We start from the raw sequence: 144,179 nt of genomic DNA, 5'->3' as shown, positions 1-144,179 counted from the left end.
AGACGTATACCCCCTGCCACGAATCGACGACGCCCTCGACCACCTCTGTCATGCGAAGAACTTCTCATCGATGGATCTGAAGACCGGCTACTGGCAAATTGACGTGGACGAGAGAGACCAAGAGAAGACCGCATTTATAACCCCGGATGGCCTATACGAGTTCAAGGTGATGCCGTTTGGGCTGCCCACGGCGCCAGCAACGTTTCAAAGAGTCATGGACACTGTGCTAGCTGGCCTGAAGTGGCGCACCTGCCTCGTATACCTCGACGACGTTGCGGTATCTCGCCCGGACTTTCGACGAACACCTTGCAAGGTTGGAATCTGTACTCGAGGCCATCCGTACGTCGGGGTTAACGCTGAAGCACGAAAAGTGCCGCTTCGCTTACGAGGAACTCAATTTTTTGGGACACGTCGTCAACGCCGCGGGAGTCCTGCCTGACCCGGCGAAAACGTCAGCCATAGCGAACTTCCCATAACCGAAAGACAAAAAGAGCGTGCGAAGATTTCTCGGACTGCGCGCATACTACCGGCGCTTCGTCGCAAGCTTCGCACGCATCGCAGAGCCACTCACGCACCTGACAAAAGATAGCTCCCCTTTCGCCTGGGAAAACGCACAAGAAAAAGCATTCTGCGAGCTGAAACAACGCCTGCAAAAGCCGCCCGTGCTCGCTCATTTCGACGAAAACGCCGAAACAGAATTGCACACGGACGCCAGCGATATAGGTTTGGGGGCCGTCCTCATCCAAAAGCAAAGCGGGTGCGAAAAGGTAATCGCCTATGCAAGCCGCGGTATGTCGAAAGAGGAGACAAAACTACTCTGCCTCCGAAAAAGAGTGTCTGGCAATCATATGGGCCATTTCGAAATTTCGCCCTTACGTGTATGGTAGACCATTCAAGGTTGTGACAGACCACCATGCGCTGTGTTGGCTCGCCAAATTGAAGGACTCTCTGGCCGTCTTGGGCGGTGGAGTTTGCGCCTGCAAGATTTCGACGTTACAATCGTCTACAAATCCAGCAGGAAACACTCCGACGCCGACTGCTTGTCCCACGCCCCTGTCGACCTACCACCACAAGGCTTCGATGAAGACAGCGCGTTCTTCGGAGTTGTTACGGAGAGCGACCTTGCCAACCAGCAGCGTGCCGACCCCGTCTTGCGCGTAATGATCGACTACCTCGAAGAACGAAATGTCACCGTGCCTAGAGCGTTCAAGCGGAACTTACCAGCATTCAGCCTTAGAAACTCCGTCCTCGCGAAGAAGAATTTCAGCCCCGGAACAAGAACGAATTATGTAATTGTCATCCCCACAGACCTTCGTGACGAAATTTCGGAAGCGTCCCATGACGACCCGTCTTCCGGACATCCCGGCACAGCTCGCACTATTGCAAAAATTAAGGCGAAGTACTTCTGGCCCCGCCTTACATCTGACGTCACCCACTACGTTTGGAGTTGCCATGACTGCCACCGACGAAAAACGCCGCCGACAAGACCCGCCGGACTCCTGCAACCGATCGCCATCCCGTCGAGACCCTTTCAACAGATTGGAATGGACCTTCTAGGCCCGTTCCCTATGTCACGATCAGAGAACAAGTGTATTGTCGTAGCAACAGACTACATGACGCGATACGCAGAGACCGCCACTCTTCAGAGGGGGACAGCACAAGAAGTCGCCAAGTTCTTTATAAACCAGGTTGTGATGTGAAATGGAGCCCTGAAGTCCTAATCACGCACGCCGAAACCGCCTTTACCGCGGAGCTGATGCAAGGAATCTTACGCTACAGCAACACGGATCACCGAAGAACGACGGCGTACCACCCCCAAACGAACGGACTAACGGAACGTCTGCACAAGACGATTGCGGATATGCTGACCATGTACGTCGACGTTGAACATAAGACTTGGGACGAAGCCCTCCCGTATGTCACGTTTGCGTACAATACAGCGACGCAGGAAACTACGCAGATGACACCGTTCGAGCTTGTCTACGGAAGACGGCCGACTACGATGCTCGACGCCATGCTTCCGCATGTAGAAGACGACGACGTCAACGCCGACGTCCAAGGATACCTTCAACGTGCGTAGGAGGCCCGCCAGCTCGCTCGAGTTCGTATAACGGACCAGCAGCTGGTGCATGCCGGCCGCTACAACCTCCGACGCCAAGACGCCGAGTACCAACGAGGGGATCGTGTGTGGCTTTGGACTCCCATTCAACGACGCCGACTCAGTGAGAAGCTTCTTTGACGGTATTTCGGACCCTACCAGATTCTACGACGTGTTGGCCAATTAACCTACGAAGTGGTCCCCAGTGGTGATTCCGGCACATCACGACGACGCACGCGACCCGAAGTCGTCCACATGGTTCGCCTGAAACCGTACTTCGCCAGATGACGAACTCTTTTAGTTGTCGTTTTGTTGTGGCTGTTTGTTCGGACTGTCGTTTTATTTTAGCATCGGGTCGATGCACTCTTACAGGGGGGGTAATGCCGCAAACCATGTACGGGTTTGTTTATTTATTGTTTGTTTTTAATGCCCGGCCACGCCCGGCTCTGTTATCTGTTTCCCCAGCGAAGCGCGTGTTCCATTCTTTATTTTTATGCCGCATGGGCTATCTCATTCAGATAAGCAGAGTGTTTCGCCCTAACGCCGCTAGCCCAGAATAATCTTGTGTGATCTACAATGTTCTGGATGTGAATCGAGGGTTCCCCAAACTCTCGCGCCGAAAGATAGAAGCCTGCACAGCAGACGCCATGGCAATCGATTCTGCGACGCTCGCCGACGAAAGCCACTTTGTTGACCGCTGCTTCGCCGCCTCTGTAGTCTTTTGAGTTGTTAGGGGAGCACAAGTTCGCTCCAATAAACTTGTTTCTCCTTTAGGACAACTGCGTCGTCCTTGGCTTCGTGACAATATTGTATGGAGAAGCCTCCCAATTAAACGGGACGCTGATAAAATGATGTTGCTATGCTGCCGAGCCGTAGGTTGACACAGCTGGGAAGGTTGTGTTCCAATCTTTGCATTATTCCGTGGGTTTTCCTTCGAATATTTTTTGCAGATAGAGAGCCATGGATACTCCATCTTGCAAAGCCCGCAGTAAGCTGAGTTGTACGAGCAGCTGGTTGCGGGCTAGGTAGCAGGCAGGTTAGCAGGGGTAAAGGCACTTAAGTGTCCATTAATTTTGTTCACAACAAGGGCTCCCATACATAGTTATAACAGCTTATTTTATTACCCAGCGCCTCTATTTGCGCCCTCTAATATTTCGTGCGCTTATATCGCCATAGTAAATAAATACAACCGCGTATGCGGAGTACACTTAAGGCGTTGACGTGCCCAAATGTTTTGTCAGCTATAAGGTAGCGCAAAATCAGCGCCTCTTCTTGCAAAAAAACTACGAAATTGCTGTCTAATTCATTGAAAAACCAATAAAAATAAGATAACACGTGCAGCATTAAAAGTTGATTGATTTATTCTAGGGTTTAACGCGCCGACGCAATGTAGGGAATGAGGCGCGCCGTAGGGGAGGGCTCCGGAATAATTTTGACCACCTGGGAATCTTTACCATGCGCCGAAATGTCATACACACGGGAATTTTTGCTTTTCGCCTCCATGAGAAAAGCGGCCGCTGCGGCCGGGAATCGAAACCGCGACCTTGTGCTCGGCAGCGCAATGCCTTAGACAGAATTAAAAGTTCGAAATATATGAACGCAGAACCAAACTTTTGAATTCCAGGAGGAAAGGAGGGGGGAGAGGAGAAATTTGATATGTCCCATCCGTTGTCGTTGCGTTCACCCAGGACAAGTGAGGGGTGTAAAGGCACTCAGTGAACTAAGTTTATTCCTGTGACTTTTGCTGCAAGTGTCTTAACGGTAATAAAAGCGGTACTATTCTTTCCTATGTCCCGCTAATGAAACATAACAGCAAAGCGCTAACGTGTAGTGTGCGCTTACGATTACCCGTTGTTGTCGTCGTTGTTGCCATTTGTCGGCCGCTATAAACATGCGTATTTACTACACTTAGTGAGTAAGGTTAGCAATTTTTTACTACCTGCCTCACTGTGTCATGTGCGCGGAGTCTTTAATTTGCCCGTATTTTCGCTCGCGAGGCCTACGTGCGTGACACTTCGTAGTAACGTGAACAAGAGGCGTTGGTGATATCGCACATTGCCCAAGGTAAATATAAATGGTTGCGAAGGTTCGGGCGAGAAGCGGTTCAGAACCTTTTGCTAGCGACATCAACATGGGGGCTTATGGGAATGGCGACTAAAGCGAGACTAGGTGAGGAGGAACAAACACTAGTAACAAAAAACCAAGTTTTATTCAACAATAGAACAACATTTATACTTTACGAACGATATTTATTTCTGAATCACAATTATTTAGGCACAGTGTGCAAAGAATTTCTGAAAATATTGTTCATTCTGAAAAATTATTTATGTTGCGCCCTCTGAAGACTGGCACATGTCATTGCTCTGTGATGCAGTCGTTGTAGTGTCCGGAACGGCGCGCCTAAAATACGTCTGCTGGGAAACGCCCCTCGCTTGTTTTGGTAGTGCGCATTTGCATTCGTTTTTTCTTGTTAATTTGGTGTGCACTTATTTTTCGCTGTGCGTGGAGTGGTGAGGTGCGTTGTATCATGGGTGGACATGGTTACTACCTTGGCCTGCGGGCACGGTGAACTACGGGACGAGGGTGCCAACGGTTGGAGCGGAGCGCTTCCCTCGGTACCTACGGAAACCATGTGCTGTACAAGGTTGAAGCTGCAACTCCCGTACGCCTGGCGTATCACTGCACCATTTTCGTCCCATTTCCACAGGTAACGCTAAACTATACTATTGTTATTGTGTAAGGGGATGGGGTGGTGTTTCAAAAAAAAGAGTATAAAGCTTTGTTATGTCCCAATTATCTCTTCATTTCACCTCAGGTTCAGGAGCAAGTGGTGTCACTTACACTACGACTTCTCAGCGTATTCCCACTCAAATTCAAACGATTCGTTTTAATTGTCCATCTCAGTGCCCTCTCTATTAGTTTCTTCTCTATTGCAATACAACGCTTGTAGAGATCGTTGCTTCCCGAATTTTTATGTGCAAGCATTGTTTCCATCGCAGTACCGTGTTGTGCTGCGCCGTGCTGCGCTGCTGCCATATTTTCCTGCTATGGGCTTTTACATACTGCCGTCACTTTCTTTTTCATTGATCCATTTTTTCTCTTTCTACTTATCTGTTGCTACGCTTGCCTAAACAATCCAGCAAGGAAATTGGAGGCGTAAATGCTGGGTGAAATTATGTAGAAACCCATGTCTTCTTGATAAGACGGCGGGACAGCTGCGGAGTGCTCGCTGCACTTTCGTGAATCGGCATTCCTGCGGCCCGGTTTTCTGCGTCAAGATGCACAGCTTAGTTGTTTTCTCTTGTTTCGGAGTAGTTCTTCTGTTGAGGCTTTCATTGCTCATAATATTATGTGTTACGGGTAAAGTCAACTTTTCGGAGCGTAAGGAAAATCATAATGCATGCAGTGCCCACGAACATTTTGTACTTATTTTATACGCGCTGATTTTGTAGTGTGGTAAAGTTCTTTTATGTTTATCCTGAAATAAAATTCAAATGACTTGAATATAGCATGACTGTGTTATTTCTTCTCTTAGAACTGAAGCACAAACCGAGCAAGCATTATATAACCTTGATGGTACCAGTGGCGGATCCAGAGGGGGGCCGCGCCCCCCCCCCCCCCAAGGCACCTGTTCACCCCCTTGCTTCCCTCTTTCATACCCATCTCCACCCATCCGTTTCATCCGCCAACAACGTAATTTTCCTCCATGTGTGCATGGCTTTGGGCTCATAGCAGGCACATGTCGACTTTGCGCCGCCACACATTTCACCCCCCCTCCTCCCACCCCTGCGGCTCGTTCAATGTTCCCCATTCCCGCAATTTCGCTGCCAAGCGCTGCCTCACAGCAGCCGCCAAGGCCATGATCAAGGGAGCACGGCCCGGCAGAGCCGATGCAGAGGACAAAGATTGAGCAAAAAAAAAAAGAAAACTCCCGAGATTTGTGCAACACCTTTGCTCTCTTTGCCTGTCCAGGGCAGTTTTGAGCAGCTCCTGGGAAGTCCAGAACTGTCCCCACATAAAGTAAATAAAATAAGAATAATACATGACATTAAGAATATACGTGGCCTTGTTTTTTACGACAGCAAATGGATAGAAAGCGAGGTAAAAACAATATTTTATTGTTCTGACCAAAAAATAAAAAAATAATAAGCTGGCGCGTGAGCCACGAGCGCGAGGGGAACCCCAACCCGACAGTAACAGGTTCCGACAGGGGGCGCGGGACCGTTGCGGGCGGGAAAATTGAATTTAATTTAGCTGAAATGTACAGCGTTTGTCATGGGAACGGGCGGGGAAGAGCGCGAGGGTGGGGGGGTTGAGAGGGAATGTATGGCGTGGCAGTGGGTGCAGAAGACTATCGTATTGCGACGCCATTTGCAGAGAAGCGAGCATATACGCGGCCAATTTTTTTATCTCGTGCCATTCCAAAGTTGTTTTCGTATTTTGGTGGATGGCTCAATGAAAGTTCCATAAACGTCGCATGTTAGGTCCCTGTCTCCTTCAAAACGCAATAATGTAATTCATTTTTACCGATAACAAATCGCATAGGCCACAGCAAACGCTGTTGAAATCTATGAGGTCATAACGGGATAGTGCCGGAACTTCAAGGCGTCTTTACTTCCCATCTGTTTTTAACGCGTAAGTATTTCTATGCCTACCCCAAGCGTAAATCTGTCTGTCCACACGTAACGTAAGACGAATCACTTGGTTGCAGGCGATTAGTGGGAAACGTTTACGCATCTCGATAAGCCCTGTGAAGGAGTTTGTTTTTATTTTTCGATTTGCTTCTTGTGCATTTTATGGTTTATTATAAGCCTTCTCTCGGCAAGGGTGGCGTTTTTGGAACTGTGCAATGGTAATTTACTAATACGAGTGATATAGATTTTCCGTTCTTTATTGTCCCTTTCACACATGTCCCTAATAGCTTTTTCTACATACTGTGGTGAAATTAGTTGTTGGCAGCGCACCAAACCAGTGAATAATAAATTGCTATTTTAAAAAGTGTTAATTGAAACAGTATTTTTATTGTATTCTAGTTGTTATCATTAAACTCCCCATTAGGCTGGAAATAAATGAAGATGTGAACAATTTGTTGAAATTTTCTTTAATGTAAAACCATGCTTGGTCATTACACGGTAAACATTGAATATTGGTTAATATTTTTTATGCTTGGTCATTTACATAATTTTAAATGGTACTCTTTTCTGTAGAGCTGGACAGAACCATTCGAAAACTGAAGAGGCCAGCCCCGAGGACCGTGGAAAGCTTCTTCAAGCGGCTAGCAAGGGAAACTCCTCTTGAAGGCAGCCTTACCACTGCTGCCGGCAGCACTGACACTACTAGTCCAACGTCATCGACGGTTCCAGACGTCCATACTTCTTGCGTTGCAAGCTCTTCCAAACCCATTCTAAAGCAAAGCTTTTTGCCTCTAACCCCCAAGGGTTCTTTTGTGACCGTTGGTGTCACCAGAAAACTCCAGCGAACAAATAAAAGAATTTACAGCACCGCCGGGAATCGAACCTGGACCTAATAGGCTAACCGCCCGCTGTCTAAGCGATTTCTCTACGAGCTCAAGCGAAGACTGGCAAGACAGGTGGTGCACTCACCAAGCACATCTACGGGTTTGCCTCCTGCGTTCTCGCTCAATGCCACGTGAAAACGTCACGCGACCACTCACGCAAGTGGGGGGGGGCCCTGTGCGCACCTTGCTCATATGCAAAGAGTTACAAAAATTAAAGGAAGCTCACACCAATGCATGACATCTCACTTCTAGTACGCCAATGTGCGAAAGCATGTGGCCTCCAGTGTTCACGTAAACAAATGTGCGAAAGCATGTGGCCTCCAGTGTTCACGTAAACAATCACAGCTCCTTGTCGTCCGGCCTCACGCCAAACAAAGGAATACATTCAAATACTCCTTGATGGCCAGGCCATCACTCCAATCTTCAGCATCAAGATCCTGGGCCTACATCTCGAGGATAACACCAAAAGTGACGTCTCTTTCCAGCGCCTCAAAAACAGCATTAATCAAATCATTCACATGATCAGGCGAGTTGCCACCAAGAAGCGAGGCCTAAAGGAATCCGGTACTTTTCGAATAATTGAAGCTTTTGTCCCCTCGAGAGTTACTTACGTCAACCCCCTGTCTTGCTCTCGACAAGGAACACATAGAGATGCTTTATATTATCATTAGAAAGGCGGTCGAGCAGGCCATTGGCTTTCTCATGAGTGCGTCCACACAGAGGCTGCTTAGCATGGGGCTCCACAACACGGTGGAAGAGCTGATGGAAGGCCATATTTCTAACCAGAAGGTCCGACTCAGAACTGCGATGGGTAACCGCATGCTTCACCAGAGTGGCACGGCAGCCCAGAATGTCACTCCGCTTGACGTACTACCAGACCCTTGGCGACTAAAAATAAATATGCTCCCTTTGCTTATAAATATGAACCCCTCACATGACGAGGGTCGCCGAAAAGAACGGGCTCAAGCGCTAAACACCGCCCTCTGTAGGGATCATGCAGTTATCTACACAGAGGCCTCCAAACATCGAGGGCAGCAATACGCCATCATCGTGGCAACCTCCACAACCAACCTCCTTGCGTGTACCTCGCTTAGGACCCCAGAAATGACGGCAGCAGAAGAGGCAGCCATCACCTAGGGTCTCACTCAACCAGGGGTTCGGAGGGTAGTCATCGATTCCCAGCAAGCCTACTGAAATTACCAGTAGGGTTGGGTGTCCTGACCTGCCCTGCGCGTGTTAAAAAAAACACTCCCCAAACCGTTCCATTCAGCTCAAATGGTTCCATTCAGCTCATCTGGACACCCCCTCACGCTTCTATAGAGGGCAACAAATACGCCCACCCAACAAGCCTGCGCTTTTACCTCCCGTGCTATGGAACTGCACGAGGACAGTCACCCGCTTGTCACGTTCAGGGAGATAACCCAGCATTATCGTCGTCTGAGACAGACCGTACCTTCACCTTACCCTGACCTTTCCAGAGAACAACAAACTACCCTACGGCTGATACAATCCGGGCTCCTTCCCACAGCCTACGCGCTACGACGCTGAATGTAAATTTTCCTCTGAAGTAGGAACACTCCGCCCCGTAATCGGGGTGTGCGACTTTAGCTCTTCGCACCCTCCTATCTTTGCGTCAACTACCCAACAAGAGCGATGGGAGATGCTGCTGTCCACGCCCTCTCTACCTACCCAGCTTCAGCGGGTGGACAGAACACAGGTCGCGCGGACTGCATATGGGCCCCACAGAAGAAGGAATCACTCCCCAGGGCTGCACTCGGGGCCGTTCAGAAATCTCAACAGAAGTATTTCTTCCTCCTTCTCGTTCTCTGCCGCAAATGTCGTCACCTCCGTCCGCGGCGCAGAGGTGGAGAAGACAGATCGTCTACCACCGGGTGGGAGGTTAGTTTAATTTTATAAAAAAAGTTTGCTCTCTTGTGCTACACCAATACAACTCAACCATACACCGTTTATGCTTCATGAATTGATTTAACCTTAATAAGAATATCTCTTTGAAGTAATAAATGGTGTGGTTAAGTGCATTTCACTTCTCTCTGTTTTTGCTATTTGTAGAGCGATGTGAGTGAATTTAAGTGACGTCCTATGGATAATCATTAGGGGGGCTGTTTACAGCTTTGCTTTCCAACCACATTCACGGGGTTGATTGGCGCGATTTTTTTCATTCAGCTTTTTCTTGCGGCGAACCAACAGATCACGGTGACTACAGTCCTGCCTCCTGCATTCCACATGCAGCAGTAGACCCGCCAGGTTACATTGAGTCTCCCGCAGCGGACGTCAAGAATATACAAGGAGTTCCGAACAATATCGGCAGCTGTATCGGCAAGCCACTTGATGATTTCTCGAAGAAAATGTTGGTACAGGAGCACTGGAAACCCCCAAAATGCTATACGTCCTTTTTCTCTTCATAAAAAAGATGGAAAAGATGTCCGACGTCATGCCACACGGGATCATTTGGATATGTTTGAGTGGTTGGTCCTCTCGGATATTCACAAAGGGTTTTACTGCAAGTACTGCGCCCTTTTTGTGCCGGGAAACGTTAGCGGCAAGCACAAAACGGTGCCTCTTCAGCAGCTGGTTTCCAAGCCACTAACGCAGTTCAAGAATTTGCTGAAGAAGGACGGTAGCCTGACTACTCACCCAAAAAAAAGCTGTGAGTGCAGGGAAGGAGTCTTTCCAGCGTATTAGCGTGCCTGAGAGAAGCGTAAAAAACCGGCTCAACGCCCATCGATTGTGTCAGGTTAAAGAAAATCCACGTAAGCTAGTGCCAATCGTCAATACTATAATTTTTCTTGGCCGGCAAAATATTTCTTTGCGTGGACACAGAGATGATAAGGCACTCCTGAAAGGAGCCATGAAGAGAAAACAAAAGTTTGTTTTATTCAAAAGATCAGGTGTTTCATAGTACCATAAGCGCTTTCCCGGAAGCAAATGATGCTTTATTCACTGAGAAATAAGGTACTTTAAGCCAAAATTTTAAATCTCCCGCTAAATTGCACATTTCGTGACGTGAACAATGGCGTCATACGAGCCGGTCCATGAAACAGATACTTATTATGTCGACTCTATATAACCCCCACACGCGGGAATCAAGGAACTCGTGCCGAAACCGAGATGGCGGACATTTTAAAAATACTAGTACAACCTAGTGCACCCGCAGCCCTAGTCATGGAATCTCGCTATCGGGAGAACGAAACTCTCGCCGAGAAGCTCGGTCTTGCATTTAACAACCTCACACCACTCAAACGCTCAATGCTTCTAAGTGCACGAGCGGCAGGAGTTGTGGGATACGCGGATGGACCGCAAAGCGACCCTTCCGCGATAGCCACAACAGACGAACGCCCAGCCGTCGGTACCGCTGCCTCGTCAGCCCCGTCGCGACGGATGAATACAGACTGGTACGTATGTGCCGTATTTTTATTACGGTTATTAATAGTTCAACTTCAGTAGCAGTATCGCTTATGCCAGTTGGCCGGTGTCGTGTATGGAAAGCCGTTCGCGCGAGCTCTCTGCTCCGACCAGAAAGATACGAGCGTCAAGGCACGGTGTATGCGGCATTTTTTTCCTCCAAGGTCAGAGCGCTTTGACGGTGATTTGACGAAGTCGGCGATATAAGCCAGCATGTCCCAGGAGTGAGCTAACGTAAGGGTCCCTGCCGTAATCACTTCCTCGAAATGAAGCGAGCACACTCGTACTTCCTTTAGCTATCTTTCCCCTCCGTTTGTAAAGTTCACAAAACGTAGCTACTTGCTTCACCGAGGTTCGTCGTTGGGCAGCACATGAAAGGAAATCTCAGCACCTGCGGGGATGTCGCACTCCCTCGACGATTTGCCCGTACTAGATGGGCATTTCAAAACCAGCAACGAAATTTCATTGTAAAGTACTCGAACAAACTGAAGTTTTCAGTGGTTGTAAACTGGAAACGAGCTCCTAACAACAGCAGCAAGCGAAGGCCATTCCGAAACTTCTGCGACAACTGTCACTATCTCGTCGCTGCTTGCTGTTCCTTACTCCCCTCGTTTCTATTTTAATTTGCTGGTTGGCGATATGACGGCCAACCTCCTGTGAAGGGATTACGATACCAAGCAAGGTCGCGGCTGTGCGTTCTGGGACGGTTCGTTGGCCCCGAAGAGCCTCGAACCCGAAAATTCATCTGCGCGACGGTGGCGACGGCGAGATGTCGAGTTCAGCTTGCGGTACTTTCGTACGCATTGGCGTACAGGCTGGCGTGTTTATTCGGAATTTCAACCGTTTACTATTGTCATGTGTCAGGGCACCCCCCGAGAGGGGATGCATGAAAACCCCCGAATAAAGGAAGAAAAGAACAAAGGAACGAGAATTTTGAAGTGCGCGCCATGAACGCGCCAATCAGCAAGCGCCAGCGCCGACGCACCAAGGAATCCTGGGAAAAGGTGGCAGCACACAGTTCGGCCAATCAGGGGAGGCCACGCAGGGGACAAGTGGCGAGATGGCCATATAAGGACATAGCAGAGGGGAGAAGCCAATGGGGGTGCGCCACGGGAGAGCCCAGAAGGTATAAAAGCGGGGCGCACAAAGAAGAGGGGGGAGGCAAGAAACAGAAGACAACCAGGAGGCGGCCGGAGCACGTGCGCTTCAACGAACGAGCCAGGGGGACGCGGCCAGGCCATCGACCACGCCATCTGAGCCTGGGCGGGAGCGGGCCGACTTCGCATCGGCACCTTCATCCTAGGTGCACCACGAACCTGTGTCTTCGTGGCCCCAGCGGCATTGGTCGGGCACCAGCGGCCAGTGTCCACGCTCCGTCGACGTTCGTCTCGACGGCCCCGAAAGGCGACGTTCGTGCCAAGCCTACCTGAGACCTCCAGCGGCCGCGGCTACCAGGGGGTAGCCACCGAGGGAGCACGCCGCCGAAGGGATGACCGCGCGCGTCGAACGCCGGCATCAAGGACCTCCAGCGAGAGCGGCTACCAGGGGGTAGCCACAGAGGAAAGACGTGAGGACGCGCGGAGCCCACGCCGTCCAAGTAGTGACCGCGCGCATCGCATGCCGGCACTGACGAAGCGAGACGACGACGGCTACCACCGAGTCACGGCCACGCAAGGGTGCGACACGTCAGCGCCGACGACCGCGGTAGGCCAGTCCATTATAGGGACATAGTTGTAGGCGTAGACAGATAACCTTTAAGGTGATAGAATGAGTGTATTTGAGATAATGGTGTAGGACTTTACTGTAGAATCTTTTGGTGTTTTGCTTTGAACTGTATTTGTGATATTACGTTTGAGGTTTGATTGTTTATCGGGTGTGTAGTTTAAATATTGAGTGGTTTGCCTGAGGGTTTTTCTTTGTGTGTGCTCTAAATGTATGTTGTTAACCAAGTCAACGGCTTCCCCGGGTCCATTTCTCCGAGCTGGTAAAGACCACCCCACCATCTGTTCACGTGACAACTATAAAGTTCTTAGTGTCATAAAAGGAATGTGCAGTATGTTTAACGGGCATATAGCTCACTATGCAAACTGGTAAGCCCTGCCCAACATGCGTTTGCTTTTGCCGGCCTCCGCGAATCGCAGAGCATTCTCGTGTAACATCATAGGTTCTGTTGCGGGAAATGAGCTGGTGGGTCTCATGGTCATTCATTTTTTTCCTAATTATGTAGCTTATTCGAGCGAATTTTGTGTTAAAAGTGGTGTCAGTATGGTTCGAACGAGGCAATCTTTCGAATGAACCAAACTTGTGTTTTCTCTTCATGCTTCCTTGAAAGAAGGTGAAATGAACTTTTCTTCTTTCGCGAACGAAGTAAATTTCAGGGAACTTTGATGTTTCGGGATTGAAATCGGAGACAAGAAGCTCGCTGAACACCTCACTAGTTCGTCACGCCAGGAGACGTACATCAGCAAGACCTTCCAGAACGAGCTTATATCCCGTTGCAGTACTGAAATCAGCTCTATCATCACAGACAGGGCTAAAATTGCGGTTTTATACAGCATCATGTTTGATGAGACTACGGATATCGGCCACGATTCGCAACTAGCGCTGGTGTTGCGCTACGTGCATAACGGCGCACTCCGCTAGGACTTCCTTGAATTTATCTCTTTGAGAAGGCCATCTGCCGAGCACTCTGAGACCATGAATCAAAGTGTCCACGAGCCAAACCATTACAGGTAAAGATCTGGGGCGCACTGTTCTCGCCATCCTACAAAGGCATAGACTGAATTTAAAAAACTGTGTCGGAGTTGGGACAGATGGTTATAGCCCTATGGTGTCTGAAACGAAGGGAGAGGTAGCAAACGTTCAGAGAAGTGCGTCGCATGCTCTAAGATACCCATGCTACAATTACGCTCTTAATTTATCAATTTCGAGATCATCTGAAGTGCAAGATATCCGAAACGCTGTCGATGTGATAAAAGAAGTAATTGCATTCTTCGCAGCTTCGTCTAAAAGGGATGAAGTTCTCAAACAGATGTTTGGAGGGGCACTCTCAGGATTCTGCGAAACCCGAAGGGTCGAACGCCATAAAAATGTTCAGCAGTTCTGCAGCTCTCTCCCGAAGATCGTCTAAACGTTACATAACATTGCCCACTGGAGGGAAGGCCAGAGTGCGTCCAGAGCTGCAACACTTCTCGCTGCGGCATCTGATAGCCACTTCATTATTGCTTTGGTGGTCCTAAAGGATCTTTTGCAAGGTGTTTCAAAAGCCATCGATAGACGTTAAGACGGCTCAAGACGCTGTACAGAACACGCTGAAAGTACTGCGGGGAAAGCGACGTTTGAGCGAAAGTGGATTTTCTAACATTTTTAACGAGGCCACTGCACTCGCTGAGGAGATCGGGACAGATCTTTGTCTGAAGCGCCCACCGAAAAGACAGGCTTGCTTCCAAAATATGCCCACGAGTGACGTTGCCACTTACTTCAAACAAACTGTCTACGTGCCTCTGTTGGACAATGTGATCATGGACATCATCCAAAGATTTCCATCTTAGACGCTGGACATATTCCAGCTCTTTTCTTTGTTGCCTTCTAACTTAGTACATGTTAGTTGCACTTCCGGAGCTAGCCTGATTTGCAGCAGCTTTGTAATGAAGTACGGCTCAATTACTCGCAAGCCACCGACTAATCCTGAACGGGCGTTCCGCGTTGAGTACGGCTTGTGGTTTGCGAAGTGGTCCAGAGAAAAGGAATGTGGTGCGCGCATTCCGTCGACAGCCACTGAGGCCTTCGGCGCTTGCGATGAGGACACTTTTCCAACCATTGTCGGCGATTCACCGACCTCACTGTCGGTGATTCAAACTTCGGCGGTTGCAAAGCGGATCGTGTAGCAACCTGCCCCGAAGGATGCGGACGCCGCAGCCGAGACCTGCTCTTTTCCTGTTTTGGACTCGACGAGCGCCGCCACTGCCCGTATTGAAGAACTATGGATGAGTGTTGGGCGCGCCAGTATTATGTCCGGACCGCGAACAGAAATCATTCGGAGATATGTTTGACCGTTAGCGCAATGGGCATAAACACGGGGTGCCTCCGAACGCAGAATTATTTCGTTTTCGACCGGCGAATTTATGCTGTCGCTCTACACGAGTCCTGTGCTACAACCTCGCACAGAAGGGTATTGTTCATGTGTTGCTTCGCCTTATCTCTCACTATGCAATAAACCAGTTAAGTTGGCCTTCGGCCCGTTACCGTTATCACCAAGGCAGCAACAGTTGTGGCCGCTCGCCCACCATAATACCACATGCATGACGGACACGACGGAGCCCTGTTTGGGGTCGTCTCCCTTAGAATAACAACTGGCTTCCAGTGGTGGGATGGCACTTCGTAACAAGAGTCCACAGAGAAGCCTCAGTTTAGGGAATCTTAATTACAGAAAGAGAGAGAGAGAGAAAAGCAAAAGGAAAGGCCGAGAGGTTACCCAGGCTTAGAGCCCGGATTGCTACTCGACATTGGGGAAGCGGGGTGCCGGGGATGAAAGAGAAGGCTGAAAAAAAGAGGGGAAAGGGGCAGGGCCGCGCACACACTTTAGTTCCTTTGCGGGCACTATAGTCTTTCGGATAAGACTGTTTCTTTCATAAAACGCAAAGGGTTTTTTTGCCTTCTGCGAAACTGATTGTAGTAATTGCTCTCCTAGAATAGTCTCAAGTGTAAAGGGTTGATCGTCCAATAGTTGAGCTCGGCGGGCTGTAGACAACTGGCGTCGGATGCGGTGGGGGAAATAACGTTTTCAGGACGTCCTGTTTAATACCAGTGTAGTCCATATGTAGGCAGATGTATTCGATGATATACAGCTTGGTCTTTGTCTCCCCACCTGTGCCACGAAAGATTTCCCGAACGCCTGCGAGCCGTCTCTTCGTATTTAGTCGATGGCAGAGACACCGCCATTTCTCGTTGTGCAGAGTGTACTGGTATTTGCGAATGATATTATATTGTTATTTGAGCTTCACCAAATTGCAATGCTTTGAATGTGAGATCAATATTGATCAGCAAACCGCTCTAGAGTGTGTCAAAGGTTACGCATGTGAGGTTTAGATGGAGAGCTTTCAACGGTACCATCAATCGTTTCGATATACTTCTCAAGAACAATCGTAACATAAACGTAACAGACGTAAACTTCAAGATGTGGGTTACGCCGGTTGGAGTAAACAGAGTCTGAAACCAGTTACAACTAATCCTTAGTATGGAAATTATGTCGGAGCTTCTTCGAATTCACGTGAAGAATAAATTCACATGAAGCTTTCCACCAAAATCGCAAGCGGTATATCCCAAAAGCGTGCTCAGGTCATCAATCTCCACCAATTATGAGGGGGGAACAGGTGACACGAAGCATGAAAGGTGTCAACACTATATTTTCAATATGCGTGGTCATGAGAGAGCTCGCACCGACTACGCCCCCGAAGAGAGAGAGAACAAACTTTATTTTCCGCAGGACCTAAGTCCAGGTCCTAATTTCAAAGTTCAATTCATTCTTCGTCGTCGGGGGCTAGGACTATATCGCTGTTTCACAGCTCACTTCTTTCTTTGCTGGTAATAACATCAAAAATATTTTGGGAGTATGTCGAATGTGCCCCAACGCGCGAGGTACATTTAGGGCAACCGTCGACAGAGACTAGCAGAAAAGATTTGCCGCCAGGAGGGTCGATTCCGGAAATTGTTAACCTGCGCGCGAATCACTAGCTTTATTCGAAACTTTTAGATAGTTTTACATGATTTGTCAGGAATGGTGGTTTGGCCACCCGCGCAAACAGCTTTCCGGTTTTTTATACTTGTGGGGTGTAGTTGGTTCGCAAAAGATATACAAATCCGAGTTTCGCATTTTTCTTGAAGCAAAGTGCAAAATTAGTCGAAAAGACATTTGCTCTTGCAGACGAAGTCTTTTAGCAAAGCTTCCACTGTTGCTGTTTCCTTCGACAAAACGGCACGGCAAGAAGAACCTCTGAGCAGTATTTTCCAGCAATTGAGTGCCTCCGCTTTTACGATTCTAATAAACTCGTGGATATTCTCTGTCATTTGTTGCCCGTATTCTTCGAATTGTAATGTTGGGGTCATCATGCTGTTTGATCTTTCTCACATTCTGTTGGTTCGAAATGACGGCTGCGTCTCTCGCTACGCAGGCATCTGCTTCGCCATGCACGTGAACGAGGCGTCCAATAAGGCCTTCTATTGACAAGATGCCGGAGGGTGGCTTTAGAGTTCAGGATTCTTTGTTTAGGCGGAAAAGCCACATTCTGTTCTTGAAATGAACCGGTTTTCCGAGAGGTCAAGGTTTCGTCAAGTTTGTCAGGTCAGTGCGAAATATGTCAAGTTCAATTTTTAAGTTACGCTTTTCCCGTAATTATAGAGTGATTGGGAGGAAGAGTTTAAAGATTGAGCGTTGTGCTTATTGGTTCGTGCAATACGCAGTAGCAGGTCAGGAGATTTCGATCGGGTAGGAACCCAGGAACTCATAAACAGGTGAATATGGTTGTTCATTCTCGGGTAAAACCCTATGTCATCCTATTACTGTAAAGCAGAATATGTCGAACCCCCCCCCCCCCCCCCAGTTTTCATTCCGGTGTCATCCATTTACTCGTTTGCCCTCCGGAGCTCCTCCCTCCTCACCACTTCTGATACCTCTTTCACAAGTATTTCCCCCCTCGCATCCACCGTGCCGCTTTGGCAAGCTGCGCAGTCGGCAGTTAACGGCGGTTCGGGGTTATCAGTTGATTGCAAAAAAAAAAATCAGCAGCACAGATGAGCGAAAAAAATGCACTGACGATTATTACACTCCCTTATATAAAATTTGTGCGGAGCACGGGCTGAAGTCTTCTCGGTCACGGCGCATTTCTGCTGCGTCATACGAAGTGTTCGCGTGATCAGCGAACGGGGGGAGGCGTGCGCTCTGCAGTGCGCTGCCGCCGCCGGCCAGCAGGTTGCAAATCAAGGTTGAATATCCCGCAGAAATGTCACGTGGATCGGACTACCCCCGCAGAAGGGGGCAGAGAGCATGTTGTGCTTATGATGTTTGAACTTCCCGCGCAAACGTCAGGTGGTTTGGATAAGTGGAGGATAAATTAGCGTCTGGGGAAAATGTCAGGCGGAGGGCGCTCTTTGGTACGGCACATAAAACATATGTGAGGGAAAGGCAGTGAGAGATGACGCCGTAGCCGCGCGTGTCGTACTCGACTTCTTCCTTCGCAAGACGCTCCTCTCTGTGTTTTTTCTTTCGTCTCTGCTGCGTTTGCTCACTCGGTTACGCGGCAATAAACAGACGCCGCTCCCACGAAGCCCAGGTAACGGCTGCCAAAGGGCTGCCCCCTAAAACGACCAAAACCCGCTGTCACCGTTTTGTTCAAATTCTTTTCGCCAAGTAGGTGCGAATTTCTCCCGGTAGAAGACAAACTTCCCCAGTTGGAACGCCGGCTTGACCCCATATTTCTTTTTGAGCTTGGAAGGCCTTCCAAGCGTCATTTTTGCTGGTATCTTTCACGCCTAAGTATGCGCCATCACCGGATGCCGGTTTATGCGTGTACGCTTCACGGGTAGAATAGGGTGTAGGGCAGGCACTGCTAGGCTTGATGCCGCTACCGATGAAATACCGGTTGTGCAGGTATTTAGCTTACAAAATTACAGGGCTCAATTCGGTTAGTGGGCTGTTCTCCTCAATCGACTGGTTCGGGTGTGGGTTGACGTGTTACACAGACATCTTACAGACATAGAAAGATGCATAAGAGGGGGTAGGAAAACCGACAGTCATATGGTTTTACGGGATAATAGAGCTGAAGGGCTTCCAGGTTTTAAACCTTTAGTGGGCATGGAACTTCAGCGAAGATGTACACGCATCTGACACCCTTCTGTTATATTGTGCAGGTTAGTTTACCGGTTTCCCTCTATGCTAAAAAAACAAACAATGTTTGTTGGCTGATGCTTCCATGCCTACAAGTTGGGCTTATGTCCATTTGCGAGTGCGTTCATGTCGTTAGGCTTCTGGTTATGTCCGGTGATGTTGAGGAAATCCCTGGCCCGCCAAAAGAAGATACGGGGAAGCAATACAACGAGTTAATTTCGTTGATTAAGAGGCTGCACTCTACGATAGACGCAAAACAGTAAGAACTTATGGAATCCATTAACGAAGTTAGAGAGGCGCAAGTGTCTCTTCAACAAAAAGTGGCAGAATTAGACAACCGATTATGCGCCGTTGAGGAATGTGTCCGGGTCTCAGACAGTGAGCTGAATCATCAACAGGTACCAGAGGTACTTTCGGTCAACAAGCGTCTGACGAATTTGAAGATCGTTCTCGCAGAGAAAACTTGATTTTTTATGGAATTGAAGATTGCGCATCGGAAACGTGGGCGCAATCAGAAGAAAAAGTTTTCCAGATGGTCAATGAAGTTCTGCAGCCAAACTTGGCAAGTAGCGACGACCGCATATCCGGCGCGCACAGGCTAGGCAGATTTGTAGCTGACAAATCTCGACCAGCGATCGTAAAATTTGCTTCTTTCAAGTTCCGAGAAAGCATACTGCAGTCTAGAAGTAGTTTTCGCGAGTGTAATGCATCAATCAGTGAGGATTTCAGCCGCGCAACAAGAAGCGTGCGCAAAAAGCTTATTGAATTCGGCAAGGTGAGTGGCGAGAAGTATAGCGTCAATTAAAATAAACTGTACATCAACAAAAAGTGCTTTGTGTACTCTCCGGCGACAGACAGCGTTTGTGAGCTGCATACGCATGCGCAGAACCTGTCAGAGGCTTCGTCCTCCGCAACGCATGCCGACGGAGATACGCTTTTATCCTAACAAAGTGCACGCCTCGGCCACTTATCGTAACTACTCATTTTTATATTCTAACGTACGAAGTGTTCTTAACAAACGCGATGCATTATCTTCAAGTTTTGATGACTGCGCCGCTAATGTTGTAGTGTTAACGTAAACCTGGCTTACCCCTAACATTGCAAGTGTAGAGCTGTTCGATTGTAAAAATAATTATACCATTTACAGATGTGATCGAGACGATTCGCCAGGAGGTGGTGTCCTTATAGCCGTAGCTGATTATATATTTTCTAGCCCAGTAGTAATAACATCACCTTCAGAATTTGTGTTTCCGTCCATGTCAACTATCAAAATGTCATAATTTGTGGCTGTTACCGCCCTCCGAGTGCGACACCAGTGTTTTGCGAGCAGCTGCATGTTGTTTTGAATGATATTGTCAAAAGGCACCCGCATACACCTGTTCTGCTCCCAGGCGATTTTACCTATCCGAAAATAAACTGGTCACTTCCTTGTTCTTCGTCAAGCACAACTTCAGCCGACAGTTTACATTTTGTGGAACTGTGCAAAGACTTGAACCTCACCCAACTCGTAACGCAGCCAACAAGAATGCGCCCTACTTCATCAAATGTACTTGATCTGATTCTCACCACTGTACCAGACCTTGTGCATTCTATTTCATATATCCCAGGCATACGTGACCACTGTTTCGTGCACTTCAATCTTACAGGTTCTTTAAGGCGTCGGTCAAACAATCGGAAAACAATAAGAGACTACTCACGCGGATATTATGACTCAATCAACAGGGAACTCGAATCGCATTTTGGGAGCATTGCTCATGGCTTCTTTGATCGCACTGTTCAAGAAAACTGGAACTTGTTCAGAACGAAAGTTGAATCTTTAATCACGCGATACATTCCACATACGTTATCAAGGGTCGCCAACGCTGCCCTTGGTTCTCAACTGATTTAAAAAAAATGCGGAACAAAAAAGAACGGTTGTTCCGTCAGGCAAAGCAGACTAACTGGTTCGCCCGTTGGCACGTGTACAAATGCGTCTTTTCCGAATACAGAGCAGCTATCAAGGAAGCCAAGCGCGTTTTTCTTAATAATACCCTTCGCGATGATGGTTTGATTTTATTGGCGCAAGGCCGACATGGGCAAAGAGCGCCAAACACACAGTGATTTGATGAGGAGAGAACCCGAAATAAAATCAGTTCAAAACTATGACCACGGCTGGTGTAAAGGGCTTGGGTGAGAACAAGAGTGGTTGAAAGATAAATTAGGTGCCTGGGGTATAGTACCAGGGGTAAAGCTATGGGTGGTATGAGATGAGTTGTAAAAAGTGAACTTCTGATAGTAACTTAAAGGTGCGCTTAACAGAAAACATGGAATCATCTCCTAAGAAGTATGATGGGTGTGGTGGAATATGTCGTGTGTGTAGTTGAGGCAAGTGTTTGCGTCATGTAGTGTCGAGTGCCTTACATTGTATGAGGATGTGCATCACGGATAGGGCCTCTCCGCACCTGCTGCACAGAGGTCTTGCAGATCCAGTGAGAAGGTGCGAGTGTGTTGCATAAGTGTGCCCTATCCGTAATCTAGCCAAGGCGACTTCAGTGTATCTCTTGCGTGTGTCGGTGGTGTATGGTCCCAAGTGTGGTTTTATTACGTGTAACTTGTTGTCTGTTTGTTCGCTCCAGTGTGTTTCCATGTCTTGCGAAGTTGTTGTCTGATGTAATAATACCCTTCCCTCAATTCTTGCAACCAACCCTTCTAAGTTTTGGAAAACTGTTAAACCTAGTGAAAAGAAAAACATTTCGCTTACGAACTCAGACGGGCAGCCAGTTCGTTTTGAAGACTGTTGCATTGCATTAAATGATTTTTTGTTACTTCTTTTTCGAATTGTTCTGCATCTGCGTTGCCACAAATGCCTTGTCGTGATTTTTTACCTATGTATCCTGTGACCGTTGATGCCGTAGGAGTGCAACATTTAATTCACAACCATAAGTTATCCTCTTCTTGTGGCGTAGATGAAATCAACTCGAAGTTTCTTAAAAATACTGCACTGTATTCATCAATTTATTTGTCCCTAATCTTTTCGCAATCTATTCAGAGCTCCACTTTGCCGCTTGACTGGAAAGTGGGGAAGGTGGTCCCTCTGCACAAGTCTGGTAACACACAGTCTTCTCTCAATTACAGACCAATTTCCCTAACCAGTGTTCCTTGAAAAATGTTAGAACATATAATTTACTCCAACCTTGTCTAATTCCTAGAATCAAACTCCTTTTTTACTCCCTACCATCAGGGATTCTGAAAAAGTTACTCATGCGAAACCTAACTTCTTTATTTTACTAATGACATAGCATCAGCTTCAGATCGCGGCTCACTTGTGCATTGCATTTTTGTGGACTTTCAAAAGGCTCTCGTTACAGTACCTCACCAATTACTCCTCCTGAAAATTAGTGCCCTAAACATTGACCCGAACATTCTTAAATGGATTGAATGCTTTCTGACTAATCGCACTCAGTTTGTAACAACTGATGACTATAACCACGTAACATCTGGCGTACCGCAAGGTTCCGTTTAAGGCCCTTTACTTGTCCTTATATATATTAATGATCTCCCCGACAGTATTAACTCCTCTATAAGGCTATTTGCAGACGATTGTGTCCTTTACAGCGAAATAAGCAACGAATCAGATAACCAACTCCTACAGGCAGACCTTGAGACTGTCTCAACCTGGTGCAATATATGGCTTATGACACTCAACTCTAACAAATCTAAGTGCATGTCAATAACCCCGCCATCTATTTCTCCCGCTTGTACCTACAGAATTAACGCAGTCCCCCTCCAGCATGTCTCTTCATATAAGTACCTCGGCGTTTACATTACCAAGAACCTATCTTGGCACACGCATGTTACCTACATCTGTAATAACGCAAACCGAATGCTCGGATACTTGCGCCGCAACTTTTCTCGTGCTCCGCTGCACCTTAAAATTTTACTATACCGATCACTAATTCGCCCAAAGCTCGAGTACGCGTCCGCTATATGGGATCCCGCGCAGCACAATCTAATCAACGCGTTAGAATCTGTTCAGAACCGCTCAGCTCGGTTCATTTGTTCTAATTATTCCCGTACTGCTGGCATATCAGAAATGAAATCTAACCTTGACCTACCCAATGGAACCTTAACCTACCCAATTGAGGAAACTGGCGCGACGTCATTTTTTTCATAAGATATATTTTCACACCCCATCAATGAGGCGAGGCCTGATTTCACAATCCATCGTATCACTCATCACGCATTGACCACCAGCATAAGGTTGCCATTCCGTTTTGCCGCACGAAATTCTTTTCAGCAGCCTTCTTACCAAAAACGTGTGCCGATTGGTACCACCTTCCCTCTTCCGTTGTAACAATAACAGACCCTTTGTTGTTTAAGACTGCAGTTTCTCAGCAATTTTTGTAACTCTATGCGCTTTCCATTATCTTTGTCTTTTATATGATTGAATTCTTACTGCAAATGCATTCTTTTTTTCAGTTGATTTATGTTGCCTTGGTAATTTGTGCTTCTGACACTTGTTTCTTTTCTTTGTTTTTTTCCTTGTTTTTATTCCTTTGTTTGTTATGAAATGTTGTACCCACCCCCTCTGTAATGACCTAAGGGCCCTGAGGGTACTCTAATAAATAAATAAATAAATCGTTATAGGACCAATGCATCCGGTTCGTGTGGAGGAAGAAGAGCAAAAATCAAAGCGTTGGCCTGAACACAAGCGCGAATGCGGGCAACAATAACGGAAAGCTGCTGGCAGCGCCGTTACCGCCTCAAGTTCAGCCCATGGAGTGGCGGCGAACCCCTTCTGTGTGAACAGCCAATTTCCCGCTTTGCAACGCCGGAGTGAGGCAAAATCACTTCTTTGGAGGGCTTTCAGGGAATATTTTCGACGGCGTCTGTCACATCTAAGCACACGCACATGACCGAATGCGAGTTTATTCGGGCGCAGGTTTGTGGTGGAGTATAGTGGTGGGTGCAGGAGGGGACGCGTGTATGCGCAGCTGTAGGTTTCAAGTCCGTTCTGATGGATGACATGTCATTTGTGCTGGTGCGACATTTCAACGCGGTCGTTAAATGGCCAAGTAGGACCTGTCCGAAGTCTCAGTGGTAGATCTGATTGAGTTTGTGTGTTAGGGTATGTTCACATTACCGACGCAAAACCGTATCATAATCTATGGACGTAGCAGAATGCCATGTTACACTGTTCAGTTGGCTGAGACGTGAAATGACGTCATTCGATCTTCAAAGTTATTACGACAGTTGCGGCAACCAACAGTCTGAACCTGGCATTACACAAACCACAAGGTGCTTACGACGCGGGAGGGACACAGGCAGTTGCAAGAACAAAGTTTTGATCCTTCAGAGGTTCATTTAGCTAATTGTCTAGGAAGTATGCTCATCGCAAATTACGATAAACGTGTTTTGTTTCGTGCACTCCGTGGACTGCGTCCAGCTTTGCAGGTCATCCTTCTTCACGTAGTGAAAGGGCACTGTTTTTTTCTCAAATTCGCTTTACATGGTTTCGGCTCTTTTCGAGAAGAAGATGCCTCATACCTGCCTTGATTTAATAAAAAGTAATTGATATTCTGCCCCTTTTCGTCTCTCTTCGTTTACTGAAGTGTGTGTATTTTAGCGCAGTTATTACAGGGAAACTGACCAACGAACAGGATGGCAAGTCAGAATGTATTAAGTATTTATGTCCGGTAACAGAGTTCCACTTTTTACTGCAAAGCAGTATATGTCAAACCCCCACAGTTTTCATTCCGTTGTCATCGATTTACTCGGCGCCGCTCCGGTGCTCCTCCTCACCACTGCTGACACCTCTACCACAACTATTTTCTCCCTCGCCTCCACTGTGCCCCTTTGACAAGTTGCGCAGTTGGCATTTAACGGCGGTAGGTGGTTTTCAGATGCTTGGAAAAAATAAACAGCACCATGGATGAGCGTAAACAATGCACTGACGATTACTACATTTCGTTATATGAAATTTGTGCGCAGCACGAGCGGCAGTCTCCTCCGTCACGGCGCATTTCTGCTGCATCGTACGAAGTGTTCGCGTGATCACCGAACGTGCAGCGGAGTGCTCTCTGCAGTGCGCTGCGGCCGCCTGCCAGCATGTTGCAAATCGTGGTTGAATCCTCCGCTCAAATGTCACGTGGTTTGGATTAGCGCCGCAGAAGGGGGCAGCGAGCATGTTGTTGCATATCGTGATTGAACATCCCGCGCAAACGTCACGTGGTTTGGATTAGCGGAGGATGGAACAGCTTCTGCGCACAATGTCAGGGTCAGGGGGAGGGCGCTCTTTGGTGGCGAAACATGAAACATACGTCAGGGAAAGGCAGCGCGAGATGATACTGTAGCCGCGCCTGTCGTACTCGCCTTCATCCTTTATCCTTCGCAAGACGCTCCTCTCCGTTTTTTTCTTTCGTCTCTGCTGCGGTCGCTCAATCGGTTACGCGGCCATTAACAGACGTCGCTCCCGTGAAGCCCAGGAGGCGGCTGCCAAAGGGCTGCCCCCTAAAACAACTGAAATCCACCGTCGCCGTTCTGTTCAAATTCTTTTCGACAAATAGGTGCGGATCCCTCCCGGTAGAAGACAAACTTTAACAGTTGGAACGCCGGCTTGACCCCATATTTCTTTTTGAGCTTGGAAGGCCTTCCAAGCGACATTTTCGCCAGTATCGTTTACTCCTAAGTATTCGCCATCACCGATTGCTGTTTTATGGGTGCACGGTTCGCGGGAAGAATAGGGTGGCGTGCACGCACAGCTAGGCCTGATGCCGCAACGGATGAAATGCCGCTTGTGCAGGTATATAGATGTCGAAATTACAGGGCTCAATTCAGTTAGTCGGCTGTTATCCTCAATCGAGTGGTTCGGGTATGGGTTAGTATGTTACACAGACAACTTACAAACATAGAAAGATGCATAAGAGGGTTTCGAAAAACGGGCAACCATGTGTTTGCATGCGAGAATAGAGATGAAGGTCTTCCAGGTTTTAAATCGTTATATGACGAATGCATGTCGTTCGTGTGGAGGAAGAAGAGCAAGAATCGAAGATTGGCCCGAACACAAGCGCTAATGTGGGAAACAACAATGGAAAGCTGCTGGCAGCGCTGTTATCACCTAAAGTTTAGCCCGTGGAGTAGTGGCGAACCCCTCTCGTAAGCACGGCGAATTTCCAGCTTTGCAGCCCCGGCGTGAGGCAAAATCACATCTTTAGAGGGCTTTCAGGGAATATTTTCGACGGCGTCTGTCACTTCTAAGCACGCGCCCATGTCCGGTTGCCGGTTTATTCGGGCGCCGCTTTGTAGTAGAGAATAATGGGAGTGCTGGAGGGGAGGTGCTTATGAGCAGCTGTAGGTTTCAAGTCCGTACTCATGGGTGACATGTTCATTGTGCTGGTGCGAGATTTTAACGCGGTCGTTAAATAGCCCAATTGGACCTGTCCGAAGTCCTTAGTGGTAGAGCTGATTGGGTTTGTGTGTTAAGCTATGCTCACATTACCGACGCAAAACTCGTATCAGGATCTATGGACGTAACAAAATGCCATGTCACGCTGTTCAGTTGGCTGAGACGTGAAATGACGTCATTCTTCAAAGTTATTACGACAGTTGCGGCAACAGTCTGAACCTTGCATTACACATACACTAAGGTGGTTACGACGCAGGAGGAACACAGGCAGTTGCCAGAGCAAAGCTTTGATCAGTCAGAGCTTCATTCCGCTAATTGGCTAGGAAGTATGCTATATCGTAAATTACGATAAAGGTGTTTTCTTTGGTTCACTGCGTGGACTGCGTCCAGCTTTGTAAGTCATCCTTCTTTGCAAGTGAAAGGGCATTAATTTTTTCTTTCTGTTTTAAAGTACGTGGGTTTTGCCCTTTTTGCCTGGTCGGGGAAAGCTCCCAGCGCATGCATCTTGAAAATAAGCAGTCTTGTCTTGAAACTGCAAACCAGCTCCACGTCTGCTTTATCGCCTCCTACAGTAGCCGACAATCCGGGCTGCTACAAAATTGGTGATCCGAACAAAGCTTCAACGAACACGCCGCGACGAGCTCCAATGACAACACTGCTGCCTCCAGGCCTGCAGTCTTCGACAGAAAACTGAAGCAACCAAATGTTTGGCCTAAAAATCCAAGAGTTTGGTTCGGCCAAGTGGAGGCCGTTTTCAACTCCGGCACATCACCTCGCGGTGGACGAAGTACCTTCTTGTTGTCCCAGCCCTGCCTCCCGAAATCGTCGACGCTGTCGACGCCATTTTGGTTTCACCACCCGTACAAGGGGAATACGACACCCTTAAAAAGACGGTACTGTACCGCCTCGAGGCGCCTGAAGAAAGCAGCTCTTATGTCGGGAAGAGCTGGGCGACCGACTACCTTCCTCACTGCTGCACCGGATGCGGGTGTGCACGCGCATTAGGACGGCCATCTCCCACACCTCCGTGAACTTTTTCTGCAACGGCTGCCGCAGTCGGTGTGCGTGGTTCTCGGGGGTTCAGATGAGACGTCCCTTGATCGACTGGCACAACTTGCCGATAGCATCACGGAATACTCTACTCCAACCTTCGCGCCCATAGCTGTTGCAAGAACACACGAACAACCAGATCGACTGTTCCGGCTTGACGGGAATGTGCAACAAATTACCGAGACCGTGCAGCAACTTTTGCTGTCTGGCGCTCTCCAACAGGACGAACAACGACGCAACCGATCCCCTTCAAGAGAGCCAAGCTCTTCCCAGAGAAGCCAGTCACGAGATAGCCAGGACGGAGTTTGCTAGTACCACCGTCGTTTCGGCACGGGTGCTAGCCGCTGCACTCAACCTTGCTGGTTTCCAGGAAACGCTCCGGCCAGTAGTTAACGGTGGGTTACGACATCGCCCCTCCACCCAGCCGCCTGTTCTTCGTAGTCGACTGCGTAAGCAACTTGCGACTGCTAGTCGAAACAGTAGCCGAAATCTCCATTGCCCCGGTTAACCCCAGAGGATCGCCGACGTAGCAAGAACATATCGTTGCTGCAGGCGATGAAGAACACTGGCATCGCTACGTACAGCTTCCGCTGGCTGACAATAGACGTCGGACTCAGGCGCCTGTTTCGCTGGGTCTTCGTGGCGGCGGTGGTTACTTTTCCCATACTCGGAGCAGACTTTTTGAGCCACTTCAACCTTGATGTGAGCATACGTGACCGTTGCCTCAACGATAACAACACATTTGTCAAAGTACGTGGTTCGGAGTCAAACATCTGCTCATCTGGCATCTGTGCCTTCCAGCAAGTATATGCCTAACACCACGTCTTGGCCGAATTTCCTTTTCTTACCAAGCCCTGCAACACGGAACAGCCAGTGAAACATAACGTGACTCATTGAGCCACATCGTCACCACCATGCCGCCAGTAACAGCCCGGCCACGGCGGCTGCCCAGTAACAGGCTTCAAGCTGTACGCAGTGAGTTCGAGCTTAGGCTTGAGGGGGGAACTTTTGGCCCTTCGTCTAGCAACCATTCATCGCCACTGCAGATGGTGCCTAAAGGCGACGGGGACGACGGGCGCCCGTGCGGTGACTACAAAGCCTTGAACGCATCAACAACGCCGGACCCGTATCTTCTGCCACACATTCCCGATTTTAGTGCACCGCTGGCAGGTGCAAAATTATACAGAAGATCGACCTCGTAACGGCATACCGCCAAATCACTGTCGAACCGGAGGACATACCAAGAACAGCCATAACAGCTTCATTCGGCATGTTTGAGCTTGTTTGTATGCCCTGTCGCTTGAAACATGAAGCACAGACCTTTCAAAGGCTCATGGATGAAATCATCCGGGGTCCTCCTTTTGTCTTTGTCTACCTGTATGACACTTTAGTGGCCACCAGAACTCCTAGCCAGCACGAACAGCACCTTAGCCAGCTCTTTCAGCGTCGGGATGAGTACGGTCTGGTGTCGAAACCTCAAAAGTGCGTGTTTGGTATCGAAGCTCTCAACTTCCTCGCCCGCCAAATCAATGCTGAAGCCATTACGCCAATATAATCGATGGTAAAATCCGTCAACAAGTTTCCTGCTCCAACATCTTTCCTCAAGCTTAGAGAGTTTCTTGGGTTCTTAAATTTCCATAGGCGGTTTATTCCGTCTTGTGTTCAAGTACTCCAGCCGTTGACCAACCTGCTGCGCTGAGACGACAGAAAGTCCCCAGAATTTTGTTTGTCTGATGAACACGAGAAGGCTTTCAAGAAAGCTAAGAGTGAACTGGCCCAGGCTACCCTTTTCATCCATCCACTGCCTGACGCTCCTCCACGCCTCAGGGTGGACGCGTCCTCCATATCGGTCGGAGCAGTGCAGCAGCCAGAGGCACAGTGGAAGCCAGTGGGGTTCTTTTCGAAACGCGTGAAGCCTGCAGAAGCACGGTACAACACTTCTGGAATGAAGACGCTCGCAATTTATTGTTCCAATAACCATTTGCGCAACTGAGTCGAAGGCCGTGGGTTGTGTATCTTGACAGACCACAAGCCCCTCACCTACGTATTTTACAACAACAGTTCCTTCTACTCAGAACGGAAAAGTCGTCAGCTCTCATTCATCAGTGAGTTTTCTACAGACATCCGCCACGTTCCCGGGGTCGAACATGAAGCAGTCGACGCCGTGTCTCGCGTCGACGCTTCCGGCACAAAGTCCTGGAAGTGGAGGCGATGGCCGCGCTTCAGCGGGAGGACACTGAGTTGACAAGACTGAAAAGTGGGGCGATCTTCACTCGCACTTTCGGTGGTGGCCCTTCCTGCGCCCAGGGTACGACAACCTGCGATACCTCCCAGGCAACCCCGCGACTTTTCGTCCCACTGAATTTTCGCCGCGTTGTATTCAACACTTTCTACTCTATCAGCCACGCAGGTGTCCACGCCAGACAGCGGCTGTAAAAAAACGTTTCGTTTGGCCTGGCGTCCACGTGAATGTGCGACGTTGGGCTCGTACATGTGAAACGCGTCAGCAAGTGAAGGTGTCTCACCACACTCGAGCTGCACTACAGAAACTTCGGACTCTTTAGACACGGTTTGACCACGTTCAACTGAACCTGGTGGGACCACTACCACCCTGCCAAGGTTTAATGTACCTGCACTCATGCATCGATGGATACAGCCGATGGTCCGAAGCTATACCAATTGCGGACATATCAGCTGAGACCATGAGGCAGGCCTTTATTCAGACATTGGTGTCCAGCTTTGGGTGCCCCGCCCGCATAACAACTGACCAGGGACGGCAGTTCTGGCGCAACATCTTTTCCGCTATTTTGACCCTCCTCGGTACCAGGCTGCAGCATACAACCACCTAACACCCCGCCGGCAACGGAATGGGGGTGCGCTTGCACACGCATATCAAAGCTGCGCTTACAGCTGCTATATCGCTTCCGAGCGAATAATACTGAGAGCACCAGCCACGAACGACATGGCAAGATGGCTAAATCCTGATGATGATTACTTGATTGTTGGTGGAGATGATGTTGATGATGATGTACCATCTCTTCCTCCCTTAATAGATAGAGTTCAGGGTAAAAGCCGTAGCGGTCAAAGGCCCGTCGGAACCTTGTCGTTTGCGCAATGTCAGCAGGGGAGCTCCCGCCTCGGCTGCGGGAGACGTTAACATGCGGGAACCCACCGCCGAGAGTATCCCATCCTCGTCGCTACTGCTATATCGCTTCCGAGCGAATAATACTGAGAGCACCAGCCACAAACGACATGGCAAGATGGAAGCTGGTTTATTCCACTCAGCTAAATCCCGAAGATGTTGATTATAATTGTTGGTGGTGATGATGGTGATGACGTATCAACAACGCAACTCGATCGCCAGCATTGTGTGGCAAAGCTCCCGCTTGTTCTTGTTGGTTTATGCTCAACGCTGAAGGAAGACCTCGGCTTCAGCGCAGTGGAAATGGTGTACGGCTCAACAGTGCGCCTCCCGGGAGAATTCTCCGGCCAGACACTTTCCGCCCCAGCAGCCTCCGACCACATCGAGAAGCTGTGCGCATGGCTTGCGCAACTCCGGCCAACAGCACCTCGCATCGTCCGTGACCGAAAGGCTTTCACTTTTCCCGACATGGACTCAGCTACACATGTGTTCGTGCGACACTACGCAAGTAAGCCTCCCCTGATTCCGCCGTAATTTGACCCTTTCAGTGTTTTGGGAGGCAATAACAACGCCATCACAATAGACATGTGAGGCTAGGGAGTAGTAGTCACCGTCGACCGCGCTACACTGCTCATACTGAGGTTTCTGCTCATGCAGCCTCTCACGTGAGTTTTGAGTCATAACCAGTGGACTCTAACCTTTCTCCATTTAGCCGGTAACTGCTGCCTTTCTTTATAAACTCCACAATCTGCGGTGGAGCCTCTGTAGTGGAAGCTGCTGGGCACCCGCGCGCATTCCTTTCTTTCCGGTCTGCCGCCGGATTGACAAGATTGCGCCTTTCTGAAAGACACGTGGCGACGCCACAACCAGCGTGGGGTCCTTCCCCCGCGCTCTTCAATGGTCGCCTTTCCGGGGGAGCGCTTTGTTGTTGTCCGGCCGACACCTGGAATTAGTCCTGGCGCCATTGTCCTCTGCTCGCTCGGGAGGCGTTCTTCCTCTCGCCTTTGAAGGACGCGGGGGTCCCTCTCAGTCCCTCGTCGGGGAAAGCTCTCGGCGCACGCATCGTTTGACAACAAAGAATCTTATCTTGAAACTGCAAACAAAGCTCGACGTCTGCTTTCTTGCCTACTTCAGCCGCCGACATTCTGGGCTGCTACAACTGTTTCGTGTACGGGGTTTTTAAAACCCACAGCCAGAGTTTATGTTGTACGTACAGCTAGTGTACGGACAACATTCTTTGTGGGGAGGTGTTAGGTTGGGGCCCCTCACATAAAAATTAAAACCGCCTGGCAACTAGACATCTTCCGCTGGGTTTAGCTTGTTTACCTGTACTGTGTTTGTTTCCCCGCCGGCAGAGCTGATTTAGGCGCGAGGGGCGTAAGGAGAAACCGCGGAGGCTTTTTTCTTATACGCATCGCTTTTCTGTCCACCCAACGAGCGGGCCCGGAGATGACGCATACAAACGCGACTACCACTCCTTAAAAGGTGAAAGCGATGTCAGCTTTCGAAAGAAGGATTTCCTTGTGTTCGTCTATGAAGCCGTTGGAGGGGGACCGTTCATAGATTAACTACCGCGATTACCACCACGAAAATTCCCGAACCGGACGGGAGCTGAAGGGCGGACAAGGGGTCAAACATTGGTCACCAGAGGTTCAGTCTATGAAGTTGCACTGCTCAAAGTTACTAATTTTCGTTCGTCCCATGTCTGAGCTTGGCACTCGGCGGCTGGGACGCATGATAGACTAGGCGACCAGGGTTTGTTGGGAGCTCCACGCGTCTACAAAGGAAATGAATTCCGGCGGCGCGGAGCACAAACATAGGCGTGCACGGTATGACAATACTTTACGAGGTGTAGCCCGAGAGCCGATTCTCGGAGTTGGGTCTGGTTTTAGTTGGTTGGTTTTCATTTCTCTTATATTTGTGTTTTGCGTAATACCTTTGCGTTTCTGTATGAGAGTGAGAAAGGTGGGTCACGTGGCTATTCTGTACCCCCTAGCTTTGTCACGGTGGCCAATCAGTGGCCCAGTGTGGTGTAATCAATGAGCCATCCTCACTCTCAAGTTTTGCGTCCTTTTTGTGGGCGGAGTTTTGGTGGTAAAAATGAAGATTTCGATGTTTTAGAGGAGAGAGAGAGCCAGAGAGGGAGAGAGGAGAGTAGAGCGGCGAGCTCGACGCGGGCCTTGCCCGACCTCTTGTTTGCGATCACGAGCCACGAGTTAAAAATAGGTAGTGTAAATAAAGTGTACATATTGTACATTTTGAGTTTACTTGGAGTAGAGCGGCGTCGGCTATGTGCCGTCGGCCAACGAGCCAGCGAGTTTTCGTTTTATCGGATCATCTCTTGGATCAATGACGTCGGGTGACCGCTCCACTACTTTAAAGTTTATCGAATGGTGAGATGGAGTTTGGGAGGAAAAGGCATGTGTTGGTGCATTCGTTTTGCCCTATTGGCAGCTTTTTTGGAAATTTTTCGTAGGATAACTTCCTTCAGCCAACCTGAAGGAACTCACGAAGTACGCAAGTTCTTCATTGCCTTGCACGCAATTTCCCAAATGCTTCACATGAAGGCTGCTCGTAGTTTATCGTTCGTGTTGGTGCATTCGTTTTGCCCTATTGGCAGCTTTTTTGGAACTTTTTCGTAGGATAACTTTCTTCAGCCCGCCTGAAGGCACTCACGAAGTACACAAGTTCTTCATTGCCTTGCACGCAATTTCCCAAATGCTTCACATGAAGGCTGCTCGTAGTTTATCGTTCGTGCCCTCACAAGGGAGGGGGGGGGGGTGGGCGAATGATTTGCCATGGCTTGTAAGTTGGGGATTTTTAGCCCAACACTAAAAGGGCAACTAAGGGAGTTGAAAATACATACCCAAAGTTATGCCCTAAGGACGGGGGAGCCCAGATAAATGGTTGTTTCACTCTCTCAGTTTCATTTCGTTCACTTCTTCCCTCCGTTTTGTCGCGAATGTTTGGCGACAGATCTTTTGCAGTGTCCTAATTAGTGTCGGAATTCGTAAAAATGCAGGACCGAAAAGCAACAAAATCCTATAGAAACATCCATGAAATACACTGAACAGTCAAGCGAAAAGCAAACTACCATTGGGCAGATGAAGCTGGCCCATTTTGAAACGCGAAAAAGCAGGATCTGACTCATTTTCGATATGAACTAATATCTGCGTTAATTTGCAGTGGGTTACCACAAATTTTTCTTGCCACCTCCTTTTTGATGGAAAAAATGAGAAGTTGCAGCTTGAAGTTACTCAGCTTCGGTTTTTGGATCTGGCTCATTCAAAAATATAGGTCCTTATGAATGTATGTATGTATTTATGTATATATATATATATATATATATAGATATAATGAGGAGTTGCAGCTTTAAGTTACTCAGGTTCGGTTTTTGGAATGAAGAAAACTTTATTAAGAAAGGATGGCCCGAAGCCGCAGGGGAAGGGGGAGGGCAGGAAGGACGCTAGTAGTGCCTTCTTTGACTTCTTTGGCAACTTATGCCTTCTTTGGCATTGCAGACTGTCGGCATTTCTTTCTGTATTTCCTAACGAGCCCCTCATTTCCAAACCCGTTTATTGTGCGAAAGCATAGCGATGACCTTGGTTCTGGCAGCCTTGATGCCAAGGTAGCATAAGAGGGTTTCCCGCCCATACCCGGTTACGGCGGGCTGAAGACGTTCGCGTCTCGCCCCGGGGGTTGAAAAGAAGGTCCCCTTCTTCCCGCGTAGTCTGAGTGACGCTGGATACCACCCTCAAGCGTCAGATGCAGTTGTAGTAAATATAAATACCCCAGAAAGTGAAGAAGAACACAGTCACCCAGATAGCCGAATTGGTAAGGCCTTCGAGATCTAATCGAAACGCGTTGGTTCGGTCCCCACTCTGGGCGCGTGTTTGTCTTTCATTCTCACGCAATAATAATAAGAAAATAATTTAACGGTATTAACGGTAAAAAATAGTCTAACCATTCCCCTATGCCTTCGTTGGTGTTGTAGACTGGCGGCATTTCTTTCTGTATTTCCTAACGAGCTCCTCATTTCCAAACAAGTTTCTCGTGCGAAAGCGTAGCGAGGGCCTCGGTTCTGGCAGCCTTGATGCCAAGGTAGCATAAGAGGGTTTCCCGCCAGTTGCCCACTTTTGGCAAGCTGTAGACGTTCCCGTGACGGCCCGGGGGTTGAAAAGAAGGTCCCCTTTTCCCCGTGTAGTCTAAGTGACGCTGGCTACCACCCTCAAGCGTCAGATGCAGTTTTAATTAATATAAATACCCCAGAAACTGAAGGAGAACACCGTCGCCCAGATACCCGAATTGGTAAGGCCTTCGAGGTGTAACCGAAAAAGGGTGGGGTCGGTCCTCACTCTGGGCGCGAGTTTTTCTTTCTTTCTCACGTAATATTATTAAAAAAATGTAACGTCACTAACGATAACAAATAGTCTGAGCATTCCCCTCTGCTTTCTTTGATGTTGTAGACTGCCGGCATTTCGTTCTGTATTTCCTAACGAGCCTCTCATTTCTCGACCCATTTATCGTGCGAAAGCTTAGCGAGGGCCTCGGCTCTGGCAGACTTCATGCCAAGGTAGCATAAGAGGGTTTCCCGCCAGTTACCCGATTATGGCAGGCTGTAGACGCTCGCGTCACACCCCGGGGGTTGCAAAGAAGGTCCCCTTCTCCCCGTGTAGTCTGAGTGACGCTGGCTAGCACCCTCAAGCGTCAGATGCAGTTTTAATTAATATAAATACCCCAGAAAGTGAAGGAGAACACAGTCGCCCAGATAGCCGAATTGGTAAGACATTCGAGATCTAATCGAAAGGCGTGGGTTCGTCCCCACTCTGGGCGCGCGTTTTTTTTTTATTTCTTACGTAGTAATAATAATAAAAAATATTGTAACGTCACTAACGGCAAAAAATAGTCTAACCATTCCCCTATGCCTTCTTTTGCGTTGTAGACTGCCGGCATTTCTTTCTGTATTTCCTAACGAGGCCTTCATTTCCAAACCCGTTTATCGTGCGAAACCTTAGCGAGGGCCTCGGTTCTGGCAGCCTTGATGCCAAGGTAGCATAACAGGGTTTCCCGCCAGTTACCCGCTTATGGCAGGCTGTAGACGTTCGCGTCACGCCCAGGGGGTTGAAAAGAAGGTCCCCTTCTCCCCGTGTAGTCTGGGTGACGCTGGCATTTCTTTCTGTATATTGTCACGAAGACAAGAACGATGCAGTTGTCTTGAATGAGAAACACGTTTATTGGAGCGAACTTGTGCTCCCCTAACAACTCAAAAGAATACAGAGGCGGCGAAGCAGCGGTCAACAAAGTGACTTGCACAGGCGAGTGTCATCGAATTGAATGCCCCCGCGTCCGCACTGCAGGCTTTTTATCTTTTGGCGCGCGTGGTTCTCGAAACGTCGATTCGCATCGAGAACATAGTAGATCCAAGAAGATTATTCTGGGCTGTTCACGTTAGATCGGAATGCTCTCCCTATCACAACAGATAACACATGCGGCACAGAAAGAAAGAATGGAAAACGCGCTTCCCTTGGCGCAGAGATAACACAGACCGGCGCAGCCGGGCGGTAAAAGTAAAACACAAATTAACAAACCCAATGTATGGTTCGCGGCATTACCCCCCTCTAGGAGTGCATCGACCCGATGCTAACATAAGCGACAGTCCGAACAAATGAAAATAAAAGTTCGTCATCGTCCGTAGAAAGGTTTTAAGCGAACCACGTGGACGATTCAGGCCGCGTGCGTCGTCGTGATGTGCCGGAGTCACCATCGGGGATCACTTCGTAGGTAAGTTGGCCAACACGTCGTAGAATCTGGTAGGGTCCGAAATACCGTCGCAGGAGCTTCTCACTGAGTCCGCGTCGTCGGATGGGAGTCCAAACCCACACACGATCCCCTGGCTGGTACTCGGCGTTTCGGCGTCGGAGGTTGTAGCGGCCCGCATCCACCAGCTGCTGGTCCGTTGTACGAACTCGAGCGAGCTGGCGGGCCTCCTCCGCACGTTGAAGATATCCGTAGACGTCGGCGTTGAGGTCGTCGTCTTCTACGTGCGGAAGCATGGCGTCGAGCTTCGTAGTCGGCCTTCTACCATAGACAAGCTCGAACGGCGTCAGCTGTGTCGTCTACTGGATAGCCGTGTTGTACGCAAACGTGACATACGGGAGCACTTCGTCCCAAGTCTTATGTTCAACGTCAACGTACATTGACAGCATATCTGCAATTGTCTTGTTCAGACGTTCTCTTAGTCCGTTCGTTTGGGGGTGGTACGCCGTCGTTCTTCGGTGATCCGTGTTGCTGTAGCGTAATACTCCTTACATCAGTTCCGCAGTAAATGCCGTTCCGCGGTCTGTGATTAGGACTTCCGGGGCTCCATGTCGCAGCACAACTTGGCTTATAAAGAACTTCGTCACTTCTTGTGCAGTCCCCCTCGGAAGAGCGGCAGTCTCTGCGTAGCGTGTCATGTAGTCTGTCGCTACGACAATCCACTTGTTCTGTGATCGTGACGTAGGGAACGGGCCTAAACGGTCCATTCCAATCTGTTGAAATGGTCTCGATGGGACGGCGATCGGTTGCAGAAGTCCGGCGGGTCTTGTCGGTGGCGTTTTTCGTCGCTGGCAGTCACGGCAGCTCCGGACGTAGTGGGTGACGTCAGAGGTAAGGCCGGGCCAGTAGTACCTCGCCTTGATTTTTCCAATAGTGCGGGCTGTGCCCAGATGTCCGGAACACGGGTCGTCGTGGCACGCTTCCAAAATTTCGTCCCGAAGGTCCGCGGGGATGACGAGAAGGTAATTCGCTCTTGTTCCGGGGCTGAAATTCTTCTGCACAAGGACGGAGTTTCTCAGGCTGAATGCTGGTAAGCTGCGTTTGAAGGTCCTAGGAACGGCAACGTTGCATCCCTCGAGGTACTCGATTATGACGCGTAAGTCGGGGTCGGCACGCTGCTGGGCGGCTAGGTCGCTCTCCGTCACGATCCCGAAGAATGCGCTGTCTTCATCAAGGTCTTGTGGTGGTGGGTCGACGGGGGCGCGGGACAGGCAGTCGGCGTCGGAGTGTTTCCTGCCGGATTTATAAACGACTGTAACGTCGAACTCCTGCAGGCGCAAGCTCCACCGCCCAAGACGGCCAGAGGGGTCCTTCAAATTGGCGAGCCAACACAGCGCATGGTGGTCTGTTACAACCTTGAATGGCCTTCCATACACGTATGGGCGAAATTTTGAAATCGCCCATATAATAGCCAGGCACTCTTTCTGAGAGGCAGAATAGTTTTTCTCCTCCTTCGACAGACCACGGCTGGCATAGGCGATTACCCTTTCGCAGCCGCTTTGCTTTTGGACAAGGACGGCACCCAAGCCTATATCACTGGCGTCCATGTGCATTTCCGTTTCGGCATTTTCGTCGAAATGAGCGAGCACGGGCGGGCTTTGCAGGCGTTTGTGCAGCTCGCCGAATGCTTTTTAAGTGCAATGCACTTAAAAGCGACCCCAAAGCTTTTTAAGTGCAATGCACTTATAAGCGACCCCAAACCTTCCACCGCCGGCGGCGCCGTCCGTCCGCAGTCCTCCTATCCCCAAGCAACGGCGTGGAGCGGAGAGGAGTGTCGGTAGCAACGGCGCAGTGACGTCACTCACCACGTGACGACACGCCCCTCACCGCTCCTCGCGGCGCGACGGCGTGGGCCGCGCGCGTCCCTCTCCCTTCCCCGCGCCGTGACGTCACATACTCCACCTCCTCTCCCTGGCAGCTGCCGTGCGCCGCTGTGTGTCACTCTCCCTCCCCGCGCCGTGACGTCACGCACCCGCACCTCCTCTCCCCTCACTCGGCTGCAGCTGCCATGCGCCGCTGTCCCTCTCCCCTTGCGCTCGCCTCCTCTCTCAGCCACCTGGCTCGGCGCGGCGTACCCCCCTATATATGCAGCGATAAACCGCCAGACCTCCGTGGGTCGGCTCGCGCGCGCTCTCTCGCTACAGTCTCCTGCTCGCTCTGCTCCAGTTTAGACCGTTCGCTGGCTGGGCGCCTCTCAAGGCGATGTCAGAATTACTACGCCGTGTACTCTCGGCGCAAGAAATGCATTCGCACTTCCTCACGATTCCCTTCGGGGAGGTGGGGGCAATTTTTTCTTGGTCGTTTTCCCAGCTGAAAGGGGTGCTATCTTTCGTCAAGCGCGTGAGTGGCTCTGCAATGCGTGCGAAGTTTGCGACGAAGCGCCGGTAGTATGCGCACAGCCCGAGAAATCTTCGCACGCCCTTTTTGTCTTTCGGCCTTGGGAAGTTCGCAATGGCTGAAGTTTTTTCCGGGTCAGGTAGGACTCCCGCGGCGTTGACGACGTGCCCCAAGAACTTGAGTTCCCCGTATGCGAAACGGCACTTTTCAGGCTTCAGCGTCAACCCCGACGTACGAATGGCCTCGAGTACAGAATCCAACCTTGCAAGGTATTCGTTGAAGGTCCGGGCGAATACCACTACGTCGTCGAGGTATACGAGGCAGGTGTGCCACTTAAGGCCAGCTAGCACAGTGTCCATGACTCTTTGAAATGTCGCTGGTGCTGTGCACAGCCCAAACGGCATCACCTTGAACTCGTATAGGCCGTCTGGGGTTATAAATGCAGTCTTCTCTCGGTCTCTCTCGTCCACTTCAATTTGCCAGTAGCCGGTCTTCAGGTCCATCGATGAGAAGTACTTCGCGTGGCAGAGGTGGTCGAGGGCGTCGTCGATTCGGGGGAGGGGGTACACGTCCTTTTTCATGATTTTGTTCAGTCGCCGGTAGTCAACGCAAAACCTTAATGTGCCGTCTTTTTTCTTTATGAGTACGACGGGCGCAGCCCAGGGGCTTTTCGATGGCTGTATAATGTCATCGCTCAGCATGTCGTCGACGTGAGTCCGGATGGCTTCCCGTTCGTGTAAAGAGACGCGGTACGGTGACTGTCGGGTAGGTCGGGCTCCATCTTCGGTTATTATTCGGTGCTTCGCTAGAGGGGTCTGACGTAGTTTTGCGCTCGACGAAAAACATTCGCTATAGCGACGCAGCAAAGCGAATAATTTTTCCGTTGTTCTTGCGGTAGCGCCGGATTCACGTCGAATTGCTGCGGGAGCTTGAAGGTTTCTACGGGTGTGCGTTCAAAGTCGGCGACTGCGATCACATCACTTGCTTCTTGCGTTTCTTCGAGGAACGCAATTGCAGCTCCCTTGTTTAAATGCTGGTACTCTTCGGTGAAATTAGTGACCAAAACCTGAGATTGGCGTTGCTTAAAGTGCGCAATGCCTCTTGCGACGGAGACACCGCGGCCGAGAAGCAACCTTCGATCACTCTCTACGATAGCGTCGATGTCAGAAGCAGCATCCTCACAGTAGACGGCGATCATCAAGCTTGCGCGGGGTGGCAGGGTGATGTGATCGTCGGCGATCCTGACAGCAGCACGGTGATCGGGGTTCGGCTGCGGCGTCGTGGAGTGATCGAAGGAAAATGTTATCGACATGGTCTGCAGATCAATTATTGCGGCGTTGTCCGTCAAAAAGTCCATTCCGAGAATCACGTCGCGGGAGCAGTTAGGCAGAACGACGAACGCCGCAGGGTACGTTGTGCCGTCTATGGTGACGCGCGATGTGCACGTTCCACTTGGCGTCACGAGGTGGCCTCCTGCTGTGCGTATGTGCGGACCGTCCCATCTGGTCATAACTTTCTTCAGTTTAGACGCAAATGGTCCGCTCATTACCGAATAGTCAGCTGCCGTGTCTACGAGGGCGACTACGTCAAAGCCGTCGATGGACACCTTGACTTCAGAAGCAGTCTTCCTCGAGTTCCGGGTTCGTCGGGGCGTCGTATCTCTGCTTGTACGTGTTGATGGTCGGGCACTGTGCATCGTCGTTGTCGTCGTCTTCTCAACGGACGTCTCGGTCAGGTCGGGTACGCGTCGCGCCGTGTAGCTGTCGTCGTGTTCGGGAGTCTCGTCAGGGTTAGATCGGGTCGTCGGGATGAGGGCATGTCATGAATCACTGTCTTCAGTGCGTCCTTGCGTCGTTGGAGGGTTTCCAGTTTTTCGCCGTAGAGCAACTTCACCTCCAGAAGTTACCGCCTTTAGTTTCCCCCGCGTGGGCTGGGAGACCTTCCACGTGCGAAGTCAGCACTGCTACGGCGGTCTGGCGACTTGTACGGGTAGGGCGAAGGCGAACGGTTGAAACGGGCTGGTCCACGGCTGGTGTTCGACAGGTATTCTTCAATCTCAGATGGGTGCTGGCCGGGTCGGGGGCGTGGTGCGTCGACGGAGAAACCACTTAGTCCGAGTCTCTTGTATGGGCAGCGACGGTAGATGTGGTCGGCCTCTCCGCAGTGGTAGCACAGAGGACGATTATCCGGTGTTCGCCATACGTCAGTCTTCCTCGGCGTCTGGGTTTGTGCTACCGGGGGTCGGGCGGGCGACAGTGGGCGGCGGTAGGGCGGGGCCTCTTGACGACGTGCCTCTTGACGACGTGTTGGAGCAGGGCGGGGTCGGTGAACAGCCGCGGAGTACGTCATAGCTTGAGGCTCACAGTGTACTTCGGATGCCACAGAAGTTCCCAAAGCGTTTTGAACTTCTTCCCGGATCACGTCAGTTAGGCAAGCGACTTGGGGTTGCGGCTTCGTCGGGAAAAGTTTCCGCAGCTCCTCTCTCACTACTGCGCGGATGGTCTCGCGTAGGCTATCAGCCGGAATCCGCATGTTGTCGATGTAGTTCGCACTGGCCGCGCCAACAAAATTCCGGTCATACTGCTTAGCACGCATTTCGAGAGCCTTCTCAATCGTGCTGGCTTCGGTCACGAATTCAGCGATGGTTTTGGGCGGGTTGCGGATAAGTCCAGCAAACAGCTCCTCCTTCACATCGCGCATCAAGAAGCGTAACTTCTTTTCTTTCGTCATTTCGGGGTCCGCGCGGCGAAATAATTGCTTCATCTCCTCAACGAAGATCACGACCCCTTCGTTGGGGTGTTGTGTCCGAGTTTCAAGCAAAAGCGCAGCTCGCTCTTTTCTCACAACGGTAGTAAATGTCTTCAGGAACTCCCTTTTGATGTGAGTCCAGTCGGTCAAAGAACTCTCATGGTTCTCGAACCAAGTTCGAGCAGCATCTTCTAAGTAAAAGAAGACATGCCGGAAAGTTTCTTCGTCGTCCCACCTGTTGAAGATGCGGACGCGCTCCAGCTTCTCGAACCATTCTTCGGGGTCTTCAGCGGGGGCTCCCCGGAACGATGGCGGTTTCCGGGGCTGCTGCAGGACGATTGGCGACGTTGTTTCTTGCGCCATGGTGTTGGTTGCAGCGTTCCTTTTCTTGGGCCCTTCTGGCATCAAACCGAACTCGGTGGTAAATCTTGCAGGCGGGGGCTGGCTCTTCTTGGACTGGCTTGGCGGCTTTTCGAGGTTGTAGTGGGCATGAAGGGTGCGTACCCCGCACCTCCACCAGATGTCACGAAGACAAGGACGATGCAGTTGTCTTGAATGAGAAACACGTTTATTGGAGCGAACTTGTGCTCCCCTAACAACTCAAAAGAATACAGAGGCGGCGAAGCAGCGGTCAACAACAGGCGAGTGTCTTCGAATCGAATGCCCCGGCGTCCGCACTGCAGGCTTTTTATCTTTTGGCGCGCGTGGTTCTCGAAACGTCGATTCGCATCGAGAACATAGTAGATCCAAGAAGATTATTCTGGGCTGTTCACGTTAGATCGGAATGCTCTCCCTATCACAACAGATAACACATGCGGCACAGAAAGAAAGAATATAACACGCGCTTCCCTTGGCGCAGAGATAACACAGACCGGCGCAGCCGGGCGGTAAAAGCAAAACACAAATAAACAAACCCAATGTATGGTTCGCGGCAATATATATATATATATATAGACTGGCAAGATTATGCGTCACCATTACCAGCTCGTGAAACGCCACAGGAGCCTACGTTCGCGCAGGCCACACTATAAACTGAACGAAGGCAGCATTTGGATTCGGACTGGCCCCCACTGATCCGTGTAGCTGTCCCGAATCCAGCTACCGGTCCTAACCCTCCCCATTCCCTTTACGCAACGCCCGCCAGAGGTGCTGCCATTCCTGAGGGTCCAGCTCCAAAACCGGAGATACTTCCCCCACGCCGACCATGACGGAAGTGTGCGAGCCCTGAAGCCCTTCGAGTGGACCCGACACCACGACCGGAGTCACCCTCCCTACGCGTCCGACGATGAAAGTGTCCCGGCCCTGGCCCAACCGTAGAGTTCTGACGGGGTAATGAACGCACGTCACCCGAGCTACCCACAACGAGCACCCACCAGTCAACACCGCAGCAACCCCTGTCGAGGATAGCACCGAAAGATCGCGCAGCGCTGCAGACACTTTCCACGGTTGACATAGAGGACGCTGTCAAAACTCTAGCTCCAAGGTACAACCTAAGGAAATTCTCTGGATCGGCCCGCCGAGTGCAGATTGCTTGAGGTGATGGCTCCGAGTCCCAGCCGACTTCCTCTTCCTCAGGGGACGTAACACTAAAATCAAAAGAATTCTTATAGTCAGGAAACTTGTAGACAAGCGTGTATGCTATGACCTTCATGTTCGTACCCTTCAGACGTATAAGCAACGAAATATTGCCCCCAAAGTGTTTCGTATTTCACTGCCTCCTTTAATAAAGAACCTATCTAACGAGGATGTAGAACAATGGAATCGAATACTAAATACCGCTTGTCTAGAATTAGTGCCCGTCACAATAGAGCACTCTGAAAAAATGTTGACGTCACTTGTGGAAGAGGAACGTCGAGTCCGAGAAAGTTCCTTACATTCTGCGGCAGAACTCGAGGAGCTGAATTTATTTGAGCCCAAAAAAACCCTCGAGGTGTCAAAAACAAAGACAAAAAACTTGCAAGGCATAACGGTACGGGGCATAGCGCGTCGTATACGAGGCGCGTGAGGCAACAATCGAGTCTGCCTCTTGTGGATGCGGTTGACTGCGAGAAGGGTGTTGTCAGCATGCCGGGGGAACCACGGCTAGGGGTTGACTGCAGCGTCGGGGGTGGCAACATCGTTAATTAATCGAAGATCAAATTTGGCGTCGTATTTCACTGCCTCCTTTAATAAAGAACCTATCTAACGAGGATGTAGAACAATGGAATCGAATACTAAATACCGCTTGTCTAGAATTAGTGCCCGTCACAATAGAGCACTCTGAAAAAATGTTGACGTCACTTGTCGCGGGGTCTCACATTTTGCCCGAGCAACGAGAAGTACTCAGAATTAGCACTCCTGGGGGATCTAAATAATTTTGCCCGTACTCTGCGTTTATGAGAGTACGTCTTCGACAGAAGTGATGGGGAGAACGCCAAACCTTCTTTCGTCGCCGAGCCCCACTGGACGCCCAGTGCACAAAGGGAGGAAAATCTGGACTTGTATATTCGTGCCGTCCAGAGAGACGTTTTTTAGGCATATCAATCACGCCAAACCCGTCATCACATCACAAAAAACGACCAGGATGCTCTCAAGGTATTGAGTAAACAACTGCACATTGTAATCAAAGCAGCTGACGAGGGAGGGTAATTGTTATTCTCGACCGGAATGATTACGTCAAAAAAGTGGATCGGCAATTAGGCCACCGGAAATTCTATAAGCCTCTTATGTCAGACCCTACTAAAGAACTCCACAACATTGTAAATAACGTACTTGAGCAACTTGTGGGGGCCAGAGAAATTGATAGAAAACTTACCGCGGCACTAACATCGGCCCACCCAGTGGTTGGCCGATTTTACATGCTTCCAAAATTACACAAAATTGGAAACCCCGGCTGACCAATTATATCAGGAATAGCTACCATCACAGAGCCAATTTGAAGTTACGTAGATTGCCTCATTCGCAATATACCCCCTCCATTTCCATCATACTTACGGGACACAAACCATTTTCTCAAAGAAATCGAGGGCATAATTCTAGTGGACAGTCCATTTCTCGTAACATTGGACGTGACTTTCCTTTATACCAACATTCCGCACAGCGATGGCATCAATGCCCTTATTCAGTCGCACAACGAACACCGCGAAGCCCACTCTCCCAGTCCGAGGGTTATTGAGGTATTGACGCGCCTAATGTTAGAACTCAACAGTTTTTATATTGAAAACAAATACTTTCTCCAAACAAGTGCAACTGCGATGGGAACAAAAATGGCACCAATTACGCCACTATATTCATGCACAATATAGAAACGAAACTTCTCTCTACTTCACACAGTTCACCTGCACTGTACAAGTGATTCCTTGACGACAATTTCCTGATCTGGACAGACACTGAGCAACGACTTATTGCCTTTATAGAAGAATTCAACACAGCTCATCCTAATATTTCATTCGCCTACGAGTACTCTCCCACCGAAATTAGTTTCTTGGACGTTCAGGTTCATGTGCGGGTGAGCTTCCTGCTGACGAGTCTGTAAAGGAAACCTACAGACCACCAACAGTACCTGCACTTGGACTGCTGCCACCCACGTCATTGCAGGACGGCTATCCCTTATTCCCAGGCACATAGATTTAGAAGAATTCGCTCCAAGGATGAAGACTTTCGCTCAAACGCCAGCCGAATGTGGGGCGTCCTCGTCAAACAGCATTACCCGTCGGCCCTTGCTGACGTTGCCATATCTAGGGGGGCAAGTTTAAATCGTAACACACTGCTACAGGGGTCACACGTGAATCATGGGAAGAACTCCCGCTCCAATTTAGTCTGAACGTTTACAACTAGCCCTCCAAACGTAAATCAAGTTTTTAAAAAGCACTTCAACATTCTCCAGCAGAGCGAGTGATTTTCCAGAATTTTCAGTGATCCTCCGCGTGTATTATACAGGTGCGCAAAACGCATAGGGGACTATCTTGTCCACCCCAAAGACAGGCACACCCAGCAATTCGGCTGCCGGCCGTGTGGAAAAAAACAGATGTTTGGTGTGTAAACACATGCAGACCGCGAGGGTGGGAATCAGCACACACTCGGACTTGCGATGTTCTGTGCGTGGGTGATTTGATTGCGACTCGCCCAGTTTGGTTTACCACTTGGAGTGTGGCGGATGTAATATGCAGTACATAGGCCAGACTGAGGGACCTTTTCGAAAGCCGTTTAACAATCACCGCTATCACACCAAAGCACTACCAAATCTTCCCTTGTCGAGACACCTAGCGATGCAAAATCACTCTTTCGAAGACATTGAAGTCACACTTCTTCAGATCAGTTTCTCTAGCTTTAGGGAGCAAGAACAATGTCAGTCTTACTTAATCTATGGATTTAATACCCTGAAGGGGGTTTTAATGAGAGTCCTGGAACGATGGCTGTAATTCGTACGCTGCATGACCATTGAGGCATTGTGATCCCGGGACATACAAGACCTTGTAGATTTGTTGTCCTTTTGCTATGCCTACATTAAACTGTGTTCATCGGCCTTCCCCGCGAAGTTAATTGCACTGTCTGACGTGCACAGGCAGCCTGTTTCTCCCGGTGTGAGGTTGTGCATTGAAACGCCAACTACCTGCCGCTATGTTCCGCCGGTCACTATAATTGTCTCGTCCGCTTCCGACCCCCTACCAACACTTCCCTTCCCGCCCCAGCTATTTCATATTTTTTATTTTTTATTTTGTTTTTCTCTCTCATTTACTTGTATCAGCACTTAGGAACCATAACACGCCTCATTAATAGCCAGACTGTACCCATTGCCTCTGTCACCAGATGTCATACTCATTTTATCCTTGGAAATGTGAAATCGAATGTTGAAGCTTCCAATTTCAACCGACCATTTAAAAAGTATTTTATTTTGGTGTCTGTTGTGGCTTATACCTCAAGTGTCTTGTATTCACATTGTGATCCCCAATGCTAGCGCTCACGGGGTGCGCGCGTCCTTCCTGTCTAATCGCTCATGTTTGCTATGCTTCTCTTTTCTATTGTTGCCTTCTTTTTCTTTTCTTTTCTATTTTTTGGTTGCCCCGGAGGCATGGCACACACCGACTGTCGCCTCTCTCTTCTTGACTTCATGTTTTTACAAATGGCCCCACTCCGACATATTTTCGTGGAATAAGCCCACGGGTCCACGCGTGCGGCTGACAGGCCGAGTGCAAACAGTTAATACGCGGTTCATTGATCTGGCGTGACACGACGTGACTCCGCATACAGAGGGAGGCGAAGGCGGGGAAGGGGACGCCTCAAACGGGCTCCCCCACTGGCATTTGTGGGACCCCCCGAAGTCGCGGAAGCTGCCTGGTCTTCAGATATACTAAAGGGCACCCCTTGCATTCTTGACCTTGCTGCTGAAGACGGACTGTAGTTAATCCTTGTAACCGGTGACGCGCATGTAAGCTCACTGCCCGTGGCGGCATGGGCTTTGTAGTTGTAGCTTGGCAGTCTAGGTGCCATAAGAAGCTTAAGAGGGTTCAACGCTGGTCGACCACTCTCTACATGCCGTAGACACTCGAGTCACGGCCGGGGGTTAAAAAGAAGGTCCCCTTCACCCCGAGCAGTCCTAATGGCGCTGGCTACCACCCCCAAGTACAGGAAGCAAAAATACCTAAACATAAATACCCCAGAAAGTGGAGGGGAAAATTGCCCCGCCGGTAGCGTAGTGGTTATCGCACCAGACCGGTATTCTGGAGGTCGTGGGTTCGGATCCCACCTGGCGGGCATATTTCTCCACTTTCTTTCTTTCTTTCCAAATTCTTTATCTGTTTCAATGACCTACCACATCCTCTCTTTTGCTTTCCGAAGTTTTCTTGACTGCCAGCTCTTATTTCTGTGTTATTTGCAACTAGCCCCTCATTTCTATATATATATGTATATAAATATATATATATATATATATATATATATATATATATATATATATATATATATATATATATATGTATATGTGTGTGTGTGTGTATATATATATTTGTGAAAGCAGCGAAGTCCCCATGGGTGGTTTGCGTGGGGTTTCCCCGATGTAGTGGAATATATTATGATAGAGATGACATTGTCCAAGTATGCGTTTCTGTTGGAAGTACTGATTACACCACGTTTGTGTGAAGAGGACAACCCCGTATTCAAAACGGATTTCATTTTTCTACAGGTTAACTTTATTTTTACCGTAATGAAGAAAAGTTCAGCAAAACAATTACAGTTTTACGTGGCATTATATAATATTCGCATCCAGAAGACGCCAACTTTTACATATAACCGCGGCAAAGGAGTTCCGCGGCCAACAGAGTGCGCAGCTTGAGAGTCCCGCCATCAGTCGTTAATGGCCAGTTTGGCTTCTGCCCGAGCCTTGCGGGCGAAGCCGAGGAAGAGCTCCTCGAGGTTCGTGTCCGTCACAATGATGTGTTGGAAGTTGAAGGTCATTTGCAAGGCGGACACTTGCTGGAACAGCGCACTCCAGGCTGGACGTTGCTCCAAGATGAAACGGAGGCCCTGGGGAGAGCGAGAGTTTGAAAACTTCCGTTAAGAACAGAGTCTAAAACAACTCTCACACAGGAAAGAGGAACGCTGCCTGGAACAGATGAGAGATGAAAAAATATTTTTACCTCTTGTCTTGACTCGTCTGCGGGAAGGGAAGATGACAGAAAAGATGCGCAGATATGGATGTCTCCCATCTTCTCTCTGTCTTTCTTGCGACGGTATTTCCCAGTATATAGTGGCATCAACGCGCCCAAATTTCCAAAATAAGGCAACTTTATAACAACATAAAAAGGGGTTAATCCTAAGGTGATTTTTGTAAGGTGATCACACAGTGCTGCTAATGTTTCTGATGTCTTTCATATACAACTGTAAATAAAATCGTGCAGAGCGCATACCTTTTATATTTGCAAGATTCCCGAACCACCATGAAATGTTCCATGTTTTGAGATTTGGAAACAGTTTTTGGTGACACCCGCCAATAAAAAGCTGGGACCAATTTGTTATCTTCAAGTCTCCTTTTGGGACAATAGTATGCACCGTCGTTGTTCAAGCAATTAAGTATAATAATACATTCGGTTTGAATAAACTGTTTGATTATTAATAACATGCATTGGTAGGTTGGATTCACAGCAGTATTTTGTAATAGATGACAAAACCGTAAAACGTGCTTTTAGAGATTTTGACGCATCGTGCTTAGCCCCGGGTGATGCAAAGCAATTTTGTTGTCGTAGATTACGGCCCACTATTTGGTCTCAAATCAGCAGAGTAAACTTTCAACGGAAGCTAATTGAACCTTCGAAACAGCTGATAAGTGAGTTGATTATGAAGACACAAAGAAAGCATATGATTTATCGTGCAAGGTCCAAGCGGTAAGCTTAGAACCAATTGAAGGCCAGATGTTTTGTTATATAGACTGTTAAAGACTATATGAAGGCAAGGAGTTGAAGAGGTATGCGGATATTATGCTAACTCATCTACAACACAGTGATACAGAGAACGAGACCTTGTATATTAGTATACAATAATACAAATTGCTGCGACCAATCAGACACCGCGTAGTAAGAAATAAAGGAATGACAGGCAGGACAACTTGTTAGAGAATCATGAATGCACTCAGATAAGCGCACTCGGACGGTTAAAAAATCTTATTCTGTCGACAGGAATGCTTGTGCCATCTTTTATGCGATCACAGACACTGGGACGCATTTGCAGCAGCTTGCGGCTAAAACCTTTCCTGGCTTAGTATAGGCGTGTTTAAAAAATTTTGCATAGCAAAAGCATGCCAATTTAGCAGAATATTATCGTCGTTGCTGCCGAATATTCGCGAACGTAAATGTCAAACGTCGCTGTACACCTGCAGCGAATCATCCGGACGCGGACACGGGTGACATCATGCCAAGGTGTCTCGTGGCTTTAAGACCGGGCGGCAAATTCCAAAGTCATCACTGCAGCCGCAGGTGCTTGTGGTGCCCTCATGAGGCCTGAAGTTGATTTTCCAGAATGATGCCAACCGAATTTTGTGCAGTAAAAGTACCTCAACTATCTCCACTGAAAGGGTGAACTTGTATTTTTGAACGTGCCCTAAACCGGAATTTTAATGCGCAGTATTCTTTGCCGAGTACCCGTACACCAGAACCGTTTAACGCCCCACATTTCACCAAAATGCAGATATGGGGAAGTTTTACCTGTAGTTGAAATGATAGTGTAAATGTAGAAAATGAATAGAAGAGAATTTTGAAAGTCCACAAAATAGGTAAACGAAATAAATAGCGAAAAGTGGCGAACCGTGTAAAGCCCTGCATTTCCCCAAAAATGAAGACTTGGCTGAAGTTCCTCCTGTAATTGTTATATTAGTGTAAATGGAGGTAATTCGTCGAACACAATATTAAAAAAACGTACAAATGTGGCTCTAAAGAACTCACCCTCTACATGAGCGAATTAAGAATCCTACGCATCAGTAGACTTTGCCTGCATTCCCTCAGGTTTTTTTTTCCAGCGGCCCTACATATGCAGCCAAAACAACTGCTCGCAGCCATGGCAGTGATCCACACAGCAATATACTTTTACCTGAACGAGGTGTAAAAATAGGCATTTAAAAACTTCTCTCCTAAAACAATAAGGTAGTAGAAGAAGTGACAATTGGGCTAGTTGGTAATCCATATGGGACATCTTGAAGGTAGCGCAATTAAACACGGACACTAGCGAAAGAAACGACAATCCGCAGCGATGACTCACAACTGATTTTTTTTATTAGAACTGACACACACTTACATACTAACCCCTAAACCCATGTGACCAGACATCATACATACGTCGCAATCCAGGGTATCATTTACAAAACATGACAGGCATGAAACAGACTGTGTGGATGAAGGCGCGTGTTATATTTACGTTACAGCACGATTTAAAAATTCAAACTCACTCTCCTCTAAATGAATCGACGGCACACTAAAGCACCACACCCCCTTTTTTCTCAACGCGTATCTAAGTGCATGTGCGAGCATGCGTTCCAGGAAACGATTATATTATCTGTGCACAGGTATACGTTAACACGAGAAGTTATTGAAACATATAGTAAAAAAATGGTGTGTGGTGCTTTGGTGAGCAGTCGATTCATTTACATGAGAGTGAGTTTGAATTTTTAAATCGTACTGTAACGGAAATACAACACGCGCCCTAAACCACACAGTCTCTCTCATGCCTGTCATATTTTGTAAATGATACGCTGGATTGTGACGTATGTACGATGAGTGGTCACATGGGTTTTTGTTGTAGTATTTAGGTGTGTGTCTGTTCTAATAAAAAATCAGTTGTGAGTCGGCGCTGTGGTTTGTTGTTTCTTTCGCTGTGTCAGTGTTTAAGTGCGCTACCTTCCAGATATCCCATTAATTAAGTGCATTATCTTCTAGTTCTCTATGCAGTTTATAAACCATGCATTGAAATCAAAACAGGGCTGCTTGAGTCACATGTAGACGTTCCACGACACAAGCTTAAAGGTTGCAGAAAGATTTGTGCAAATTTCGTTCTCACTGTCGGCAATATTTCGGACCATTTCACAACTGGGCGACTCCGGACGCAGGCATTTTCCCAAAGAGGGACGCATCAGCTTTCCTAATCAAAGGCTACTGCTGGTGGTGGGAATGACAATATTATATCGCTCCATATCATCACTACCTTGATCCCAATTAACGATATGGGACTGCAATGTAACTGCGATAGGAAAAAATTAGAAAATGAGCAAGAAATGATTGGTAAGATGAAGAGGGATCCTTTCTACACACAACGACCAGGTGCCAATATGTTGTCCCCCTCATATGGTACTCACGTGCTTTTCGTCCAGTTGCTTTGCGCCTGGGAGCGCTGCAACGACAGCCATGTTGAGGGCGTGTGCATCGACCTTCGAACGCCGAGGCACAACGAATTGGATGGTGACGCCTCTGCCGAACTTGGTTTTCAAATGCTGCAACGATCCCAGGCAGGTCATCTGACCCTTGACCATGATGCCGATGCGGTCGCACGACACCTCACATTCAGCCATGCTGCGAAGTTGGAGAAAACAGCTGACATATACGTCAGGCAGATTGCGGATTACTTAAAGCATAGTGAGCCAAATTCTTTAAGGTGATGGTTTTCCTCGTATAGCCCTTGAAACTTGCCATTCGCATTCAAGATATTTGTTCGCAAAACACCGCAAAACACAGATTCGCATTTTGTGAAACTGCTTCGTTGAAAGTCCTAAAGCGGCGGCCTTCAGCCTGCTAAAAATAACACGATGTTTTCTTTGTTCTTAAGGTTGGTAGGGACGGAGATGCCAATTTGGCCTTACATTCAGTGATGATGGGAAGACAAAATCAAGCATCTTCTGGCAACGTTCCATTTCTTTCCCGAAATTCTAAAACTTCGGATTTAAAATATTAACTAATATTTTAACTCGCAATGCTTATTAAAAGTGGAGAAGCACATTTCTGCAGGATAATTTGGACGTTCATTCAAGCGTTCTCAATACAAACGAATTGTAGCACACAATAATTAGTTTCTTGTACGCCGTGGTGAACTTTTGAGTAAATTCTGCTAGCAAAACCTGATTTTACAATTATTGAAGGTTTCTCAAAATACAAAAAACATTTATTTGTTCGACTTCTGGCTGCGTATACTATTGTTTCTTATATGAAATAGGATTTATGTAGCTACATCTGCATTAAACCACGCGTGTTTATAAACCATTCTACTTTCATGGCTTAAAGGTATACACTGTCAAATGATTGCCTAACATTCCCTAAATATAAAAGTATAATTGTTGAGCTGAACCCACAGTAGTAATGGAGGAGGCTGTATGTTTATTTCATTAGATGGGTTGCCGTCTGTAAACCAATATGTATGTCGTCAGGCACATCAGTGCAGGCTTGCATTTAAAATATAAGAACTAAAAGACAAGAAAAAAGTCCTCACTTGTGGGACGTGAGCACAATCGAGGTCATGGTAGACTCCTTGAGGGCAGTCATAGTTTCACGCATTTTGTTCCTCGATAGCACGTCCACACCTGCGTACGGCTCGTCCAAGAACACGACCGGGGGGTAGCCGACCATGGCCACCGCTATGGACAGCTTGCGCTTTTGGCCACCGCTGCACGAGTTTAAACGTCGATTGTTCGGAAATCTTGACTGACACCTGTATTAACTTCATCCCTTTTTGCTTTTTAATAAAGGTATCAGTGAGCGGTTAATGTGATTCTGCATTTAGCACCCGCTGATTATGTCGTCTTAGCTTATTGGGGCCCTGCGGCAATGTGTTTGCTTGCTGTAACCGTAGTTCGGAAATTTCTCAAGTGCTAACAAAAATCTGCTCCGAAAGAAATGTATCCCTAAGAGTTCAATGTACTCCGAATTTCAGACTTGCTGTCGTGTTCTATTTCATCCTAATGTAGCTATAAAGTTTCCTGCAGTCAATTGCAGACCGACACTACTATTATTTTATTAAAACAATGGATGAGGCTTAGCTCACCAACCCCTGATATGCAAATCAAAAGCCTGGCTTAGCGTGTTTAAGTCTTTTTTGAATTAGTTAACCTTTGAGTAAGGTGTCCTTATTATAGTATTCATCCGAGGCCTGCCTTTGTATACGGTTGTGGTCCCACTTCTGGAGCTTTTCGAGCAGATGGGCAAGCCGGGAGATATAGGCGGGGTTGTCAGACGCTGCTTGTTGATGACGGCACAACGCTTCCAGTCATCGCCACCTGTATTTTTACAATGCCAAACACATCGCGCGCTTCCCAATGGGAGTGGTTCACGCAACCGTAACTGAATTTGAGAGCGGCTTGTACCTGGGTTTGAGATTGTCAAAGTAATGGCGCTCGGGCCAGCGCTAGAAAGCTCAGAGTCGCGGCGGAGCATGTTTTGGCAACGTTGCCGCTCTCCACCACGCGTCGCCCGAAGCTGAACTGGTCCCAATACTGAAGCGCTGGGAAGGCTACCGACTGGGGGAGAGTGGCCGGAGTAGAAGGAGAGGGCTTAAATGGCCGGTCTGGGCTGATGCGGTTGGCATTGTAAAAATACAGGAGGCGATATTACAGCGCCCGCATTGCACTCAGAGAAGATGGCACGGCCTCCATCCCTTTCATGGACAACCTGGCATGCAAGTGCTGAGTCACGTTGTCAGGCGCGAAACAACTGCGGCGAAAGCTTGCGCCAAGCCGGTCGCGGAGGCAGTACAGCAGACGCGGCCCTTTTTTGTCCGTATTTAGGGGGCGAACGGAGCTCGGGCTGCAGAGCTCGGCCCGGCGGCGTATTCCCAAACCATATCCCGTAGGGGCCCAGGCCGACCACCCCCCCTAAGCAGGGGCGCAGCCAATAAGGTTAAAAAATTGCAATTTTTTAACCTTCTTGGACGCAGCACCTCGACGTCTCTACCTATATGTGCGCGACTTCATGCGAGGTGGATTTGTTTTTCCCCTCCCCTCGTTTCGGCTGTTTTGCGGGTGGCCGATGGTTTCGCTCCGGGGGCAACTTGCGTTGTACTATTTATATTTTTATTCCTGCTATTTTTTGTTTATACATTTGTATACTTTTTTGCGTGTGTGTGGCTTACAGTTGAGGCACGAGCTGTGACACAATGCTGGCGAATGAAAAGGCCAGACACTACAGAAATATATATATGTGGTAGCTAGAAATGCGTCGCAGGAGACAGACACAAACTGCTCATCTATACCCATCAGTGGATCTCTAAAAGTGACAATTTTTTGCCGCTATTTGGACTCCGAGATCACTATTGTAAAAATAGTGCGCCAACGAAATAACTTTTTTACATAGTTTTACCTCTGCTGCGACTACCGTGACTTCAAGCTCACGGGCAACTACTCATTAGTCCCAGCGAGAAGAATATACGTATCTGAGTGAGTGAAACACTGCATTAAATGAGAGGCCATGGGGCCCTGGGGGAGCAAGGATAAGGAAAAAAGGGGAAGGTCACAACTCGCACAATGAACACAGTTGCAGTCTTGGGGTCCTAATCGCAAAATGAACACATTAAAGTCAGTCAGTGGCAGCAAAACGCACAGTTCACACTTAAATGTACTGTTCACACTGTGGACAATGCGGTTCACACTGAAAACAGTGCACGCTGCAGACACTTCACACTGTATACCGAACGGGAAAGTCGGCCAGGCTGCTACACCAATTTGTAGAGTCTGTTTTCAAGGGCGTACTCGGTAATTGCTTCTAGTGCGGTGGGATCGTCACGGGCCCGACTAACATGTTCCTGTTCAGTCGCAGGGGCGGGACCTAGAGTTAAAAGCTGGTGGCGATTACGGTCGAATAATGGACAGAGCCAAATTAAGTGGTAACGATTTGGTGTGCCTTCCCGATTACAGGGGGAGTATCAGCGCCATTCGGATCCTGCTCAAGCTGTCTATTTATAAATAACGTATCTTATGCAGCAAAATCTCTGTGTGCATGAAGCACAAATTGTTAAAAATAACTAATCGACATTGGCAACAGCGTGAGTGCGTAGCACGCATGATTACTGATATCAAACTCGGCCTGGTGGCTTCAGTGAAGAGACTGTGGTCAATAGCCCTGTACAGAAGACATATATCAAACTCCTCGAGTACTTCAGTTGCTGTACAATCCAACTATTACTGAGTCCTTGGTTGGTATATATTTCCGATATTGTTTCCCTAAATTGTTATCACCAGCAGTGTAAATTATGCAGAATGTATGACCGAGTGTAAAACGTGTACGTTTGAGCTGATGTCTTTCTTATCAATGTATCACCCTTGCAAGAACGATTCACACCTTCCATTGCTGTTAACAAAATGTCAATGTTTTCCTTAGTGGCACTGTTCATGATAAAGAATAATGCAATGAAGTTAATGTTAACGAAATTCAATGTAATAGTGCTTATGAAAGTGCCAAAATGTAGCAGCTCATGCAGCTGTAATATTTCGCAAGAGTAGGACAGTTTGTAAATGTAGTCATGGGTAATTGGCTGCCTTTCTTGTAATCCTTACCTGCAGCACCGAATTGTGTTTTGAGCTCTGTATATAGTGAAAGAGTACCCAACTCAATTGTATACCCTTCTGTGTGCTGTAGAATGAGCCTTCAATGAGGGCGTTTGCTTTCCGGATCGTGTATAATTGCCCCATGCGCGTGAAAGCGTCCATCCGCGTGCGCGCACTTCGAGCACCGAGCCGAGCGCTTATTTAGGAACACGATCAGAGGTCAGCGTCAACTTGCAGGTACGCAAGAAGAGCGCGGAGAGATCAGGGACTCAGGTACAAAAGGTTAGCTTCTACCACATGTGCGTCAGCTTTCCCAGCGCCGCAGGCCAGACCCGCCCACGGAGCGAAACCATCGGCCGCCTGCCAAGCAGTCGAAACGACGGGAGGGGGAAAAAAGAAGAAATCCGCCTCGCATGAAGTTGCGCACATATAGGTAGAGACGCCACGGTACTGCGTCCAAGGAGGTTAAAAAATTTGAATTTTTTAATCTCTTTGGCTGCGCCCCTGCTTAGGGGGTGTGGTCGGACTGGGCTCCTACGGGATATGGTTTGGGAATACGCGGCCCGGCGAGTCACGTGGTGCGTTGCCAAGGATACGGCGCAGCTGCGGTCAAATGAAGGCCAAACCTATTGTTGCGGCGAAACCGCTCTACGAGATCCGTAAATCGTTGCTTTCAAATGTTGCACTCTCATAATAACAATGATGCCGATCTGAACCTCTAGTTTGACCACTTAGAGGACTTGAGAACAGAAGTAAAAAAGTGGCAGCTCCACAAACACTTCTTGCACTTGCGAACCTTAAAGGTCTTTTAGAGTTGCGCACTTCCGACCAACTTTTGGCTAGATCGAAAATGAAAAGGCTGATACCGAACGGTAAAGAAATCTGCGACACCGTGCGGAGCTCCAAACATTATCGCAACTTCAGGGTCGAGTACCTGTAGTGCTCGCATGGCTCGCTGGCATGGTCTTCTAAGTCAACCAACTTGATGAGCCGCTCCACCATGCTGTCCATCTGGTCGTCCGGCACGCCGCGTAGTCGTCCAAACAAGCAGAGCGTCTCGTACGCGTTCAGCTTTCCCAAGAGGGCGTCGCTCTGAGGGCAGTACCCGATGAAGGCCTGCCACTGCAAAGCGCAGGGGTGAGAAAAGGGAAATCACGAACTGGATAGCGGAAGAAAATAACCCCTCCCATTGACACCGTAAAGTCGGCCTGCACTTCTCAGTGCATATTAAGCCAGTTCTTTTATTTTAACTGTCTTCCTACATGTACTTCCGATGCAACATTTCACCGTGCATATTAAGCCTGTTCTTTTATTTTAACTATCTTCCTACGTGTACTTCCGATGCAACAGTCCTCAATAATACTAAGCCAGTTTTTTAACTATCTTCCCACGTGTACGTGCGATGCAACACTCCTCATTGTACACTAAGCCATTTCTTTTACTTTAACTCTCTTACTACGCGAACGTCCGATTGAACATTTATAAGTGCATGTAGAGCCAGTTGTTTTAATTTGTATTTATTCCTACGTGTACGTCCAAGGCAACACTTCTCATTGCATATTAAATCAGTTCTTTTATTTTAACTATCCTTTTACACGTACGTCCGATGTATTCTTTCTCAGTGCATATTAAACCAGTTATTTTATTTAACTATCTTCCTACGCGTACGTCCGATGCAACACTTCTCAGTGTATATTAGGCCAGTTACTTTACTTTAGCTTTCTTCCTACGCGTACGTCCGTTGCAACATTTCTCAGTGTATAATAAGCCAGTTCTTTTACATTACACTCTCTTCCTACGCGTACGTTCAACGCAACATTTCTCAGTTGTGTATTAAGCCAGTTCTTTTATTGCAAATATCTTCCTACGCGTAAGTCCAATACAACACTTCTCAGTGCATATTAACCAGTTGTTTTATTTTAACCATCTTTCTACGTGTACGTTCTATGCAACACTTCAGGGTGTACATTAAGCCAGTTTTTTTATTTTGACTAACTTCGTACGGGTGCGTCCGATGCAACATTTCTCATTGCATATTAAGCCAGTTTTTTTATTTTAACTATCTTCCTATGCGTACGTCCGATGCAACAATTCTCAAGGCATATATGGAGGCTTTGATCCAGGTTCACCTCGCGTGGCTGCTTCGAGAGAACGAGGGAGTTCATGTAGGCGTTGCCGTCGCTCATCTCAAGAAGGGCGGCCAGCATCTGGAAAGTGGTGCTCTTTCCTGCACCGTTGATTCCAACCAGGCCGAAGCATTCGCCGGGCGGCAGGGCCACGAAAACGCCACGCACTGCATAGAACTCCCCGAAGAACTTGTGCAGGTTCCGGACGAGCATGACGTGGTCGCGAAACTTCTTCTTGCGGCAGAGACGGTTTACCAGCTCTTTCTCTTCGGCTACATCGTCGTCTAGCTCGGGCGTGTGGAGGTCGCGTGGCTTTGGTTCACCTTCGTATGCGCTGTTCAGGTTGAAAAACACAACGCAGAAGACCGGTACTGCCAGCACGATCATGATGCTTAGGTCGAACATGATTCCGTACGAGTCGACTGTAAAGGGCGTTGTCACTAGCAACAGCTCCCTTTTTGATTGCTCAATCGAGAGCACTGTAACGAGATGCGAACATGGAGTGAGAAAGAGTGCACACTTGACGGCGCACATACCCATTTTTGTTGTCTATTTCAACAGCAAAATCTGTCACGCACTTCACAAGACTATTTGAAGGCCAGAAAAGCATGTATATGGGGTTATATACACAGGTGGAAGTCACACAGTGAAAACCCTTCATGGCGCGTGAAGGGGAGGTTGCCAAAAAGGTATGTGTGCTGCCCGCGCATTACCCTAAGTGAATAGTCGTCTAAGGTTTCGTATCCCATGCATATTCCAGATATCTATGTCGTATTGGGCAACAAAGCGGCGTTTCTGTGGTAACATATGGCGCGTCAGCAAAGCTGGCGAAGCACGAACCTAAGGGGTAATCATCGCCACGGAACATTCGTTCGCAGCTGCCATAATTACACAAATGGGCCGCTTCGCGTACTGCTGTAACTATCAATGGTGGCGAAGCGACACAAAACCACAAAGGTCGTTTCGTCAACTCGGATCCTGGCTCGTGAGACCATGCTTATTATTACAACTCTCGAACTGCATGGAAAGTTGTTACATCCACTTTTGTCGTTTTTCAAGTTACATCACCATATTTCACATCAAAATCAGGCTTACAGCATTCCACCTATATGAATGTGCTTGCTTCCACGTGGAAGACGAACCACGAAAACTTACTCGTATATCGCCTTGTGCATGTCCGATTATCCTTATAAAATCCGTGTCAGTCATTGTTTAAACACAAGACACCCTCATTATTTCATACAAAGAACTTCTGCACAAAACCACTCACCAGTATGAGTGCTACTTTCAAAACTTCACAAAAACGTTAAAGGAAAATTGGACAAACACACTGACCGCCTGACGCTCAATCTTCCGTTCTCTCACTCTCTTCTAGTAAAACTCTAGTATTGCAGTGCCTACAACTCTTTTTACTTTTTTTATTCGATTTTACTTTTGCCTATCTTTCGGCGATGGCAACGAAGATATATTTCAAATGACGAGTTACTCGGACTCGCTTAAGGCCGAATTTTAAATATCTCAGGATACATCACTCGCATCTTCTATGGTTCCTGGCAGCTTTGTTCCACCGCTACATAGCATCTTTGGCGCAGGGTACGCTGTCCATTCCACACGTGCCCACAGCTCCACTGTGGCTTTGCTTCAGAAGCGATGACTTAAGGCGCTTGAATTTTGTCGGCCCGCCCTAGCCCCGGTAACCGAAATGCGCACCAAAGCGCACGTGGTGTCCTCAACCTCTGATTTGCAGGGAACCGCTCGGAACAGCCGATATGACCAGCACAGATCTGCCCATTGGACGATGACATTCGCAAGCCCTGTTCTTCGGTGGGTTCTAAGTATCCTGGGAGATGCGTCATTCCATAGGGCGGTGTTTACCAACCCCTTCATAGTCCTCCTTGGTAGAAAGGACTATCTCCAGCGTATATTTCTGTCTGAACATTTGTCCTCACCTCGACCCGGCTTGTGTCGCCTGCGTTCTACTGCTTCATAACAATAACAACAGTTCGCTGATGCTGCAGATACTGCGCCCCTTCATTGCTGTAACTACGTTTTTTACAAAGGAGCAGTTATAGTACAGCTACCTCATTTTATGATTTCTTAGGCAGAGAAAAGCCCTTGTGTATTATCCGCCTCACTTCAACACAGGCCAAATGTTCGCCTCCCGCGATCTCTCGCCAATTGTGCCTCCTCAATGTGCGTCGCTATGGGCTGTTACAGAAGTCGCCTAGCACAGTTATCGCAGTTTCGTTTGGGTTGAGCTAGCGGATGGACGCTAGTTGTTCGCAGCGAGGAAGAATGGTGTGCCTTCGAGGAACGCGTTGTGAGGAGAAACGGCAATTGGCGCGATTGGGTCCGAAAGAGACCCCCGACGGCAAGCGGGCCGCGACGCCTAGCGTAACAGCGATGCTCTTAGGCACGCTGATGAACACGTAGCGGAAAAACCAAGGCCTTTGCGTGGCCACAAATTCGCTGAATGCTTATCCAGCTCGGTGACGCAGTTGAAGCGATAGTTTGTGGTCAACCAATAAGGAGTCGCTCATGCGTGGTGTCTGTGTCCGTGGGGACCTGACTTGTTCGCGCAGTGCGTCACGTTCAACCGGTTGGGCGTGCGTTCATGATGTTACAGCACAGTGTGACATCGCATTTTCTCGATCAGGTGTGTGTTTACGCTGTAGCAACCTGCACACTGCTCCACCGGTCATCCTTCGGTAGTGTGGAATGCCACTGATATTTTTCTTAGTTTTTACCGTTATTCTTCCTTCTCCCTTTGCAGTGCCCTCGCTGCCCTGATTGCAGCTGAAATAAGCAAGTAAATAATTAAATTGGCCGCATATCAGCTCGGCTTGCTCAAGATGTCGTCTAATGACAATAGCCTTCTGGTGCTGCAGACACATAACACCCTCTCCCCTCTCCCCCGCCCACCTTTTGCGCCCACCCCTCCTGTCTTGGTCCTCCCACAAACAAAAGTAATGGGACATTGGTCAAGTCAACTCTATTGCCGCTCGTTCGCGCAGCTGTATGGCGGGCCATCTGGTCGGACATCTGTTACTGTTGTGCTTGTCGCTCGAGCCACGTTCTCGAAGCTCAGGCGCGAGCGCTTTGTTGTTTTGCTTGGTAAGGTGCTGCTGGGGGTTGTGAGGTTGTTTGCGCTTCAACCGTACTTGTGTTGCAATTCTGTGGTTTGCTATAGAAAAAGCTCGGTCCCGTTTATTTTTAACTGAAAAGCAGTGCAAGTAGAAGTTGTATATTTCTGTATTGCTTCAAACTTCTGTGTTTTCTCTTTTAAAGCAATGTTGACAGCTATAAAATAAATTATAAGATGAAGTATTTAGAAAATATTTGCGGATATAAATGTTGCGTTCAACAGTTCGTTTAACTTTCGGCCGGCAAGTTGAGTCTAGGTAAATCCAAACCCAACAAAATTTTCGCGTTCACATATCAAGAAGTTGTTCAATAAAGAAATTAGGCTCGGTTACGCACACATGCCCTGATTTCCATATAGATGTCTGCCCTAACAAATAACTGGATCGCTTACTTTTGCAGCAGTAGATAATTCCAGACCCAAATGGGTTAATTTCCTCGCAAAATTTTGTATTGAAACCATAGCGCTTCTCCTGATCAATCATCTCTTCGCACATTTCAGCCTCGAATTCAAGGTTGACGGCACGAATCGTTGAGGCGCCCAGCAGGAACGGCGGAAATAGGAGCATGGGGAGCCGCGGAATGGCGCTGCCAGTGGCGATGGCGACCAGAATGTACAGAAGGAAGGTGGCAGGACCTACAAGATATAGGTGCTGTATCGGTTTAAATCGCAAATATCAACAAATAACTAAAATGTATCTTCTACTTTGGATGAATGCTCAGGGCATTCAACAACTTCTCAACAAGTGCGATAACATCGAAAAACACAGCTCAACTGCAGTGCACATGACCAATGCACACACTACAAGCAACGCAACAGCACACGGTCTTTATGGTGACAATGCTGAAATGGATTTGTCAAGGAAATCAGATGGGTGTATAATCCCCCACGAAGGTGAAAATTAAAAAAAAACGACGCAGTGAGATAACATCCGCGTCGGTGATGGAATCAGGAAAACCAGCAACTGAACTTGCGTGGCAGACAAATGAATTCGATCACACACACTAGACATTATTTTAAGAATACAGGAGCAAAATGTCACTCTGCCAGTACCACCACTGCGAAAAAAGTTACCCGTTAGAAACATAAAAGAATGGAGAGAGCGACGTCCTCTTGTAGTAGGACGAATGATAATTTGTAAGACCGAGTGAATGAGTGATCACAGCTAACACTCCGATTGATACGCTCACATAAAACATTGCTCCATGGAGCCCTCCTTTGACAGAACGCCGCTCTCTGGAATACAGTAATTATAAATCGATTACGTTAAACTTCGGAGTTAGGCGACTGCTACACTCTTAGGCAAAAATGACTAAAATAGGGACTAAATTACAGCCGTTAGTCTTCGCGGGCGACCGTTCATCTTCAAGGGGAGTATCTGCGGCAGAGTACGTGCCGTGTGCATAAATGCGGACTAACTGTTCGTCCCCGCCGATCTATAAGGAGTAACGGGAAGACGAAACGCATGCAGTTAGTCTCTTTGCTGCGTCGTTAATCCCCTAATGGCGTCGTCGTTGCCCTTTCGCGCATATGTCTGCGAGCAGTTTTATATTTCCAAAACACAAGCGATGGCAGTCACTGGGTGCTTTAGATGGGGCCACGGGAGAAAATATTGATGTTAGTTATAAGAAAATCGCCTAGGGTTAGTAGAGCGGCGGGTAATGGCAAGGAGCGGCGAAGCGCGATTGCCATACGCTTCTCGGCGAGGTTATGTTGATACGCTGTGTTGCATACGATTCGTGCGAGGTAATAACGGCCAATGAAAGCTTTCAAGCGCCTTAACAGTAACGCAAAAATTAGTGACAATAGCAAAAGTGGATTCCTGAGCGTACTGAATATGTATATGTTTAACAGACGAGAAAAAACGCATGTTGCTGATGACAACTGCAAAACAAAAATGCTCGCTGCAGGTAAGCGTCTCGAAGTTATCTTTTACACTCGACACATAATTGCCTTGGGCACCAAAGCTATGACAATGCTGCAACTGCTGTAAAACCCGCTTGCATTTCCCAGTTGCAATCGTCTAGCGACGCGAATTTGAAGAATTCAGGCTAAGAAATAGCGAACTCGCTTTCGCCGATGCAGGAAAATATGGCATGTTTCCTTATTCTGACACTCACACAGACGACACCTTTCACATACGTTACATAGAGCACTTAACATATGTATCGAACACTAAGAAAGCACTTAGCTTGTGCTAATTTGTGCGGAAACAAATGAGTCGTCCGATCGCCCAGCTACCTATCTCAACTAGGCGACGACGAGTTGATTGTTATTTACGAGAAAAACTATGGTTGTGAGGCTCTCCTTCGAATCGAACTGAGCAATAGTCCCTAAACCTAGCAAAGCGCTAAGTGCAACGCGCAAAACGCGGTCACGTTCGCTTGCACAGATAGAAATTCGGGCACCAGTTGCAATGGATCTGTTGCGCTATGCACAGAACTACACGCTGTACACTTGAGTATTATCTACCGCTGCAACCACCCGGCGGCGTGGTCCAGCGGATAGGGCGTCAAGCTCCTTCTGTATGTTCCCGGGCGTCGGGAATTCGATCCCTGCCGGTGGAGGAGTTTTTTTATTTTTTCTGCACTCTACGCAGTTCGTCCTTGGGGAGTATCGGAACGGACCATCCGGGTGGGGGAGTAACCGTTCGTCCCCTCGCAGTTAGTCCCCAAAGGGACTAATGATTGTGGCAGAGGCCGTTGGTCCCCGAAAGGACGAACTTTTAGTCCTTTTTGCCTAAGAGTGTAGATGGCTGACAATAAAACATTTTATACGTTTTTAGTTATCGCATAGACCCATTGGTGGTGAAATATTTCAGAACTTGGTGACAGGGGCACGGGAACGTTTTCTAGAGGAATTGAGCGCTGACCACTTCAGTATATCCTGCGAATTCGCCAAAGAAGTCACGAGGAACTCGATTTTTGTGGGCTTGCAACGTACAGGAAACACGTAAGCTCATCATCAAAGAGAATTCCAAGACCTGGGGTTGTGTAACTTGGAGTCAAAGCAAAGCATCGCGAGCATAGTAGTGAAACATTTGCGAGTCTATCAGGAGACGTGACGCACTCTACATCCCTGCTAAGGGGGAGTTGATGTTTGCAATCAAGTGGGGGTAACGCATAGTAGCAGACCAAAAGTTGTTCCGCAAGCAGGACTCGCTCGTTCCACCACTGTCTTCAACATCCGCATGGGGAGCACCCTGCAACAGGCTCACACGGTGACGCCATTGATCCACTACACCCACTGGTAAAACTTTATTGCCGATAGGTCGTGGCTCTTCGAGACGGTGTAGAACCAATGTATACGCACTCACAGGGTGCGTTGTCTGCTGAGAATTCTTTGGCCTTTGTTGCGTACCTACATAAAGCTCTTTGAACCATGTTTGTTTCAAGGTTGCTGTAGCACTTGAAGGAATTTCGAAACATAAGTGGGCAATTTTGCCCACGTATATTTCAAAATTGCTACAATTCCTAAGGTACAAACATTCTTTAAAAATTTGCATGTGATCAGAAAAGAGTGAAAGATATTTCAGTGTAGTCTCTGAAACATTCACAAAACAAACAAAAACAGGGTAGGATGCTCCGCAACTTCCTGCACAGACAACCGAGGCCAGATGGACGATGAAAACGTTGGATTTTAGAAATGATGCACCAGCCACACGCCGGAAAGTACCTTAACAAAAGTATAAATATTCGCTTCAGCTTTCTGATTCGAAAATCGGGCGGGGTATAAAAAATTCCGCCAATCTACCCTGTGAACGTGCTTGGAAAGCAAAGCTGCAAGTGACACTCACAATGATTACCCATGCGACATCACTTAAACTCACACCCGTGGCTCTACAAATTGTGAAACCACAGGCAAGTGAAATGCACTTACCGACATCATTTATTACTTCGGAGATACTCCTTGATAAGGGTTATAAATGCTATATTCGTGAATGGTGTTTGTTTGACATGTATTGGTGTAGAACATGAGTGGAAACTCTTTTTTTATAAAATAAAGGAAGCTCAAACCCAGTGTTGGACGATCTCACTTCTCCGTCTCTGCCGCCGCCGACAGAGGCGACGACGTTTGCGAGAGATGGAGGAAACGGGAGAGGAGAAGGAAATACTTTTATTCAGATTTTTGAACGGCCCAAAGAGCGGGCCAGGGGAGTGGTTCCTCCTTCACTGGAGCCCATATGCATTCCGCGCCACCTGTGCTCTGTCCACCAGCTGAAGCTGGGTAGGCAGAGAGAGCTGGGCAGCAACATGTCCCATTGCGCTTCTTGGGTAGTTGACGGGAACAGAGGAGTGTGCTCAAAGCGTCCGAGAAACTTGGCACTCATGATCCGGTTGCTGTTTTTCACGCGCTACTTCGGTATCCGAATCTCTTTCTAGGACGGTTAATTGCCTCAGAGACATCCTAAAGTGGTCATAGAGCCCACATGAACATTTTCCAGTCACTCTGTAGGCAAGTACACGTGTCCTATGACTTCAATGGTAAAAATGTACCTTGGCAAGGAGTGTAACGTCTTTTATGTCAATTGTGGCCATATGCATCGTGTATTGAAAAACAAAATAGTCCCAACCGTCCGTGTGAACTACAATGGCCCGCATGCTCGGAAATCTCCCCTTGAGGAACACTCCAACTGTATAGCAACTGGTGGAACGAGCGTGCGCAGCAGTTTCCGGCAGGCACATAACCATCGACCTTGTGATTTAGCGTTATGTTGTTCATACCTAATCCACTCATATGCGGATTGTTGATGCTGTCATGTAGCGATGGAGAACGCAACATAGTTCAACTGAATCGCATGTATTGGAGCGAACTTGCGGCCCGCAGTAAACTAGAAGAAAAACACGAGCGTCGAAAAAGCAGTCAATAAGGTGACGTGCACTGTCAAACGTCGAGGAATCGAATGTTTCAGCGCTTGCTCTGCACGGAATCACTCCAATGGCTTTCCTTTCCGGATAAACATGCAGATCGAACAAGAACACTGTCGATCAGAACATTAACAGCTTCTGCGATAGTGGCCACATACCTAACACCTTTCCGTATCAAACAAGATTGCTTATGCAGCGTGGGAAACAAGAAAAAGTGTTCTACGCATGAAAGACAGGGTGAGAGCGGAGAGCAAGCATGCGCTGGTAAGAGAGAAATAAAGCTAAAATATGGTTCGTGGCCACAATTTGAGCTTGCTAGAGCAACCAGCTGTTCCATAAGTTGAGGATGCGTAGTATTTCACCATTATAGGTGTGTTTTTATAGTCCCCAGGAGAATTCCGTTACAGGAGTGTAGCAAGGCTTTTAGAAACGATAGGTAACGAAGAAGACCAGGACAAAAATCCACTCGCCACCAAGAACGGGACCAACCGGGGTAGGCCCGATGAAAAAACGGGGGATAGGGGAAAATGGGGAAAGACGATTGATTGGCTGTGGGGTTTAACGCGCCGACGCTTCACAGGCACTGAGGCGGGTGGTAGTGGAGGACTCCTGGTTAACTTTGACCATTTGGGTATCTTTACGTGCGCCGAAATCTCGAACACACGAGAGGTTTCGATTTTCGCCTCCATTATAAAAGCGGCAGCCTCTGCCGGGTATCGAACCCACGTCTTCATGTTCAGCTGCAGAACGCCTGTGCCACTGAGCCACTACGGCAAGTGGGGGCAAAGGTGCGACGGTAAGACAACGTGACCTCTTTGAGGCGGGGACATGAAAAGAGCTACTTGGTTCGGAACAAAAGCGATTTACAATTACGCAGGTTCGGTGTGTATATGTACGATGTGTATATGTACAACCTTCTCTCTGGATAGATAAATAGCTTACGAATTGTTCAAAGTAGGCAGGCAAGCAGCTCAAGCACTGTAAAAACCTCGTGCCAAAGATTACGCATATAAAGGAGGAGACAAGGACGAGGAAAATGCTGAACAGCTGCATGAATATTCGAAAAGGGTGAACCATGTTAAAGAAATAATATTGATTTAGGTAGGAAACTAGTTCCCTTCAATTACTTTGATGCTTCGTACCTTACAAAAAGATGGCTATTTTACAAGATACCCAGGTCGACTAGAAATGATTTTTATACTGGACTTTTTTATTGCAGTTTTATAAAGCCAACGCGAAGTAGAAGTATCTGTTAGTTTCGCCAAGCCACGTTTATTTATGGTTGGTGTCACCACTACGCTTGTAACTATCAACCAATGTTTTTTACATGCGATTCCATCTTGCCAGTTGTGAGTCCCTCTTTAGCAAAACTGTTCTTATGCCAAAAATCATGCGGAGCTTGATACAGCACTACTTTTCCACTCACCTCCAATCGAAAAGAGCCCCACGATTACGGAGTGTGCGGTGCTGTCAGATTCTATACAATCCGTGACACAGTAAGGCAAAAGTATTCCCAGTGGTGCGAATGAGACGATGATAGCCACCAGAGCGACTGCGACAAAAAAAAACACATAGAATATGAGAAGCAAAGACGGCCCGACAAATCTTTGCCCCGAAAGAGAAGGTCCTATCGCTAAGTGACTACCGTCTGCACTGCCGCAACTTTCATAAGAAATTCGCTACCGTTTCTGTTGCTGGATGTGAAACTACGGGTGAAACACTCATTCTTACGAGCTGGTTACGGCTCTTGCTTTGCCTCATAAACGAAGTGACACTGCTCCTAAATTTTTGTTAGTGCGGGAGTCTCCCCTTCGGCATCCAAGGCGGCCTTTGTTTCTTCAAAGTATCACCCATTCGGGGAGAAGGCAAAACCACTGATTAGGAATGCGACCCTTTAGCTGTACCTGAACTGGGCGTTTTTTCATCCTAAACAAGCCATATGGACAACATATCCCTAATGCTCTTATAACTCTACCCTACCTGCTTCTAAAATGTTTCTACGTAGTTTCGCCAGGGGCTGCCCAAAGGAAACTAGAGCTAAGGCAGACACCGCGCAGGAAAAATTCTTCTTTGGTTTCACTATGATTATCAGGATGATGTATTTCGTAAATGTAGTTATAAAGACGTTGTTATAGCTGGGTGGCAGCTTACTTCCGAAATTTTGTTTGGCAATGTCAGGTATCTATCCAGATGTTCAAGTTCCAAAAGATTTTCTTTTCGCGTAGCCACCAAATTTTCCTTTCTTACAGCATTGTAAAGCTTCTCTTTAGATCCATAGTTATCATGTGAAGCCTACCAAGCAAACAGGTCGCGTACAGAGCGAACGCCTTTGACAATAGCCTTGCTGAGCTTACTTATCGTCTGCGACGAAAGCTGCTGCAGGTAGATGAAGGTTCCGTATATGGCCGCCATTGGAACGAAGTAGAAGACCAGGTCAAAGAAGAAGTGCGCCTTGAGGTACACGCAGGCTGGAACACCCGTCATGAGTTGAAGGTTACGGGCGCCATTGTGTACCTCTGCAGCCGGAAAGACGACGAATGAGGACAGGATGAGGCCTACGCTGATGGTCACCACGCAGCCCCAGTAGAGCCACGACTGTCGCACCAGCCCCATCAGTTTCCGCAGTCGCGTCTCCGATTCTTCTAGAAGGTAGTACTTATTCGGTCTCGATGAGTGGGAAACAATGTAATCGACATCTTCATGTGGAAGAGCGTACAGGGCCACGTCGGTTGAAATGGACGAGCGCGGCTTCCCGGAGTAAGTACGCAGCAGAGCCGTGTGTGCCAGATTTGTGATTATGGGTATGCTGAGCACGCTGGTGGGGTTGTACCAGGCTTCCATTCTGCGTTGCGACAGCACAGTAGAAAACACTTGAATTTCACGGCAACAAGCCGATCCGAAATTAGGCGTGGTTGATAAAAGTCCGACGTAGCACCAAAGTCGCTTCGCAAATTCGACTGAAAGCTCGCCTCGCACGAGCTAGGAATTCAAAGCATGTAATAGTATCTGTATTTATGTTTCCTACCAAATAGTTTCGGATAATTTCTGTGTCCATCCTGTGTCTCCTAGGGAGGGGTTGGAATAAAGTGAGTGCACAATTTTAACCCAAAAGTATTGAGTAATTGGGAAGCTGCCCCAGCTATTCATTATGCAGAGACGACAAACAAAACGTGATTGCGTTGCCCTTCAACAAAGCACTTTTGCCTTCATCAATGGCACTGAAATGCCCTCGTAGTGAAAAGTTTTGTATCAGAAAAAAAAAGAACCGGCAAGAAGCCGTAAATAAAAGCTACGGTTCAGCACATTATTTTTAAGTAAGACAAGGAATGATTTACGCAATTTTTGTAATCTAAAAAAATTACGGCAGAAATGACGTGTGCCTGCAAGCCCAAGCAAAGGTTTTACTATTGGGTTCCCGCTAGAAAACATAAAAGTATACACGCACTGTCCGGCTTTTGCCCTTCCTTACAAGGCCAACACTCGGGCGAAAAATCTTCAACGAAACCAATCGAACCCATCACGCAAAGGCGTATGAGAAGAATAATGCGAAGGGAGGAACAGGACGTTTCGGGGATGTTTCGACGTTTCGAGGACGTTTCGGGGATGTTTCGACGTTTCGAGGACGTTTCGAGGATTTAAGGGTATCAGAGAGGAAGTTAACTTCAAGGCTGTCGAAGGGACGAAAAGAAGATTAGAATGCTGGTGGACGAAAATCAGAGAGGGGAATATTGCCTAGGACAGTTACCGTCTGTAACGGGGAAAAGAAAGTATTTCGGGCCTAATAAGCTTTAGTGCCTGCCCTAAGCAGCGCTAGTATTAAACCAAGAGTGTAAAACATGGTTATATTAGTCCTTTTTGCTAAGATGACATGTCATCACCCCGCTTCAAAGGGGAAACCAATAGGAATCGTCATCATCATCATCATGTGTTAACAAACTTGTGAGAGAAACGTCAGCGTGAATTCATTAGGCAGAGTTAAACCAATGGGTTACGGCAAAATACTGACGACCGGTGGTAAAATTGAGTAACAAAATGGAATTCAAGAATGGGAATAAATAAGACGGAAACGGCAAAAATGATGTGAAACCATCATACACGCAAATTCAAGGGACGGGAGTGAATTAGAAAGATGCAGTTTTGGTGATGAGTAGTCTTCGTTTTCATAGACATAAATGGCCTGGTTACGCTGTATACTGACCGCTACTGAAATCTTACTTAGAATGTTTGCATTGGAAACGTAGTTTATCGCAGTTTCAAACAACAGTCGCGTTTAATGAATCACCGGAAGCCTTTTATTTAGGCACCAGAAGATTCGTGGCTGATACTTAGAAGCAGCTGGTCTAAAGAGATTGCTCTGTCGGTAGCTTCTATGTAGCGCGCCCTGGTTCAATAAAACTTCAAATAAACTTCAATTAGCGTAATGCACTATATACGCCTAATATTGAGGTAAAGCACGTTTTACGGTGGACTGGTGCAAAAAGGGTTTCGAGAATTTACTTTTAAGTACAAACCTATAAAGAAACGACGAACTATAAAATTTCTACTTATTCATCTAACATGAAGAAAAATACGTCGCAAAATGCCGGCTTTGTTGTAAATAAAAGTATAAAAATAAACATGAAATCATACGCTAACTACAGCGCTTATTGTCTATAGCAAGCCACCATGACATTGTCATAAAAGTAAATTTTACGCTCACTAGAGTATTTATTGATGTGTGAGAGGTGACACATCAAACTACATTTTAGGTGCTGTGCTAAGTAGACTGTTTGATGTTGTCTGTCACAAACTATCATACAACTGTCATAAAGCTAATTTTTGAGTGGCACGGTAACTTCGCCACCAGTGGTGGTGCGATACAAGCCAACATGCAATTGTTAAAATGAAATTTATTTGTTTACACGCACGTCAGCTAAACACTCGAACCAACTTATGAAAGCTTCATACCTCACACTTCCAATTGTGGTATTTACAACCTTGATTTACGTTGTATGAAGTCCATTCCGTCTAACACGAATCCGTTGTCTTTGCGAGTTCCGTGCATTTATTCGTTGAAATTTTCAACTACGCTACTAAACCTGAAGCCTGCCTGGTAAGCGTCACTAGAGAGCATGAACCTCAAGCGCTGCGTCTGCAACCGCCATCACTACCCATTCGAGGACTTCCCACGTCGGAATCAGGTGCGCTACTTTGGTCTTTCATACAAATTTTCTTGCTGCTGTGCAAACGCTCCAGAGCTAGCAGGAATGTCTCCGAACAGAGTATTTTGAATATTTAGAGAGCGTTCTATCGTGGAAACAAAAAATATAACACTTCAGTCAACAAACTTTAAAAAAATCGGATGTAAATCCCAACGCAGTAAATTTGCACACATCTGCTTGGCTTAAGTCGTTTTCCGGAAAGCGTACAATGTCGTCCTGTTGGGGAATATGAGTGAGAATACGACAGCCTCACTACTTCAAAGAGTATATTCTATGAGCGCCGCGCATCGTGTGGAGAGCGCTGTGGAGGCGCAGGTTTCTCGGCTGAGAGGGTCAGGGTATCCTGAACACGTTATTGTGGTAGTCGTTGAGGCTCCCCACAGGCGTGAGAAGCAGGCAATAAAAGCGGCAGAAGCAAGTGCGCACGACGGCAACGACCGCCGTAAGACGGCTGTTACACCGTGTGTGCACGGTATCGCACATCGGCTGAAGAAAATAGGGCAGAGGCCTAGAGGTCGCGTTGTAATGTCCGCACCAATCAGGTTCACAAAGCTTTGCAGAGATACATATCCTGTACAAAAAGAAAACCCTGGCTGTAGCGTTGGGCAACAAAACAAGTACGTAGAATGCGATAGAGGGGTTGTGTACCGTGTTCGGTTGGCCTGCGGAAGGGTATATGTAGGTCAGACGGCACGGTGTGTCAACTACAGGTTACGCGAGCATCAAAATAATGTACAGAAAAGAAAGGATGGAAACCCTTCAACTTACTCCGGTTAATGGCCCCAGTGTGAGCCGTACTTTCAAAATTCTGTGATACTGTCTTATGACTGTGATCAGCGCACGCGTGAGATAATGGAAGCAGCTGAAATGCAACTAGGTGGCTTCGAGTGTGTCAGTACAACATAGGTAGTCTGGTCTGATAAGGAGGCCGCGTTCTTAAAAAAGAACTGGTCGTGGTAATAACTGACACATGTGGGACAATGCAGGGTAATTTCGTTATTCTTATCTTTGTATAATCGTGTCCTTTTCTGTATCTCTTGTCTGTTTGCTGGTATATATTTCACCCTGATTCAACAAAACTCAGTTGGAGGTAGCGCTTGTCCTTGTCTCCTATGTCCGGGTGTTTGCATGTGCTTAAGATGAACGTTATGGCCAGCAGTTCACCAAAAGTCGCCATCCATTGTTTGGGCAACAGTGCCTGCCATGGTGACAAGAGTATTAGGGATTTCAAAATTAATCTGAGAAGTTGTAGAATTAAACCCCACTTTCTTTGACTTCTGACCCTGGAAATGTGTATTTCTCGGAAAATATTTCCGCCATATCTTTTAATAAATGACACTGAAGGAGGTGGTGTCAGTTTAGGTTAATATACGTGTGTGCACACGCCTGATGTTCATTTGTGCACCTAGAAAGCGCTGAGACAGCCTACCAACTTTACCACAATAATATTTCAAGGGAGATTAGTGCCAACATTCCAGTGGCTCTAAGAATTCTCAACCTCCCCATGTGCACTGTACAATGACCTGGGCCGGAGCACCTCGGCTTGTACAATATTTTGAGTTCTTGGGAGTATGTTTCTGAATGCAAGACGGCTTGATAAGTGCTTTTGAAGGTATTCGTCCATGGCGCAAAAGGACGTCTAACCGAAGTAAGGCTTTCTTGCAGCCTAGTTGGCTTATCACAATAGCCAAAAAAAAACCATTCCGCACAACTTGCAGGGGGCATGCCCAGGAAGTCTGCGGCCCGAAGTATGCCCTCTTAGACTGTTTTGTCCTGTGACAAGGGAAGGTAAATGTGACCAGAAATATATATGGGCACATGGGGTTAGAAAGGTATACTTCAAAGCAAATTATCGTGGAGAGTTTTATTACCACTTCCCTGTGACATGACTTCCAGTGATCCTCTTAGGACTCCAATACACAAGTATCACTCCGTATGGCCATGGGTATGCCGAATAACTATGTTCAACGGCTTAGTGTTATGTAGTCACATCCGGGACAGATAATATTCATAAAAGGGACACCAGATGCAATTATGTCAGTAATGATTGATATTGATTAAGACCTGCCCTGTTTACGGGATACTAGTTCGACGCCTCGATCCGCGTGCCTTCAAGTGCGACCCAAAAAATCCTTACACGCTATCCCACTCGGAAGGAGACGCAATTTCTGTCACTATAAAGTTGATGATGGTAATGGCGCGGTACATCGACAATGTACTACAACAGACAATCACAATCGGTCGAGTATCATTACAGAGACATATGCAACTCACTCGGTGTCGTTGAACACAGCGCCCATTGCATAATGGGAGCCGTACTTGAAGTAGTCTTTCTTCAAAGCTTCCAGAAGCTCCTTTCCAGGGGCGGTCAGGTGGTCGATCGAGATGCTGCGGGCCTCTAGCAGCGCCTCGTAGCTGATTGAGAACTTCGTGGGGTCCACATTCCGCAGGAAGGTGCTCACGTGTGGCCCGTAATGGGCTTGCGCGGTCAAGGGTATGCGCAACATTTCGGGACCCACATCATCGGCCTCGCGTCGAACCAGGACTGCGCCAGGTAGCAGGGCGATGGCGACCGGCAGGATCCAACCGGTGAGGAAGAGCATCTTCGTGCGACGCAAGTATCTGTAGCGTTTGCCCAGCAGAGCCTTGAACTGCACCCACCGGCGAGGAACCAGGGTGTAACGACGGAATTCGACCGGTGTCGCTTCAGGGGCTGCAAGTAAGCATCCACGACTTACGTACTGATCTCCAAGAGAGAACAACAAGGTGGCTGGCCAAACCAGCGGGGCATATCGAGGCCTATTAGAGCACATTAACCTTGGCGTATCGTCGTTCAAGGAAACTGAGTGACATGAATAAATGAATAATTGTGTTCACGTATGAAAAAAATAATACACGGGTTACAACCTTGTTTTTAACGTAGGATGCGCGTAAAATGTTAAAACTTTGTGCACAACTTGAAAATTAACCTTCGAAATGTGAGCGACAGCCTATTTTTTTCTCGACGTGAGGTTGCCAGTTTGAGACTTGCATTCAATTCGTAAAACCTTCGTGTGGCCTAATATACAAATTCTGTTTGGTATAATATAATATGAACAATAAAGCGAGAAGTACGTTGCGAGTATGGTTAAAAGATAGCCAGAAAGGCTATTCAAGGTTACATAGCAAAATACAATTTCCCGTAGAGATTAAAAAATCAGGGAAGCTTGCAATCACGTGCAAGATGTGAATGACGAAGCTGTTAATCTGGTCATTGAGGGGCACAAAGTTGAGTTCTATCCAATTTAGTTGAGTTTTCATTGGCCCATATTGGTCAATTTTTCTAAGTTGGGGTGCCTAGCTTGTACAACGTGCGCTCCAGGCCCGTGTGCACGAGCGATAGGGATATGCTTGGTATTTTTAGTACTTCGCACACCATACACGAATAATTTGCTCAACAGCATTGCGGTTAAAAGAGGCATATAAATGACAAGCAAAGCCGTTAAAAAACTCAGGAGCTGCCATTTACTAACCTATGTTGTGCAGACAGATTGCAAACGAGGGGTATAAGTGGTTGCATATGTATTTTTAAAAGTAAAGAAAAAGTGGGTGCTGAAAGATGTTCGACATATTTTCTCTTGCTGACGCCCTTGAGCATTTGAAAGTAACAGCAGCCATTACGTCAGGCGGGCGATTACGCGTGTGACACCTACCCACGCATATTTTTTTTGTTGTGCCAGGGCGCCAGGCCCAAATTTGTTGCACGGTGCGACGCGCCGACAGCGGGGCCTATTCACGCCTCGTACAAACCATACCGAACCACCCGCGGTCGACAGGCTCAAACAAGCACAGCCGCAGGGTCGCCTCTACTTTTGCGTCGCGGGGGCTCGGCCGGACGATGCATCGCGTGAACAGCCGGCAACTGACATGCAGATACAAGCCTGGAGGCGGCTTCGCGAAGACGCCGTGGGCGTCGCCCTCCCTTTCTCCTTCGTGGCGTCTCGGCTGACGCAACCACTTCGCTTCCATTAGTTGGATTTCAAACTTCGGCCAGCCAGAGTCTTGATTGGAGCGATTCACACTTCTCGGGGCAACAACGGATTTCCGAGGGTACAAAAACCCGAAGGGAGGCACTTATCGTCGGCATTCTTCGGTGGCACTTTTCGGAGCCACCGAGTGGAGAGGTGCTGCCGCTTTTGTGCGAGCAATGTAACGTTTGCGCACCCGCGTACATACGGTATATAAATGCTCCTTCAACTTTTCGTCGCCTCGAGAACTTCATCGCTCTGCTCTGCGCCTTGTCGATAGCGGAAGACGCAAATCAGCATCGCCAAAACGGTGACGGCGTCAGGATGGCTGATTCTCAACATCGGCGACAAGCTGGGATGCGAGTCACAACATTGGTGACTGCAGTGGGATGCCTAGTCTCAACACTTCCTTACCAGACCCCGATGATTTATAATGTGTTGAGTGTTTTAGCAATGGTAACATCCTCATCAACCAGTGTCAGGGGGTCCGGAACGGTTTAGTAACGTTCATTAAAAAGGGCATTCTAACAATTGTCACTAACACCCCCAGTCTCGATCGACACGCTGGTTCTCCCTTTCTACACCTCATATCACGCGTTAAAGTTGTTTCAGGTTTTGTACTTCCGAGTGCGGTATGCTCGCACCCACTCACCGTAAATATCTCCCGATTCTCTAGCTCTAGTGAGATCCTCATTGGAAGTGGACATTCAGCTCTTTTAAGCCCTCCTATGAAGTAGCACCACCAAACATTTTTTAGGTGTCATGCCGCGCCGTTAAAAAAAATTTAAAACTATAGTCCCCGCCCAAACAATCTCTTCTTTTTGATTCTGTCGTGTTCATGTTTTTACGTTTAACCATATAGATGAAGTGGGCACCAAGCATGACCGCAAAAACAAAAAGGCCAAACGTGGGGTTAGCTTGCGCGATGAATAACGTTTCGGTGGTGTGTTGACACCGAAACCCCTCCCTGAAACTGTCTTCACCACTGCTATGACAATTGGATGTAACCCCCCCCCCCCCCAAAAGAAAAATCTGCAGAAGCTCAGAAAATAAGTATAGCTACGCACAAGATACATACGCCGCTTCTATAAAAAGGAAGTTGATTAAAGCCAGATTTGACTAGGTGTATCCACATGCGCTGGGTTCTCTAATAGTTACATTAGTTCGTTTTTTCGCCGATGGTCCAAATTTACTTCATTAAGTGATCAAAGGCGTCTGCTTCGCCACTTATGCATTTTTAACAGATGCCGGGGGGCAGGCTGATTTCTTTTTGTCATATTTATGCATGTTCTTGTCTTACTTTTCCAATCTTTTAAATTTACACTCGGAGGTGTCTACGATGCATTATTTTTTTCATCAGTTAGTATATTTTTGCAAAATTTTGAGTTGTTTTCGTTTCCCGTGTTTTTCAAAATTTTGTTCGATTAAATAGATTCAGTACTGTGCTAATAGCATTTATAAAGTTGTTACTTCCTCCAGATTTGCATATTGAGCAAGTGCAAGGAGTTACAGGGTCTTTACTGTTGGGGTACTCGGCGAATAATGGTACGAATTGAACACGTGGCTTTCCTTGCACGACTTCGTGAAGGCCTGTAGCAACTTCAGGTTGGTGAAAGTTTTGAGCACGATGGTCATCTTTTATTGCGCACAGGTGGCTTAGTTCGCTTCGTCTAACTACCATCGCACTCAGATACTTGTTTGAACCTACGGCTGGTCTAAAATCGGCTACGGCTGGTCTAAAACTATAGCGGCGCTCCGACAGCGAGACAGCCCCCTTCGCCACTTTCTGAATGCTATAACAATTATGCATTGAAATGTATTGTTCTTCTTCTTTAATATAATGAAAAAAGCTGTTAGGCATGAATTGTGGAAATAGACCGCATTCCTTGCCTCGGCCTGACCGCTGCTTCTGGGGGACACCACCATACAATTTGTCGTCTACTGCACGTTAAACTGTACACCACGAAGTCTCTCAACACGCACGCAGGGTGTAGTTCAAAAGGCGGCGTGTCCATACGCAGAGATTCTTAGCCCACCCCCTTTATTATAGCAGCGGCCTGACAGCCGCCTTGGTCATGTGCTTTACAACTGCCTGGGACTGAGTGCTGAAGGTTGCTTTGGCAAAGGATAGAAGGTGTTAGACCAGGCTGGCCAGATCCTGTTCAAATGCGGAAGTGCTGTTTGAGTACGAAAGAGCCAGCCTAACCGGCATGGTTGAACCTATCTGGTTTAGATTCTGAAGTATCCGGGATTATGGTTACTTCGGGAGCAGGCAGCACAACATAGCTGCGTTGAGTCACTGTGTTCAACAACTGCGTTCAATGAGTGCGTCCATGAATGCGTTCTTTATCAATAGACAACTATCATTGATGACGTCATTAGTCTACGGGATGACTTGTCCGAATATTTAGAATGGTGCAATAAATGACGAGGGGAGATTAACGTATCAAAAACCAAACACACATCTACCCTCTTAGAATCGCCTTCCAAACAGTGTTTTGTTGGCAACAAGCGAAATAAAAGAGTCTCCTCATTTAAATATGTCGGTATATTTTTTACTTGCGATCTGAGGTGGACCACTCACATTGATTACATCAAAAACTGGGCACTCACAAAACTTTTATTTCTTAATCGCCGCCTTTTTCAAGCTAACAGCTATACCAAACTCCCTGCGTACATTTCCTTAATAAGATCCACAAAAGAATATTGTCGCATGGATTGTGTGTTAAGCAGAGCAATCTCCTGTTTAAGGTGTGTAAGGGTCATTGCACTTGGTACAATCTCCAAGTGATGGATACGTGCCGTGTTTCCTGGTAAGCCGGCTAGCACGAAGACGACGACACAAACGTGTGCCCCGGGCCCCGCGCGCTTGACTCGGTCAGCCATTTTCGGTGAGATTTGACGTGCTCTCTCGCCTTTCCAGTTTAGGCGCGCCGCCCCTAATAAATCGGTTCAACAAAGTACAGCCGATTTTGCCTTCGTCTATAGGGACGCAACACTGGTAGAGGTGCTGGGTACACCCATGCCTAATGGAGAGGAACTCAATCATAATGGAGAGGAACTCAAGTTTGATCTTTTGTCATTTTTGTAGTTACGAGTATTGTGCTGGAACAGAATCTGGCACGTTCTCCTTATTGGTACCCCAAATTCGATGAAACCTCAGATAACGGTGGATCAAACTTCTGCAGAAAGGCCCCGCGCAAAACCCCACATCCTTTTACATCAGATGGAAAGTTTGGCGCCAGGGCTTCCTTTCTCGCTAGGAAAACCACTAGTAAGAGATGTAATAACCTTTATTTCTTTAAGAAATAGGGCAAAAAAGTCCTTGCATACAGCCCCACACCCTTTACAATAAGGTGAACTTTGTCCTCAGCACCACTCGTCGCTAGTGTTCAGACGCAAACCTCTGTTTAGAAATGTAATCAACTCCATTTCTTTAAGCAGTGCGGCAAGATAGTCCTTGCTCTCGGCCCCGCACTCTTTTACATGAGATGAAGACTGTGGCCTCAGCGTCGTTCATCAGTAGAGTTAAATCGCAAACCTCTTTTAAAACAAATGTAGTCAACTCCATTGCTGCAAGCATTGTGCTAAAACAGTCCTTGCCCACCACCCCGCAAGCTTTTATATGAGCTGGAACTTGAGCCTCAGCGTCATACTTCGTGTACTTCGCTAGAGTTCAGTCGCCAACCTCCGCTTAAGAGATGCAATCAACTTCATTCCTTTAGGCAATGTTACAAAGCATTCGTTTCCACAGGTTCAACAACCGATCATAGATGTGTTATCTTAACAATGCGAACTGAAACTGAATAAGGAACACGCCCACATTCACTTAACTTTTAACAGTTTATCGTATTCGCGCTGAACGTGAAAAAGACATCAGTGACATTTCAACACTTTTGGTACAGTTGAAAGAAAGTGCAAAGTACGGATGATGTTACCTGCAGTTTTAGCGGGCGTGGTTTCTTTCGCCGGTGCTTGTGCCGTGCTTGGCTGCATGGATTCTGTTTTGGAGGGAAAATATGTGTAACAAGTAAAACGCAGCCGCACGTTAGAGCACCAAATTTCAAGGTAATTGGAATGGCGGGATAGTCACGTTAGAAGGCGTCAACAGTGAGACAAATGAAGTTCTTACAATGAAGTCCACCCTCGACACACGAAGTATCGAATTCGAGCTTCATCATTTATCACTCCATAACACTGGGGAAGAATTCGGGACGAACGTATGCACAGATGAGAAAAATAAAGGCTGTTATTTGTTTACGCAACAGAAACAATGTCGTTTTTTTAAGCTGTAATAAGAACAGCAGGACGTCACAATAATTCGCCAATATGCGATTACGATTCCCCAGCACAACAGAGAAGGTTTCAAGCCGTATCCAATAAAAAATGACGTATGGTTAGCAGAAATTTTTTCAACTGAAATTATTATCGCCAAGAAGGCAGGCTATTCGTAGAAAGATCTGCAAAAGCGTCCAGGTGAGTAGAAAAGAGACTAAAATGGCGTCATTAGCACACATGTGGATTTGGACAAGGCGGCAGGAACATGTAATAAACAGCCGGTGCCTAATTCGGGCCGGACAAAACAAAGCTTCCTCATGCCCTTCATAGACAATAAACTCGGCACTCAACGCTGCGGGATATCCGTACGCCTAAAAACATACTGTAGCACCACTTGGCACACGTGAATGGCATATACACAAGTACGTAAGCACGCAGTGATTGGCCCTGAATCAGCAAAAGCAACGCGGTAGGTGTAATCAATGTGCTGTTTTTTTTTTTCACGCGTGTTCACTTCTTCCTAGCTCCGAAAGCAGAGACGTTCATTTTGGGCGTTCATTCAAATTTTTTTAGTGAAAGTGAAAGTGAAAGTTTATTTTATAAAAAGAATGCATACGTAATATTATACAGACAAGGGTCCCATAGTCGACAGACTGTAAGGGGACCCTTGAGGGGGACCCAAATGTTGGACTTTGTCAAAGTGACGTGAAAATTATTTTTTTTTCAGATTTTTGTTCTGACGACACTTTTTGTTACCACACTTCCGATAAGCGAAATTGGTTCAGTGACACGCAGTTGCTGATCACGCAGCAGTCTTAAGCGCCGTCAAAGGGTCACATCACAAAACCCAAGGCGCCTCTTGAAACACCAGAGGAGATCCAAAATGGGTACAGCCTTCGATTTAAAGGACACAAACGTTTAACCACTCATGCTTCTTCAGTGCTTCAGGGTTACTGAATAATGATGATAATGAACAGATCGGAATTCAGGAAACTCGGGTAAATCGGTGACCTCAGCTGTTCCCGCGGTGTCCAACAGCGGAAAAAGGGCCGTATGTTTATAGACAGCAATTTTAAGAGCGATGCTTTTGAAGCTGATGGCAGGACTCATGCTTCAACATGTAGGAGGCGCGATACAGCTGGTACAAGCACGACTTTGGAAACGCACCTCTGGGTGGATCGCTCTATCGCTTGTTGCGACGAGTGGTGCAGTTTTGGCCGTGCAAAGATATCAATTCGTTCAAAGATAAAAGACGCGAACAGTCCGAGAAGCGATAACGCTAATCAATTTAGTATTCCACAGGCCAGAACACAAAAAAATAACCGTTACCACAGACGGAGTTCAAAAACTTTGAGAAAACACTCGCCAAGCTGCGCCTTCCATCACTCTTGGAACTTCATCGCAAAGACATCGGGCAGACGTATTTTCGCGCTCACTACGACCTACACCGTGCATTAGTATTCATCGCTTTCTACAACCTTTGTCTGGTACCCGGGGTTAAAGACCCAGAGCGCATTTAGAGCTCACAAACCTTATACTAACCTGTATGTGACCATATTCGTTGTTCTGACGATATAATCATCTGAATATAATGAGCAATGTAGGTCGTAGTGAGTGCGATAATACATCGTACATTACCTAATGACCGAGTATTCTGTGCTTTGGGGGGCTAACTGCTACAGCACGTAAAAAACTTTACCTAGTCCTTACGCATAACCCCGCAAAAAACTTGGCTTTCTCTCCAAGCGTAACAACGCACAAACTTAGCCCAACTAAGAATAAGCTAAGTGGGACCACCAGCTTTATTGGTTGCGCAGTCTTCCCGCCACTAACGCGAATGTGCCCATTTTTTTGTGTTTACGGCTTCGTATTTCAGGCGATCAATGTAGCGTCAACTTGGAAAAACGAGAAAATGGGTGCAATAGCTACCGCCCCTAAAGGAACCATTTAGAGCAAATAAATTTTTGGTTCATTCAAAATATTGCCTCGTTAGACTCATACTGACACCACTTTTAAGGTAAACTTCTTTCAAGTAAGCTACATAATTAAGAAAAAAGGAAATGACCATGCGACCCACTAGCTCATTTCCCGCAAGTGTCATAACAGACAGCTCTGCGATTAGAGGAGGGCGGTAAAAGCAAACGCAATTTAGTCAGAGCTGATAAGCTTGCTGAACGAGCTATTTGCGCTTAAATTTAGGGCATATTCTTTTTAAAGCCCTAAGAATAGTGGGACAAACAGTGGAAGTTACAAAACGACACGTAAACATAGAAGTACCGAAGCGTAATGCTGTTGATACTGCCCGCCCTATGCTTGGTGTAGCTGCACAGGTCTGAGGGGCTTTGGGGATTTTGAAGACGGTACTGGCCGATTGACGCAAGCGACGATGTCTTACGTGACCGTATTTGTCGAGAAGGCAGCATGTTTCACGAAACGACTGTCTCCATGAACAAAACAAGCCAGGTACACAAACCAAAGGCTGAAAACGCCTTGAGAAGGTGTGTTGACGCCATCTAGGCTAACTAACGGTAATCACGGCCCCGTGATGTCATTGCGGACGACGAAAATGCACGTTACATCGGGGTACTAAAATTTTAACTTAAATAAGTAATTTCTCAGTGAATAATGCATATTTTGCATTCGGACTAGAGCTGGGGGCAATAAAACACTAAATATTTCGAATACCACAAACTTGTATTTTCTCACCATGACTCCTTAAATGAGCCATGAAGAGAAAACACAAGTTTGGTTCATTCGAAAGATTGCCTCGTTAGAACCATAACGACACCACTTATAACGCAAACTTCGCTCAAATAAGCTACATAATTAGGAAAAACGGGAATGGTCATGCGACCTACCAGCTCATTTCCCGCAACAGAACCTATGCCGTCACATGGGCTAAGCTCCGCGATTGGCGGAGGCTGGCAGAAGCAAACGCATGTTAGGCAGGGCTTACAGTTTGCATAGCGAGCTAAATGCCCGTGAAACATACTGCCCATTCTTTTTATGACAAAGAACGGTGGAGTAAACGGTTGAAGGTCAGAACGAACTCGCAAGCGTGTGCGCCAATGCGTACGAAACTAGCGCGCCGGCCGAGCTCGACATCTCGCCGTCGCGCAGACGAATTTTCGGGTTCGAGGCTCTTCGGGGCCAACGAACCGTTCCAGCACGCACAGCCGCGATTTTGCTTCGTATCGTAATCCCTTCGCAGGAGGTTGTCCGTCATATCGCCAACCAGCAAAGGTAAAAATAGAAACGAGGGGAGTAAGGAACAGCAAGAAGCGACGAGATAGTGCCAGTCGTCGCGTAAGTTTCGAATGGTGTTGGCTTGCTGCTGTCGTTACGAGCTCGTTTCCAGTTTACAACCACTGAAAACTTCAGTTTGTTCAGTTACGGCAGGGACCCTTACGTTAGCTCACTCCTGGGACCTGCTGGCGCTCGTCGCCGACTTCGTCAAATCGCTCTGACCTTGGGGAAAAAAATGCCGTAAACACCGCGCATTGACGCTCGTATCTTTCTGGTCGAAGCAGAGAGCTCGCGCGAACGGCTTTCCATACACGACACCGGCCAACTGGCATAAGTGATACTGCTACTGAAATTGAACTATTATTAACCGTAATCAAAACACGGCACATACGTACCAGTCTATATTCGTCCGTCGCGACGGGGCTGACGAGGCAGCGGTGCCGACGGCTGGGCGTTCGTCTGTTGGCTATCGCGGAATGGTCGCTTTCCCGTCCACCGCGTATCCCACAACTCTTGCCGCTCGTGCACTTAGAAGCATTGAGCGTTTTTGTGGTGTGAGGTTGTTAAATGCAAGCCCGAGCTCCTCGGCGAGAGTTTTGTTCTCCGGATCAGGCGATTCCATGACTAGGGCTGCGGGTGCACTAGGTTTTACTAGTATTTCTAAAATGGCCACCGTCTCGATCGACTCCCGCGTGTGGGTGCTATATGGAGTCGACATACTAAGTATCTGTTTCATGGACCGGCTCTATGACGCCATTGTACACGTCACGGAATGTTCAATTTTAGCGGGAGATTTAAAATTTTGGCTTAAATTGCCTTATTTCTCAGTGAATAATGCATCATTTGCTTCCGGGAAAGCGCTTGGGGTACTATGAAACACCTAATCTTTCGAATAAAACAAACTTTTGTTTTCTCTTCATGGCTCCTTTAAGCAGAATATTTTGATAAGCATATTAGGAAAGAGAATTTGCGCGAAACTTCCTATTGCGAAATGAAAATCCCAAGACAGAACCATACACTCGATTTTCCTTCCCCGCCCCTGGAATGACAATCACGCCTCGCGTTAGCATGGTCCTCTCATAGATGCGGGGCAATTGTCGAAACGCGATCAAGCAGTGGGTAGCTGAAGGCGTCATAAATTTTCACTTCACCTCGACGCAACACAAACATCTCTGCATTTTCAATCGATGCTTGTGCTGCCGTATGATTGTAACTTGAAGCAACTTTGTTGGTTTCTATAGGTCTATATAAACTGTGTCTAGCGGGTGAGTTGCATGATTTGAACCATGCGGCCAAGTGCGTCAGTTCCGAGACAGAACTTTTTCATTGACATACAAAATCACTCAACGTACCTGATTCCGATTCCTGTTTCTTGGTAGCAGTTTTCATCTGTGGAACCCATTCGGTGTGTATACTATAATAGATCGATGAGGACGAAACACACCACATAGAAATATAAGCATATGAAGTTGAACACACAGAAACTTAGATATAGAAATAGAAATAGCCAGTGACCAGCTGCGGCAGTCAGCGAGTGAGCCAAAATGGCGGCGCAACCCTGTACGGCGGACGCGCCGGTATCAAGCCACCCTACGGCTCATCCAAGCGTCTGTGACACGGTTACCCATGCGTGGCCGAGGGAAGTTACTCGTTGCTGGGCAGTTTTGAATCGTGCGCGTTGGAACCTCACCCACTTTTGAATCGATGGTCTCAACCATACAACCGCACGATAAGCACCATTGGTGGCCCTTTTAACGTCAGAACTTTTACGTGCACAGGGCGCATCACAACCTAGCTTCATCTGAAACTGGCGCTATTTTAAGGCGCTTCGCCTATCTAGCGACTGCCTGTCCGTTGAGTGAGTGTTTTCGCCACGCCCACCGAATACTGGCCACCCGGCCTGCCCGCTGGATTGGGCACCAGCGGTGACTCATAGGCCTCCTGCGCTGCCCAGGGGGGGCTGCGCAATTGGCTTCCGGGCAGTACTTCCATTGTAGTACAAAGCTGCGCGTGTCCAATAGGATCGCGTGCTGACAGAAGCAAAATGTGCTCGATGTCCTCTATTGTTTTGCGACACGGTCACCACCCCATCTCCGACGAGTCCGGTCTCTTCCGGCTCTTCCGTGCACAAGGAAAAAGGGAGAAAATTTGGTGTTGGTTTGCGTAGCGGTATTGTACAAGAAAGTAAAGAAGGGATGTACCACGTCCAAGTTGTCGGAAGCTATGTACATAGGAAGCATGTCATCAAGCATGTGATTGAATTGTTCTGTGAAAACATTTGTCTGCGGGTGTTAGGCAGTACTCGTCCGGTGAACAACCTTGCATTGAGTCAGGAGAGCTCTCAAAACTTCACACAGCAGGACACGTCCTCATTCGCTGAGAAGCTTTCTAAGAAAACCATGACGCAGGGTGAATTGATGAAGGAGGAACAAGGCCACGTTGCGTGCTGTACCGCTGAAAAACACGCAAGTTTCCGCGTAGAGCGCAAGATTGTCCACGGTGACAATAATATACTTTTTCGTAGATGGCGTGAGTGGTAAGGGTCTGTAAAGGTCTATGTCAACCTGTTGAAACGGGCCCGCAGGGAACTATAAAGGTTGCAACTCGGGGCAGCTTGCGGCGCCGGCAAGCCTCCACATACAGGGATATAGTACTTATGTGTTCCCCCTTACCTAGCCCGTGTCCCCACGTTTTCGCGCACACACAGCACCGTGTGTGTATGGCCTCCCCTCGTCCGTATCTCTCCTTCGCACCATTATATTGTGTCATTGTGAAGTGCCAACGTGCCCAGAATACTTCCCTTATCAACTAGGACAGGCTGCGCTCCTGTGCAGTTGCTTTTTGAACTAGATTGGATTAAATAGGCAGCGACCATGAATTCCCACGCTTACCGGCAGCTTCTTCAAATTGCCGGAAGTAAATTTCGAAGGTCATGTGTTTGTTGCTGCTATCGGTAACAGCTGTATGACAAAGAACACATCATAGCGGTCACGTTTTAATGCCGCACCTCTGTGCGCCTGTCGCGCGGGCGTTGCAGCTCCAGCATGTAACATCTGGGCACATGAGATTTTGCTGATTTTATGCCTACGCGTGTACAACAATAAAGAAAATCGAACGCACTGACCGTTTCATGTGCAATCAGCGGCTACGGCTTAAGCGGGCAACCGATACATGGGGTTCAATGGGGGCTACTTTGGGAATCTTGGCAACTACGTTTAAGCGGGGAACACAGATTAAAGGTGGGACGTTAATGACGAGGTTTGACTGCATCATCTCTTCCACTGTGAACAAGTCTACGATCCCTTCCGCGCACTCCTTTGCGCTTGTTTTTTTTTGCCTTTAGACGCGGAGCCAGAGATAAATGCGGGCTAAATGCGAAGAAAATCGGAGCGGTCGTAATTGTAATCGTTGCGCAAGAGAAGTGTTTCTGCGGCAAAAATCATTCATGTAAGATTTCCGCAGTTAAAACGGGTAAATATATATGGCAACGACTCAGCAATGAAGCAAGATGGTGTTACAACAAGTGGTTCCTGAAAACATATGTTGTGATGGTGGGTACATTGGAACACCAGGAAATTATTACGAGTGTCGCTCAAGTGAAGAAGCACGCAAGCAGGCTCATTTGGCGTAACGTGCAGCAATTTGTAACGTAAAAATCGGGGGTTTGTGCAATGAATATTGTGCATCAATCCCTGAAGTCTTGTGAACATAAATGTTCTTGTGTTTAAACTTTCCTGTTTTGTTCTTAATTAAAATGGTATGAAACCTTAATTATCGCTGAATAGTAGAAATTAAAGGTACACCAGTTTGGCGCGTGCAGTCCCATGGATGTGCCGCTGCTTTATCTGAAAGTTTGATGTCTTGCAAATCCAGCACATTGTAAATCTGACCGTCTTAGTACAACCGAAGATAACCTTAATTTCAAAAAATGCTGGCTCATGAAAGGCAGGACACGAATTACATAGCCCTGGTGCAGAACAAGAGAAAGCAATGAGCAACGAAGTTACGTGTGGGTGGTTTCTGTGTTTGCTATGGTTAAGTTTCTGGCTCTTGTTAAAATGTTCTAAATGCACGCATGTTACATTCTTTCATATTGTAGACTTCAGACCAGCAATATTTTATTGAGATTTGTTCAACGTAATATGTGACTCCGAATTTTCTTTCTTTGCATATTCACTACTCGGGAATCTGACAAATTCGGGTAGAAAGGGCACCGCCTTTTTAACTCACTACGGCATTTATTTGCTACCTGGAATTTTTCTGGTCTTTTAATGTTTTGCCACATACACCAGGACAACAGCCGTTCTAAGCGCTAAGTATAACTTTCCTAATCACGCTCTAAAAAGAGTGGCCTTGCTTACCAATTACCTTCGTTATCCACTTTTGGCGGGGGAACGAAGTTTCTAAATGACGTTGATTCACGCTTCAATTCTCATTCGAAGTGTGAGTTCTACTAAATCATATCCATTCAGAAGACACAACTAATCGATTACGACTGTGTCGGAGTATTGTATAATACACCGTCAAGACGTACAGGCGTCAACAGGCGAAAATAATTTCAGCAGCAATTTTGCAAGACACATATAATTGCGACTCTTCGCTGCTCCTCCGTTGTAACAGCGATGTTGCGACTTCTTCGACATGACTTTGCCGCCATCTCTAAGTCACGTGATGCGACGCGTGACCTTCTTTGGGCCTTGCTCATGTACCGCGGTCATTCACCCTGCGGAGCACCCCCACCTCGGTGTAAAGCGGCACGGCTATACTTGCCGTGGCTCTTTGCCTGACGGTAAAATGGCATTACTAATGTATCGCCTGGCATTTGTGTGCAGCTTTGAAAGGCGGTGCGGTGCTGTGGCAGTGTCAGATGTGGTTAGGCTAGTCGTCTACTTGCCCTCGAAGAACATCCCCTCATAACTCGCGTTAATGTTTTAGAACACGTCCATCTTACCATTTTGGCCAGTGGACTTTATTTTATCGCGAAACAATCAGTCACCATCTTGATGATGCCGTCACATGTTTCTTCTGCCAGCACTGTAAACGCACTTGGCGCCAATACACGGCAGATGGGTCACAAAAACTCACGATGATGTCCAGGTTAACGTCAAAACTTTTTTCTACTAACCCTTCACTTTCAACAAATTATACAGCTGAAACCTGATAGCCAGTTCGACAAAAGCGTATAGCAGAAACCAGGCAGCAAAAATCGCTGCTGTTTCCTCATTTTAACGCGAAAGCCTAAAGCCGGCCCTGGAGCAGAAAAAGCCTGGGTGAGTCGGTAAGGATCCATGATTAAAACAGCGCAAGGGACAGGACGAGAAAAGCTGAAAAGGATGGGCGCTGACTGACGACTACAATTTAATGAAAGAAATAACAAAATATACATGAAAAGCAAGATCACAAACAAAACAAGAAAGGCAAACAGAGGTTACAATAGCATTATGAAACAGACGTGTCACCCTCCACAGCCACGCTGCCCAAATACCTTATCACTTTTGCATGCATCGAGATGGACGGCATGCTTACACACGAGTCTTAAATGTTATATATTGTAAACGCCTTCTAAAGTTCACGTGTGCGTTCATCCGGGTATGTGGTCACAATCGAGGCGGGGTCAAGCTTAGGCGAGCGGCCATGTTTTCCGCAATAAATAGCGATGTTGCTCCCCTAAAACGTCTTAAAGGGACACTGACACAAAAATTTTGCATCTTGTTTTTTTGTTGCGATAAGTAGCTAGTGACCTACTTATAACCTGTAGAAACCTCATTTGCTTCAGCGTGCGACGGTTGTTTAATTAGAGGCATTTTCAATGCGGCCAGTCGCACTTTCGGTTTCAGCGAGTGCCGCGAAACGATGGATTTTATGGATTTTGTGTTAACAAAGCTGACCACGTGACCGTCGGAGGGATATCACAGAGCAGAGCTGCCGTAGCACTGTCGAATCCGCATCGACGGCAGTTTCTGCCAATGCCCCCACGTACTGATCTCGTGAGGCGCTTAATTAAAAAGCGACCGTGGATGTGACGCAGGCGATGCGAGTGCAAATGCTACCGCGCTAAAGAACGACGCGCAACGCTCGAGATGGTGGTGCAAGACGCGCGTTGGGAGCAGCCGGCCGGTCTGCCTACAGGTCCGCCTACAGATGTGTTCGGCTTACCACTGCGGCAGATATTCGAGTGCCGCTCTCGTAAGCGGTTCAGATGACAATTTTTAATGCAACCCGCCATGGCATCATTAACTCCTTTCTCATGTAAGCCACCATGGTCGGGACTTGGGGACAATTTCGTGCAGCGGTAACAAGCTATCACTCGAGCTACCTGCGCCGGCCTGGGACACTTCGCGGCCGTGGCCGGCGCCTGCACAGCGACCGGGCGGCTATTTCAGTGGGCTTTTCGTGCCTCCGGCGCGTTTTCGCATCCAATGGTAATAAACAGTAATAGAAACAGAGTGCCTGGAATCGCTGTAGAACTTTGGTCGCGGCCAGCTGCCCGATGAGCTGACGAAATCACGGCGCCTCCGCCGCGAACGATCGGGTCGTTCGTTCTCGAGAGCAGAAGCTCCGCCCTCCGGCCCTCCGCTTGGAGCGGTGAGCCTGGCGAGCCGACGAAAAACGCCGGCAGTGCGGAAGCGGCAAACACAAACTCGTGACGTGTTTGGACGTTGTTTATTTACCCAATATCCTCGGGATGTCGATTGCGCGTGGTCCTCGGCTGGCTGCTCGGTTGCGTTTCGCACACTTTAAAATTGTTTTCAAATATGTTCTAGGCTGTATTCGCCGCTGATATTTTGGAGATGATGTAAATGTGTTCCCACCAATCTATCTCCAATGCTATCTCGCCTTCAAAATTTTGTGTCAGTGCCCCTTTAAGAGAATTAGCATGCTCACGCAAGCGATCGTTGATGCAACGCCCCGTCTCCCGTACGTAGGACTTCCGTGGGACGTTGTTCACCACAGAGAGACTGCAGTCCGTGTAGGGACATTTACGCTTATGTTGCAACGTCCCAAGCACAGGTCATCGTTGTTGACCTTTCTGCAGAGTTTGGAAAGCCTTTTGAGGGCGGAAAAAACAAGTCTGACGCCGGTCTTCCATCCAAATTTCAGAAGCTTCTATGACACCCTGTGCAAGTATCGGCTGACTCAAAAGTGTTTACGCGAAGAATCGCCCAAAGCGCTTTGCGTAATGCCCTTCACCGAAGTTGCCACCACCTTTTATCAGAGAGCTTCAAAGCACAAGACTCACAACGGAAAGAGTTGGGCTTCGCCGAGCAGTTGGTAAAAAGTCTCGAAGGAGTCTTTCTAGAGGAAATCTGGGTAGGCAGGGCTGAGAAAACCCGGAACATACAAAAAGAAAGAGTTGCCCTCATCCCATAATTGTACAGGGTGTCGCACAAGCTTCTGAAAACCGGAAGGAAGGCTATCGCCAGAGTGGCTTTTTTTTCTCCGGCCTCAATAGGCTTTCCAAACTTTTCATAAAGGTCAACAATGATTACCATAGCTTGGAACGTTGCAACGTCAAGCGGAAATGCTTTTACACGGAATGCAGTCTTTTTGTAGTGTACAATGTCCCACTGTTCTGCAGGAAGCTCTACGTAGGCAGACGGGGCGGTGCCTCAACGATCGCCTACGTGAGCATGCTAATTCGCTCAAGACATTCCAAGGGAGCAATCTCGCTACTCGTTACGGAAAGCATGGCTGCTAGCCTAAGCTTGACCACTCCTCGATTGTAACCAGACGCCCGGATGAACGCAAACATGAAGTTTCGGAGACGTTTACAATCCATAAATTGGAGGACTCGTGTGTAAGCATGCCATCAATCTCCCTGCATGCAAAAAAGATAAGTTATTTGGGTTGTGTGGCTGCGGAGTGTGACGCCTCTGTTTAATAATCGAATTGAATTTTTTTTTGCTTTTCTTGTTTTGCTTGTGTTCTTGCTTTTTCATAGATAATTCGCTGTTTCTTTCAATAAAATTTAGTCGTCAGTCAGCGCCCGTCCTTGTAAGCTTTTCTAGTCCTGTCCCTTGCGCTGTTGTAATAATCGCAAAGTAAGTTAGCCTAAAATTACTGCTCCATGCCCATCAGATAACCTGGAAACTCGCTCAAAAAATTTTTCTCTCTTTCGTGGTCTGGACGTTCTTTGAACGCTCGAATTACGTCATTAAGGCCAAATAGCCGCTGTTGGCCGGTTTTCCTTCCGCAGCGGCAATGACAATGAACGCTTTTCAACAGCAACTTAGAAAAACAGCCCCAAGAACAAACCATAAATGGAAAGCCTATCTGGTGCTGCAAACTAATCACCCAGGGCCGCCACTACTGGCGATAAATATAGATTTCGTAGTGGTTCCAGACACGGACAGAGTGAAAGCGCTTTTCGAAAGTTTTGGAGGGTTTCTTAACAAATGGGTGAAGCGTTTATGACATCTTCAGTCCAAAGAATGTGCAAATACTAAATATTTTGTAACAAGTTTTTTTTATTCGTTATCCATAGAAATCAACGCAAAAAAATTGCTATAGCAAAAAATCAAAGTAAAGTAATAGAATTACATGGTACCCATTTGGGTACTCTGGTTCTTGCTTACCCTGTGGACGCATTGCAACGCTCGCCTCGTTGAAAGCCAATTTTGCCGCACTGCCTCTGCAGAAATGACTTGACACATCGCACCACCTGGGCGGGCTTAGTGAAAGCAATGCATGGTTTTTGCGGGGAAACAGCTTTGACGCGCGAATTTCGAATGGGGGGAAACTTCTGCCTTTATGATTATAGTACCGATTTGGGTACCCCGGGACTGAGGAGGATAAAGATGCACAAGTTTATGACAATGAAAGCTTTTTCACAGACCAAATCAAAAGAAAGTATGGTAAAAATCCCAAGTCGCATAACTGATGGAGGCGAAAACCAAAACTGCCGTTGTGTCGAGATTGAGGCGCACGTTGAAGATCCCCGGGTGGTCAAAATTAATCCGCAGCCTTCCACAACGGCGCACCTCAGAGCCCAGGTGTACTTCGGCGCATTAGGACACGCAATCAAGCAATCAATCGATCAATCAATCAATCAATCAATCAATCAATCAATCAATCAATCAATCAATCAATCAATCAATCTATCAATCAATCAATCAATCAATCAATCAATCAATCTATCAATCAATATATCAATCAATCAATCAATATATCAATCAATTCCAACTCACAGGACGTATGCGTCGTTCATCGTGGCGACCGCCACGCTAATGCCGGTGAGACCAAGCATGGGGGCGTGGGATTCCAACGTCCGGAACATTTTCTCGAAACCATCGCAGTTGAATGTGTGCAGCGCAAACGTCACATCGTTATCGCGTTCTCTCTCGACCACAGCCAGGGGTGCCGTACTGCGCAGGATGGCTAGAACTTGGTCGAGTTTGAAGCCCGTCGCAGGTTTCCCGAAGGTCAGCTTGTAGCCCGCTCCTGCATGTTGGGTATAAAAAAGAGAAATGTAGGAAATCTTTCAATTTTTTGGCACTGAAAAGGTGATGAAAAGTTAGTTACTCTTTTGTGATGAAAAATGTTGGCGATGCGTTTGCGATATCTATTGCGATGCATTGCTTTTATTGCGCAACATTGTAACCCGCATGCATGTTTTGGTTTCTGAATAGTAATCTGGCGTGGAGCTAATGAAAGAGGAGACGAAGCCTCGCAGGCATTTCACCCTGATTAGGCGGCGCGCAGCGATGCCAATCGGAAAAGGAACCGTTAGCAGAGGTGTCTCACTCGCTCGCTAGTCCAGGCATAATAGCCAGTTCCGGAAGTCACGTTAATGTTGGCGTTTGGGCGTGATACGTATTTCTAGGAAACCTATGTGCACCGAGCATATACTTCAATCACGCCAAGCGTAACCGATGTAGCAAGAGGTGCTTTTTTTAATGGAAGCTCTACCATGCTACATATTTTGAGGTCATTCATCATGTCCCAAGTAACCTTCAGCCACCGTCGTGCAAGCTGCTCCTTTCCTTCTTATAACTTCGCCTACAGTGAGCCTTCCCGGTGCTGACCACGTGACTCGGCCAGGCTGAAACCACCACTTCTTCTGCGTTTGATCGCTCAGCGCGGCTGGGCCTTCAGTTCGTGCATTCAGTGCAAGCAAATGACGTGAGTAGGCGAGGGTGTAGCAGCTGCTCCTCCCCCGCTTAGTACCTCAGTTTTGCTGCTGATCGCGCGCCGGCTGGCCTGTCGACGCGTGCCCTTCAGCGCTAGATCAAGGATGAATCCAGAGATGCAGCAGATTAACAAGGTAGCAGGAAGCGAAATGTTAGGCAAACTTTCGCCAAAAACTGTGTACGTAGTCCTTGCTTGTGGTCGCTGCAACAAGGCTTAGAAGGGTTAGACCTGAGCCATTGGCAGGGTTACCAGTGTTCCCGAAGTGGATAATGTGCAGATTCCTCCTTAAAATAAGCGCTTCGTACGCAATAAAATGTAAATGTATAGAACCAACTCGGTAAATGTTTAAAAGTCCTCCCGTACGGTATCATGTGATATTCAGTTATCTTTATATATAATGGCAGAATATCGCCACATGCCTTATGAACTAGACCCTTTTCACTTCTAGCATACCGGATGTAATTATGTCAGATGGCGGAATAACGTGTACCTGTTTACACAATTTTGCAGGCATTTCGTATAAAGAGCTCCGCGTATCAACGTTGCGATGAAATCAACGGGGCCACGCAGACAAATTACAAGGTTAGTTAATCAAAAACGCTACTTTGTCCCCAGCCTAAAAAAATGAACGAGGAAAATAAAAACGCAGACGGCCGTCGGTTTCTTTGTGACGTCAAACTCTTGCCTCTGCGATCGAAGCCACTGCCACGAAACATGATAGATCGATTTTAGCGGGGCCTTTAGTTCCGCTTGATAATATTACTCCAAGGTTAACATGCAGGTATCTTTTTCGTGGTGCGGTTTTAGTGCTGCCCCATAATACGTCCATCGGGCCAACATTACGTCCGAGTAGTGCAAATGTTATTGCAAGTTTCTTGCGTGTTTTTGGCTAAAAACATCATTCCAGGCTAAACTGTAGCTGTAGGAGTTATCAGAGGCAAGTTAGTTTGGTTTTGAACAAAGTTGTATATTATCAAAACCCGTCTGAATATTCAGTTCCTTACTGAATATGGTGCGAATTTCTCTGTGAATTCACTGTTGCGGAGCCACTGGATCGGCAAGAAAGATGCATTTTCGTTGCTGCAGGAAAATGTGAAAAGCCAGGCGGCGTTCGTACGTGCTTGCACAACTTTTACACTACTTTTAGTAGTCCGTAGTTCGTAGTTCGTACACTACATTTACACGTGCCAGTGTAAAGGTAGTGCATTCTGCCCAGAAAAAATGGCCACCTTATTCAAAAGAAAATCTTCTGATACAAAAGTAAACTGAGGATGTTCTAAGAAGCACAAAAAATCCTTCTTTACGTGTGAAGAAAAGTTGGTGTACCAGATCCCTCTCTCTCGTGATAATCAGTATGTACGACAGACCGGTCACTGTTTAAATGATAGGCTCTGTGAACACGCATGCAACATCATCAATGGTCGCGACGGTTTCCTCGCAATGCACTGCAGCACGTTTGGTTGTAAGCCAGATTTTAAAAAAACTATTTTTATAGAGACAAAAAAAAATTAGGCTCAAGCGCGAAATCATCGAAACGGAAAAGATTTGTAGAGTGAGGCCAGAATGTGTGAGCACGCCCTCCCGCGGGCTGTGTGATAAAGAGTTGAAATTCCTGAGTCTATAGAATGCTCGAGCATAGCAAGTGTGTAATCTTTGGGTGGTTTGTGCGTATTGTCTCACTGTTTAGGAGGTGGGGGTATATATTCGTCTGCTTTTCGATATAAACTCTGTTGGAAGTTAGCGCTCGTCATCGACGCATGTCTTGTCTCGTCCTGTGTCTCCTCGCGCTTAGCCTACAAGAAAGATCGGCCACTTCAAGCCTATGGACATTTGCCGCAGCAACAGACGTAGATTCGTTTGCCGCCCTAGCGTCTCCGGAACAGCTAATTCGCAGGGAAATTCGCACCGTATTGAACGGGAGCACTTGTCCGAAGATGCACACCTAGTGCCCCATGAGACACGACACGAAGGCTCACCGCACGCGTTCTTCAGAAAGGTCGGTGAACCGCTGCAGATGACCCGGCCGCTGTGCATAACGATGATCCTATCCCCGATGGCGTCCGCTTCCTCCATGTCGTGCGTGGAGAGGAGGATGGTCACCTTGCCTCGCAGGTGGTTGATGATCTTCCAGAAGCTCTCTCTTATCTCGGGGTCCATGCCTGACGTCGGCTCGTCGAGAATCAGCAGCTGATATCAGAGGGGCATGCGAGTTGACCGGTACCTTAGCGTTGAAGCTCTATTTCGTCAACCACATTTAAACCTCTGGTCAATATTGCGCCCATTATTTTTTGAAAAATACTAGCTCTTTGGCAGCGTTAGTTTGAATTTGAAGGATGTTGTTCTCGGTTAGCGCAAGATATAGCTCTCGTTTATCTTGTACTTTACGCTGGTCTAGATGAGCATTTGCTGCGGATTTTGTCTCAATTTTTTAACTGCCTTTGTGAGCGCCTTATACGATTTCTATTAATTTTGCAGTCTTTTACTTGTAACCCTCCATACTCCGAGCGCTGTTAGCGCCTGTAAGGTATTTTAAATAAATGAATGAATAAATGTATTTTACTTATTTATACAGCGAACTAAATTTGTTGATACCTAATTTTGTGGCTAGGGTACCTGTCTGATTATTTATTATACCATGTGGCCGCAGTCTAAAGCTTTAGTTCAACTGGAATAGGCGGGAGACAAAATGTGATCCGCATTCGCGACTGGCGCATCACCTACCTGAACAACATTTCACTACTTTGCAGTAAACTCAGTTCATTTTTTTCTGCCTTCAAAAACCACAATTTTACTCATCAGGTCGTAGATATATATGGGTTTGTTTATTTATTGTCTGTTTTTACGGCCTGGTCACGCCCGGCTGTGTTATCTGAGTCCCAAGCGAAGCGCGTCTTCCATTTTTATGCCGGAACGGGCTATCGCATTAAGATAAACAGACTGTTTCGCCCCAACGTCACTAGCGCAGAATAATCTTCTTTGATATACAATGTTCTGGATGTAAATCGACGGTTCCAGAAACACTCGCGCCGAAAGATAAAAGCCTGCAGAGCAGACGCCGCGGCATCCGACTCTCGACGCTCGCCTACGAATGTCACTTTCTTAACTGCTATCTCGCCGTCTGTGTATTCCATGAGTTGTTAGGGCTGCACAACTTCGCTCCAATAAACTCGTTTTCCTTAAAGACAACTGTGTCGTATTTGACTGCGTGAAAAGTGGTGTAGGTTCTGGGTACGCACCCTTCATGCTCAATACCACCTCTGGAATCCGCCCAGCCTGTCCAACAAGAGCCAGCCTCCGCCTGCAAGGTCTCCTACCCGAGCTCGGTCTACTACAGGAGAAAGCGAAGGAAGAAGACGTCGCCGCCAGCCCCATGGTCATTCAAGCCAATCCCCCCGTCGTTCTGCAGCAACCTCGGGAGCCTTCATTATTCCAAGGATCCCCTTGTGAAGACCCGGAAGAGTTTCAACCGATGGGGTGATGAAGAAACTCTGAGGCAAGTCTTTTTCTACCTCGGAGACACGGCGCAAGTCTGGTTTGAAAATCACGAGAGCTCGATAACATCATGGAGCTTGTTCAAAGCGGAATTTTTGAAAACATTCACAACTGTCGTACAAAAAGAACGAGCTGAGCTGTTGTTCCAGACGGGAATCCAACACCGTAATGAAGGTGTTATGGTGTTCGTTGAGATTAGGATGCTGTTCCGTCGAGCTGACCCCGAAATGGCAGAAGACAGTAAGGTGCGCTATCTGATGCGAGGAGTAAACAAGAGCTCTTCGCTGGACTCATTCGTAAGCTGCCAAAAACCGTGGTTGAGTTCGTGACCAAGGCTTTGATGATCCAGAGGACCCTAGACATGCGTTCCAGGCTCTACGATCGACTACTGAACGCATTTTTGGCGAACCCCGTCAACGCCCCTGGATTCGCGACGGAAGACTTGCGGGAAACGATCGGCGCCGTCGTTCGTGAAGAACTTAGGCGGCTTTTCACACCCACGCCGCAGCCCCAGATCGCCTACATGACCGACGTGATCCGAGAAGAAATCGAACTCGCACTAGGGATTTCTACGCCGTCGGAAGCACCCCGCGATCCACAAGCCATGACTTACTCCGCAGCTGTACGTCGGCCCCGACCTGCTCCAACCCGTCGCCAAGAAGCCCCACCGTACCACCGTCCACTGTCGCCCGCACGACCCCCTGCAACCCAAAACCAGACGCCGAGGAAGACCGACGTGTGGCGAAGGCCCGATAATCGCCCGCTGTGCTACTACTGTCGAGAGGCCGGCCACAGCTACCATCGCCGCCATTAAAAGAGGCTCGGTTGACGACGATTCTCCGTCGACGCAACAAGCCCCCGACCCGGCCAGCATCCTATTGAGATCGACGAATCCCTGTCCAACTCCAACCGAGGACCAGCCCGATTCAACCGTTCACCTTCGCCCTTAAACGTACCAGTTGCCTAACCGCCGTGGAACTGCATGCGGACTTCTCCCGTGGAACTGCATGCGGACTTCTCCCAGCCCACGCGGCGGAAACTAAAAGCAGCAACTTCTGGAGGTGAAGTTGCACGACCGCGGAAACATGAAAACTCTGCAATGACGAAGCGACTCGCGAAAGACCATGCCTTTAGCCCGACCACCCGATCTAACCCTAACGTAACACCCGAACACGACGACAGCAAAACGGCGCGACGCGTACCCGGCATGACCGCACCTGCTGCTGCGAATACGACGAAATCGACGACGATGCATAGTGGCCGATTTTCAACACGTGCAAGCAAAATTACGACGCTACGACGCACCCGGAACTCGAGGAAGGCGGTGTCCGACATTCAGCTGTCCATCGATGGCTTTGATTTGGTGGCCCTCATAAACACGGGAGCCTACTACTCCGTAATGAGCGGATCATTCATGTCTAAGCTGAAGAAAGTTACGGCCAGATGGGACGGTCCGCACATACGCACAGCAGAGACAACCTCGTGACGCCAAGTGGAACGTGCCCATCGCGCGTTACCATAGACGTCACAACTTACCTCCGGCGTTCGTCATTTGCGCTAACTGCACCCGCAATGTAATTCTCAGAATGGACTTTTTGACAGACAATGGTGCAATAATTGACCTACAGGCCAAGTCTATAACATTATTCTCCAATCACTGCATGACGCCGGAACTGAACCCCAAACAGCGTGCAGCTATAAGGATCGGCGACGATCATGTCACCCTGCCACCCCGCGCAAGCTTGATGATCAGGGTCTACTGTGAATATGCGGTTCCTGACGTCGACGCTGTCGTTGAGAGTGACCAAAGGCTGCTTCTAGCCCCCGGTGCCTCGGTCGCAAGTGTCATTGCGCGCTTTAGGCAACGCCAATCTCACGTTTTGGTCACCAATTTCACCGACCATTACCACCATTTAAACAAGGGCGCTGCAATTGTGTTCCTCGAAGAAAAGCAAGAAGCAAGTGACGTAATCGCGGTTGCCGAATTTGAACGCGCACCCGAATTCAAGGTGATGCCGTTTAGGCTGTTAACGGAAGCAGTAACGTTAAAAAGATTCATGGATACTGTGCTAGCAGTCTGAAGTGGCATACCTGCCTCGTATACCTCGATGATGTTGTGGTATTCGCTGGTACCTTCGATGAGCACCTTGCAAGGTTGGGGTCTGTACTCGAGGCCATTCGTACGTCAGGGTTAATTCTGAAGCCCGAAAAGTGCCGTTTCGCGTACGAGGAGCTCAAGTGTTTGGGCCACGGCGTCAACTCCGCGGGAGCCTTACCTGAACAGGCAAAAACGTCAGCCATTGCGAACTTCCCATAGCCGAAAGACAAGAAGGGAGGGCGAAGATTTCTCGGACTGCTCCCGTAATACCGGCGCTTCGTCACACCTTCGCACGCATTACCGAGCCACTGACAGGCTTGACGAAAGATAGCACACCTTTTAGCTGAGAAAGCGACCAAGAAAACGTATTCTGCGTGACGCGAAAACGCCTGCAAAGGCCGCCCGTGCTCGCTCATTTCGACGAAGACGCCGAAACGAAAATGCATACGGACGCCAGTAATATAGGATTGCCTGCCGTCCTCGTCAAAAACATAGCTGTTGTGAAAACGTAATCTCTTTTGCCAGCCGTGGTCTGTCGAAGGAGGAGAAAAACTACTCAGCGTCTGAAAAAGAGTGCCTCGCTATTATATGGGCGATTTCAAAATTTCGTCCATAAGTTTATGGTAGACTGTTGAAGGTTGTGACAAATCACCATGTGCTGTGTTGGCTCGCCAATTTGAAGGACCCCTCGGGACGGCTTCGGCGGTGGAGCGTGCGCCTTCAGGAGTTCGACGTTACAATCGTCTATAAATCCGGCAGGAAACACTCTGACGCAGACTGCCTGTCCCGCACTCCCGTCTACCTACCACCACAAGACTCTGATGAATACAGCGCGTTCTTCGGAATCGTGACAGAGAGCGGCGTCCCCGCCCAGCAGCGTGCCGACCCCGACTTACGCGTCATAATCGACTACCTGGAATGATGCAACGTCGCCTTGCCTAGGACCTTCAAACGCCACCAACCAGCATTCAGCCTGAAAAGCTCAGTTCTTGTGACGAAGAATTTGAGCCCCGGAACGAGAACGAATTATCTTCTTGTCATCCCCGCAGACCTTCGTGACGAAATTCTGGAAGCGTGCCACGACGACCCGTCTTCCGGACATCGCGGCACAGCCCGCACAATTAAAAAAATCAAGGCGAAGTACTACTGGCCCACCTTACATCCGACGTCAGCCACTACGTCCGGAGCTATCGTGACTGCCAGCGACGAAAAACGCCACCGACGAGACCCACCGGACTTCTGCAGCCGATCGCCGTCCTATTAAGGGCCTTCCAACAGATTTGAATGGACCTTCTGGGCCCGTTTCCTACATCCCCATCCTGGAACAACAGGATTGTCGTAGCGACCGACTACACGACATACTACGCAGAGACTGCCGTTCTTTCGAGGGGTGCTTCACAATTTGTCATAAAGTTCTTCATATTCCAAGTTATGCTGCGACATGGAGCCCCGGAAGCCCTAATCACGAACCGCAGAACGGCCTTTATTGTGGAGCTGATGCAAGGAATATTACGCAACAGCAACACGGATCACCGAAACACGACGGCGTACCACCCCCAAACGAACGGACTAACAGAACGTCTGAAAAAGGCAATCGCGGGCATGCTGTCAATGTACGTCGAAGTTGAACATAAGACTTGGGAAGAAGTTCTCCCGTCTATCACGTTTGCGTACAACACGGCTATCCAGAAAACTACGCAGATGACGCCGTTCGAGCCTGTCTACGAAAGACGGCCGACTACGATGCTTGACTCCCTCTTCCGCATATAAAAGAAGACGACCTCAACCCCGACGTCCAAGGATACCTTCAGCGTGCGGAGGAGGCCCGCCAGCTCACTCGAGTTTGTACAACGGACCAGCAGCAGGTGGATGCCGGGCACTACAACCTCCGACGCCGAGACGCCGAGACTCCGACTACCACCCAGAAAATTGTGTTTGGGTTTGGACTCCCATCCTATGACGCCAACTCAGTGAGAAGCTTCTACAACGGTATTGCGGACCCTAGCAGATTCTACGACGTGTTGGGCCACTTATCTACCAGGTGATCTCCGATGGTGATTCGGGAACATCCCGACGACGCATGCAGCCCGACGTCGTCCACGTGGTTCGCTTGAAGCCTTACTATGCAAGATGACGGACTTTTTTTGTAGTTATTTGTTGGGACTGTCTTTTTGTTTTACAATCGGGTAGATGCGCTCTTAGAGGGGGTAATGCCGCGAACCATGTATGGGTTAATTTATTGTTTGTTTTTACTGCCCGGCCACGCCCAGCTCGCTTATCGGTGTCACAAGCGAAGTGCGTCTTCTATTTGTGTACCGCAAGGGCTGTTTCATTCAGATAAGCAGACTGTTTCGCCCTAACATCACTAGCCCAAAAAACGTTTCTTTGCTCTACCATGTTTTGGATGTATATCGACGGTTCCAGAAGCACTCGCGTAGAAAGATAAAAGCCTGCAGAGCATACGCCACGGCACACGACTCTCCACACTCGCCTACGCACGTAACTTTCTTGACTGCTGCCTCGCCGCCTATGTATTCTATTTGTTGTTATGGGAGCACACGTTCGCTCCAATAAACTCGTTTTTTTAAGACCACTCCGTCGTCTTTGACTACGTGACAATATCGACATGTTTTTGTCCATAGACAGTCTTACCTGAGCATTTATTATTTTTAATTCCCCATTTCATGGGTACTAACATCTTCCAGTTTATTCATGAACCGCTGATGCGATAACGCACCAGAAATTCGCCAAATTTGTCCTCCAGACCGCTCGCTGTCGCTAAAAATCATTCTCATAAAGCTTGCAAGGAGGGCCGTGGCAAATGATCGGCACTTTGAAACAGACGTTTGTAGTTTTAATGTGTCTTACTGAATTTTCGCCGCCCGTGTATGTGTGATTGTCTTCTGTTATGCTTCTCTGCGCAGTTACTTTTATGGTTGGAAATATTAATAATTACCAACAAGCGCCCCGGGGGCGCCAATGGTGGGGCAGACGTAGGAGCAGCATCAGGACCCTGACTTTGTAGAATATCTCCCCCAAAGCCGGGGGAACGTTGTTAGGAAGGCATGGTAACTGCAAGCTCATCTTACAGAAAGGCCAGAGCACAAGCTACCTCCGACGCACATCAAGTGATTACGGGCTTTGCCCCATCGGCAGGGCATATGAGCATCGCCGCAAGGAACGGGCTAAATATAGCAGTCACTTTATCCTACCATTCAATGTGTTTATCCTACCATTTAATGCTTTACTCTACTATTAACGCCAATAGTTTCCTTCTCTTTCACCGTAGGCAGGCACAAATATAGTGAACAAGCTGCATGTTTTCAATAACTGTATTCCTTTGGTCCATCTTTCACCATATGGCGTTCATTCGAGAAACTTTATAAATGAATAGAACAATTTTTACAATATTTTTACGGAGTCCGACAACCTATACGACATACTTTGAGTGCATCCCGCGTTTTTGAAATACCTAAAGAATTGCAGCGGTTTTACTCAGATTTTTCAAGGTCTAATTTCGCAACCTTCAGTATTCACTGTTGCAATTTTAGACCATTTCATGAAGGCTGAGTAATTTATTCCGTGCGGGAAAAGTGCCAAATGTCGCCAAGCTGGCTACTAAAGAGTGTCGCCAATTTAGGACAATTTAACCATTGCTTTTATCCTTCCGAAGACTTATAAGCTCTATGTGTGACAGAAACGTATTAAATACACCTGATGCCATAGATCGGTTCAATGAGTAAGGCGTTGTACGGCAGGCAGAGTGCATGATAAATATATGCCGGCAGAGCCAGCTGTCCTTCAGAAGGTTGCTAAAAAGAACGTTTCTTTTTCAAGGCATTGGAGCTGGTTTAGGGCACTTAGGTGATCAAAATGCACAAGCCCGTGATCCATCATAGAATAGTGCTCGCTCTTTACCCTCTATTCCGCGAATCAGCTTCACACGTAAACTCGAATTTGAATTTAAAATGTATAATAGACATACGGAAAACCGCCAAGTGCGTGCAAGAATTTATCAAAGCCCCCTTACCTTTGGTGAAGACACAAGAGCTATGGCTACGCTGAGCTTTCGTTTGTATCCACCGGACAGCTGGTGAGGCATACTTTCAGCTTTATCCTTGAGCCGGACAGTGCGCATTATCTTGTTCGCCTTTACTATAGGATTGTCGACGCCTCTCAGCTGAAAAACAACAGCGAGGGTTTCACCGTAATTAAGCCCGTTGCAAATTTGTTAAAGGCGTTTTGAAAAGTAGCAGCACTGTTCGCGGTGAGAAGTCCCGCCACAATACTCATTGGACAGCTATATTTTACAGCGGAACACACTTATCACGTGACTTTGGTATTTTCTGGCCACGACAGAAACTTCCCACTACGCGTCGGCATTTTCACCCGCAGTGCAAGGTATCGCGACGAACACGATCTTCGTGGTCGCTATTTTCATCGCCATCAGCGTCGGTATATGTAATATAGCAACTTTATTGAACGCACATTTAGCGCCGTCTGCCATCAGCAGCTACTAGAAGCTCCATCACTGCTGTTATCCCCGTCGCCATAGAAGACCGAGCAAGGGGTTAAACAGAAGCTACCATAATTGCGCCCCCGATATCAAATGGCGCGTAGAAAGCCCGAAGTGAACAGCTTTTTGTTGCATTGCTCAAAAGTGCTACGTAAAGACCCATAGCGTGGTAATGCACATTCAGTTATGGCCACTGCACCCGAAGTAGCGTTTTCTGTGCGACCTGACTTCAACGCAGAAAGTTGGGCTAGTTGGTGAGAGCACTTCAACATCGCCAAAAGCTCGAAGAAACCAGAACACAAGAAAAACCCTTACACCGGATGCTTTTCGCCCTTTTTACGATGTCAAAGCCCTCATTTCAATCGGTACAAGGTCACATGACTATGAAAAGATTACATTACATGTTAGAAGCTTTTGTTCGATCTAAAATTACGTTTATTTGTTTCTGAGAAAGTTATTTTCGCTGGTAATTCCCAAGCATTGCGAAAAGTTTTACAGAATTTAGGGGCACCGCATTCTTCTTGACCAGGCCACCCTTGCCATTTCGCCCGCGGTGCAGTGTTAATGTGTTTAGTAAAATATGAAAAAGTATTGCCCAGCCGGTCTTTTCACTAATGGATGAGTGCAGAAATAATTTCCCCGACACAGTGGCTCAGTGGATGCGCCGTTGTTGTACTGAGCCCAACTACACGGGTTCAATACCGGCCGCAGTACCTGCATTGCAGATAGAGGCTAAAAGCGAAAACGGCATTTGGCGAGATTTTAGCGTGCTTTGCTGATCCCCAGATGATCAGAATAAACCCGAAGCACTCTTCCACAGCGCGCTTCATGGCCCCGGTGAAGCTTTGGCGAGAAAACGCTTTAATCGGTGAAATAATACATGATTACAATTTAATTTCTCAACGCTATGCTTAAACCGTAGTTATTATTGTATTGGAACAGTAAACATAGGCTGGTAGACGCGTTGCTATTCGCCCAAACGACCTCAGCGCCGTCTTTTATACTCTTACTAAGCCATGCGGCAACGTGGAAGAAGGGACAAAAATAAAAAGAGCGAAACGAATGTTTTATTTTTAGATTTGAGTGCTTTAGCGAGCAAGGCATCCACAGCAAGACATCGGTCAAGAGATGGCCGATCGCGCAATTGCAAAGATAAAATAATTGCTTTAAAATATTATTTCGGCCAATTTCGGGCTGAATTCACCGTACGGTATCCTGAACTGAGTATGGAGCGCGTCCACAACGCTACGCCGCATTGATGGCCTCAGCCGACTAGGGGTGAGGTGAACATTCCAAGTGGGTCATCAGAAAAGTCTGTTAGGGGCATTTACTGAAGACTAGCAGATATTTCAGCGACCCAATTAGAGAAGCACCTAAATTCTACGCTTACTGTCTGATGTTCGGGCTCCTCATTTAAATAACAGAAGCGGGGGGTGGCTCATGTATCGCTGTCGCCTCGGCTTGTAGATGTAATGCTGTGTTCCTTCCTTTCATGCAACCGCCGGGACGCGAAGTTGGGTGCCAAGCACATGCTTTGTGTACCGTCCTTTTGTGTGGTAAAATACAGGGGGGGGGAGGGGCGGCTTAGCCCGAGTGCCTTTGTTGCGTTGGTATGTGGTCAGCTCAACCTTGGGGATGGGTGCAGAGAAGGGAAAACAGCTGCGGCGCGGGTCCCCTCTAGGACATCCCGCATGAAGCGGTTATGGTTTGCCGACATTGGGAAGTGGCTCAATCGTTTGTCGAGGTGAGCGACCCGACGGGAATCGAAAGAATGCCATTCCATAGTGTCAAAAAGGCGCGCGGCGTGGTCGTTGAGGATTTGCAAAGCCGGCGAACGTGCTGTTCGTTTATGAGTCATCCGCCTTGAAAATGCTCGCCTAGGTTTCCAGCAGCTCTTCCCGCCAGACACGCGGTGGGCAGCGGCATCGCTTAGTCTGGGAAAGGGATTAGCCACGACTCCCTCAATGTGCCGGTGCGCGCGGCGAAAGGGCAGGGCGCGAAGGCGAGGACACTGTAAGCTGTTAGCCGCGCGAAGACTGCTTTAAGCGTTCGCGTTTGAACTTAGGGCTGACGCCGCCGAATAACGTAATGCAGCATCCACACTGCACGGTCCGTGACGTTAGGTTGCACATGTCTTGTATTTGCTTCTCGGTTGCAATAACGTGCGTGGGAAACGTACTATGAGTGCATTAGAGGTATTGTTGGGTCACGTGACCGCAGGTGGGGACGTGTGTAAGACTCGGTCATTCTTGTGGCCAATCAATAGTTCGTATTAATCATTTTGAAGAGGTTTTCGCTCATTCTTAAACGCCCTTTTTGGAGGCGGGGATTTTCGGATCAAAAACGGGGTTTTGTCCGAGGTAGGTAGAGAGAGGTCTAGTTCAGTATAGATGTTAGCTGGACAGTCTGCTGCGGGCGAGAGTGAGGTGTAACCATCATTCTATCCTGATGTACATACTTGAAGTAATGTAAGTAGTGTACATAAACCTAATTTCCAACAATAAAGCAGTCCTCACCCCTCACCTGCTTCAAGCATCGGACGTCGTTCATCGGAGCGAGTCGAGATTTTCCTCTCGGCTCGAGCACTAAAAGAACCTCATTATTTTGTCTTCATCATTCATAAGAAGGTGGAGAGCGAATTCTAACTGGCGGAGTCGACAGGGTGACCACGACCATGTGCTAGAGCTGTGGAGCATTCCGGAGAGACTCCTTCAATGCATGGTTCGGCTCTGACCAATAACTAGCCAGACTCCAACCATCGACGAGGCGGCGCATCATTGGGACGCTTCGTGAACTCCGGCTGAGCGCGGCGGCAGACGTGTTTCAACGGGACGACACCTCAGCGGGAGGCCTCGTAAGCTATGGCTGAAGGCGGCGTCAGCCGCGATTTAACGAGGCGGAACCTCAGCGGGAGGCCTTGTGAGGTTCAATTTAGGGCGATGGAAGCCACGATTCAACGAGGCGGCACCTTAGCAGGAGACATTTGAGCTCGGGCTTAAGGCGGATAAACCGCGATTTGACGAGGCGGCAACCTGAGCGGGAGGTCTCGTAAGTTAAAGCTTAAAGCGCCGGAAGCGCGCTTCAACGAGGCGGCACCTCAGCGGGAGGCCTCGTGTGTTCCAATTTAGGGCGGCGGCAGCGGCGATTCAACGAAGTGACACCTCAGCAGGAGGCTTTGTGAGACCTGGCTTAGGGTGGCGGAAGCCGCGATTCGACGTTGCGGCACCTCAGCGGGATGCCTCGTGAACTCCCGCTCAGGGTGTTGGCAGTCGCGATTCAACAGCCCAGCGGCGAGAGCGGCGCATCGGGTCTAGGAGCTACTGCATAAGCGACACTGCGACTCGGCCGACCCAGAGTGAGCCCAGGTGGGCCCCAATTTGCTTTCTCAGTGTTCTCCATGGCCCATATGCTAACCGGATGTCGCTGGAATGCCCGGAAGCTTAGTGCCATTGTGCTTGAAATTGAGAAGTTGACAGCTGAATTAGCTATCAAAAAGGCTCATCAAACTTTAGAGAAAGTATGGCTGGCGGGTACAAGGGGCACGGGTAGCCTGTCCGAATGGACGGCTGAGGAGCTTAGCACTGAATTAGCCCAAGGAAGAGCTGATATCTCTTACGAGAAAGCGAAACTCTGCAGGATTGGTAAACTTGAACAGGATACGAAAGTTTTAACAGCGTTCGTTCCGTCATGAGCGCTTAAAACGCCACAGAAGGTGGAGGGTGGGAAGGCGGTTAAGGTGCCGAAGCCACCCCAGTTGTTAAAAACCCGTCAGCGTTCCCCCCCTCGACAGATGAGATCACGGTATTGCGCGAGACAGCAGTCGCAGCTTCTGAAATTCTACCTGTAGAGGCGGGCAATGTGCACCTGTCGGTTTCCGAGGCAGCACAAGCAAGTGTTGAGGGTGGCATCGCCCCATGCGCTGAAATAGAGTCTTCGGCTAACCGCGAGGAGGCCCTCGTAGATGAGCTGATGCACAGATCACACGAAGCTGTACAAAGCATGGTCATCTCAGAGGAGGCAGAGGTAGCGCAGGGGTCATGTAAGAGCAGTGGACCGGTGCGCCTAAATGTTCCCGCTCTCGCCGCTGCGCGCGCGAAGCATGAAAGCGCATCCGGCCCGCGTCGTCTCGCTCGTAGGTCAACTCGGACGGGCCCGAGAACGCGGAAGGTGGCGGAAGGTGTCGCGGCGCAGGGGCGACATCGTCGTACGTGTTACCGCCGGGTAGGGTGTTTCTTTTCGCCCGAGAGCACAGGACACAGCGAGCCACACCAGGGTTTCTCTTGAAGCAGTTGGTGGTGCATGGAACGGAATCAACTCCCGTGTGACGGTCGGTGCGTGCCGCCGTGGAAAGGGGTGTTTGCGCTGAAGAGCGTCCAGTGTTAGACAAGAAGGGTCAGTGTTGTTTGGCGCACACTTAGTTGTTGGCGTGTTTTGCTATGGGTGTGTGGCGATCATTCAGGTGAGGATAATTTTAGGATTGCCTGTACTGCCGTTCTTCCCTTGTTATTTTTTGTGTGTGTATGGGTCAGTTGCCTTCAGCTGTCGTAAGGCGTGTTATTTGCGAGTAGCGCAGCTTGGTGGTTGTAATGCTGTCTTCTTGAGACGTAGAGCTGCTGTTACAGCATGATAGGGAGTTTACCTCTGGGTAGAAATTACAGTTTCTCCCATTATTGGCGTTCATTGGCATGTGGTCATGGTGTGCCATGATATGTACGACTGGGGCTCCCTTGTGGCGCTTGTGTGTCAACTATTGTCTGAAGTACTGAAATAGGAACTTTTAGCACATCGCAAGTGGACAGCAAGTGAACCGCAACGGGGATGAACAATCTGTTACGAATTATGAAAGAACAGGCATCCCTGAGTGCGTGAACATACGCAGAGCTTTCTTGAACGTTTTCGTAATGGTACCGGAGTAGTCTCATTTTGTACGTTTGGGTTTCTTTATTTTCCTTAGAGTTAAAGAATATTTCTGCAAGCGCTTTTAGGTTTAAGAGTGGATGGTGTTATTCATTTAGTTGTCAAGTTTGAACATTTACACTCTTCGTGGGGTTGGTTGCCTTTAATGTTATAGGGCGGCACAAATTTGTTCTCACAGGCCCTGCTCATCTGGTTGAGCCCTTTGGCTTATTGTTTGATGTTGCGGAAGGCACGGCTAGGGCAAGGCACTAAGTATGTCATGTGCTATCCACAGTTGGTGCAGTTGGACGGCTGTTAGGGTGGGCAGCGTTGATGTGTGCTGTAGTATTGTGGTAATGTCTTCGGCGACGGGGAACGTTATTACCGTGCCTGTTACCTGGGATGTTGCGCGTACAACTCGCGTAATTGCTTCAGTGTGTTTTCTTTAGTTCTGATGCTGTAGTTACACATAAGCTGCAGTGAGAATTATTGTACGTACAGCTGGTGTATGAACAATATTCTTTGCGCGGAGGTGTTAAGTTCGGGCTCCTCATTTATTTATGGAAGCCGCTGGTGACTCCAGTATCGGCCTCGTCTCCGCTTGTAGCTGTCATGCTGCGTTCCTTCCTTTCATGCAACCGCAGGGACGCGAAGTTGGGGGCCGCCGAGCACATGGTTTGGTAAAAGACGGGGGGGGGGGGCGGCTTAGCCCGAGTGCCTTTGTTGCGTTGATATGCGGTCAGCTCAACCTTGGCGATGGGTGCAGAGAAGTGAAAACAGCTCCGACGCAGGGTCCCCTCTAGGACATCCCGCATGAAGCTATTATGGCTTGCCGACATTGGGAAGTGGCTCAATCGTTTGTCAAGGTGACCGACTCGACGGGAAGCGAAAGGATGCCGTCTGTTAGTGTCGAAAATGTGCGGGGCGAGGTCGTTGAAGATTTGCAAAGCCGGCGTAGGTGCTGTTCGTTTATGGGTCATTCACCTTAAAAATGCTGGCCTAGGTTTCAAGCAGCTCTTCCCGCCAGACACGCGGTGGGCAGGGGCATCGTGTAGTCTGGGAAAGCGATTCGCCACGACTCCCTTATTGTGCCGGTTCGCGGGGCAAACAAAGGCAGGGCGGGAAGGCGAGGACACTGTAAGATGTTAGCCGCGCGAAGACTGCTTTAAGCGTTCGTCTTTGAACTTAGGGCTGACGCCTCCGCTCAACATAAGGGTGTGTCCACACCGCACGGTAGTGACTTTAGGTGTCAGGTGTCTTGTATTTGCTTGTCGGTTGCAATAACGTGCGTGGGACACGTATTATGAGTGCATGAGAGGTAGTGTTGGGTCACGTGACCGCAGTTGGCGACATGTGTACGATTGGTTGGTTCTTGTGGCCAATAAATGGTTCGTATTAATCATTTTGAAAGGTGTTTTCGCTCTTTCTTGAACGGCCATTCTGGAGGCGTGGTTTTTGGGATCAAACTGAAGTGTTACCGAGGGTGATCGAGAGGGATGTAGTTCAGTATAGACCTTGGCCGAACAGGCTGCAGAGGCGGGCAGGCCAAACAGGCGTGGCAGAGTGACAATGTTAGCGTAATTCTGTCCTGATCTAAATACTTGGGGTAATGTAAATATACCTTATATCCAACAATAAAGGCAGTCCTCATCCCTCACATGCTTCAAGCATCGGACGTTGGTTATCAAATCGAGTCGAGATCATCTTCTTAAGTCGAGAATCAAAAGATTGATTTGATTGTGGGGTTTAACGCGCCGACGCAACGCAGGCGATGAGGCGCGACGTAGTGGGGGGCTCCGGATTAATTTTGACCACCTGGGGATCTTTATCGTGCGCCGAAATCTCGTACACACGGGAGTTTTTGCTTTTCGCCTCCATCAGAAAAGCGGCCGCAACGGCCGGTAATCGAACCCGCGACCTCGTGCTCAGCAGCGCAATGCCTTAGCCACTGAGCCACCGCGGCGGGTGAGAATGAAAAGAACTTCATTATTTAGTCTTCATCATTCACAAGAATATGGAGAGCCGGAATATAACCCTGTCGTTTCTGCTGGCATGCAACCGAAGTGCATTTATGCGACATCCAATAAAACCTGCGTTAGTACGCCGCTGCTTGCAGAGCTGGCGAATGAATGTTCGCACGCCGCTATAAAATTGGGAGTGGAAAGATCAGACAATGGGAACGCAAAAAGTTTGGCGGCGTAGAAGTGCAACAGAACTACTGATTATGATTTGAACACACGAGTTGGCGAGTTTAGCAACAACTTCTATGCCACCCGGCGGTGCTGAAGTCTCCAGTGATCCAAGGGCGCAGTGTTTGGCTACCATTGACACAAAACGATACCTTGTTACTCGTTCAATCACTTATTTGCCTCCGTATTTGTAACCATTCGGTGGCAAACAACTTCAGTTTATTGGTGAGGGCGGAGTTGTCTTCGTCATTTCTGAGAAATCCAACAGAACTCACGCCCGCGTAGTACACGATGTGCTCTTGGACGCTGAGGTCATCGAAAAAAACGTCCACCTGTGGGCAGTAGCCCACCATTCCGCGCGCAGCATCGGTGTGCACGTCGTAGCCGGCCACGGTTACTTTCCCTCCGCTGGGTGTATAGAGCCCTGTGCGATAGAAGAGCACGTGTTACTATTACAGTGGTTAAAACGAAAATCTTCGAATTGCGAAAACAATACTGACAAAGGCGCTGGTAGTAATGTATTTCGGTGGAAAGTCTCGTTTACAATTTGTTAAGGAGCAATAGAGAGTTTTTTCGCACGTTACACGTTTGGTACCATAGCCAGTGGTTAGTTCTTGAGAAATAAATTCTTCGTCGTAAAGATCAAACAAGAACACCAACGACTACAAATAAGTGAAGGTCCCGGTAAGGGAACAAATTGTGTTCTTTGAATCCAATCCGCACGCTTACTACACACATACGACACATCGGCTGTTGAATACGGATACTATAAAGGCTTAGGATGCAACATTGCTGTTCTTCTCATAGAACACCCCAGCATGATCGTCAGCAGAGAAGAGCTCAAGCTTTCAAGAAATCAACCAGGTACCTAAGTGAAAGGGTGGCGTTGCATCCTGAATGTCTTCACAGAGATATTGGCGCTGCGAGTGAGCTTAGCATTCTTGGCGGTATGAAACCAGACCGGTCCACCATTTTTCCACGCTGTAGTGAGTTCTAGACGGGAATGTCAATCTCGGCACTGATGGTTATATTTTGCAGTGTTTGCACGAAAGGCAACAGTAGAGCATATTAGGGGTAAGTTTTTTTCACCATGTGCCGCCAGAAAACTGGACGTTTTCTTATTTGGGATCGAAAATCATGCAGGAAAAAATGATTCATTTGGTCTTCGAGACAAGCAGTGGAATGTCGTACGGGAGTCCGCATTTCAGAAGAACAGTGGCGCCAGTGTTGTGCTAACGGCGTTCCAAGTAACGGCGTTCGTGTTACTAGTTCCTTTTTGGAGGAACAAAGGAACGCCAAAGCTCTATTAAGGGTCTGTGGAACTGGAACGGTAACTCGTTACGTTTTCGGGGGAACAGACGGAACGGCATTTCTTTTGCAAACGCTACATTCCTAGAAACTGGCTGTTTTTGTTGCCAAGGCTCCAGTTCCCCGCCCTTCGGCAGAGCATGCTACCTCGAAGGTAAAACACAGAAGAATGAACACGCAGTGGGCCGCAGCTTGTGCTTGTTTTCATGCCGGTTGAGCTTACGCAGCGTTCGACGGGTGAAAGCGAAGCCGCGAGAATTCTTTTCACGTTGCATCGTTTGTGTGGGAAGGACATGATGCCCGTCTGGCCGATAGAATTGTTCCCTGTCGAGCAAAGGTTTCTAAGTCCTAGCGGCGCTGCAGGTACCATGCGAATCCACCGTATAGTGCCAGGGGTAATCATCGCATTAGACGCTCGAGCTGTGGGTGCGGTTTTGTCGAGGGAGTTGCTCTCGCTGTGAGGTCATTCAAACGGTCACTGGGATTGCAGGGTCACTGGGGCACCGGGAATTGTTCGGAATTGCAGGTTTAGACCCCTAAAAGGAAAGCGCGAGCTCGTTGTCGCCAGTTGCTTAATCCCAAGTTTTAAGCTATTATGAATGCCAGACAGTTCTGTGCGATAAAAGGCTACCCACGATATAAAGACGGAGTTGGCTGCAGTGACCGAGCCGTCCAGCACAGAATTTGCCACCTCATCCCCGCCCGAAGATTTCGTTTCCTGTTGGCAGCAAACCCTACCAGCCGATTTTCACAGGATGAGCTGTCGCGGTACCTGCTGGTACCAGTTGACTACCCGCTGTCGCAGATGAAGAACTTCGAGAAACTGAACCAACTTTTCTTCAACTACAACACATCAGTACCCTCAAGCGCTTCCGTGAAACGGCTTTTCAACATTGCCAATGAAGTGTTGACGAAAAAAAATTCACCATCTTCCCGTAGGGGAACCCTGAGTAGTATGCGAAGCAGGCGTGGGGTGGACTCAAGTTCCCATTAGTTTTCAGTTCGATAGCGGCGTTGGGGGAGAACAATGGGGGGGGGGGGGACCGGAGGCCGAACGCGCGCGCACGTCATTTATACCGCGGAGGTACAGTGGCGCCCCCAGTGGAGAATGCAGCGGCTACCGTCGCGTCTCTAACCCTAAGCTGCTTTTCATTATCGGGCGCGGAGCCGCAGGTGTTGCCATTAGTTGCGCAATCCCGGAGAGGAGAGGAGCGTCAGAGAGGAGAGGAGGAATGGCTCGCATATTACTCAGGGTCCCCCTACGGGAAGATGACGACGGTGGTTGAACGCGAAGCTGTCTCGTGATGGATTCTTTGGTTGGCCAATCCCTGGGGGATTGCTGCCACAATCATCATCAGCGGTGCCCGGGCAGACATGCGCAGTGGGTTTGTGGAGGCCGCACAATGACGCCCACACAACGGCGCAGGGAACGGGCTCGACAATAAACTGCTTCGCATCTTAAAACGGGTTCGCCTATCTCGCTCCAAGATCGAGGTGCAACTCTTATTGGGTTCAAAAAAGGGACTCTACTTTGTTGCGACTATGCATTCGGGCTTTTTTTCCCCAATAATTGTTTTCATACTTTTTTATTTATGTACATTTTTTTTCTCTTCTGCCGTATCCTGTAACTTTGTTTCCAACTTTCTTTATCCTTGTACAAGCAAGTAATCAGCCGCCACGGTGGCTCAGTGGCTAAGGCGTTGTGCTGCTGAGCATGATGATGCGGGTTCCATTCATGGCCGCGGCGGCCTCTTTTCTGATGTAGGCTAAAAATAAAAATATCCGTGTGTACGAGATTTCGGCGCACGATAGAGATCCCCAGGTGGTGTAAATTAATCCGGAGCCGTCCACTACGACACGCCTCATCGCCGGCGTTGCGTCGGCGTGTTAAGCACTACAATCAATCAATCAGAAGCAAGGAATTTGTCTTTTCTGTACCACGGAACGCGGTTTCTTGTTTTCGCATTTATTTATCTTTATTTGTGGTTGTTTCTGTTTTTTATAAAGCCGCAGTTTGTGTCCGACTAGTTTTTTTATGGTGTACAAGTTTTTTTACGCGCGTGACTACACTACGCGTTTTCTTTTTTTTGCTTTTCCCTTATGCGTATTGCTAACCCAGTAACTGATCTGGGCGTCAAGTCCACATATTTGGCTATCTTTCGTTGTTTCTTTTATCTACTACTCCAATTGAGTTCGGCATACTTTGTAATTCTTGTCCGTAGATTTCGTGTGTAACTACGCTGTTGGATTTTTTTTTCTTCTTATTATCTTCCGACAAATTTTGAATTGGGAACCTCGCAGTCAGTACTTGTTGTGCTGTGTTTCATTACTCGCACATTTGCGCTGTATGATCCGCAAAGCTTCACTTTTGTAACCCCCTTACTAAACTTCCTGCAAAGAGGCCTTTAACGTATTTTAAATAAACTGTAACATTAAATCAGCAATCATAAAATGCCTATGTACTGTCTATTTCCATGGGGTTTCTAATGCAAGACATTTATTTACATTTCTGCATATTTAAAACTTTCGGATATTTCGGAGCACAGTAACCTTACTGCGCATTTGTAAGACCGAAGTGGGAAGTGCATCTGTGTTGCACCTATAATAGACGAGCACCAAAATCGAAGTTAGACATGCCTGGAGTTTGTCCGATGCTCCCTGAAAAAAATGGTCTAGGAGCGTTTCTTTGAATTCTTTTTTTCTCCAAATAGACTGCTGCTGGCGGTGTTCATATTCGTATCCGATACGTAGCTCCGTGTGAGTTTAAAATTTCTAACTTTATTTCGCCTCAGGAATCCGACACAATATTTTAATTTTAAAAATGAGATGTAACGTTATGTAACGAGATGTTCCAATGTTGGAAGTGGAACTGGAACGCGTTCCTTCCGCAATAAAGGAACTTGTAATGGGAGCTCGTTGCAAAATTGGCAAGGAACGAGGACTGTGCTTTCGTTCTTGTTTCAGAGCAACGCTGAAACACAGAACACTGGGTGGCACAAGAAAGTACGAACCGGGATATGAAAATCGGCGCTCATGGCATATGAACGAAAGTGGTGGCAGGAGATTCTGGAGATACTGTTGGAACCTCTCCTCTTTGTGGAAGGTGAGACCTGTCCAGAAATCAAGCTTTCCCACTTCATCGTTCGTATAGTACTGTCATCGTGCACAATAGAAAATACAATGTAGATCATAGAAAATAGCAAATAAAAATAGAACAGAAAATGTTTTCGTGTACACCATAAAACCATGGGTAAGAGTAGAAATTAGCTGCAAAATCAACTCAAAAGCATGCTATTCGCACAGTTGATTAAAACACGAAATCCTGAAAAACTACGCACGTATAAAAAATACCGCAATCAGGTAAACCGAGAACTAAAGAGGGCAAAAATTGAATATTTTAGTAATTTTTTTTATCTTTCTCTCAGCAACAACGCGCCAGGTCAAAGGGGACAAACAAAATTTCTTGGTTAACTTCCGGCCACAGAGTATTACTATTTCCATTGAAAAAGACGGGAAGGTTCTCTGCGGGAAAGAGCTTTCCAACCACCTTTAACGGTTTTTTATCACTATATTGCACAATCGCTGTCTCCAGCACAAAATATTCCTTATGCCTGTATGGCACCAAGCGTCTAAGAAACTTTATTTTTGTTTCCCACTACTGAATTAGAAGTTATATCCGTGTTCTCAAATCTTCCACCGAGCAAATCTAAGGATAAAGATGGTTTTCAAATTCAACTGTTTAAATTTGTAATAGACCTATTGGTTCCGATACTGACATATATTTACAACCTCGGTGTCTTCCCGAAACAAACGCTAATTGCAAAGGTTGTTGCAATACATAAAAGTGGTTCTGTCTCTGACTTTTCCAATTATAGGCCGGTATCTATCCTACAACTACTATATAAATCCGTAGAAAAAATCATTCATTACAGATTGAATAACTTCTTATGCAAGCATTATCTTCTTTCCGATTGTCAGTGTGGATTTACAAAACAGCGATTCGCACAAATAGAATTAACTAAGCAAAAAGAGATCATAATCGACGCTTTTGAAGAAAAGCTATTGTGCTGGGTATATAAGTTGTCTATCCAAAGCATTTGACTTTTTCGACCACTCGCTTCTTTTTCAAAAACCCAGTCTTTATTGCGTTGGTGAATCAGTCTTGCTTTAGTGCAGTCGTACCTGAGGTACCGTAAGCAAGTGGTGTGTTTTAATGAAACTGTGTCTGATGTCGAGTCATCTTGCCTGGTGTACCACAGGGCAGTATTTCAGGGCCACTCTTGTTTTTGGTATATTTAGATTACATTTTTATAACCCTCTTCCGTTTCGTTTAGTAGCTTACGCTGATGATATGACAATGCTTGCCACAGGAAACACAACATCCAAGATATCGTAGTGTGGAAACCAATTTTTGGAATATTTGCGTGACTGGTGCAATAGAAAGCATTTTAAGGTAATACGAATGAAACAAAAGCTGTGATATACATAAAAAAGAATAAAGTAGTAACAGGTGATATTGAATTATTTTATTTAATGAAAGAATTGAGCAGGTTCAGCCCCAGACGTTGCTGCCTATATTTTGTCCTAGGCGTGCTGAAGGGTCTCCCGCACGTAGTCTGCTTTGTTTCGACGGCGTGGCGATAGGTATGCGCAGGGCGACGGCAAACGGTTGAAGCGTGCTGGACCTCGGTTGGTGTGGCCTTGTAGAGGGCTTGATACATCGACGATGAACCCTGCGAACCGAACCACATGTAGGGGCAGCGACGGTAGTTGCGGTCCGCCTCTCGGCTGTGGTAGAAGCTGAAGATTATCGGGGGTTCGCCATACGGCGCTTTTTCTGGACGTGTTGTTTTTTGTTACAGTGGGTGGGGCGGCGACAGCATACGGCGGTACAGCAGGGCCTCCTGATGACGTGTTGTAGCTGGGCGGGGTCGACAATCAGCTTCAGTGGAGGCCATAGCTTGTGGCTCATGGGGTGTTTCTGAGGCCTTAGACGTTCGTAATGCATGTTGGACCTTCTCGGATTGTGTCAGTCAGGGAGGCAACTTGGGGCTGGGCGTTGTTGGTAAAACGTTTCGCAGTTCATCGCGAATGACGGTGCGGACTCTTTCCCGTAAATCGTCCGTCGCGAATCCTGGATCGTTGTCGTGGGTCACCAAAAACGGGTTAAGGGGTCGACCGTACTGCCTCGAGCACATGTTCAGAACTCAGGAATGGCTGTCGGAGGTTCCCAAGGAGTCCACCGAAGAGATGTTTAAAGTTTCGCACCAAAAAGGGCAGCTTCTCGTATGGCATTTCGGTGTCACCTAGCCAGAACAGCACATTCATGTCGTCAACGCACAATAAAACGCGTTCGTTGGCGTGTTGGTATCGTGTCTGCAACAACCGCGGAGATCGATCGTTACAAAAGACAGTTGTGAACGTTTTCAAATATTCCGTTTTGAGGGTGGTTCATGATGTTAGCGAGCGGTCGCGGTTTTCAAGCCAAACTGAGTCCCCGTTCAAGCCAATTTCTAGAGGAAAAAACAATTTCCTCAGGGTTTTTTTCGTCACCTTACCGGTTGAAAATGTGCACACCCTCTTCGAGGTCTTCGCCAAAATACCCTCTGAATGATGTGGGTTCGCGATGTTGCTAGACAACAACGGGGGGATTGGCTTGTTTTACCATGGTGCTGGTCACGACGTCTTCCTTTATAACCTTCTCAGTAATTAGACGGAACTAGGGTGGGAGGCTGTGCTGTCTGCGGCTGGTACAAGTTGGGTTTGCTTGGCGGCTGGCCGAGGGTTTATGGTGCATGTGTCCAGCACCTCCACTAGATATCACGTAGCTAAAGACGACGCAGCTGTCGCGAAGGAAAAACAAGTTTATTAGAGTGAAGTTTTGCTCCCCTAACAACTCAAAGAATACCCACGTTGCGTGGCAGCAGTCAACAAAGTGACGTGCGCAGGTGACAGTCAGCGAATGAAATACCGCTGCGGCAGCCCACACAGCATTTATTTTTCCTCGCGGTTTTTTCTCGAAACATGGAATTGCAATGAGAACTCTGAAGATTAAAGAAGGATATTCTAGGCTAGTGACCCCAGGGCCAAAAACTCCCTCAAAAGAATCCAAAGGATTCATGCACTCTTCTTAAAACAGTAACACAACCGGGCGCAGGCGGAGAGTAAATATAAAACACGAGTATACAAATAGAATACATGGTTCGCGCAATATGTAATCTTCAAGCTAAGCCCTGCCTGCAGAGTTGCTCATCAAACAGAAGGCTGCAGAGTTCCTTTATGACGTGGTTGTTCGGGGTTGCACAGCGCGCGACTTCAACCCTGTTGGTGCGCGAAGTAGCGGAATGGATGAAAATTAACGCATTGGGCACGTACAAAAAAAAAAACTGTGCGCGTAGTTCCGAAACAAATATTGAGGGAAAAGGCAAGCGATTTTTTTATCCCTAACAAAAGTGCATCACTTAAAGCACTGTAACCCGAAACAGGTTTGCTGATAGCGCACTAGAACTTTCGTAGTCCTAATGTTTATATCTAATCGCCACACGTGTCCCGCCAAGAGAAATGCTTAGAACCATGACAGTGCGCCGTGGGGCAACACACTTTTACCTGCACGAAAATAAAGAAATATAAAAGAAATTGTCCCCGCCCAAAACAACAATATTGTGGGTACTTTCCTATCCCTTTATGCGGGTTTTGAATCCCGCATTGAGAACGACAGAGTTATTTGGACAAGTTACGTAGTATCAGGTTTAGAGACTATGCGTTGCCCACTTTTGGCCTAGGGAAATTTTAGTGGAATATAAAAATTCTTTCCCTCCGTTTATTTAGACATTCCTTGCGGTTACCCCAGTATACAAAATGCTTGGCTGCTTATGAGCTTGACGACACCTACTCCACAAAAGTCATTTGTGTGTCTATTTAACGCCTTTGCGCTCAAAGAGAAGGGAGACGGGATGCAACCAATCAATCCAGGAAGATGACCTTCAACTCCGGTCCTTTAACTTCTTCCTCTACACATAGTACGAAATATTCAATAAATTTAAGGAACCGAATTTTACTCTTGAGTTAGGAAAACACATAAACCTAAGAGCGCTCTTTGTTACAGCGAATGGTAGTTGGGCGTAAGGGACTTGCTACGATTACCTACGTTTTAGGTAACACTCGAACACTTGCTAATTGCGATTCTTTCCTTCTGAACATAAATTCGCGTGGTAACTTCAAACGTACATCTTATTTTTGTAGTAAGGGTTATACTAAACTAACGACTTGTAGCACCTTTACACATACATCACATTGCACTATTCATTACGTACATTATTCGGTCTCATTGAGAAATCATATTTTCTTTAAGAGGTTTTTTAGTCATTTTTGAGAAGGCTGAGATTTGCCAGGCCATATATTGGGTGAAATTTGACTTTATGTTTTAAACATGTTGTGAATAATTTATTTTCTGCAGAAATCTCTTTCTCGTGCAAATAAAAACACAGGCAAAAATGAGGCACCCTGGGAAGCAGCTCACCCGTAATTATGCTGAACAGCGTCGTCTTTCCAGCTCCGTTGTGGCCGAGCAGGACGGTGACCAGGTCTTTGTGAATAGTCATGTCGACGCCACTTAGCGCGGCAAAGTTCCCGAAATACTGCGCAAAGTAAGCACAACAAGAAGTCCAGTGCCATTTCGCCCTGCTAATGTGGTCTACCAGCGGAGCTGTAAACATAAATGTACAAAACCTTCGGTCTTTGAACCACAGCGATACGTAAACTTCTGTGAATCACTCGCTGACTCTTAGTAACCATATCCACAATGGCTTTGTGGTCACCACGATACGCGGTGTTCGGGTACTCGAAGTTGCCATCACATTCTTCGATACTGTCTGATCAATGCAGCCATCCCTATGTGTGGTCTGAAGGGCTGAAGGCCAGTCTTTGCCTAGCACCTGCACTGGAGCGCACGTGTGAGAACCGGCCGAAGCAGGCACAACCGGCACACTCCCGTTCCAATGCCTAGCATTACAGCGTTTCTTCTCAGTAGGCAAAAACGCGTACGAGAAGAGCACCGTTGGACGCTCATCTTCCAATGCCTCACAATAGAACACTTCTCGCTTGAAAGACACCAGACATTTACAGCAAAGCTGTATACCTCTACCCCGCAACAGTTCCATCTGCATGGGCAAAAACGTCAAGGCGCCTAGAGCACACACAATAGGCGCCTAGAGCACATGCTTCGCCCCTCCCCGCATTTCACGTTGTTGAAAATGTCCCGGCATTTTCCTCGGTTTGTTGTGGTCAGTCTTTGGCAACTCCGATTGGGGCAGAGCAAACCTTCCATGGTCTCGACGGTGTGCTCAGACGAGATGCTTCTAACGCGAAATTGTTAAGTGGCTAAGCTCGCAAATGTACGCACCCGGATAGCGTCCATAGAGCGTTCACCCTCCCAGATATCGTTAGCAAGAAACTCTCTTCAGATGCTAACCCTTCGCTAATGCGTTTCATAGCGTTCCTCAAATTTTACAGCGCGCGTAAATCCCTGTCACAAACTCCGGCGTACGCCGCCTAAAAGTACCGTATAAATTTTTCATTTTTATTGAACAGCGCCTAATTCTTGTTACAATAGTCCGATTCATTCAGTTCGGTTTTATTCGCCCCAAGTACACACTCGAACTCTCTCGAACGAAGCGGCGGTAGCGCGAGCACTCGCCGGCTCGCCGGCAAGAAAATACCAAAATAAAAGCTCCGCCGCTCAACTTTCACGGAAGCTTGGAGTTCTTTCGAGAGGCCGAGTGAGGCTTTTCCAGGGCTAAGGCGCGTCGATGATTCCAGAAGGGAGAAAGAGGGAAGTTGTGCGCTCGTCGGTGGATGGTGAGTTGCGTGTTGTGACCTCTCTCTCCACGATGGCGCAGTTATAAAAAAGAGACTCGCGCCGAGGCAAGATAGCTACGTTTGGACGTCGTGATGTGACAACGGTTTCTGCCAGTTTGTGCACCACACCATCGGCGACCCGCGCCCTAGAAGACTCCAACGTACTCCCGGGGCTCGAATCACCGTGATTTTCTCGGACGGCCTGGCCTACGACGAAGCCACGCTTCATAGGTAGCCTTATCGCCTCCGACAGCTTGAATCGTCCGGCCCGGTCGGTGAATATTGTGGGACTATGTCTCTCATATGCATCGAACTCTTCGTTTTCTTTTTAGTTAACTTTTCTGTTTTGTAATAAAGATTTGTTAACACTCCTGATTGAATAATGTTGCCTGATTTTGAAGTGTTTCTCGCGTTTCTATTCGTTCTATGTTACGTCGCCGTTACGCGACATGTCCTCGTGCTTATATAGTGTTTTGCTTGTCCAAATATAAGTCTTTCTTTTGTTGTTCGTTCAAGGCTCTGACTCATTCTTACCGCTCTGGTCGGCGAAAGCCGCGCATCAGACGGCCACCCCCTGCGTCACCTGTGCCCTGTAGATTCGGTGGGGTTCTTTGCTCACTTGAGTCGACTCCCTACATCTTCTAGCAGTGCACCCAAATAAGGAAAGGGTGAAATCCCAAAGAGTGAAATCCAAAAATAGATTCAGAGTGTTTTGTTCTGTGGCATGAATCAGAAGAGATAAACAGGAAGAAGCACTTGGCGGGCACAGTTTCAGGTAGCGCTTAAAAAATAAAAAGGAAATCCGGGCGAAACACAAGGCGAGCGCTCAATTGCAATTGGATGACCGCGCATAGCAATTATAACTAAAAAACGAGCATCCATCAAAAATGTCTCCTGGAGTCTTGGTTGGTTTTGAGCTTCTGCGGAGGCAGTGTAGCAGCCACATGAATAGTGACTCTAGAAAAGTAGCTTCACCGAGTCCGATGGCTAAGTTGTAAGTTAGATCCGAATTAGTCAGGACGACAAACCAAGCCGAAAGAAACGTTTTCGCGAAAATATATGCTTAAAGGTCCGGCAACATTTTTTTGCGCAGTACTTTTAGTGAACATATCGTACGCAATGGTATCGGTTGCGTACAGCTGAGCAAGTGAGGCTCGTGCGCGGTAGAGGCAATTGCTTTCACCTGGTTCCGTTCCTCCGGTACGGGTGCAGTGGATAAAAAAAAATTACACCATCTTCCCGTGTGGAACCCTGATGAGGATGCGAAGCATCCTGGCTGTTTCGTGTGGTTCCATTGTGTTGCCGTTACGTTGAGTGATCTGGTTTTTACTAGCGCCAGAGGGAATTCCGCGTCCGGGTCCACACCGGTGCCAAAGGCACGCAAGTGCTGTTGTGTTACAGTGAGTAGGCGGTGGTTCTCGAGGCGCCGAAACTCGTTCATCATGTTCTTGTCGATGTTGTCTCTGTGGTAGAATCGGTAGTCTCCATCAGCTTTGGTGAGGTAAAGGTTGTTGACATTGGTGCACCGGCTGAGAGCAATGTACACGACCTCCTCTTCGCAGCTTTGTCTTCTCGTTCTTCTTCTTCGGCGTTTTCCCTACGGGAAGATGACGACGGTGGTTGAACGCGAACCTATCTCGTGATGAATTCTTTGGTTGGCCAATCCCTAAAGGCATCCTGCCACAATCAGCATCAGAGGCGCTGCGGACGGGGCTGGTTGAGCGGCAAGGCGCGTGGCGCTTCCCGTTGCAGCTTTCCCACGGGAAATTCAGCATCCCCCTCTAAAGTTTTCAGTTCTTCGTTTCCGTTGACGTTCAGCTTCGCGTGCCTTCGTTGTATGAGTAACTTCTTGATGTAGTTTGAATGAGTCAAGGACATAAGGCGCGTTCGGAGCACTTGCTCCTGTCCCGGATTTGTAGCGTAGTGGGAAGAGCACCGCGTACCTCACGCTGAGGCCAGAGAGTCGTGGGATCGAAACCGGGCGCCGCTAACTATTTCTTTTTTTATAGTGTAGAATCGCGGAGCTGTGGGTGTAAGGAGGAGAGTTGCGCATGCGCAGTGAGCGTGCGGACGGCGCCGCCATCAACGACGGAGGACCAGGCGAGCCTAGGAAATGCTCCGCATTTAAAAGATATCCCGAAAAAAACTGTGCGTCTCGCAGCAACAATTGACCGGGGACGGCTGCAATACCGACGTTTGCAATTTCTTGTGCTTTCAAGCCACCTCGACGGAGCTCCTACAAGCGTGGCGCTCCAAATATGGCGAAAATGCCTCAGCAGACGGGGAGGTTGTCATCAATTAGTACTGCCTTCTCTGGAAAAAAACAAGGTTTTTCCACAAGAACGGCCCTGCTTCAGCCGCTCCTTAACAATTCGACATTTACCTGTGAACGTTTGCACGCACATAGACAACCTTCGCGTAATGAGAAAGCTCCTCGAAGTAAAGCTACACTCGAAAATATTTCCGTACGCTCAAACGGACGAAATTACTCAAAAATAAAGAACGTTACTCAATTAGGCAGATATGGCAGCAGTGCGGTTCGCACGTGTACGCTGAAGTTTGGACTGCTACAAAAAAGGTCAAGTCTTAGCCCGCAATTATCTTTGCTCCAGGTATTCTAGTTAATGACCGGTACAATGGGCATTGATTGGTAGGTTCGCAACTTTATATCCGAGTTAGGCCCACTCTGCCGCGGTCGCAGGCCCCACTTCGAGCGAAATGCATTCTATATATTTTCTTGCACTGCATCAAAAAACTGTTTAATGTCCACAGCGCAGCTAGAAGGTTCAGATCGTATACTAAACACCCGCAGCACTGACAGCTGGCGCATCCCTCGTTTTCGTACTAACTACAAATTTCAATCGTTGCAGCACAGTCTTCCGGTTATTTTAAATAAATATACAAAATATCTACTGAAAGAGTGTTGAAATTATTTTTTGCGGTTAATACTTATAATGGCACTTGAATGATGAGTGTTTCTTCGGTTTAATATTTTTGGTAATATCTCTGGTTTTTTTGGCGCTCTTTGCTCTTAGTCGGCCTTGCGCCATTAAACTCCAAACATCATCATCTCTGTTTTTTTTGTATTGTAGGTTTGTATTTTGGTGCTAAAATTGAGACTATCCTCTGCTATATGATTCATAATTACCCTCGTGTATATGTACCTGGTCCTTAGTTGCTGGCTCATGTAATAACTATTATAAAAAATTGCGTTATAGGGTGTGTAAATTCCTGATGTTGTGTTTAATACTTTGTTACAGTATTGTCAGATGATATGATGAAATTTATTGTACTTGCTTGCTTTTCCTTCCGTATCCCTAAATGAATTGACATTTAGAGCATCGATTGTTTATCAGGTACGAAGTTCTGGTAATATTGTGTTTTTTTCGTCTAGCATCGTTTGCCACACTATGTGTTGGTTCCTGGGCCTCTGTCACACTGCAAATATCAGATCTATCAGGAAAAAAATGAATTGAATTGAACTGAATTGAATTGAATCCTTTTGTTTCTTATGGCGTTATTTCGCGCGCCGACATCTTAATTGATGACAAAGAGCGCAGCCTGCGCCTCACTCGCCTACATTCTTCAGGATCCATCGCGCATGTCATCGGTGTAATTGTGAAGGCTTGTGTAGCAGGACGGACCGCGAAAATTCACGATGACCAAACGCTGTGGCATCAGATACGCCAACTCTCGAATGGGCGCGTACCTTTGTTGGCTGCTTCTGAGCTTGTATTTTAGATGAGCGATAAGCGAGAGTTCGCCCTAATATGCTTTGATTGCAGCAAGATTTCTGTGCCATCGTTTACTCCTAACATAAAATGCACGCACGCGCGTTCTCGCGTCTGCGTGTGTCTGTAGGGGTGCATGTCTGCGTGTGCCTCTTAACCTCTCGAAAAAAATTCGGTTTTCAAAAATTCATTACAATGCAATGAATTGTAGTTTCTTCTGTTTTCGCAACAAGGCCTGACGCTTGTACATGCAAAGCTTTTTTAGTGATGCAATACGAACGTATAAAGATACTACGACCGTGTGGCAACAGCGGCTCACCTTTTTCAGTCCTCGACACTCTATAACGGTTGGAGCATCTGGCGGAGGCTCGAAGCGCTCGGGGTTCAGCGCAGTCGCTGTCTCATCCTTGCTCAGCTGAACCCGCCATGGCATCCAGTACCAGGGCTGTTCAAGAAAGTAAAAAATTCAACAGCTCAGAGGGGAAGCACGATCAGCAAACAATGAGGGATTTATGAGAAAACTCACCTGGCCCACGGAAATAATCAATAAAAGTGCCCTTGCCAGGTTTTCCTGTCCTTACACTTTGCGTCGTTTGAATAAGTGTGGCAAGATGTGGACGTGGCCCAATACTCTCCTATGCCTACATCTGTCATCAAGGAAATCGGATTTTCTATACTTTTCCACTTATTCCGGCCACTGACACGACCACACCTAAAGTAGCTGCGGAGGATGTCGCTGTATACCTTGCCCTGGTCTGGTGAACAACTCCCCATGTGATTCTATTTGTCCCGCCACATGAGCTACGAAATATTTCTTACTATGTCACCTCGTTACCTGCCCTCCAAATCCTTGAAACCTAACCACCTACCTAACCAGTGGTGGTGCGGCGGACTCCAGCCTGTTCCGGCATAGGCCCCAATCAGCAGCCAGCCATCAAACCAGAGCCTATATACCCGCGTCGCCAGGGGGTTAATCACGGCAGAAGTTTGTTACAATTTATTTATTTATTATTTATTGCAAATTAACCATAAATGCCCTCCAGTGAACGGTGTTGCATCGGGTGTGCATCACATCACAATAGTAATACAATAAATGAAAATGTAATTAAAACAAAACACAACGCAAGAAGGGTAAAATCAACGGCAGTGCATACCCTAAAAAAGAAACACTCGCAGAGAACACACACACACAAATAAAAACAAAGAAAGGTCTGGGAGCACAATGTTAAAAATTAGCACAAGGTCACACGGATGTTTAGTAGCGTATGGAAAGTAATATAAACAATGAAAAGGAAATCAAAACATAGGATGCGGGATGACGGTAGAATGTTCACACGTAAAATCATTATGAAGAGACGCGTGATAGTAGAGTTTTTGAGATAGTGTTAAAGGAGATGCATAACAAATATGAAATAAGGCTTCAATCATCTCAGCGCGATTTTTAATGCTGTCGCACTGGTGTAACGTTTATAATCCAAAAAGGTAAACCCTGCAGAACTGTTTTGCAGGGCTTCCAAATCAGTTTTTAGGTATGGTTGATGAAGATCCCATATGGCTGAAGCGTACTTTATTTTAAGACGTATTAGTGTTTTCTATGCTAATTTCCGTGAACGCGCAGAAGCATGTTTGAGGTTAGGTTTCAGAAAGCCGAGAGTACGGTTTGGCACGTGGAAGAATATGGTAATGTAATCATCCCACGTCAACTTAGTGGTTAGGTGAACGCCAAAATATTTGCAGGAAGAAACCAGTTCCACACGATTGTTGTTTAAGATGTGAGATTTTCATAGGCGGGGTGCTTGATTAGCAAACGTCAATTTTTATTTTGGCAAGAAATATCATGCGTTTCCAGCATTTAGGTCAGATTGGAGAATGCGATGATCCCAGTTAGAATAAATATTACGATATATTACGTAGTCGTCTGCAAATAGCCTGATAATAGACTTAACACCATCTGGTAGATCATTAGTATAAATGAGAAAAAGTAGAGGCCCAACAACGCTTCCCTGTGGTGCACAAGATGTTACGGGGACTAGAGATGAGTCGTGATTGTAAACTGTTGTAAATTGCAACCCATAAGAAAGACATTATGTTAACATGAGGCAAAAGTACGGACAATGTTCACTTCATTAAGATTGTGAAAAAGCCGATATTGATGGGCAATGTGAAATGTTTTTGAAAAATCTAGGAACTTGGCATCTGCTTGCAATCCGGCTTCTATCGGTAACTATATATCGTGAATTAAGCCAGTGAGTTGTGTGTCGCAGGAATAGCTTCTGCGAAAAACGTGCTGATGCCTAAATATGAGGTTACGTCCTAGGTATTGAATAATTTGTTATTGTATAATAGGCTCGAAAATTTTCAAATCGTACGTTATAAAGATGCGGTCGATAGATAATGGGTGCGAAACGATCACCTTACTTGAGCGGTGGTATACCCTGGGCCACTATTTATTATCGGGGTATTTCGCCTTTTGATAGTGACTTCGAAAACAACACCGCCAATAGTGGAAAAAAGCTTGGCTCCAGATTTTTAGGATTCTTTTATTGAGGCCAGTATTGTCTGCTGAAGATAAAACTTTAGATTTATAAGTCGAAATTATATTTCAGAATCAGCAATTAATATTTCCGACATAGAAGAGACAGTGCGAGTGACAGTGGCCAATTGTTCACGCATAATCACGCGTATTCACGCGTATTCACCCGTGAATACCGATGAAAATGTGGTAAATTTAAGTATTGCTGGTGCTGAGGTGAGATTATTACAACAACAAACATTAATTCTTTATTTGTTAGGTGCGGAGTACCTTAAAACGGCACAATGCCCGTCCGCGCGCATCGCATTTACAATCTTAAAAAATCACACAGGCACCGGCAGGATTCCAGCCTGTGTCTGGCACACCAGACAGAATTAGTGCTAGTCGTCTTGCCCACTGGGCTAAGACCGTGATTTAGTGCCCGAGAGTGAAACGGCTTAATCCTTTGCCTGTAACGGTGCGGAGTACCTTAGGACCTCCCATGTCCACCCGCGTCCATCCGTGCACACACCACTATCAAGAAAAAATCAAGCGAAACTCTATTTGAGCCGTGAGTTGCAATTTCATTTAGGGAATAATCAAGGTGCAACTCACGGTTCCAATCAAATGACGGTTGTGGCGCAAATCAGATGTGACGCGGGGCAAAACTTGGATGTCATTTCGAGTCACCGTACTCCGCAACCTCGCCATCATCCACAGAGTGGAGATGCTGCCATTTTTATTTACAATTTATTTACTGCCAGTCTCCAAAGAGACCATAGCAGGTTGGCACGACAATATACATTTACAAACAACACTTAACGATTTAAGGATCGTAAATAGTTAAATAATTGGTAAAAAAGAAAATCAGAAACTTCGAAGTTCGGAAACAAAACCAATTAGGCGCACAATACACAAAGGGCTACAAGTACATGCTAATTTTTATGAAAATAGCAACAATGGTAATTGAACATTTTTCACTATAATTACAACTATCTACACCAAGTAGATGTGCACGCTGGTTTTCATGTCACAGAAAAGCAACGACATATCAAAGATGCTGTTGATAAAAAATCGCACAATTAATCGGCATTAGTGGTGAAATGCGTTAACAAATTCCAGTCATGGAAGGCAACTGAAAAAAGGGAGTACTCAAACCCATCATTGTTACATTGATATTTTTATAAAGTATTTCTATGTTTCTGCCGGGTAGTTTATGTTTGCGAATATTCAGCGTATTTTGAAACGTGTATTATTTAATAATTATGTATAGTTGATATGGGAATTTTAAACGTGCTTGCTTCTCACGTGTTTCGAGCGTGGGAAGCCACGAAACAGCTAGGAGGGTAGTGGGTGAATCAGCCCGTTTAAATTGGTTATGTTTGAACCTGATGGCCTTCCTTTGTACCTTTCCTATTTTCTTTATGTTAGTCACGGAATAAGGAAACCATACAGTTACCTGGTGAAAAAGGGTGAGAAGTGTGTTACTGCTTTTATTAGTGGTTTCCTTTTCCTGAATTGAAGCTTTTTCCTGTACTAAACACCAAGAGCTTCTACAGCATTGAACTTCACGTGTATTCTAGGGTGCTTGATAAGTATTTCGGGCTTCAGCACTAGTTGATCGAAATTAAAACTCAAATGTGGCAATATAATTCATCCAATCTGGAAATACCATCGGCGGAAATATTTTATACCGGCCGTAATACTAGCATTGCCTCTCTAACTAATTCCTCACTAATCTTCCGAGCTACAAATATTTTGTATGGCATGTTGATTGTGCAAAAATCAGAAAAGTGTCCGATTATGAAGAAATAACTTCAGAGAAGCGTGCACCATACCAGCTCTGATTTGAAAGTAAATATATGCGAAGGGCTCATAGAGCGAAGCAACTTTTAGTGAAATTATGCCCATCGAATTTTGGGTGTATTCTCCATGAAAAGGCATTATGACGGATAATATTCGATATTTTATTTCAGATGTCTCAAACGTATAGTGCTAATTTATTGGCCAATTTAATAAAGTCACCACTACTGTTTTTTTTTCCTATTATAAAAGTGATCAAGTCCCTTTCCATAATAGGTTGGCTTGCTATAAGCAACAAGAACACGATCTTCAAGGCTGAGTTATGAAGAATGTCGTGCACAGAAATAATCCAAGAGCAGGAAATACGTTATAACGGCCGTATTTTAGAGCCTCTAAAATCTGGTGAAACTTTGGTAAAAAGCTGAGGTTCAAGCATCTTCCTAATCTGGCAATGCAGCCTGCTGCTCCACGTAGGCCCACTTTTTTATGTTCATACACGCAAACCTCTTGATATTCCGACGTCCGCTTCTTACACACTAGGACAACCCCGAGAGTAACCGCCTCCTCGGCAGGTCACTACCAATCCCCTCGTTCCCACGATTGCCCGAAGAAGCCCACATGTGGGCGCCTCCTAGCGACACATTCTCACTGCGCAGAGTTCTGGTGCACACACTCTATCACATTGTCATCCCAATACTCCCATGCGAAGAGTAGGGCCGTGTTCAATTCGGTGCGTGAATACTCGCGAGAATACTTCCCCCTGATTCCCGCCACCAGGCCTAAAGGAGCTCTGGCCGCGATACTAAGAAAAACTGACGGCAAGAACCCTCGCGGTAACCGCGTCCCTCTGGCTTCTACCGTCCCCACTCTGAGATCTCATAAAATGGGTTTCCTTTTTGTACTGTGGATACAACGATAGCTCGGTAAAACGTATCTTCTCTGGTGAATGAACAGACAGAAGTAAGCGTTGATTCACCTTTTCCAATGACAACGAAATCATGATTGCCGTACTTTCATTCCTCCCTTGACGATGGCTTATCAAGCCGCCCGATACGGGAATCCAAAAAAAAAAACCTTATACGCTCTGAGCCAACAGCCACACAAACTTTCATACAGAATCTGAGAAACGGCTAAAGAACACCTGAGAACTCGGAAAGCAACTAGAAAAATTGGAGACATGCCAGAAACGCATGCACTGGGTGCGACGAGTCGCCTGGTCGGGTTGGTAATTTAACAAATGCAATCGCAAAACAACTGTTTTGCCGTTTTCAAAGGCGGCCTGGATAATCCGATCGAGTGGCACTGCCAGGATCTATCTGTCTCAAAACGCTGAGCAGCCACATTATAGGGCGCGGAGCGTAACGGGCTACGTTACGCAAACGGCCTAGAATAATTGGCACAGCCAGAAATATTTTTGGTTAAAATTATCGTCCCATATTACAAAAAATGAAATTGAGACTTTTCTTCATTTTAACCACATTTTCGGCGCTTTTTCGGCTTTATTAAACCTACACCCTTCTTTTCTTTTTACATTACAGTCTATCGCTATGGTGTCTAAAGGGCATAGGTGAAACAAAGGGTGAAAGAGAAAACGAAGGCGGCAGGTGGCGCTCATAAAATTTCATCAGGTGTTTTTACACCGAAACACGCCTTGGCTACACCCTTGCATAGTACAGAATGATCGACTCTACCTCAGCGCATGTTACAGCGACAGTTTTACTAGATCACTTCTCGCAAGGTCATTCATAGCGTCTGCTGAGCACGAGGAAGCGGGCTCGAGGACGCGGGTTCGAGACGAAAAGCAAAAGCAAAGATGTGTAGGAGATTTCGACGCAGAATAAAGATCCCCAGGTGTTCAAACTTATTCCGGAGCACTCCACTACGGCGCGCCTCATCCCCGGCGTTGCGTCGGCGCCTGAAAACCTACAACCAATCATTGATAGCTTCATAATTAACGTGACTGTCGGAGGCGCAAGTAGGGCACTGGTGGCGTGATGCCACGTGATTTCCTGCAGAGATTGGTCGCGGCTGATAACCCCTTGAGAACGTTGCCTCTGTGGAACCACGTGCCTATGCTAAGGGTTGACTGCTGGTTTGCCGGTACCTGGTCATCCCTCGCGCCCTAAATGGTGCGCCGCCACCGGGGCGCAAGTGTGGCAGCTGTGACCTAACTTTTATAAAACACTGTGTGCACCGCCTCTGAGACACTGGAGCCAAAGAGACCTTGTAGTTGTAATAACTATATTTGCAATCGTTAAGCCTGACCCATTTTATAGCAATGGCATACTGACCAGCAGTGGGAACAGGGGACTCTGAGGAGTGGCCGATGTCCATGGCAGCACGTGGGACAGGTACCAGATGAGGACAACGGCTGCCAGCGCCGTAGCCCCCATGACACCCCACACTTCCAGGATGGTCACGTTATCACACCCAAGCGCCTGCTGTGTAACCACGTTCCATCCCGCGTTCACTGCACCAGGACACGGAGGTTAGGGAACGTCACCAGATAGTGAGGCTTCGTGTGGGCTGGCCTGTGGTGAAATAGCTCTGTCTAGGCAATGAATCTTGCACATTTTACCCAACCACCGCTATGCTACGAAAGAGGTGCTGCAGCTTATACCAAACTGTTATGTACGAATCACATGTATTTTAAAACACAGTAATGTGGTTTAACGTATCAGTACAACGGCAACGCCTTGCCCTTCGGTGCGCTCAATAGATTGTCGCTAGTTCACTTCTTAATGCAGCTGAGGGAGTTTTGGCTTTAGCCGATAACCGCTGTACTTCTAGTAGCCGCCGGAACGCAGCGGCTCGATATTGCAGAAATCTCTGCGACCGAATTTCGCCCTTTCACTTTGTGCGAAAACGTGTGCAACTCGCAATATATTGCTACGGTACGTGCATAGCCTATGCACCACATAGGGACATGTGCCAGATACTAGCCGAAAGAAGATGACGGTAGCGCACGCGGGCTCGAAAAACGAGCTAGATGTCGAAGTAGAAGAGGATCTTGCGCCTGGCCTGCGGGGTGCTCTCGCGATTGCAAATACATCGTGCGGATACCTCTTGTACCGCTTGGCTACACGTCTTCCTTCACGTCACCGTAACATCTTGGTGAGGTGCCCAGACATCCCCTCCCTCTCGTCTCGGCTATCGCACGTCGCACGTCGCCAGAATCCGTCGCTAATGCTGGTAGCTCTGCCTCCCGATTTGGACGCTCGCCCCCGCCGCCGCGCCATCATTCACGTTCACCGCAGCGCCGACACCTTCCACCGCCAGCGACCCTTCGACGCTTCTCACCGGAAAACTGATGGATGCAACACCCAGAGGTGACGCTGCATTCCGACCCGAGCCCGAAAATCCTCTTTTGACGTTGCCTACTAGAGACAATTTGATCGACGTTGAAGTAGACGGCGTTCCCATCACCGCTCTTATAGACACTGGCGCACATATCTCGATAATGAGTGGTCCCCTTCGTCGTCGCCTCCGTAAAGTTTTGACGCCAACCATGTCGCATGTTCGTGTCGCTGATGGAGGGACACCGCCCGTTACCGGAATGTGCACGGCCCGTGTAACCATTGGAGGCCACACAACGACAGTCTTGTTCTCTGTTTTAGAAACGTGCACGCATGATTTGATTCTGGGGCTTGACTTTTTGTCGGAACATTCTGCACTAATAGATTGCGCGACGGGTTTACTCCGCCTCGAGGTACCGCTTTCGCCCGATGCTCCAGTCGCCTCAGTTTCACCGTCGTTATGTTCAGCTGTGAAGCCGTCACCCATGTTCCCTTGTCCTGTCGCCACCCTCTCCCCGACGGTGCGTAGCTTGTGTCCCCTGCAACCAACTTTCTCCTAACGCACAATGTGATCCTGCCGAACTCTGTGGTAACCATCAAAAATAACCACACCATCCTTCCAATTCTGAATTTTGGATTGCATCCCCAAGTACTTCCCCAAGGAATTTCCCTAGCCTCGGTTCCTCCACTGCACGACATTGACATTTCTGCGCTAACCGTCGACACTTCTCCCGGCTTCCTCTCGTGACCACATATATACCCCGAACTTAGCGAAGAAATTTGGCGCAATGATCAGCTCTGAACTTTCAGGACCACAAGCCCAACAACTACGCCAGCTTCTTCTATCGTATTTTGACATTTTTGACTTCCAGAACCGCCCCTTGGGTCAAACACATGCAGTGAAGCACCGGATTGACACAGGCGATGCCAGGCCAATTTACAGGCGACCTTATCGAGTGTCCCATGCGGAACGCGATGTAATCCAAAAAGAAGTAGAAAAAATGCTCGATAAAGACATCATCGAGCCTTCCTGCAGTCCGTGGGCGTCCCCAGTGGTTCTGGTGAAAAAGAAAGACGGCAGCTGGCGCTTCTGCGTCGATTACCGCCACCTCAATAAAATAACCAAGAAGGACGTATACCCACTGTCGGGTACCGCGGGGTCGCAGCGCAGCGCAAGAGAGAAAGTACCAGCGTGGCAGGCTTTCGGGAACGAACTGCCCGTGCCGTGCGGGCGCACCAAGCACGCGCCGCTCGTTTCTTTATTCTCGTCCTTCATACCCGGCGCCAAGGCGCCGGCTAAAAGCGCCAACCAGAGGGCGCTACAGGGCCCCCCGCCCACACGGAATGTCGAACGTGACGCGACGGCGAGGCAGGCGGGCGTTGGCTTTGGGGGCGAGCAGTGAAGTGTGTAGGCCTGCGATGTCTGCAGGGAGTTCGTTGGGTGGCGTCTCGAGGTAGGCTGGTTTGAGGCGGTGCAACGAGACGACTTCTTCGCGGCCATTCAAGAGGATGGTGGCGGACTTCTGGGTCTTGTTAAGGACACGGTACGGCCCATCGTAGGAGGGGGTAAGAGGGGCCTTTACAGCGTCCCGCCTGAGGAAAACGTGTGGTGAAGACGCCAGGTCGGGATGCACAAAGATGCGGTGGTCTGAAGACCGAGGTGGGACCGGTCGCAGGTGCTGCATGCAGTCCTGCAGGCATTGGAGGTACTCAAGCGGCTGAGGCGAAGAGGCCGTAGGGACGAACAAATGGCCAGGAAGCCGCAGGGGTGCGCCGGAGACAAGTGCAGCAGTTGAACAGCCGAGGTCGCGACGAAGGACGGCACGCAGGCCAAGAAGCACTACAGGCAGGTGATCAACCCAGTGCTCTCTATCCAAGCGCGCAGTGAGACCACTTTTTAGCTGGCGATGGAGCCGCTCAACGATGCCGTTGGCACAGAGATGGTATGCCGTGGTGCGGCAGTGTTTAGTGCCAAGCAAGCGGCTGAGGGAAGTGAACAGGGTACATTCAAACTGCCTGCCTCGATTCGTGGTAACAATGCCGGGGCAGCCGAAACGGCAAACCAATGTCGAAACGAAGGATTTTGCGACCGTTTCTCCATGATGTTCGGAATTGGTACGGCTTCGGGCCAATGGGTGAAGCGGTCAATCATGGTGAGAATGTACCGGCAGTCACGGGAGGGAGGAAATGGTCCGTCCAAATCGAGATGCACGTGGTCAAAGCGACAGCTAGGTGGCAAAAAAGGCTGCGTTGGGGTCTTCGTGTGGCGGTTCACCTTGGCTGACTGACAAGCGAGGCACGAACAGGCCCACTGGCGGACATCAGTGTTGATGCTCGGCCAGACGTACCGCTGTGTAATGAGGCGCTGCATGGCTCGGATGCTGGGGTGGCAGATGTCGAAGAGCGAGTGAAACACAGCAAGACGAAAGGCAGCCGGAACGAAGGGTCGAGGCGCCGCCGCTGACATGTCACACCACAGTGGGCCAGGCACGAACAGATGAGGCACAAGTTGTAGACGAAGGGAACCCGGGTGGTCCCGCAGTGCTTGCCGCTCAGGGTCTTCAATCTGCGCCTGAGCTAGACGTTCCCAGTCCACAGCAGACGCAGCACTGCCGATGGAGGTAATGCGTGAAAGCGCGTCAGCAGCCTCGTGTTCGGTACCTTTGATGTGCCGATTGTCCTTCGTGAATTTCGAAATATAGGCGAGCTGACGGAGTTCCCGTGCAACGTACTTGGATGAATTTGTACGGAAAGCGTACGCCAGAGGCTTATGGTCCGTAAGGACGTGAAAGGACTGGCCCTCCAAAAAGTGCCGGAAGTGCTGGATGGTGGCGTAAATGGCGAGCAGCTCACGACCAAAAACGCTGTAGCGCGTCTCGGCAGGTTGGAGCTTCCGAGAGAAGAAACCCAGCGGGTGCCACTCGGAATCGATTATCTGCTGAAGAACAGCGCCGATTGCAAAGCTGGATGCATCCACCATGATGGGAGTGGGGACGTCGGTTCTCGGGTGGATGAAAAGCACCGAATCTGCGACGGCTTGTTTAGCAGCGTTGAAAGCGGCTTGAGCTTCGGGCGACCAGGAAATCGCGGATGAGGAGCTCTTTGTTGTGCGAAGAAGCTCAGTCAGTGGATGCAGAAGTTCGGCGCAGTGGGGTATAAAGCGTCGCGAGAAATTCACCAGGCCCAGGAACTCACGAAGCTGGCAGAGGCTGGTAGTTTCGGGGAAATCCTTCACGGCTTCAACGTGAGAGGGTAAAGGGCGAATTCCCTGCGCCGAAATATGATGGCCCAGGAACTCGAGCTTGGACGTCCCGAAGACGCATTTCTGGGCGTTGACAACGAGGCCGAATTGATGAAGGCGTTCAAAGAGGTCTCGGAGGTGACGCTCGTGATCTTGCGGAGTGGTACTCGCGACGAGGATGTCGTCAATGTACGCAAATAATGCCGGTAGGCCGCGCGTCACCTCGGCAATGAACCTTTGAAATGTTTGAGCGGGGTTGCGTAGCCCAAAGGGCATGCGCACATACTCAAACAAGCCGAAGGGTGTAGTGATGGCCGTCTTCGGGATATCGGCAGGCTCGACGGGGATTTGGTGATATGCCTTGACAAGGTCCACTTAGCTAAAGATAGTGCACCCTTCCAAGTGGCTTGTGAAATCCTGGATGTGGGGTAGGGGATAGCTGTCGTGGACAGTCTGAGCGTTGAGCGCCCGGTAATCGCCGCACGGACGCCAGTCTCCACTTTTCTTAGGAACCATATGGAGTGGAGACACGTGGTTGCTGGACGATGGGCGGATAATACCGAGTTCCAGCATGTGCTCGAATTCGCGTTTAGCAGTCGCCAGACGCTCACCGAAGAGGCGGCGCGGCCGAGCTGCGACTGGTGGACCACGCGTGACGATGTGGTGGGTAACGCTGTGCTTGGGCGACTGCTTTAAGTTGCAGGGTCTCGTAACCTCAGGGAAGTGTTCGAGTATTCTGGCGTACGGCGACGAGGGAAGCAGCGTGCAGATGCCAGTTGGAGCGACAGTAGACAGTACGCCCAGGATGGAAAGGCGCGTCTTGCTGTCAATCAGGCGATGGTGACGCATGCTGACGTCTAGGTAAAAATGGGTGAGGAAATCGGAGCCGAGGATGGGCTGATTGACGTCGGCTACTACGAAGACCCACCGGGAGGCCCGCCGCAAACCAAGGTCGAGGGTCAGGGACCGCAGACCATACGTGGCGATAGAGGTAGAGTTCGCTGTACGAAGCGTAGGCCCAGGTGACTTAGAAGTTCGGTCATCCTTGGTGGCTGGTAACACTGACCTCGGCACCCGTGTCTACAAGGAAGCGCAAACCAGAAATGCGATCTGTGACCAGGAAAAGGCGGCCAGGTTGTAAGGCGAGGTCACATGCCGCCATCAGTGATCTCGCGTCGCGTTTCCCAACCAGCTGCATGGGGAAGTGCAGTGACGGGCGCGGTGCTGGAAAGTGCGATGGTACCAGCAGATAGACGACCTTCGAGGGCTGCGCGAGCACGAACCTCCCGGGGAAGACGAACGACGGCCAGGACGTGGGGAGCAGCCGCATCGGCGATCAGAGGACGTCCTAAGCGCTTCAATGGAAGTGGCGAGTTGATCGATCCGAGCCTCTAAATGGGACACGGCCGATGTCTCTGCTGCCGATCGAGGGTAGCCACTGAGGGAGAAGTCGCGTCGTGAACTTTATCGGCAAGCTCGGCGGCGCGGTCGAGGGTCAAGTCCCCTGCAGCCGCTAAAACGATGCGAGTGGACTGTGGCAAGCGCTGCAGAAAGAGCTCTTTTAAAAGAGCACCGTTTGAGTCCACGTTGCGCGCGCCTACGACCTGTCGCATGGTGTTTAGCAGCTGGGAAGGGCGGCGATCTCCGAGCTCTTCGTGGGTGAGCAGGTGCCGGAGGCGTGCGCTCTCGGACGCCGTGGTTTGGTCCAGAATACTCTGCTTGAGCCGCTGGTACGGAGCATCGTTCAAAGGTGCACCGATGACGTCTGCCACTTTATCAGCTACCTCAGGCGGCAGGTTGCAAAGAAAGTGGCGAACCCGAGTAGTCTCCGAGGTGACGCGGTGCAGATCGAAGACGGCTTTGACCTGGGGGAACCAAACGTTTGGGTTCTTGCGCACGAAGGTGGGCAGACGGAGCTGTATGAGTGCGACGTGCGGCGGACGCGAGGAAACGTCAGGCAAAAGAGGGCCCGAGGGCGCGAGGTTGCTGGGGTCGGTCATGTCTTAGTCCGGAGTCACCACTGTCGGGTACCGCGGGGTCGCAGCGCAGCGCAAGAGAGAAAGTGCCAGCATGGCAGGCTTTCGGGAATGAACTGCCCATGCCGTGCGGGCGCACCAAGCACGCGCCGCTCGTTTCTTTATTCTCGTCTTTCATAGCCGGCGCCAAGGCGCCGGCTAAGAGCGCCAACCAGAGGGCGCTACACCACTGCCAAGAATAGACGCCGCCCACGACTGCCTTCATGGGGCTAAGTTCTTTTCCACAATTGACCTCCGCTCGGGCTATTGGGATATCTCTGTCGACGAGATGGACTGGGCCTTTGTCACACCTGATGGCCTTTACCAATTCAAGGTCATGCCATTTGGGTTGTGCAATGCGCCAGCGACCTTCGAAGGAATGATGGATTCTCTACTCCGTGGATAGTCGACGTGCTTGTGTTACTTGGATGACGTCATTGTGTTTTCCCCATCATTCCAAACTCACCTATCTCACCTTGCGGACATCCTTTCCCTTTTCCGACATGCTGGCCTGCAACTAAACTCTTCTAAATGTCGATTTGCTCGCCGCCGCATTACGATCCTCGGCCATCTCGTTGGCGCTGAAGGAGTTCAGCCTGACCCAGACAAAGTCAACGCCGTGAAGAACTTACCGGTTCCGTGTTCTACAGACGCCGTGCGGAGCTTTGTCGGACTTTGTTCTTATTTTCGACGTTTCATCAAAAGCTTTGCTGATATCACCCGTCCTCTCACTGACGTTCTCAAAAAATAGGTTAAGTTCTTCTGGGGTATCGACCAAGATGAGGCTTTTCACACCCTAATATCCCTCCTTACATCATCCCCAATTTTAGCCCACTTCAACGCAGCCGCTCCTACCGAAGTGCGAACCGATGCCAGCGGTCACGGGATCCGCGCCGTACTGGCTCAACGCCAGGGCGGTCACGATCGCGTTATCGCGTACGCCACTCGCCTCCTCTCGCCTGCCGAATGCAACTATTCTATCACGGAACGGGAATGCCTTGAACTTGTGTGGGCCGTTGGAAAGTTTCGCCCCTACCTGTACGGACGGCCCTGTTGTCACTGTTAGCCCTGTTTCACTGTTGTCACAGATCATCATGCGTTATGTTGGCTCTCTTCATTGAAAGATCCCACAGGACGCTTGGGTCGCTGGGCACTACGCCTTCAACACTATTCTTTCTCCGTCGTCTACAAGTCTGGTCGCCTTCATCGGGACGCTGACTGTCTATGTCGTTATCCGGTTGACCCTCCTGAGCATCTGCCCCAATCCTGCGTGTTGTCCATTTCGGGATTACTCCACATCGGTGATGAGCAGCGTCGCGATCCCTCTTTGAAATCCATCATCGACAGTCTCACCATCGGCTCCCCTGCACCTACCACTCATCTGTTTCTACTCCAGGATCCAGGATCCAGGATCCTTTACCGCCAGAATCTCCGTCCAGATGGGCCTGAGCTCCTGCATGTTGTCCCTAACCACCTTCGTTTAGACATCCTCAAACAATTTCACGACCTACCTACGGCTGGTCACCTGGGTGCTTCCCGAACGTACGACCCTGTGCGTCGTCGATTTTTTTGACCCGGCCTTTACCGTTCTGTCCAACGTTATGTGGCCACGTGTGACCAATGCCAACGCCGCAAGAAGCCCACCGCGTCACCGCCCAGTCTCCTACAACCGTTAGAAATCCCCACTTAGCCCTTTTATCGTGTTGGTGTTGATCTTCTCGGTCCGTTTCCGGTGTCTACCTCGGGCAACAAGTGGGTAGCAGTCGCCACCGATTACGCGACACGCTATGCGATTACCCGTGCTCTCCCCACCAGCTGCGCATCCGACGTGGCCGACTTCCTTTTACGCGATGTAATTCTTCATCATGGAGCACCTCGCCAGCTTCTTACTGATCGAGGCCGCTATTTCTTGTCCCGAGTTGTTGAGGACCTTCTTCGTGCGTGCGCAACACAACACAAGGTCACCACTGCTTACCATCCGCAAACCAGCGGCCTCATGGAGAGGCTCAACAGGACGCTTACAGACATGTTGTCGATGTACGTCTCCACCGACCATCGCGACTGGGACGTGGCGTTGCCTTACGTCACGTTCGCTTACAATTCGTCTCGTCACGACAATTCGTGCTTACAATTCGTCTCGTCCCCATTCTACTTGCTCTGCGGCCGCGAACCATCTTTGCCGCTCGACACCCTTTTACCGCCTTCTCAGCCCAAAACTGAGTATGCCGAAGCCGCCATCGCCCGTGCCGACCATACTCGCCAAGTTGCCCGCTCTAACCTTCTCTCATCACAAGTCTCCCAAAAGGCGCGCTAAGGCTCGCGACACCGAAACCGTTACTTCCCGCCGGGATCACTTGTTCGGCTGTGGTCACCGTCGCACCGCGTGGGACTTTCTGAAAAACTCCTCTTTCCCTATTCTGGTCCTTACCGTGTCATCCGACAAGTCACCGATGTCACGTACGAAATAACACCGGCCATGCCATCGCCAACTTCCCACCGTTCAACAACGCACGTTGTTCACGTAGCCCGCCTCAAACCGTACCACGGTCCGCGACCCGCGTCGCTATAATTAGCACCGAGGCGGCGCTTTCCGCCGCGGGGGTTATGCTACGGTACGTGCATAGCCTATGCACCACATTGGGACATATGCCAGATACTAGCCGAAAGAAGATGACGGTAGCGCACGCGGACTCGAAAAACGAGCTAGATGTCGAAGTAGAAGAGAATCTTGCGACTGGCCTGCGGGGTGCTCTCGCGATTGCAAATACACCGTGCGGATACCTCTTGTACCGCTTGGCTACACGTCTTCCTTCACGTCACCGTAACAATATATTCATTCATTTTTATTCACAAGTTTAATCAAGACAATATTGCAAAACATTGCCTTGGGGGACGTGGCTAAAGGCAAACCAGTTGCCTGACGGAGGCCATGCCACCCTCAGCAGCAGACAGTATGACAAAGCAATAAAACGTAAAAGAATAATTTACAAAGAAAAGGAGACACTTGCACACACTGGAACAACTGCATGGGGTTTCAATTTTTGTACCAAGGTGTTTATAATTATGGGGTACAGAAGAAACAAAGTAAAATACAAAAACAGAAAAAATGCAAAACATCGTCAGCAGCGCGTGGTGTTACAAAACAAAATTTTGCTTATAGTTACACTGATAACGTCATATCTATCCTAAAGAAAGGAGTAGCTGTTTAATACGTTTCTTGTATTGTGACGGCGTTGTTCCTGAAATTACGACTTTCAATATCGCCGGATGTTCGTTCAACACACCGGGTAATTTGTGGGACAGTTTTGTTCACCATAGTTCCCTTTGGATCTTGGCTTCGATAAAAAAGATTTTCGCAACTGATACGGGCTTTCTTTTATTTGATGTTTAGGTAGAAACAGGCTGTCCGAGATGTATTGTCGCAGTATTTTCATGAACAATTTATACGTCAGTGTTTTCTGGACATCGTGAATTCTGTATTCAGTGTAGTACGGAGTAATGTCATCAATTCGCAATTTTTCTTTTATTCTTTTATTCTTAGGAACGACGTTTCCGCCGATTTGTTTTTTCGGAAGCGATATTGTTCTTCAGCTAATATGTTATGCGAGGTCAAAAACGCAGTGATTCTTCTTCGCATGATGTTCTCGGCTATTTTTGAAAAACAGGGAGTATGAAGATAGGTCTATAATTATAGAAATCGTTAAATGTGCCTCCGTTATGAATGACCACTACCTGAGCAAACTTCATTTTTTCCAGAAATACATCTGTCATGGTAGGATGCGATGGCGTAGAGGCAGAACACCCGCCTCGCGTGCAGAAGGACCGTGGTTCGAATCCCGGTGCCGGACAATTCCCACCGGATTAAAAAAAAAATCCGCGTATTGATGGAATTGCACAAAGGGGTTTGGGGTGCGGCCTGACCCCGGCGACCATTGCCGGTAATGCACTCCCTCACCAGAGCAGGATTGGCCACCCTGGTGTAGTAATGGCCACAACCTCCCATGAATACGCCAACTAACCCTCGGCCCTCAGTCCCCAGCGGCTGCGAAGCAACTGACCACGGCGGCGGTCAGACCTGTGACGCAGCAGAGGGTGCTAAGAATCACTGGATCCGGACAGGCCGCCAATGGAATCTGAACCTGGCAACGTTTAACGCGCGAACCTTAACTAGCGAAGCAAGTCTCGAGGTGTTGTTCGAGGAATTAAAGGGCATTAAATGGGATGTAATAGGGCTTAGCGAGGTTAGGAGGGTAGGCGAAGCCTTTACGGTGCTGAAAAATGGACACGTCCTATGTTACCGTGGTCTAGAGGACAGAAGAGAACTGGGAGTGGGATTTCTAGTCAATAAGAGCATAGCTGGCAACATAGACGAATACTATAGCATTAACGAAAGGGCAGCAGGTCTTGTAATTAGGCTCAATAAGAGGTACAAGCTCAAGGTGGTGCAGGGCTACGCGCCCACATCCAGCCACGACGACCAAGTAGTGGAACGCTTCTATGAAGATGTGGAATCGGCAATGGCTAAAGTAAAAACACAGTATACCGTAGTTATGGGGGACTTCAATGCTAAAGTAGGCAAGAATCAGAACTATGGTCTGGGCTGTAGAAATAGCAGGGGGGACCTACTAGTTGAGTTTGCAGAACGGAATAACCTACGCATAATGAATACCTTCTTCTGTAAACGGGAGAGTCGGAAGTGGACCTGGAGGAGCCCGAATGGGGAGCACAAAAATGAAATAGACTTCATATTATGCGATAACTCTGGCGTCGTGCAGGATGTGGAAGTGCTCGGAAGGGTAAGGTGTAGTGACCACCGTATGGTAAGATCCCGAATTAGGCTAGATTTGAGGAGGGACCGCAACAAGCTAGTACGAAAGAAGCCGATAAATGAGCTAACAGTAAGACGTAAAGTAGAAGAATTCAGGATCGCGCTGCAGAACCGATATTCCGCTCTTAACGAGGAAGCCGAGTTTACGACGAAGGAAGCCAGCGACAACCTTACACGCATTATTACGGAGTGTGCAGTAGAAGTCGGGGGCTGGTATACTGGTAAACTTTCACAGGATACTGGTAAACTTTCACAGGAGACGAAAGATCTAATCAGGAAACGGCAAACCATGAGAATCTCCACCGCAGCTGACAGAATAGAACTAGCGGAGCTCTCCAAGCTAATCAATAAGCGTAAGACAGCTGACAAACGAAAGTATAATATGGAGAGGATCGAATACGCTGTAAAGAACGGAGGTAGCCTGAAAGCAGTGAAGAGACGTCTTGGTGTGGGGAAAAATCAGATGTATGCACTTAAGGATAAGCAAGGCAATGTCATCACAAATAGGGATAAAATAGTCACAGTGGCCGAGGAGTTCTATAGGGATCTGTGCAGTAGCCGGGACATACAGGATAATGCCGAACGAGACAGTAGTTCACAGGAGATAGACATCCCACCAGTAACGACCGAAGAAGTAAGGAAGGCTTTGAAAGAAATGAAAGGGGGCAAAGCACCTGGTGAGGATCAGATAACAGCAGACCTCTTGAAGGATGGCGGAGAAATTGTCCTTGAAAAACTGGCAAACCTGTATACGCAATGCCTAATGACCGCAATGGTACCGGAATCTTGGACGAACGCGAACATCATCCTAATTCATAAGAAAGGCGACATGAAGAACTTGAAAAATTACCGGTCGATCAGCTTACTGTCAGTCGTCTACAAGGTATTTACCAAAGTAATCGCTAACCGAATTTCTGCAAGCTTAGATTTCAGTCAACCTAAAGAACAAGCAGGGTTCCGTAAAGGTTATTCAACAATGGACCATATTCACACGATCAATCAGGTGATAGAGAAGTGCGCTGAGTATACTGAACCCCTATATATAGCCTTCATAGATTATGAGAAAGCATTTGACTCGGTCGAAACCCTAGCAGTCATTCAGGCATTACGGAACCAGGGGGTAGATGAGCATTATGTAACAATACTAGAGGATATCTACAATGGGTCTACAGCTACGATCATCCTCCATAGGGAGAGCAGTAAAATACCTATAAGAAAGGGTGTCAGACAAGGAGACACAATCTCTCCAATGCTATTCACAGCATGTTTACAAGAAGTATTCAGAACGTTGGATTGGGAACAGGTGGGTGTAAGGGTTAATGGAGAATACCTCAGTAACCTCGTATTTGCTGATGACGTTGCCTTGCTAAGTAACTCGGGGGACGAATTGCAAAGCATGCTTTCCGCACTGGGCGAACAGAGTAGAACCGTGGGACTGAAAATTAATATGCAGAAAACTAAAGTAATGATCAATAACCCCGGGACAGCACAGCGGTTTGACATAGGTGGCGAGGCAGTGGAAGTGGTAAGCGAATATATCTACTTAGGCCAAGTTGTGACCCCAGATCCAAACCATGAGGCAGAGATAATAGAAGGATCAGAATGGGGTGGGGTGCATATGGCAGACATTCTCAGATAATGAATAGCAGCCTACCATTGTCGCTGAAGAAGAAAGTGTATGACAGCTGCATCTTACCGGTACTCACCTACGGGGCAGAAACTTGGAGGCTCACTAAGAGGGTTCAACTTAAATTGAGAACGACTCAGCGGGCAATGGAGCGGAAAATGATAGGTGTAACATTAAGGGACAGGAAGAGAGCGGAGTGGGTCAGGGAGCAAACTGGTGTTAAAGACATATTAGTAGAAATTAAGAAGAAGAAATGGACGTGGGCAGGACATGTAATGCGAAGGCAAGATAACCGCTGGTCATTAAGGGTAACAGAGTGGATCCCTAGAGAAGGCAAGCGTTGCAGGGGGCGGCAGAAAGTTAGATGGGCAGATGAGATAAAGAAGTTTGCGGGGATAAATTGGTCACAGTTGGCACAGGACGGAGGCAATAGGAGAATAATGGGAGAGGCCTTTGCCCTGCAGTGGGCGTAGATAGGCTGGTGATAATGATGATGATGACGTCTGTCATACGCCCTTTGTGGGTCCGAAATATTGGCGTTCAATACAGGGAGTTCGAAAATTTCACCGCGCTCAGCTCGCGTCGCTGCAAATCTCGAATGATGATAGTCGTCTGCCACCTCTCCCACGTAACTGACTTTCCTGTCTTATACATCAGTTCTCACACTATTGCATACCTGTATTGGTACACCAATTAAAAGTTTAAAAAGTTCCATTTTTCCGAGTCAGTGCAGCTGTCTCGCCATCTGCTGGGGCTGTAGGGATGTAGCGCTCGGGCCACGAGTGCGAGGCTCGGGTCTCAGCTTTGTACTCCCACCTTTGTATCCAGCTTTGTAGCCAGCTTTGTATCCCTTTGTATGTAAATTTCCAAGGCGTTTCTCTATCAAGCTTGGCTTTCACGACGGTACCGACGGTGCTGAGCGGTTGTCTGTCTCACGGAAACACAGGCGTGCAGGCCCAGATATAAAATACTGAAGCGACTCTAAACTTGGATTGGCGGATGTCAGTTTGGAATAATTGCAGTCGGCGTGGTAAGACGACATTGTGGACCAGAAAATTCTTCACCGACCTTAGTAGGGTCAGGGTAAATTAGGGAGCTTTATGAACGTATTATGTTAAACCAGATTGTGCAGCGCGTAAAAACTGGGCCCGCGATGTCGGTATAAACTTAACCACATCCCTGCCATGGCATACGGCGTGTGGTGTGCATGTGTAAATGGTTCTTTGAAAACACATAGAAGATACTAGCATCGGTAGCCTGAATTATTTCTAATAAATTTGGAACTTGGCCTAACTGGTTTTTTAGCCCAATTTTGACAAAAAACTGCACGTAGACAAGGGCGAATAAAGAAAAATACAAGAGCTCACGCTTCTGTTTCCTTCCTTCGTC

General features: G+C 48.0%; 1 protein-coding gene across 1 annotated transcript; it reads right to left on the bottom strand.

Annotated features, from left to right (window-relative positions):
- Positions 1-47,587: 47,587 nt before the first annotated feature.
- On the bottom strand, positions 47,588-131,566 carry LOC144180063 (phospholipid-transporting ATPase ABCA3-like). The gene is made up of 16 exons (XM_077708470.1): positions 131,497-131,566; positions 130,075-130,253; positions 123,788-123,913; positions 118,401-118,518; positions 109,849-109,997; positions 102,003-102,152; positions 94,359-94,569; positions 91,440-91,692; positions 72,995-73,342; positions 67,874-68,361; positions 61,045-61,287; positions 57,513-57,988; positions 56,318-56,505; positions 52,338-52,511; positions 51,214-51,427; positions 47,588-47,900 (listed from the first exon to the last, which is right to left on the bottom strand). Exons 1-16 carry the CDS (start codon positions 131,564-131,566, stop codon positions 47,721-47,723), a joined length of 3,567 nt encoding a protein of 1,188 aa, XP_077564596.1. The 3' UTR covers positions 47,588-47,720.
- Positions 131,567-144,179: the final 12,613 nt, after the last annotated feature.

This window comes from Haemaphysalis longicornis, unplaced genomic scaffold, assembly GCF_048455015.1.
Source record: "Haemaphysalis longicornis isolate Haplotype H1 unplaced genomic scaffold, Haemaphysalis longicornis Haplotype H1 scaffold_4, whole genome shotgun sequence".
NCBI classification, from domain to species: Eukaryota; Metazoa; Arthropoda; class Arachnida; order Ixodida; family Ixodidae; genus Haemaphysalis; species Haemaphysalis longicornis.
The sequence above is the reverse complement of the archived record's forward strand: the minus strand, read 5'-3'. Positions and strand labels throughout refer to the sequence as shown.

Excerpts from the sequence above, each read along its gene's own strand:
- LOC144180063 (XM_077708470.1), bottom strand. The coding sequence starts at position 131,566 with ATGGGTGACGGCTTCACAGCTGAACATAACGACGGTGAAACTGAGGCG. Across the intron at positions 73,343-91,439 it reads ATGAACGACGCATACGTCCT|ATACTTGCGTCGCACGAAGA; the intron begins GTGAGTTGGAAT and ends CAAACGCTACAG. Across the intron at positions 56,506-57,512 it reads TCTCGAAGCAGCCACGCGAG|TGGCAGGCCTTCATCGGGTA; the intron begins GTGAACCTGGAT and ends TGCGCTTTGCAG.